We start from the raw sequence: 144,179 nt of genomic DNA, 5'->3' as shown, positions 1-144,179 counted from the left end.
GTCCCTCCGGTGCACGTTCTTCTTGAGCAGGACGTTCGAGGGCGCGTTCAGGCACTATAGTCCTATCTGTCATGTGTTCTTCTGCGGCAGGACGTCCTGCTGTACGGTCATACGATGGAGACCCGTCCTAGTGTCTCTCTGGGAACACCCTTGTAGGTCTGTCTCGATCCGGGTTCTGAAATCCTGATCTTCCTGTGGTGCCTTGAACATTCAATGTTTCACCCAAGTCTGCACCGTAACCACCTGATGTAATGGAACGGTGACTTGGCTCAGGTGTGTCAAAAGAGAACCCATCTTGGGGATCCGGCCCTCTTTGTGTTGTTCTTGGCGCCCCCGAATTGGGCGTTCTCGGGGAGTATTCTCCGTCAGCCATTCTGTTTTGATTATTATGATCATGGTCGGGGTCTTATCTTGTGTTCTTCTTACTTATATATTTGGTTGTCCCACAGACGGCGCCAATTTGTTTGATCGAATAATCGCACTATGGCTCAACCGGATGTGTGAGTTAGGTTGGGGGTGTTTATCGGCGATTCCCTTATGGTCAGAGGCTCCGGGAGACCGCTTTACGCCGGATGGTTTTGTTGCTAAACCGATTTGTTCGACTTTGGGTTTATTTAGGGTTTATTCGGAGGTTGAATAAATTACGAGTGAGGATTTTGTATGTTGTTCGTCTCATGAATGAGCATGCCGTGAGACTCCTCCTCTATTTATATAGAGGATAGATAACTTGGAGAGGAGGGTAAGAGAATTAGGGTAAATCTCTTCCTCCTTTGTGAATATCTTGTTTCCTTCTTGGGGAGATTTGTAGTAATCTTGTTACCTAATTATGTCCGAATATATCGGAGCTTCGATATATATTTTATAGGAAAGATATATATCCGATCTTTATTGTATATCTCTTCGGAACTCGGTATTTGTTACCTTTAGAACTTCGGGGTAATTATGTTGAGCGGAGGTCGAGCTCCGCTGTAGCTTTACCTGTACGAAGATGACTTCGTTCTCTGCTTCTGCTTCGGGTACGGAGCTAGAGCTCCGTATGGGTATATCATCACATACTAGCCAAGGCTAGTATGGGTTAAGGTTAACACTTTCGAAAATAATTATACTCGAGTATCATCATCAACAACAACAAGAACAACAAGAACAACAATAACAACAAGAATACAACTTTTAGGGCCCTTAATGTGCTCGTGACATGGCAATCCTACCAAGTCTAGTGTACTAGATGTACAAGCCAACATGCATCCAACTAAATATCAATCTCAATCATATCCAACATCTAAGCATGCATATCAAGTATAACAACAAATAAAAGATCATTAACAAGCATAAACAACACCCAAGTAACCTCCCGTGAGTTCTCATACCCAACATACGTACGAAAGGTCTTTAACAAACATTTATTATGAAAGCTAAGTTTTTGTTGTGTCCATCGTGTCAAAAGGTAGTTATCTTACTTCTCGTAGCTTCTTAAACAACAAACGATGTGTTACTGTCCTTGGTATGTGTCCCCGACAACCTATGATCAATATATATTAATAAATATTAAAACTCTTTGATTATACAATGGAAAAGATTTCCATGACACCCAAACACCATGGACTCACACAAACTACTCCACAACAAAGTCTAGACGAATTCGACATTACACATATGTCAAAAACCATGTTTTTCACAAACCATTACCCAACCTATTAACAAACTGTTGTAATACATTATTAATAACTCTTTTATCTAACCATAGCCTTTGGAATCACCTTAATACAATTTTCCATTAATTGTCTATGACTTTTTGAACATTGCATTGTTGAACTCGTCTAGAATCTGGCCACTTTTAGAAATCAGTGTTTTCGGAGAACTACGAAGCAAAGTCAGAGAAAAATTTCTTCTGGACTAACTTAGGAGATACATAGATCTTTTAAAAAATGTAAGGATCGACCTCTATAGACTTATAATGAATGATTTATGATTTTTGCAAAACAGATGAATTTTCAGACCTACGAACCTGTTGTTTTCAAAATCAATTCCACCCTCAAACGACCTTAGCAATACACCACGACCTACAGAACTCCTATACATATATTATATGACTCAATTGATGGTTTGAAACCATAAATTGTTTCCTGAATCAATTGCAAAACAAATGGGAATGTTTAAACACCCAAAAACATAATAAAACAACAACGATTCAGAACCAGATTAACCCTAACCCTAGATATCAGAATATAAACCCTAAGAATAGATCAAGATGACTAAAAACCAGTAGTAATTTCAATCCTTACCTTAAAGATGATTGGAGAATCGAAATGCAAGCGTTTAATCTCTCCGATTCACCCCGGAATCAATGAAAATATAGCTAGGGAGGTTATGGAGGCTCACACCATGAAACACACACACAATTATGGATATAATTAGGTATTAGGGCTGCTTAAACCCTACTAAAACCGTTCCCCCTTTAGCACAATTACCAAAGTGCCCTTAACTTATATTTAACGACCGTTAAGGCTCAAACTAATGATCCGGGGACTCAACCGACCAAATGAGCAAATTAATTACTAACCGACAACTATAATAACACTTTATGATCATTAATAGCTAATTCAAGCATTACATTTCTCTTGTAGACAACAATAGTTAATTACTTGGGCATTTAAACAATTAACGACATCAAAGTCAACTAACGGTCAGAGTCAACGATAGAAAAGTTTAGGATGTTACAACTCTCTCATCCTTAAAAAGATTATGTCCTCAGAATCTTCACACGGCCTACTGCCTATAACATCCGCCCCTCTCTTCATCACAGGCCTAAAGTTGAGTAATACCAAACATCTCGTTACTTAATTAGCAACAACATGATAAACATCAACAATATCCTAAACATAATGACAACATTCATAGGGTCGGCGTAATCCTATAGTAAACATGAAAACATCACACATCAATGATAACATGTATAAAAGCTCTATGACCTCGACTAAGTTCGTCCCAACTATAAACAAGATCACACGTTTAGTCAATTCCCTACATATTAGCGTCATTTCCATCCTACTTCAACTTTATAACATTGTACCCCGACTTAGGTTAACTTTACTTATTCATATTATTTCCCTACAGGGACTACATCTACATATAATATCCTTACTTAGACCACATTCACTTTTACATATAATGTCCCGCCTAAAACTGCCTCAACATATGCCAAGTGGTTAATTCTGCTCCCATACAATGTACCACCTTGAAGAACCTCGACTTAAGCATTAACCTCTATCAACCTCTAGCACTAATGATGTGGGTTACTATTAACTCATTTTCACATCAAAGTTACACTTGAGTCAATTCTACATATTTATGTGTTTTAGATGACTCCCTAGTTAACACTTTTAGCTCCTCTTTTTCACATTACAACATTTAAAGGTAACACATGTGATCAGGAAACTTCCTATCTTAACATATATAATCCATCTTTTCAACAGTAACCCATTTACACATTTGGAATCTTTACACACTTAAAGTCTAGCTTACCGAATGTAGCCAATCGACTATATATCACATCATTAACAATCATCATGAATTGGGATTACGATATTCAACCAATCATAGTTCATCTCAAGTCCAATCCCAAGATAAACCCAATGCCAAATACACATTCGAGTTCATATATAATCTACAAATTTGCTAATTTCAAAAGTAACAATTTCATCATAATTGAGAGATCAAAATGTATCACGTAAGGATGTATTACCATACAACATATCAATTATTCCATTGCATTCCACCTTGGTTAACACAGGCACAGTCACACAAGCACACTTGCGTCTTGACACATTTGCAATTACGTTCGCGACCGTAATTGTAAATGTGTCCTTTCACACGTGTACCAATAACCATATTTGTGTAACTTCGGGCTTTTTGCCACACAAAATATGAGCAAGTTTGGAACATTTAATCCTACTACTCACATACATACCACACAATTCTCAATACACAACATATATCAAATTTCACGCGAGTAGAATTAATACATTTTCTCATAAAACATTGTCTATCGATAAGCATTAAAATTTTGTGACATGTTCAACAAGTAATAAAGAAATTAAGGCAAATCAACATAATATATATAACTAGCAACAACTTACCTACAATGCCCTAACCCTACACTCTCGCTCGACCCAACCCGTCCTAAATGAATTTCATCTTTAGCATTAAGCATTACATTTATCTTGTAGACAACAATAGTTAATTACTTGGGCATTTAAGCAACTAACGACGTCAAAGTCAACTAACGGTCAAAGTCAACGATAGAAAAGTTTAGGATGTTACAGGACCCACAGATAAAGGTTGCAGGTTATTATTATAAAACTTGCCAAAAGCAAATGAAGAAACTATTCGATATTTATACTATTTTATAAAAATTGTTATACCCTTGATGAAAAGTTAGAAAAAAGGGAGATGCGAATTTACCAAAGTATATATCCTTAATGATAAGTTACATCATGCGTCTCTTATTTTTTTTAAATATCTCTATCAACCATTTACATTAATTCCTTTTACTTCAATTACTACCCGCTGTCATCACCACCAACAATCGTTATTGCTACCACCACCGGTCCCCGGCTGCCGTATTGCGCGGGTACCCCATGAGTATCTTGTGGTTAATGTGTGAGGATGGTGCTTCACAGTTTTATGTGGTGCCCGTTCTATGTAACAAGACGGTACATGGAATCACAAGGTTCTCGCCAACTTTAACTTATCCTTTTTTTAAAATTTACCATATTTTAGCATTTAAAGTACTGTAATGAATAGTTGAATCAGTTGCATTTTAAATTAGTGTTCATTGAATGATTATTCAGTTAGACTGTTATGCAAAAAGATTCACTATGCGAAATTCCTTTTGTTATGATATGACACAAAAACCAACCCAATAAACCGAAAAACCAAACTATTATAAACCAAATACAAATGGTTTGATATTTAAAAACCAATTTCGGCTAATTGGTTGAAAGTATACCAACTTTGACATTTTCGTTTTTGTGGAGCTCCAACAAAAAAAAAATTATTCAATGAAATCGGCTAAAATTACTTTAGTGGGACTCCGTACACTTTTCTGCCATTTAGGTAGAAAATGAAAGCAACATCTATTGTGAATAGTTAAAGTTAAAGTTGGCGAGATTGAAATAATTTCAATAGATAGCATTTGAAATTTCAATGGATAGCATTTACTTCTTATTTGAAAAGGACAATTGTGGAATGAGTCAAATCTAATATTACTCCGTGTCTCCGTATAAATGAAATCTTTTCTTAGAAACTTCTGGTATTGATAGCCTGTATATGTCCTTTCTCACAGTCCACATAATCTGATGTAATCTCAAATGGCTTCTACATCTTCTTTTGTGCCGAATATTATTCATTACAAGTATGGTGTGCTTCTGAGCTTCAGAGGTGAAGATACCCGTAATGCTTTTACTGATCATCTATATGATGCATTATTGCGAGCAGGACTTCGCACTTTGAGAGACAATGATGCAATAGACAAAGGTCAACAACTTAAGCCAGAAATCCGAAAAGCAATACTTGAATCTAGAGCTTCTATAATTGTGTTGTCAGAAAACTACGCGAATTCGAGATGGTGTCTTGACGAGCTTGTGTTGATCCTTGAGCAAAGAAGGAACTTCAATCTGCTGACCAATTTTACCAGTTTTTTATCTCTTAGAATATTAAGGAGATTTGGTCCTCAAAATAGAATATTTTTACCAGTTTTTCATCTATCGTGACCACTTAACAAGTGCCCGATGGTTCAACTTAATTCTTGAGATTTTGTTGCCTCCCAACCACCCCAAGATCCAGTCTGCTGACCATGGTCCGATTTTGCTTCGCCCCAACCACCGCCAGTTGCTGGTGTTGACTTGACAGCACCTCCCCAGCCACCGCGGGATGTCCCATCTTCTGGAGCTGGAGTCATTCCCTATGTTTCGGGTTCGTTAACCACCTGGGCCACCAGGCTTCATGATGTGTCGTTTGTGTATAATTATAAGCAGTCAAGTTTTAAATTTATAAAATCAAGGAAATACCAAACTAAACACACACTCACGGACAGAGGATCCGTTCGTTTGTAATATAGCTAATAGGTAAGACTAGGTTCGTTCGCAGGGACTATGTTTAAGAACTAAGCAAGACTAATTAATTCTAAGAGTTGTTGGGGGGTTTTGTGATCGAGTTGTCACGTTGCTTTTGAAATCAGTTAGTAAAAGTATCTAGTTAGTAATTCCAAAGAATTAATCTGAAAAAGTTTGTTGTAAACAATAATAACTAAAGGCATCATCTACTTCGAATCAGATCCATAATATGTTCAGGTTGCATAGATTAATACAACAGTAATTTTGTCTACTAGTTTACCAAACTATTAACACGTTAATTCCTATTAATATTATCTTATACTCTATCATACCATGAATCAAGCAATCGTTTACCAAACAATCAAGATCATATTATCATGCAAGTAATACCATTAAAAGCATAATCATACAATCAACAAGACAATAATAATTAATAAGAATTCAATACATTAAGATCACGACAAAACACTAGCTGCAGTCACAATAATAAACACAACCGTCACATAATCATGTCACTTCATCTAGTATATGATAAAATCTCTAGCTACTCATGGTGAAAGAACAATCACAATCAATAATATATGAAAACATAATGTACCGAAAGTGAAATAGAGATTAGATTGATGATGTTGCAGTACAGAATCGATGTCTGATCTCCGGTGTGATATGGAGGTGTTATGCAGGCTTAGATCTGGAGAAAATACCCTAGGGTGAGCCCTAAAGTCGTCTGGAATAATAGAGTGTCGAATTTTAGGGTTTAGGGTTGGTATTTATAGGTTTACGAAAAGTCTAAATCTGGCCGACCTACTTCCAGCGGTGCAACCAGCGGCGCTGGCTGCTTGTGAGCGGCGTTGGTCCTGGAGCTGAACACCAAAGCTGTAGATCTTTCTCTCCCGGTTCCGTGGATAGCTTATACGTCTAAAACAGAGTCCGTATGAAGAAGTAATGCCCAAAACACTAACACATGGTCATAGGCTTCAAGTTAACACAAGTTCCTTCATCTTAAGTCTTGAATCTCGACCCGAATCTTCATCAAACCATTATTTATCTTCCATTAAGTCCTTTATCACCATTTCTTGATGTTTTCCTTCATGCCATGAGCAATGAACCTGAAATCACATATACATGCCATTAAGTATCAAAAGTTCATTCAAATGACTATAAAATGGCCAAAACAAGTGCGGTAAAAGTCTATATAATTATCACTCATCACTTCGCAATTAAATTAGAGGTTTACTTTTTCTTATATTAAACGCTAAATGAGCCAGAAACCCTAGATTCATAACAACAACAACAACTGTACCCAATCCCTGAACGGGGTATGGGGGAGGTGAGCTGTAGACAATCTTACCTCTACCCAAAGGTAGATAGACTGCTTCCAGAAGGACCTCCGGCCAGGAAGATGTAAAAGCCGTAAAAGGGTAAAGTGTTTACACCTGTCTGTCGAGACCATGATAAGACGATATACCTGTCAGCTGGGTGCGCCGGGTATGACACCTTACGAGTAGGGAAGGGTGGCGAACGTACGACAACAAAACCTTAGCACAATACATAAACTCTAGCAACCATAGTACGCAAATAACAACATAAAATGTAGGAGCATAATAAACAAAGCCTTTCGCAAGGACAACCAAACCTATACATATGAATTGCCTAAAAACTAAGGGGATTAAACTATTTCTAAATAACCTACGGAACAAAGTACCTTAGCCCGCTAAGGTAAAGTAAATCTTAGTCTACTCACAAAACGGAAAAGGTAACCTACACACCTAGTCCTCTAGAACTGTCTAATGAGTACATCCGACAACAAAAGAATATGGAAAAGTAGTAACAAGCAACCTAGATAACTAAAAGCACTGATACCAATTGAAAGTCACTTTGCCACCGGATCAAATGAGATTAAGTATCTAATGTATAAGTGCGAAAAATCTTATACACTAGCAATCAACAACAAGAACACGAATGTGAATATAAACTTGAACCGTATATTACTTCGGTAATTGCAATTACAAGTAACACACCAGGTTCTGATTACGAAAATATGAAAAACAAAAATGACTGGAAGATTAACCTTAAACATAAGGTTTAATCTCTATTTATACTAAAACTTAATGGACTTGACGGACCTCGAATTTCATGGACCGAGCCCAACTTGAGCTTGACTAGGTCGAGCTCGACCAAGTCAACGTGTTGACCAATTCGAGCTTGACCAGGTCGAGCTCGACCAAGTCAACGTGTTGACCAATTCGAGGTTGACTTTATTATACGTAATAATTTAACATTTATTACAAGTACATATTCAATAGACTCAAGACAAACTTCTATAATGATGTTGTCACCTGAAAATGCACCAACACACAGGTTTAACAAAACACGTATAATAACAGCCAAATAGAACATAGACAAATTTAAAAGTGTTTCAGAATAAAGCCCAAACCTACCTACATATAAGGAATTAACTAAGAAATCCTAGTTCCCGATGGATCCAAGTAAAAATAACGGGTGGTGCGCAACCTATGAAACACACTAATTTAGCCGCCTAGCTAGATTAATCCTAGTCCTCTCCCAAGCTCCCAAAACCCCTACACTAGTCCTAGTCCTCTAATAAACACTCATCGGTCATGTCCTCCAACAGGCAGAGCATTTTGGAGCAGCCAAGAGTAACCTCCCCCCTCGATTTTGGCCTCCTTCTACTCAGGCCAAAACCACTACGGAGGTTACTGAGAACCAAAGTCTACGAAAAAAAAGTCTACAAAAACCTATTCCCATATGCCTTACACTCACTGACCACCTCCTCCATCAGGAAACTCCATCGTAACCTTTGGTATTCTGTCCGTCCACCTCCGTCGACCTACCTCTTCCTCCTGTCAGGTCAAAGCCTTATTTGGCATCGAGTCACCAATGTTGGGCCTACTTCACCCGGTCAAACCAACACAAACCACCTTAGGCAAGGCAATATGGGAAAAAGATGACGATCAAAGTCCCGCAAAAGTCAAACCCTACCCTAATCCTCTACTCTAATCCTAGTTCTCCAGGCCGTCCTATCCGACGTCATGTCCTCCGACAAACCAAGTTCTATTAGGTCCTTCGCTAATCGGTCCTCCCACCTCATCTTAGGCCTTCCCCTTCTTCGTGTGCCTTTGACGTAAATAAAATCCACTCTCCTTAGTGGTGTTGATCGATCCCTTCTCCTAACATGGCCAAACCATTTCAAGCGCCCTTCTCTTAACTTGTTAATGATGGTCCCTACTTCAAGTTCGGCTCTAAAAACTCCCGTGAGAATCCTGTCTGATAGGGTCTTCCCGCAAGACCACCTTAGCATCGTCATCTCTGCTACCTCTACTCGAGATGCTTGGACTTTGGTCATCGGCCAACATTCTGACCCGTATAACATAGTCGGTCTAATAGCGACTCTGTAGAACTTGCCTTTCAGTTGTAGCGGGATCCGCTTGTCGCACATGACTCCAGAAGCTGCTCTCCACCGCATCCATCCAGCTTGGATTCGATGTATCACATCTTCGTCTATCCCCTCCCCCCCGATTTGTGTATCACCGATCCCAGGTACCTAAAAGACGCCTTCGGACCCAATATCCACACCCCAATGCGAATAACCTCATCCTCATTTTGTCTTATCTCCTGTTTATCGAAGTCACATCGTAGGTATTCAGTCTTCTCTCGGCTCACACACAAACCATTGTCTTCAAGGGCTTCTCTCCATTTCTCTAACCTACGATTTAGCTCCTCTGTCGATCTCGCAATCAGTGCAATGTCATCGGCAAAAATCATGCACCACGGTAGTTCCTCCTGAAGGCCACTGGACAACTCATCTAAGATCAATGTAAAAAGGTTTGGGCTAAGCGTCGAACCCTGGTGTAGGCCCATTTCTACCGAGAAAAGCTCTATGCTTCCCACCGGTGTTCGAACACCGATCCTCGCCCTATCATACATGTCCCTGATAACACTAATGTATCTCCCAGTAACTCCTTTCGCTTGGAGCGTCCTCTAGATCAGCTCTCGTGGTACACTATCGTATGCCTTATCCAAATCTAGGAAGGCATAGTGTAGCGCTTTTTGTCTTTCCCTATACTTTTCCATAAGGCTTCTGGTGATGTGGATAGCCTCCATCGTCGACCTCCCTGGCATAAAACCAAATTGGTTCTCTGCCACCTTCGTAACTCTTCTAAGCCTCCTCTCAATCACTTTTTCCTAGAGCTTCATGGTATGACTTAGGAGTTTAATGCCCCTATAGTTGCTACAACTCTGCACGTCCCCCTTGTTCTTGTAGATAGGTATAACCTCACTAAATCTCCATTCTTCTGGCATTTTTGCACTCGTCCAAATCTTGTTGAAAAGGCTTGTCAACAAGCTTATCCCCACGTCCCCTAGGCATCTCCATGCCTCAACTAGAATTTGATCTGGACCTACTGCTTTGTTTCTCCCCATCTTCTTTAGGGCGATCCTTACTTCCTCTTGGCTGATCCTCATAGCATCGTCGTCGTCGTAGCGTGTGTTTGGGTGTGCGGTGCTGACCTCTCCTCCTTCAATTCTCCCCGACCTTCTCCCATTAAATAGGTTGGCGAAGTACTCTTCCCATCTTTTCCTAATATCCCCCTCCTTCACAATGCTCCGTCCACTTTCGTCTTTGATAAAAATGACATCTCCTAAATCCCTACGTCTTCTCTCCCTTGCTTTAGCAATTCTGAAGATTTCGTTTTCGCCTTCTTTGGAATCTAGTTTCTTGTACAGCTCTTCGTACGCTCTTTCTTTTGCTATAGCCACAGTCCTCTTTGCTTCTTTCTTGGCTTCGTAGTACCTCTGCCTAGCCAAAGACCAGTCTTCATTTGTCCCGTTCTGGCGGCTTTTGACAAGATCCTTAAAGCACCTAAGTTTTGTCGCGACCTTGGACTGGACCTCTTCGCTAATCCACCAAGATTCCCTACCCACTCTCCGTTGTCGTCCAATTCCTCTAGTTACCCCTAGTACCTCCTTTGCCGTCTCCCTCATACCATCTGCCACGAGTGTCCACAACTCGTCAGCTTCCATATGCGAACCTTCTCTTATCTCCTTTGTGAACCTTGAACTAGTCGTCGACCTAAACCTCTCTGCTGCTTCACCCATCAGGTTTTTCTAGAGGATTCTTGGCTTTACAGTCTTCTCTGTCTTGGTTGCTCTTCTACTCAGGAGCAAATCTATTACCAAAAGTCTATGTTGGGAGTAGCCTGCCTCTCTCGGGAGTACCTTGCAATCTTTGCAAGCCCTAAAGTCGCCTTTACGCACCAAGAAGTAGTCGATTTGAGTTTTATTTAGGCTACTCTGAAAGGTAATCAGCTGAGAATCCCTCTTTCGGAAAAAATAGTTTGCAATAACCATGGGGGTTTTGTGGAGCAGGGAAATACGAACTCAATAGTGTAAGATACTTACATGGTTAAGGGTCAGAGGGTGGTTAAAAGTGGTCTGCAAAAAACATATTTTATATGAATTCTAAATATTAAAAAAAACTAAATAGGTTTTTTTAAAAACATATAGGATGAACTAAAAATCCCGCTCAATCTTTGATATAACGTTTCCTCTTCTCTTTAAAACCAATTTCTTCTCCTCTTCTCTTCTCATCATCGTTTGCTTCATCGTCTTCCCATCGACGGAGATGGTGCTGTAGATGGCAGCCACGAACCACCGTCTCTTTCCTTTTTCTTTCATTCGTTTCGTATGAAGGTATGTTCTCTGGAATTTGTTCGTCTTTTGTTGCTATTGTTTGCTTACTAAACCCTAACCGCGACTCTGTTATTAGGTTCAGATGGCCGATTTAATGTTTTATCCTTATCACAATGTTTGTGCATGTTTTGAAAAGACACCAGAACACTCTTTGTTTCATCATATTATTGATTTTATGAAGCAATCCTCGTTATATGTGGCTTTTGGGGTTCCGCACGACTTGAAAATGATAGCATTCACGCTACCGTTGACAGTCAGTATATAACCATCACACAGGCGATGATTAGCAACACATTTGAATTCGATGACCTTGATGCTGTTGAGAGGTATTATGAGGAAAGAGTTCGAATTTGTATGGATCAAATGGGCTATAATGTAGAGCCTCATGAGAGGCAGTACCAAAAGAAGGTGTTTAACCCCTTGTGGAGATATATTGCACATGTAATCTTACGGTGCATGTCTTGTAGAAGAGACAACTTCGATGAATTAAACCAACGGTTGGCGTCAATGATGATAGCGTTTGCATACCATTTGGATAAATAAAAATAAATATTTATCAAACATTTTGCTTTTAAATGACTGATGTTGGACTAGATGACTCCCTAAGCTTTGCCGTATTGCATTAGAAAGTGGGTTATGTTTCAAAAGTAAATATTAAGTAAATATCTGGAATATCGAACTAGGAATTGAAAGATTGGCATGATACATCCTAAAAAGAGTCATGTAGCTGCAGATAATGAAAAAAAAAAAAAAAAAAAAAATGATTGTCATGATACAAACGATTGTCATGGTACAACACAAACAATCCATCACAGCTAAAACAAACAATACATCACCGCCTTACCTTGCACTTCCCTCCCTCTGCTTCCTTTTGATCTTCCTGTTGATCATCAAATACCTCTCCGAGATGTCCTGGTCATCACCTACATTGTCTCTTGTTCTTCATCCACTCAATCTCTACAGACCTCTCCCACCACGCCGCATACGATTCTTTAATCGCGTCACACCTCTTCTTCAGGTCATGTTCTTTCAAGAAAGTATTAACAGCTAACTTGAACGTGTAGAGATACTGTTCGGCCTCTTGAAGATCAACATAATTCAAAAAGTCCTTCTCTACCAACTCCTGCATTGCGACTTCAATAGCCCTAATCGACTCCTGATCAATAGAGGAGGTTGTTGAGGTTTTTTGCATACTCACAGAGACTCCGGCGGAGATTGTTCCCTTTTCTATCTGTCCTGGAGGAGTATCTGGTCCTTCTTCAAGCTCCCAAACTGCGAATGATTCTTGACGCCGTTTGAATAGTTTATCAAGTTTCGGCTTCAGCATGACATTCCTAGGATCAGTATCACCATTCTGCAAACCACAAAATTGTTAGAATTAGAAGTAGTAAATCAAACTTAGATACGTTTATTATTGTGTATTATGTATGTACTTAAAACATGTGACATTTATTAGACTAGGATGACATAGGAATGGTTCTTGTACAAAAATAATTCGATTTAAATACAGTTGATTGTTGTTTAGTCCCTGCCAGGGACCACAAGTTTCCCACCAAAATAACAGCAATTAACTGTCATTGAAACCGTTCTTAGCCATACCTATAAATACTTTAATTGCAAATCAGTTTTATCAATATCTTTACTTTTGATCATACTTTAATTGTGATCACACAAATCTGCATTTGTTTACTTTGTTATACTATTACCAAATCAGAACCATACTCTGATTTAACCAACAACTGGTATGAGAGCCAGTAAAATCACTCAAATTCACTCGAATTCAAACCCCTGCCCATCCAAAATCAAACGACTGCACTCATGAAAAATCCACATTACAAAGGAAAGGATGTTCGAACAACAAAGGTATGCTTTTACTGCAGAATGCAAGGGAACATTGAAAGGCACTGCCGAATCAGCAATGAAGCAATAGATGGTGGTGATAAAAAAATGTTCATGGAGAGAAGAACAGCAGTAAGGCAATTCTGCAGGGCACCGATGGAAGTTACTGGGATTTCATTTGGTTAGTATAGGTTCAGATTGGGGACAAAGATGGAATAATACCAGGGGTTATGTATTGCCTAAGATTTATTCGATTACCAAATCAAAACCATACTCTGATTTAACCAACACAAATGTATATAAAATTGGTCTAAAAACAAAAATGTTAATATCACCTCCATCTTTGTGTGCAACGCTTTGAGAGACTTGGCAACCGCTTCACATCTTTCGCTATTCAAGTTCTGGGTTTTAGGTACCTCGCTATTCCATATTGCAGCAAATTGTGGTCAGAAAAGATCCGATAGTACATCAAAGCAGCGTATTTTATCATCGTGATGACCGTTAAAAACTTCTTCTAAAAGTTCAACAAAACGGATGTAGTCCATCTACACATTACCAGAAAAATAGTTTACACAGACATACATATATATACACGGTCTATATATATATATATGTCTAGGTTTCTTCTTTGGGTTCGCTCAAAACCAAACCATAACCGACAATTTTAGGTGCCCTGCTATTCCAAAATAGTGTGAAAAAATAAATATACAATTTTAACAAATAAGGAAATAATTATACAAAATAATGTAAAAAAATTTAGCTAGTCTCAATTAATTATTAGTTAAAAAAAATTTATACCCACAATTTTAGGTGCAAAGTCATTTTGTGTGATATTTTTTAGCGAATCAAAAAGTTCAGACTAAATGAACACCCACACACATTACACACACGCATGGATATAGATCGAAATCAATGGACACAGATCAAATATATGAAAACTTACATCTCTTTTTTTTGGTCTTTTTGGCACAGGATTCTGTAAAAAAGGAAAATAAAATTGTTAGGGTATCGCCTGTTTTCTTAAACAACCAACCAATCAACAAACCCGCGACCCCATTCTTAAACACAGGTTAAAGCATGATAGAGAATTGAGCCGCCTTAATTGCAATCCTGAATCAGTAATTGCTGACCTTGACAAGAGAGTTTTAAAATAAAGAGGTTAAATCAGGGTAGAGAACTGTGCCGCCTTACCATGGTTCCTCTTTAGACAATTGGTTCCTCTTTAGAATTGCACCACCTTGCCATGGTTCCTCTTTAGACAAAAAGGAAGTGATTGTTTATTTGTTATTCGGCTTTAGACAATTGGTTTCATCGGTTTGTTTGTTATTTGGCTACAATTGGCACTAGACAAGTGGTTTGTAACAAATGGTTTAACTAGTTTTATGTTCCATGCAGCTCATTTTCAAACATGCTATTTCTTAGCAAATTGTGAAATGGAACTCATCAGGTTCTATAACCGCAAAAATTCCGCAACAACTCAGCGGGTCAAGTGGTTAGTTCCTTGTTTGTTAAAGTCCATGTCATGGATTCGAACCTTGGGTCATGCACTTTCTATTTTATTTTTATTTTTTTTATGCACCACACGACCTCCAAAATTTAAAGTTCAAACCTTGAAGGAGGGGGAAAAGTTTCCTAAAAATGGAATTGGTAGGGAAAAGTCACAACAACAGCCAATGTACTGCTCTGTAAAGCCAATACATATACTGACCAAATTGGGGGGAATATAGCTCCTTAATTCCACACCAATTCCTGGTCTTGATGTGCTTGATCCCATGTTATAAAGAGCGCGCAGTAACATTTTATAAGTTGGCAATGTGGGAAGTCTGTCAAGCTGATTGGTGTAATAAGCTACATGTCAAATATTTATATGTACTGAATTCCTATAGTTCAACAATCTAAAGAATATATGTAATCTTTCATTTCATATTGAGCGATTGAAATTGATAATCTAAACATGACGGCATGACCCATTCATATCAATTCGATTGAAATTGATAAGAGGGATTTGGTAGCTACAATTTTAGGGATTTTGTTGTGAACGGGAGTGGCATTGGCAAAGGGCAATATTAAAGAAAAATTAAAGTAGGTGTAAGGCCCGTGTAAAACACGTGTTATTAGCCAAAATCTTGTTTTTTCAAAATAGAGTTTTAATATTTAGACTAGTTAGAATTGATATTAGAATTGATATGATTGATTATTGTAAACACGTATTCAAGTAAAATAAATATGACACTCTTAGATCATGGTAAAATGATACACTCTTAGCTACTCACCCATTCAATTAGCAAAACAGATGAGGGCATATACTCGTGCTCAAACCTCGTTCATATTAGAGCATATGTTATTACATCGTAATTAATTAAAGTGGGTTGACTTTTTAGGTCTCCTATATCAAACACTCTACCTATCTAATAATATAAAGACCTTTCTCGAATACTATACCTAGCTTCTATAAGGGAGGCTAAACAATTTATATATAACAACCAATAAGTACATATGTAGATGGGACATTGATGAGATATTGTATATCTTAAACTCAGGCGAAACAAATCTTAGTATGACAAGCTAAAATGAATTCTACCTATAGTTTAACTGGAGAATGAACGATTTTGGATAGAAGACTGGCTTTTTCTTGAGCACTTTTGAACCAAAGCAAACTCAGCACTAAAAATCTGTTTTAGCAAGGGATAAGAGATACTTAGACCTCAAACAAGGACATAACAGATAATATAAAGTATGACCTTTGTTCATTTACATTCATAATTTTCCATGGATCTAAGGGGTTTAATCTCAGCCCTTGGATCATTTTCATCAATGGCTAGGATCAAAACTTATCTTCTAATTTAAAAAAAAAATACGGAAGGGTATAATAATAATTTTCACTAAAAAAAACTCTACCCTACTCCAGCCACTTTTCTTCTCCTTCCCCTGACCAAAACACACACACATACAAACATACACTCTGTCCCTCTCTCCTTCTTCTCCTCTCCTCTTCCTCCTCCTCCTCTATAAATGATGACGACGGCCACCACCACCACCATCTCCGACCATCACCAACACACACACACACACAATTGCTCTCTTTCTCTCTCGTACGTTCAGTGACTCATCTCTCTTTCTCCTCCTCCTCCGGCTACAACCACCACCACCATCTTCTGGATCTTCACCTCAAACCACTAGCAACAACAACAAATGGATGATTGTTTTAGATATTATTAGAGTGAGATTTTATGGAGTTAGTTTTTGTTTATATATAAAAGTTAGATAAGCAAAGCATTTTTACCCATGATTGTTAGTTTTTTTATATGATTTATATTTTTCATATGATAAGAAGTTGTATCATTGATTGTTGTTGTTTAAAGTTTCTTTGAAGAGTTTTGCTCACAAAGTGTTTGATGAAATGTCTAAACCAAAGTATATGTACTAAATCAAATTTGATTATATACGTATTTACAAATTATACAGCCAATCATACTTGATTGTACATGATGATGTTTTAGATATTATTAGAGTGATATTTTATGTAGTTTATGTTTTTAATATAAAAAATGGATAAACAAACCATATTTCACCATGATTTGTAGTTTTTTTCTTTTATTTTTGTTTTTTCATATGATAAGAAGTTGTATCTTTGGTTGTTGTTGTTTAAAACTTTTATAAAGAGTTTTTGCCCACAAAGTGTTTGATGAAATGTCTAAACCAAAGTGTATGTACTAAATCAAATATGATTATATACGTATTTACTGTGTACAGCCAATCATTTCCATCGGCGATTAGGTTTTTTTATCATGGCTTACAAGTCGAAATCATTGAATAGAAAACTGAAAAGTGTTGATGATGATTCTGGAAACTGTAATTTTGTTTCCAGCAACTGTAAAAATTTCATATATGATTTTACGTATAAAATTAAGACAGGGCAAATGAATTCTATACATATAAACCTATTTAAAATCAATTTTGATTTTACGCATACAGTGTGAAAAACTTATAGAAAATCATATATGATTTTACGCATACATTGTCTATAAAATGTACAAAATCATTTATGATTTTGTGTAGCACATTGAGTCAAACTAAATGGCTTCCATGTAAAGAAATTTATTCAAAATCATTTTTGATTTTACTCATAAAGTATGAAAACCTATTCAAAATTAACTATACAAAATCAAAAATGATTTTACGCATACATTGGGGAAAAGCTATACAAAATCATACATGAACTTTTATAGCACATTGAGACAAAACCAAATGAGTTCCATACAATGAAAACCATTTAAAATCAAAAATGATTTTACGAATATAGTGTGAAAAAGCTATACAAAATCATATATGATTTTATTTTTACATCTAGATAAAAAAAGTGAGTTCGGTATCATTAAGCCTATTCAAAATCATATATGATTTAATATCAAATCACATTTGATTGATTATTGCATAAGGTGTTTGATGAAATGTCTAAATCAATGTTTGATAATATGATTTAATCAACTTTATGATTCTGAATTAAATTTTTTGGTGTATAGGTTTGTGGATATAAACTCCATTTGTTTTGAGGAAATGTATGAGTAACATCAAATTCAATTTGTTATCTTCATCATCATATTTGATTATGTATAGAGATTATAGAGATTTCTGTTTTTGTAACTGTATGTGTAAAATCATATTGATTTTGTATTGAGGTTTTAGTTACTTGTGTTTTTATACCTAGAATCATATTTGATTTTACTCTTAAAGTGTAAAAATCCTATATATAATGAACTATTCAAAATCAAAAATGATTTTACGCATACATTGTGAAAAACCTATTCAAAATCAAAAATGATTTTATGCATACATTGAGGAAAACCTATACAAAATCATATATGATTTTTTTATAACACATTGAGACAAAACCAAATGAGTTCCATACAAAGAAAACCATTTAAAATCAAAAATGATTTTGCATAGATTTTTCCGGGTTTTTACATGGTAGCTTGGGGTTTAGGGTTTGAAGTTGTAGGGTTAGCCGTAACCCTACGACTTCAAACCATAAACCCTTAAGCGTACCGTATACATCCATTCCCCACTGTAGGCTTTTGCATTTTAGGGTTTAGATTTTATGGTTTAGATTTTCCCGGGTTTGTACATGGTAGCTTAGGGTTTAGGGTTTGAAGCTGTAGGCTAACCCTACGACTTCAAACCCTAAACCCTAAGCATACCGTATACATCTCCCTGTAGGCTTTAGCATTTTAGGTATAGCATTTAGGGTTTTAGAATGCAACTTTTCTAAAATGTATGCATAAAATCAAAAATGATTTTGCATAGATTTTCCCGGGTTTTTACATGGTAGCTTAGGGTTTAGGGTTTGAAGTCGTAGGGTTAGCCTTCAAACCTTAAACCCTTAAGCGTACTGTATACATCCATCCCCGCACTATAAGCTTTAGCATTTTAGGGTTTAGCATTTAGGGTTTTAGAATGCAACTTTTCTAAAATGTATGCATAAAATCAAAAATGATTTTGCATAGATTTTCCCGGGTTTTTACATGGTAGCTTAGGATTTAGGGTTTAAAGTTGTAGGGTTAGCCGGGCTAACCCTACAACTTCAAACCCTAAACCCTAAGCGTACCGTATATATCTGTCCCCCCACTGTAGGCTTTAGCATTTTAGGGTTTAGCATTTAGGGTTTTAGAATTCAACTTTTCTAAAATATATGCATAAAATCAAAAATGATTTTGCATAGATTTTTAACATTATCCATGTGAAATCAATTTTGATTTTACACAGATAGTCTTAAAAAGACACTTATACCTTAAAACGTACAAACCTGAAATCAATTTTGTATAGCTTTTTCACACTCTATTCTTAAAATCAATTTTGATTTTGAATGGTTTTCTTGTATGGAACTCATTTGGTTTTGTCTCAATGTGCTATACAAATTCATAGAAGTATAGGTTTTCCCCAATGTATGTGTAAAATCATTTTTGATTTTGAATAGTTGATTTTGTATATGATTACATAAAAAATAAGTTATACCAAACAACTATAGAATAAAATGTCATAAAATATAAATCTATAGAATCTATAGATTGTAGAAACAAAGTTATAAAATAACAAATAACAAAGTTATAAAAGTTATAAAATAACAAAGTTATAAAAGTTATAGAATCATTTTTGACCAACATTTTTGATTTGATTGTAGAAACAAAGTTATAAAACATAAATCTATAGAATCTATATATAAAATATGATTTTACACATAAAGTTACAAAAACAGAAATCAATAAAATGTCAATACACAATCAAATATGATTCTGAACATTAAGTAAACAATAACAAATAACTTACATAATCAAATTTGATTTTAATCGGAATTATAAAGGTGATTAAATCATATTATCAAACTTTGGTTTAGATATTTAATCAAACACCTTGTATGCAATACTCAATCAAATGTGATTTGATTTTAAATCATATATAAGAAACTTTGGTTTAGACATTTTATCATACACCTAGTAGGCAATATTATACCAAACAACAAAATTAATCAAAATAACTGATAAAATTTAACAAATTCAAGATGTTAGAATAGATCTAATCACATGTTATTTAATTACATTGGATTATCACATGACAAATTTCGAATTTACATAATAAAAAAGTCATCTATTTATATTCAATAGATCTTCCATTATTTATTAACATATTCAAGATCAATTGATGATGACTGATGGAGATGATGACGACGACAGAGACAACGATGGTTATGCCATTTTGATTGAACGCGTGGTGGTGGTAATGGTGTTGCTACTGATGAGTTTCCAAGAGGGGGGGAGAGAAAGATCTGTGTGTGTGTGTGTGTTTTGAGCTGAGAAGAGTAGAGAATGGAATAATATGCCAAATGATGAAACTACCCCTCCGTGTTGTTTTTTTAAGTTCTGAGCCGTGGATTGCTTTTGATCCAAGGGCTGAGATGCAGCCCTTGGGTTTCACCACTTTTTATGGTTTCTTTTAATCACAACTCTATAAAGTATATAAGTTTTTGAACATATATGACACTACATTCTTGGGGAAAAGGGCGTTTCAGGTCAAACCAATCCAATGTGACCCATACCAAATTGTCCATTTTGACACGATGAGTTGATGACCCACTTGACCCCTTCTTCTCACCTCTAGAAAAGAGTGTTAGCATCTTTTTCAAGATTTTAATGGCTGCCATTAGTCCCACTATTGACCTCCATAAGTTAAAACTCTCGAATGGGGCAGTAAAAGCTTTTCTCGTTGGTGTACACAATGAAAAACAACATCAAGACATGCCTTCATGAAGCCAATGGGTCCAGGGCGTCCAACTAATAGTACAAGTTGCTCTCAAAATCTATAACAACATCATCACATAAACTCCTAAAATGTGCAATCTAAAATACATAACATTCGACATTAAAAAATTGGAAAAATCCATAAAAAGGAAAAATATTTACACGAAATTTCTATTAATGGTAACCTATTTTGTTTTCGTCTATTTAAAGGATCCTATTTTCTAAAAATTCCTAATAAAGAGTATATCGTTAGTTTTTGACAGACGGGGCTCGTTAAGTGCCACGTCACCCTTCTTTTTGAACCCCATGAACTTCTTAACCCCTTCCTATTTCTTTTTGAACCCCCTGAAGGAGATCGACCTTATTTTTGGTCAGGTTTTGTTCGGAATTCATTTCTGAACATGTTGCAACCGATTTTAGGTCCTGATTCGTAAGAACGAGGGAGCAATCGGAGGTCAAAGTTTTTCTGGCGTCGTTGTTGCATTTTCCAGCAGCCGTTAACTTCAGGGGATTCAAAAAGAAGGGTGACGTGGCACTTAACGAGCTCCGTCTGTCAAAAACTAACGATATACCCCTTATTAGGAATTTTTAGAAAACTTGATACTTTAAATAGACGAAAACAAAATAGGTTACCTTTAATAGGAATTTCGTGTAAATAGGTTACCTTTTTATGGATTTTTCCCTAAAAAAAACTATAGTCATTGTTATTTTAGAAGACCCTAGTAAAAGAAGAAAAATACGAGCGATAAATTATATTTTTGATAACGGGGTACCTTTTCTAAGTTCACCAAGAATAAAGAAAAATATGAGCAATAAATTATATTCTGGATGTTGTCAACTAGACCTGCTCTCGATTCTTCAACAAATGTTTTCTAAGAAGTATTTGAATTGACAAATAATTATTTCTGTAAAAGATTTGGATGCAAATTGTTAGTACTAAAATTGATACACAAGCTGTCTTTTGGTTCTTATAAAGGAATTGTGTTGTGCTTTTACTCTTGCTTTTCAATATGGAATTTTTGCTGGTTGGTTTTAACTAATCTACATATTGAGAAATAAATGCACATTGTAAATATTTTTTTTAATCATATATAATTATATCATAAGGATTGAATTTTCATGAAAATCTTAGTATCTTTTCCCGACTCGTCCCGACTTGAATTCTCATAACCGTTCTTGGACTTGTACATCCATTGACATGTTCACAATTGATAGATCTAAATAGATGCATTGCCTTATAACTTGATCAAATCAGCAAGCTTTATGTCTGTAAAAAGTTCTTTAAATAAGTAGTCATTCAAACCTCTTCTTTTGGACCTGAAAAAACTGAGTATGCATCATTAACAAAAAGTATAACAAATAAATGAATGATGAAAACAAATTTGCCTATCATTTTTATGAACAAGAAAAGGAACGTTATGTGCTAAAGAAATGAGCTACTTTGAGCTATAAAATACATCATTCACAACATCTTGTTTTTTAAGGTTATCATGCTTCACATATGATACTTTAATATCGTTTTTTTCTAACCACAAAGAATAAAATTAAGGTTACAAGGTTCAAGTGTCAAATATCCTATTAAATTATGTTATAAAATAAATCTATAAGGAATAAGCATTAATTCTATAAATTTGATGTTAGATTACTTAAATATAAAGTGTCCTATTATAGTGTATTATAATAAAACATAACTAATAAGTGTCTTATAAAAGTTAAAGTTAATAAAACGTTTAATGAATAAGCGTCATATAAAACTGATGTTTTATGACTTAAAAAATCTAGTTCCCTATTATGGTATATTATAATAACGTCACACTGATTAAGCGTCTTATAATGGTTAAAGTTTTAAGATGCAAGTTTCAAGTTTCCTATTAAGTTATGGTGTGATAAATATCTAGCAAATAAATGTCCTATAAAACTGATGTTTTATGACTCAAATATCAAGTGTCCCATTACGGTGTATTATAATAATACCACAATGATTAAGCGTCTTATAGAGGTCAAAGTTTTAAGACACAATGTCACATGTCCTATTAAGTTATATTCTAATATGACTTCGACAAAAAAAAAGAGTCCTATAATATAGAGTTGTTATGACTTTAGTACCAAGGATTCTATTAAGTTATGTTATAATAGGACCCCAGTGTTCAAGTGTTCTATTACATTATCATATAAGAGGACACTACCAACTAAACGTCTTATAAAATAGTTTATTAGGATCCATTTTTCAAGTGTCCTATTAAGTTATATGATAATAGGACACCAAAACGTCATCCATCCTATTGAATAACTTCTTAGGACACCTTTTAAGTAGCATATGTTATATAAGGACTCTAAACGCTCCATCCTATTAAATAGTTTTTTAGGACACTATTTTCATAATGTCCCACACAAAGGGTCTTATAAAGCCCTTTTTGTTGTAGTGGGTCTATATATTTTTGAGTGGATTTTAATTGTATTTTCATTATTTTCGTTGAATTGTAACAAGCTTAATTTATATCATTTTTTATATAATATATGTATATATATATGGGAAGTGAATATAAGGTTGTCCGGCACCTAAGCTTAGGTGTGGAACCCCTCACATACTAATATTTTATTATTATTTTTTTTGAATAAATGCATGGGCCCCATGATTTTTATGGATTAAAAAAACAATATGTGATTGTTCCACACCTAAGCTTAGATACCCGACAGCCTTATATTCTCATCCCCCTATATAGGGTAACAATCAAATAATAACGGTCTTAAAATAAGAACGCGATGTGAACACTTAAAAACATCATTTTGATGCATTAAAAGTCCATAAAACTAACATGGTGCATAACTAATTATCATTATTTAAGTGTTTAAAAACACATTGATTCGTAAAAATCAAAAAAATCACGTTTTTTATTTTGTGCATCCATCTTGGATGCATATTAATCAAAGTGATGCATCCAACAAAAAAACATGATTTTTTCGATTTTGACGGATTAATGTGTTGTTAAACACTTAAATAATGATAATTAGTTATGCACTATGTCAGTTCTATGGACTTTTAATGCACCAAAATGTAGTTTTTAAGTGTTTTCATTTGTTCTCATTTTAATTTGGTTCTCATTTGATAGCCACCATATATATATATATATATAAATATATATATATAAGGAAAAGTGAATATAAGACTGTCCGACACCTAAGTTTAGGTGTGGAACCCTCACATGCTAATTTTTTAATATTTGTTGAATTTTAATTAAATCACATAGCCCCCTTGATTTTTATGGATTAAAAAAAATATGTGAATGTTCCACACCTAAGCTTAACTACCTAACAACTTTATATATATATATATTAAAAGAATCCTACCGGTAGAACCGATGGCGGGTACCGTTCTACTAAATTACCAGTTTTTAAAATAGTGATTTAAAGCTCTAAAAATGTCGACTATTATTAAAAATAGAGTAACGTTTTTTCCTACTCTATTTTTTGTCTACACGTTTTCATCTTCAATTATACTTTTAGTAATGTATTACTAATTTAGAGTCATTTTTAGTGTGTCACAAAAATCAATATACCCAACCACATTTTACTTATAGTGTGATTATGGGTCTCATGTAGTCATGTTTATATAGATGTTTATGTTTGACCTATTATAGTAGATGGTTTGAAATTCATCTACTAATTAAATTTTTTTTTTCCTTTCAAAATTTGACTAATTTAATAGAAGTTTGATTACTAGAAGTATACATTATTAACAATACGAAAATTAACAACTGTACTTATTACCTTCAAAAATGATTAGAATAGAAAATATGTCTCTCAAGATACATGTAAAGGGTATTTGCTACTTAGAATATCCCGAGTGAGATGTTACTTCACTAACTTTTCACCGAAATTGCTTTAAGATGTGCCAAAAACGCCCACTACATAACCACAAGGAGCGTTTTGTCACGAAAGTTAGTCTCCCCCGTCCTCAAAGGAACGCCATATTTTTACTTACAAAAATATTCTTTTGTTTGTTTTTATGCACGTTTTCCACTACAACTTTGTCATCCAACCTGTAACTTTTGTCTTTTTTCAACAAATTTATTAATGTTTTTAAAATATTAAAATTGTATTTAATTAAAAATATAAACTTCAACAATTGATGAGTTTTTTTAAAACAGGGTTTACACTCGAAGCCTTATTAAAAAAAACGGAAAGCTCCTTGATGACATTAATATATAGGGCTAATTGCTTGGAAAGTACGTCAACTTTGACACTTTTGTTTTTGTGGGGCTCCAACAAAAAAAAGTTCTATTTGAGGGCATGAAACCGGATAAAATTACTATAGTGGGGCTCCATACAAGTAGCCAGTTAAAAGCGTATTTGTAAATCATTTTTGTTTATTTTTAATCCTTATATTTCTTACATGGATTTTCTATGTCATTTATTTCAATAAATATATGATTTCTAATGCCACATAAGTTACCAACTAAAATACCATGTCATTATCTTCTTCCTCACATAGTTATCATATATTGAAAGCAACAAATCTTTCAAACACCATTTAAGCAATACGATTAGGAAAACAGATATAGATACAAACATATACATCTGAAAATGTGAAGTTGAAACACCATCACCAACCATCACAAAAACTAATTGCATATCTATTTGTGAGTCTCCAACAAATATAGATACGAACATACACTTACATATATGTTATAAGTATATACAAGATACAAAATACAATATATGCATAAGTATAGATATTTCTATAGATATGAACATATAGATCTGAAAATGGGAATCGGTTCAGCACCATTACCAACCATCACCGCCTCCAAATTCGGATTCAAGTCAACATCAAAGGCTCCGGTGTCACTCCTCCGCCATCACCACCTAGATCCGGCCACCTGACTACTGGTCAACCACAGTCCAAACGCCCTCAACATGTTGCTTTACATCCGTCGCGGCCTAATTCTAACCAATTCTGCCATCTCCGTAAGCCTGAAAGCCGCTACGTTGTCATTGTCGTTAAACCCACCATCGTTGTCACCGTAAAAATGAACAGGTTGTTCATTTTTGTGATTTCTTTATTAAAATAGGTTTTTCTTCTCCATTTAGATTTGTTTTCATTATAAAAATGGGCAATCTGTGTCTTTGATTTCTTCAAATACAAAAAGATGGTAATCTAAATTGAGACTTTATATGTGATGAAAGTGTATCCATACATGAATTTTGTATACCAGAGATGCCAATTGATGTTTATATATATTGGATTAAATTTACATATACTGATTAAGTTTTAGATTTATCTTTGTGATTGTGTATATATGTTGTGTATATATATTTATATATATGTTGATGTTATTGGTCGCTTTGTATCTATATATTATGGGAATTAATATTCATACCAAACATTTTGATAAATTTATTAAACTGTACAAACTTTATAACATACAATACAAGTAATTCATGCATAACTTTGATAGATTAATAAAAACAAATGGTACAAATGTCATCTCTCATATATTATAGTAGATGATTTGTAAAGAAAAACTGAAGAAAAATCTACAACCGGTAAAAAAAAAAAGTCCACATCACTATTAGCAGGTCATAATCCCATTATAGTAATTTTCTCTGGTATTATATCCTTAAATAGAACTTTTTTTTGTTTGAACCCTACAAAAACAATAGTGTCAAAATTGTAGTACTTTTTAAGGAATTAGCCCTAAAATTTAATAACAATTCATTTTTATCCATTTACACAAAATTATTCATCTCTACCAGCCAATGACATATATACTATTATTTAATTTGAAAATGAAAGGAAAAGTCATATTATTACTTATAAAAAGATTCTTTTTGTTTGTTTTAATGCAAGTTTCCCACTACAACTTTGTTAAACCCCATGTAGCTTTTGTCTTTTTTTTTAACAACTTTACTAATGCCATTAGAATATTAAAATTTTATTTAATTAAAACTACAAAATCAAATACACAATGAGTTTTATAGAAGCCTTAGGCTAACAAAGCTAACAAAAATAAGAGGAAAGCCCCCTAATGACATTATTATTAATATATAATAACTATTCATCTTTATCCGTTAACAAAAAACTATTCATCTTTACGTATTTGAAAATGAAAGAAACCATATAGTGGATTTTTTTAAGCTAAAGATCCTCTAAAGTTAAAATTTAAAATAACTTTATAAGTAAATTTGAAAAATCTTGACCTTATTTTCTAATTAAATGTTAAAATTCAAAGATAGTTTTTAAATTTTAACCTTTAATTTTAATTCAATCATTAAAATCTCACCACTTCACCTATCAAATTGTTTTATAACTTTAAAGGAATCTTTATCGTCTATTAAACCAATGTCAAATGGAAAACATTATATTTTTGTTCCGGAGGAATTAGAAAAAAAGATTTGCTAACTAGTTCCCCTAGTGCAGGGGTTAAGTAATATTTAATGAAGTCCAATCTTCTTAAAATATAAAAAATATATATTAATTATTCATTTAAAAATAGAAATTGTTAGGTTAAATTGATATACGTTAAATATATTTTTTTAAACAAATAACAAGTTCATTAAATGTTACTTAACTAGTGCCCCTAGTGCACTAGTTAGCAAATCCCTTATACATTTTGTAGTCATCTCCTAATTTAATTCTTTTTGACAAACTCTTTTGGCCGGTTAATCAACTATTAAGTAAAAGACAGACAAAGCATCTTCTGATGACTATATGTTCGACCTCATCCTTCTACTCCACAGTTCACATTAAGTGATGTAGTTTCAAATGGCTTGTACATCATCTTCTTCTTCTTCTGTTCTAAATATTATTCATCACAATTATGATGTGTTTCTGAGCTTCAGGGGTCAAGATACACGTAATGCTTTTACTGATCATCTATACGATGCATTGTTGCGAGCAGGATTTCGCACTTTTAGAGACAATGATGCAATAGAAAGAGGTCAGCAACTTAAGGAAAAAATCAAAAAAGCAATACTTGAATCTAGAGCTTCTATTATTGTGTTGTCAGAAAACTACGCGAAGTCGAGATGGTGTCTTGACGAGCTTGTGTTGATTCTTAAGCAAAGAAGGAACTCCAATCATTATGTTTTACCAGTGTTTTATCATGTGCATCCTTCAGATGTCAGGAACCAAAGACACAGTTTTGCCATAGATTCTGAGCACAGAGCTCATAAAAAATGGAGGTCGGCTCTAACAGAGGTTGCGGATCTGACTGGCATGGTTGTTTCAGGGTATGTTGTTATCTTTTTACTAGCCCACTTTTTTTTTTTTTTTTTTAAAGTCGTTAGTTTCGATTCTCTGGAGGTAATTTTAACCAGCGATTTGCTGGACCTCCAACCTCTTCTCATGAAAAATAACTTGAAATCTCCAACCTCTTCTCATGGAAAATAACTTGAAATCTCCAACCTCTTCTCATGGAAAATAACTTGAAATGAGAAACCCAAGACTTGAACCTAAAACCTAAGAAAAAAAACTCAATTCCATTATTCACTTATAGTAAATTTAGAAGATACTATTAGCCAACCCACTTAAATTGAGTTCGTAATTTACTAGTCCACTTAATTACCATTATTTATAGGTTGGGGTCGTGTAGGATATTCTGTATTACATTGTGGACGTTTAGGCCAAACACCTATTTTTCAATGTCAAATCAGTATTTCTTTCTCCTAAAAATATTTAAAAACACATATTCTTAAATCCTAATAGGATCTTTCCTTTAACTTTTTTTTTTCAATTCTATTTTATATTTATTTAAAAATAAATAAAACAATTATTTTTTAAACAAAAATATTATACAAACTTAAAACACTATATAAATTTAAACAAAAAAAATTATATATTTTAGGTTTAAAAATATCTAATTTAATCTATTATCCTTATTTTTGCAAACCACTAAAATTCGAGGGGCTAAAATAAATAAATAAATATATATATATAGTAGATATTTTACCCTGCGCGATGCGCGGTTAGTTAAAAAGGTTATTTTATACATTAATAATTAGCTATTCTATAGGCTTATTATGTTGAAATTGATTATGTTATAGTTAATGGTTAATTCTTGGATTACTCTGGTTATCTTTTGTCTTTCCTGGATTACACACCAATATTTAACCTAAGATATTTTGATATTATTAACAAATCAAACGTAAATCGATAATGTAGCATGATATCTATATATTCATCAAACGAAATAATATATACAAAGTAAAAAAACTAAACATGACAAAAATTTAGTCATATAAAATACACATAAATACAATACGAATAAGTAAAAATATAATAAGATAAATAAGAGAAAATCATTATAGTTTTTGCTTTCAGTTATGCTGAAAAGATGGAGAAAAAACCTTATGTAGTGACGGAAAAAAATAATCCTAAACACAATTAGAAAATAAAGTATTTTATCTCCAACAATCAAGAAATTCATTCGTAAAACTCAAAATAACTACTATTATCATTATAAAATAGACATTTTTTTGTGGCTAGAATAACCAATTTTGGTTAAGGTTTCGGCCAAGAGAACGAAGGAGAAACAACAAAATTGTTTGGTCGTGTATAACCTAATAATATTTTTAAATAAATTTTAAAACTTGATATAGTCTTCAAAGTTGTATATATTTTAATAAATAATATTATTTATGTCAAATATCATTGCCAAATTAATAGATGTATTGGATGTCTTCTTATATCTTAATATGGGTTTTGAGTTTTTTTTTTTTTTTAATTTTGTGTATATAGTTTTGATTTAATATTTTATGTTATATTTAATAAAAATAATTACATTGGTTTGAGAATAAATAGAGTTTATAAGATAAATATTGTAAAAAAGGTATGGAGATGCCACGTAGGATACAATCCTATGTGGCAATATTTAAAGCTAGCTTTAGGTTGAAAGAAGGGTTTAAAAGGCTAGTATTTTTACTGTTTTAAAATATATATTTATATATAGATTGGTATACGGCAGAAGAATAACTTTATAAATTAAAAACCAATTGAAAAATACTTCATGATTATGATAAATTAACAACGAAGAAAACTGTGAAACATAATATATGTATAGATAGATTATTAAGAATAACTTTATAAATTAAAAACCAATTGAAAAATACTTCATGATTATGATAAATTAACAACGAAGAAAACTGTGAAACATAATAAATGTATAGATAGATTATTATTAAGGGCTATGTAATTTGAGGTGTACGTATTGAACGTAATATATATAGTTTGATTATGAAGTGTATATAGTAAATAGAAAATGAAAAAGAAAAGAAAGAAAAGGTAATAAAATATCATGGATTATGAGTCATGAATTATGAAGTGTTTATAGTTAAAATAAAAAAGTTAAAAAATGTTATGCAATGTTAGTCGTGATTTTTTATATATGTTTGATTTATATAAATATAAATTATATATATATATATGCTTTTTCTATATGCCATATTTAAAATATATGTATAATTATATTATATTATTTAATGAAAATCTATTATTGTGAAAAAAATATGGAGGTGTCACGTAGGATAAATCATATGTGGCATATTTAGAGATAATTTTAATATGAGGTGGATGGCTTTAAAAAGTCAAGATAACTATTGTTTTATATTGTTTATATATATATATATATATATATAGGGAAGTGAGTATGGGGTTGTCCCCATCTAAACTTAGATGGGAAACCCCTCACATTTGTTTTTATAATCATAAAAATCATGGGGGGGGGCATATATTTATTTAAAATTCAAACAAATATTAAAATATTTGTATGTGAGGGGTTCCCCATCTAAGCTTAGATGGGGGATAACCCCATACTCACTTTTCCCTATATATATATATATATATATAACGTATTAATGTAAAACAAATAAAACAATAAGTTTCTCATCACTGAAAATCACGGTGCATCATGAAAATCATCGTGCATCAACTTAACCATGATCTATGGGTCAAGATCTTGTCCTATTTGTTTTACTTTAATATATGTTTTACAACACCCTACCCATATATATATATATAGGGGTGAGTTATTTATAGTACAAGTATTTAAAAAAGTACAAAAAAATACATGTATAAGTTAACTTACACGTGCTTGTTCCTTCCATCTCCGACCACCACCACCACCATCATCCTCTCCGACCACCACCATGATCCTCCGGCGACAGCAACCATCTCCGGCAAGACTTACACATGTGTAAGTACAACTTACACATGTGTATGTTAACTTTCCTGCGAGAATCAGGTTCGTTTTTGGGCGGATACGGTACGGGCCAGAGGCCCTCATCCATTCTAAGCTGACCGTCAAGGGACGCATATGGGAATCGTATGGATTTGATGGGCGGCGTTCCAAGAGATGGTGACGGTTTGCTACGGTATGGGCGAAGCCTTTGATGCCGGCGCCGGTGCCGTGGTTGGGGTGGTCGGAGATGATGGTGGCTGGTGGTGGTTGTCTCGCGAAAGAAAAAACCTAGAAATTTTAAACCCTAAAATGCTAAAAAAGTTGTACTTACACATGTGTAAGTTACTTATTTACGCATGGAAAAAAAATTCCAAATAGGTATAATGGGAAAACTTATTTACCAAATTGGTATGGTTTTAAAAATATTTACCATTTTAGTATAAAATCTAATTAAACATTATATCTCCTAATAACTATTAAACAACCACTTAAATTTATTTCTAAAAAGGTTACAACCTTTGGATGAAAAAGAAAAATAAATTGTGATCATTGGATCACTTTGCTGACCTATGTTTTCTTTCCAGATAACATTTACGTTCCTTTTATTCATTTAATATTTAAAACTTAACAAAATTCCTCATATTCCTCATATGATTTCAAGTACGGAGTATATTGAAACATCATCAGATCAAAGTACTAATATATCACAACATTGAATGAGGACTATCATTTTTAATAAAGTAAAAAGTATTTTTAAACTAACTTCCCTAAGTTGTCATAGTTCTGATTCTTGGTATGTATTGTTATTACAAATTAATTATTTTTCTCTATATATTTATATGGAATTTCTTTTTTCTTAATTTTCATCTTGAATCTGCTCAATATAAGCAAACAAACTTTAATTCTTTCTGCATGCTCAGATTTTTTCATCACTTTGTGGTACAAGTACTCTGCTTAGCAAGTACATTTACTATTTAAATTCATCCTTATATGGCATTGTATAAACGAAGACGAGTTAATATGCTTAAGTTGAAAATCCACAAAATTTGATTTGATTTTTCTGCTATATTTTAAGTTGAAACCCATCATTATATTCAACGTCTTATGTTAGATTTAGAGATCAACTCTATCATTATCATTGTCCGCTCAATACAGGAACATGATAATGGAAAAACAGATGATAACTGATCCTTTTTCTTGTTTTTATATATTATAAATATAATGTTTAATTAGGTTTTATACTAAAATGGTAAATATTTTTGAAACCATACCAATTTGGTAAATAAGTTTTCCTACTACACCAATTTGAAAAAAAAAACCCACTTCTCGTTATAACATTATTTTTATTTCAAGTCATTTACGATTAATTACTTAAAAAATTAGATACACTAACGCACGTGTTTCACCTAATATTCCAATTATATATGTACTAGAAACTATAGTTTCTAAAAGCTGGTTTCGGGAAAGAATGTTCCAACTTGATTTTTAAAAACTGGCTTTATTATCAAATCTTTTGCCAAACAAATTTTCAAATATATTCTGTAAATGCAATAACGATGTAATATCTTCAAAATGTAATTTCAAACACCTTCTAAGACCACTCCTTTTATTTTTTTTCGAACATTTAGTCGGTATGCGACATCAGAGAAACCTCACTGTATAATGGTGAAACCTTGCACGTATCCTAGACAACGAGATGTTGACCATGGGCCGTTGCAAGTATTCGGAGGAAAAAACCCAAAGACTTCCATCCCTAAGGATCGAACTTAAGTCCTTAGTAAAACCTGAGATGCTTTTGACCAGTTGGACTAGTTATCATTGACAAGACCGCTCTTTTTATTATTGCAAGTTTATTCGAGTTCGGCGTTTGACTTTTGAGCTCATTTATTCATCAAACTTAGTATAAAGTTCATATCTCTATTTATAACTATGAGAAGATAGTCAGTCCTTGAGCATTAGCTCAATGGTTGAAATACCAGCCCCTTATGCGTGAGGTCTTCAGTTCAAGCCTTGGGGAGGACATAAGGAAGTCCCTTTATGAGGGCTTGACTTTGGTATACTCATGTTAAAGTCTGAGGGGGCAAGGTTTACCCCTATTGATCGTCGTGCCTTCGGACGGATTAGTATGGAGTTCTTCCCCATCGGGTCTACTTCGAGGGAGCTCTCTAGCGCGGACCCGGTTATGACAACGTATGCTAGACCTTCCGCTGTCGAATCGCGATACGAAGTTTCCAGTGAAATTCACCTTTCAAAAAAATAAATAAAAGGATAGTCGAAATCTTATGTGGCTATCCTTTTAGTATGACAATTAAGCATTTTTCATACATGTCATTTTTTTTTATATATTTTCAATTGTTTTTCTCAATTTATATTCCAACTTATCTCCTAATCATCATTAATTAAATTTTTTTTTATCACCCATTAATTAATACCTTCTTCTAAAGTATATGTTAGTTACTTAAAAGATATAAGATATAGATACTTAAAAGTAAAGATTAGTCGTGATCATATAGAAATACTTAATTTAAATATGTTTTTAAAATTTAATATTAGTTAACTTTGGATATAGATTGCAAAAGGTTTAGTCATAATATTTTTTCTAGATATGTTACAAAATTAATTTAGTCGTAATCATAAAATATTGAATATCTTAATCTTAATTATGTTTCAAAATTAATATAGTTAAGTTTCTGATATAGATTGCATAAGGTTTAGTCATAATATTTTAAAATATTTAATATGCTATGTTTTAAACTAATATTAGTTAAGTTTCGAAAGTGTTAATATTGTTTTGATAATCTTAAATTAAATTTGTTAAAAGCATAAATTGCAATAAAATATTTTTTTGAATTACTGTTTTCATCATCTATTTTTTTTTTTTTTACTTTAGGTTGGTAACTTTTATCATAGTGATCCAATGGGCTAACCTACTAAAAAATTTTTTTTTTTTCTTTATGAATGAATATATTTTATTTTTTAAAATGAGTCTATCATCCCGTAAATTAGGGAAATTAAGCCTATATACCAGGCAAAGAGGATTATATATATATATATATATAGATATTATATTATATATATATGATTTTTATGATTTTGTGATTAAGGTAAGTATACTTTATTTATTGAAAATTCAAACAATTAAAGTTTCCCTAAAATGCAATAACACCACAATAACTTTCATGATATTAATTCACAAAATGAGTTTATAAAATATATCTTTACGAATCAATGAATACACATAGGTATATTATTTGATGGCATCACATCAAGCCCAAAAATAAACTTTCTGATCCAGACAGCTTCCATTGCTGCATCCGAAGCAGCTATATACTCAGACTCTGTAGCAGACATAGCAACAGTAGATTGCTTCTTACTCTTCCAATCTACTGCTCCTCTATTTAAAATGAAGACATACCCTGACTGAGACTTGGTATCATCCTTATCAGTCTGAAATCCAACATCACAGTATCCAGTGACTTTAAGCTCTTGATCCGGATTTCCTCCATACACCAAAAACATTTCTCTAGTAGCACGCATGTACTTAAGAATGTTTTTCACAGCAGTCCAACGATCCTCTCCGGGATTTTGCTAATATCGACTCACAATATTTTGCGCGAACGCAATGTCAGGTCTAGTGCATCTAACCGCATACATGATAGAACCCACCGCCGAAGCATAAGGGACTCTCTTCATACACTCCACCTCTTCAGGTGTAGAAGCACCATTCTTGTTGGATAAATTAAGTCCTTCTTGCATAGGCAAGTTCCCGCGCTTAGAATTTTCCATCTTGAATCTCTTCAAGATCTTATCTATATACGCACTTTGACTTAATCCGATCAACCGTTTACTTCTATCTCTATAGATTTTGATTCCAAGTATGAATGCTGCTTCACCCAAGTCTTTCATAGCAAAACACTTTCCAAGACAAGATTTAACGTCTTTCAACATTGGAATGTGATTTCCTATTATCAATATGTCATCGACATACAAGACAAGGAAAGTAACATTACTCCCACTAGCTCTGCGATATACACATGGCTCATCAGGATTCTGAACAAAATCAAACTTTTTGATCTCTTCATCAAACTTTTTATTCCAACTCCTTGACGCTTGCTTTAGTCCATAAATGGACCGTTGAAGCTTGCATACTTTGTTGGGATGTTTTGGATCGACAAAACCTTCAGGTTGGTCCATATAGACTTCCTCGTCTAGAAAACCATTCAAGAAAGCGGTTTTGACATCCATTTGCCATATCTCAAAGTCATAGTACGCTGTTATGGCTAAGATGATCCTAATAGCTCTAATGTCCGCAACCGGAGAAAAGGTTTCCTCATAATCAACTCCAAAGAGTTGAGTATAACCTTTCGCCACAAGACGAGCTTTATAGGTGTGTATATTTCCATCCATGTCGGTCTTCTTTTTGAAGATCCATTTACACCCAACGGTTCTACCATTTGGTGGTAGATCAACCAAGCTCCAGACTTGATTGTCTTTCATGGATTTCATTTCCATGTTCGCAGCTTCAAGCCATTTTTCAGATTCCGGATCTGATAATGCAACATTGAAATTAGGAGGTTTATTCAAATCTCCTACCACGTGTTGTTCATACTCAATCATAAGATTTAATCTATCACGAGCACGTACGGTCCTTGAGGACCTACGAAGTGGAATCGCTTCATCTTCAACTTGAAGTTCATCTTGAGATTCATCTCTTTGAACATTCCCCCCCCCCCCAAGTTGAAGATTGCCAGTATCTTTAGAAGTTGACACATCTTCTTGATGCTCATCAAGCTCAAACAATCCTCCCACTGTCTTTTTGAGATATGAGTTTCTTTTCAAAGAACTCAGCATATCGATGAACCTTGACAGTGTTTTCTGTAGGAAAGTAGAAGTAGTAACCCATCGTTTCCTTTGGGTATCCTACAAAGATGCACTTGACAGATCTAGGTGCAAGCTTGTCAGGCGTATCTCGTTTCACGAGCGCCTCACATCCCCAGACCTTTAAGTAAGACAATTGAGGAACACTTTCATGCCACAATTCATGCGGTGTCTTGTCAACTTTCTTAGTTGGAACCATATTGAGAATGCGAACAGCAGTCTCAAGGGCATAATCCCAAAACGAAAAAGGAAGAGTCGTATGAATCATCATCGATCGAACCATTTCCAACAAGGTTCGATTCCTCCTCTCCGAAACACCATTGTGTTGAGGAGTATATGGAGGAGTAAGCTGTTGAACTATTCCACAAGCTTTAAGATAATCCTTAAACTCTTGACTTAAGTATTCACCACCTCCATCCGAACGAAGGATCTTGATGGTTTTACCGAGTTGATTCTCCACTTCACTTTTAAATTCCTTGAATGTTTCAAAGACTTCATGTTTATGCTTAATCAAGTAAACAAAACCATAACGACTGAAATCATCCGTAAAAGTGATGAAATAGCTAGCACCTTTCCTTGACACATGTCTAAATGGGCCACATACATCCGAATGTATTAGTCCAAGTAGATCTTTAGCCCTTTCCGGTTTATTTTGAAAAGGTTTCCTTGTCATCTTGCCAGAAACACAAGATACGCATTTTTCAAATGATTCATCATTTGATTGCAAGACACCATCCCTTTGAAGTCTTTCAATGCGTTTCTTGCCAACATGAGCAAGTCGACAATGCCAAAGATAAGTTGAGTCCGAAGTGGACTTGACTCGTTTGCTAACATGATACATTGAATTATCCTTTGAATCACAACCACGCATATAAATTTCATAAATACCATCACAAGCAATAGCATAATAATAATGAACATTATTTCAAGAAACTGAAATTCCAATATCATTAAAGACATTAACGTAACCGTTGTTTTTCAACAAAGAAACTGAAATAACACCTCTAGTAATAGAAAGTGCATAATGACAATCGTTCAAAACAATTATTGAACCACTAGGTAAAACCAAATGATAATCGCCGATCTTTTCCACAGCTGCAGGTAGGTCATTTCCCACGAACAGTTGTAAAGATCCCGGCTTCAGTTTCTTTCCCCTTCTAAGCCCCTGTAAAGAATTACAGATATGAGTACCACACCCAGTGTCGTAAACTCATGAATTCCGCTTAGAAATGAATATAATTCAATGGTGAAGAATATACCTGAAGTCCCGGACGTACCGGGCTGCTTCTTCTTCAACTCAGCAAGATACTTGGGACAATTCCGCTTCCAATGACCCACTTCATTACAATGGTAACAAGGTAGGTTCTTAGCGGGATGTTCCTTCTTCGCCAGATGGGTCTTCTTAGGTTTAGGAGCAGCAGCAATTTGCTTTCCTTTACCGTCAGCCTTGCCCTTTCCCTTCGGTTGTTTGCCTTTTTGGACCTTACCCCCTTGATCATGAGAACGTTGGGAGTAGCAGTTTTCTTCGGCAACTTCTTTTCAAATTCAATAGCCATTGCAAGAAGTTCCGTAACGGTTTTATCCATGCTATGCATACTATAATTGCGTCCGAATTCTTCAAAATCCTTAGATAAGGACTTGAGAACCAGACCAATTTGTACTTGCTTTGCATAAGGATAATTCAACCTTTCCAACTGCTCAAAATATCCTTTCATCTTAAGGATATGAGCGCTCACCGGTGTTCCTTGTTCATGTCGCAAGTCATGAAGTACATCGATAAGATCGTATAACTCCACGCCAGCTTGCTTCTCGAACATAGACTTGAGTTCAGTAAGCATATCACACAGAAATGAATGCTCAAATTGCTTTTGTAGGTCAGCATTCATGCTTCCCAACATCAGACAAGCGACCTCATTATGTCTATCACATGCAGCCGCATATTCCGCTAATGCTTCATTAGAAGCATTGGCAGCAGGAGCAACGGGTCTTGGCTCTTCAATGACTTGGTATTTCCTCTCAGCTCTCAAAACAATCCGGAGCTGACGATACCAATCGTTGAAATTCGGTCTCGAAAGCTTTTTCCTTTCCAACATCAGCCTGAACGCCAATTGATGTATGTTTTGAGTGGTATTGTTTGTTGCCATCTACAAAACAGACAAAAGTTCAATTATCAGTATTTCGATAATTATCCTTAAGAAATGTAATTTTACCCTTGTTAAATTCATCTAACAAATTACTTTCACTAAGGCTAGGATGCAACTTGACATACAATCATTTCATCAGTTGATCTGCTAGAAATGACGGCATTCAAAAGGTAATCGAGAATCGATAATTGCATTCATGCAACTCCTAGGTTTATGAGACTTACAACAACACTGTAAAGGGGTATTAAGTGTTTTGTAAACATGTTTTGTCCCATCTTATGCCACGGTTAAGGTCTTACCTCTTAACTCGTTTTAAGTCGCCCAATTAAGAACATGTGGATAGTCCACCGCTGTCTCACAACGAGTGGTAATCCACCTTGAAGAGATACAATTCACCTACGTCTCACTTAGAGCAAAAAGCACTGGCAAGTGTTCTTAGCAAAGTGGGTGGCATTGACTTAACTTTAAATGGGTAATGCATTTGATGTGAATCAAAAGTTTATGTTTGAAGACTCATGCATAATCTTCGAAACATAATACTTTAATAAAATCATTTGTATAGTCTTACAACACTAGAGAGCTCGGTAGCTCCATTTGAACGCACAAAGAAGCGTAAGGGCAAAGGTATGCGATGAACGCGATTTAAAAACCCGCCCTTTTAGAAGGCTAGCGCACTCCGACTTATACCTCTCTTAGAGTTTGTTCAAATGGGTGAGCCGGTGTATCTCAAGGTTGCAAGACTCTAATTTTATTAATGAAATCTCTATTTCGATAGTTCTTAGTCAAGTTTATTTTCAAAACCAATTTTTGCATCACCTTTATACAACTTATAAACAAATACAAAAATTAATAAACTTACTAATTACCGAACTATTTAATCAAGTAACAAGTTAAGGTGGGCCACCTAAACATGGTCACTATGGTTCATGCAAATGTTCAATCCTGGCTCCCCCTTCCAAAGAAGAGGACCACATGCATCAAGTTACCTTGATTGCGTAAGCCTTTAAACAATTTAACTTAACAAGTTGCAAATAAACACATAAACATGCTGACTGGAAATTTCCAGTAGCTTGACGACCAGTTTAAGCCTGTTTCTGGTCCGATTCAGCTTTCGACCAAAACTGCAAAGTTGTAGCCCTATGTGTTGGGCTTCTACAGTCCAAAGCACGACTTCTAACTCATTACAGATTAATTTATATGATTTTTCTAGTAAACTGTCGCACATCAGAAAATTTACACGTAAAAATCACATTGTCACATAATTATCTAATAATTAACCCTAATTATTGGATCAACATGCTTTGCATAATATAACACTTTATATATCCAGTAAAATCACAATAAATTGTGCATGAATTTCTTGTGATTTTACTATTTATTTAACAACTTTAAATAAAATGATACACATAATCATGCAATTCATCACATAATTTATATCAATTAACAATTCAAAACTTGCTTGAGGGTTTCAATCTCCATTGAACAAGGTTAAAACTTTAATTAAACAAAAAACTAATTTTTATTTAATAATGATCCGATTTAATTAATTAAAAAAATAAGAAAAACAACCTTTTAATTATTTAACAATTAATTAAAATCAACCAACCCTTAAACCCCCCTTCAAGTTTTGATCTTTGTAATTAATAGATCACATATGTGGCTCGTGATACCACTGTTAGAATATGAACACATAGACGTACATAATCACGAGTAAGCGCAACGGAAGAAATCGAAACATATATGCAATCGAATTAATTAACAAAGAATAGAATCGAAACGTGTACCTTATATGCAAAGATCCAATAAGATAATAATAATAAGATTATTATTAATGCTTAGGGTTTAAGGAAAAACCCTTCCACGATCGCACACTAGACACCCCGAGTAATGTATGCTAGTACCCCGATCACGAACCTAAACAACCCTTTGTTTAAAACCCTTTTGAATGGGGGCTTCAGCCGAACTAAAGAAAAGAGGGAGGGAGGAGGAATTTTGCTTTGTGAATGAATGAATGAAAACCTAGAATTAACCTTTGTATTTATAAGGAAAAATTAGGTTAACATTAACTTGGAAAATAAGTCAAGTTAAGGCTTGAAAAGCCCTTAACCAAACCGTCCCCCATGATGGACTTTAGGTCCAAGTCCACTTTCCAATTTTCACATTTTAATCCTCCTTTTTAATCAATTAAATATAATTAACCCTTTAATTATGTTTAATTAATGATTTCGTGATCAAACTAATTAATATATTACTTCAATATATCAATTGTTATTATCGAGTTACCGTGTCATTTCGTGTGACTCCGTAGGCTTAAACTATTCCCGGACATGCGACTTATAATAATATGATCATATGCCAACAGTAAGAACTTTTAACAAAGGACAAATGGATTGCCCGGATAAAAGCATATAAAGGTAAACAAGTCAATTCCTCGTAATCAGTGTTCATATTTGTAAGGTCTAAAACACTGACAAAGACTCAAGTTAGGAGATCTGGTAAGACTATGAGTGGGCTCCGCCATTTGTCAGTTTTCTTTCTTCAGACTTCAGTCTTTGACTTCAATGAGAATGTCTTCAGTGGAATGATCTTGACTAGAGAGAAGTCCAGTGAACCAATCTGGTGGAATCCAGATTCCCGTACAAGTAAATAGTTTACTGGCCTTCCGTTATTTCTGAACAAATCTTCAGTAGAGCTCTAGTCTTCAAGTCTGGAGCGAGTCCAGTAAAACTGGACTTAACAAATTCCCCCTATTTGTTCAGAAATAATGCAAGGTTTTTCAAGCTTTTATCTATACAATTATATGCTTGAAAAACACTTGATTTTGACTAAGTCTAAATTATTTTTGTCACTGGAAAACACTTTATAGATCATCAGTGTTCCAGTTTTATCTTTTAATTCTAACTTAGACTTAATCTGATCACTTACTTGTGAATCAAAAATTGCAATTATATTTACACGACATCAACTGATAAAAAAGTTACAATTTTAATTGAACATAAATTACAAACAAGTAAATGAAAAAAAAAAAAAAAAAAAAGGTTAGGCCCTTCTCTTTGAAGCTTATCCTGGTACATTTTCAGTAGCCTTCCTCTTGGATGATGGTGAAGCAGTCTAGAAAGCGCATTCCTAAGGCTTGCTCCATTTCGGTAGACCACCATCTAAACCCTTAGCTAGAAAAACATGGGTTTAGTTTCGTTATGCTGCATATCGCGTATCTAGTTTGAAGAAGGGAATTACCACCGTTGTCATGTTTACCTTTTTTTCTTAGAGCATGATAAAAACGTTAACTTCAACATATTACATAACTATTAATCCAATAGAAACTGGATTCAGAAATTTTTTTCTTAAAAAGTTGAGGTTTCTCAACTATTGATCAAACAGACTTTTTTTTTTCTTTTTCTTTTTCAAACTAAGTGTTTCCTCAGCACCATTGAAAAAGACTTTATTTGCGGTAGGGGCCGTTTGATTAAGATGATGATGGTGATGATAAGTATAATGAGGTGAACTTTTAGGAAAAAAAATAACTTTTTTACTACTTCAGTCTTTAGTCACACACTTTTTATATATGTAACCTTTCAATTTTCTTACCACTTTAGTCATATCTTTCATCTTTTACTACTTTAATTAGTCAATCCACCATTTATTTTTGTGATAATGAGATGTAACATTTAGATAACTTGTTCATAGAAATTGATATTGGGACCTTCACAGCCTGCCCAATTCGGGCTCTGGGTTCACAGTATATATGCATATTTATGTTCACGTTGGTTCATCATATTTAGTGCTTCCATAATTCAATACTACGTTTCCTAAAGCATTTGCTTTAAATGTCGTATAACAGGAGTTGACCTCATTGTTCTTACATTGTTCCAGGTCGGAAAGAGAGTTTATTCAAAAAGTAATCAATACAGTTTACTCTAATCTAGATGTGAAAAATCTAAGCACACCAGCCTATTTAACTGGAATGGACACTCGAGCTGAAGGTATCAATCTCTGGTTGAGAACTAACCAATCTAGTGCTGAAGCTCTCGCAATTTGCGGCATGGGAGGCATCGGTAAGACAACACTGGCCCAAAGCATTTATAACTCAAACAAGCAAAACTTTGAAAGCAGCAGTTTCCTTATGGAAATTGGGGAGCACTACAAACTACCTAATCGTTTACTTGGGCTACAGAAACAACTTCTTGAAGATATTTCAGGGGTCAAGGATGAAACAAGTTTTAGTACTCCTCAGGTTACAAGTAAGATTGAGGCTGTCTTGCAGATGAAAAAAGTGCTTATTGTCCTTGATGACATTGACGACCAAGACCAAATAGGCGTTCTACTTGGAACAAAGAGTTTGCATAAAGAAATCAAGATCATAATAACTACAAGGGATCTAGATATACAAGCATGGTTTGGGTCGATATCCTGCAAATGCCAGGTGCACAAACTTGAGTTGCTTAATGATCATGAATCATTAGAGCTTTTTAGTTTCCATGCCTTAGGATCCAACGTTCCCAAGGAAAAATTCAAGGACTTAGCAGTGCAGTTAACACGATATTGTGAAGGAAACCCACTAGCTCTCAAAGTATTAGGTTCTTCTTTATGTGTTAGTGCTGAAGACCTGCAAGAAGATTCCATACAACATTGGATAAGTACAATAAATTTGCTATATTCATCTAGAGGAGATCAAGATAGCAAAATTCTAAGTATACTAAAGAGGAGCTATGACTCCTTACCACATTTCAGTCAGAGAGAACTGTTCCTGCATATTGCTTTTTTCTTTGTTGGCGAATATGAGGATGATGTGGTACAAATTCTAGAACATGGCTGGCATGCACAGGCTGGGATCAGAACCCTGATTAAGAGATGCCTTCTAACTATCTCACCAAGTAAGAAACTGATGATGCATCAATTGTTTCAAGAGATGGGGAGAACGATAGTTCGAGAAGAGTCGAAAGATCCAGCAAAACGTAGTAGAGTCTATCAAGATGAGTCTTATTTTGTGCTGGGAAAAGGAGAGGTAAGATGATTCTAAAGTGTATCCTTAAGCTTCCTTATATTTACATAACCTCTTATTTTTTAACCAGTTTCTGTCACCGTGATGTCACTCAATTAGGGTTCCCAAACGATTGAAGGTCTAGCACTTGACGGGCGAAAGATTTACCAAGGGATGGGATCAGAGGTAAGCCAAGGAAGTAAATCAATGCATTACTTATAACAAAAGCTATTAAGATTATCTTAGTAGATCTTGTAAATCTGATATCTCTTTCACCATTTCTCATTTCTTTCTTAAAATTATAAAATTTCGACTTCGTAATTTGAAGGTGGAAATCGTCTGAGACCTCTCTTTACTTAATTTTCCTTAAAAGAAAAAGTTCAACTCTCTTTATTTTTTGTGTTAAATTTGCATGTCTTACAATAGAATTGTTTCAATCATCTAGGAAGAAAATGATAATAAGTTTGCTGGTTGTTCGTTGGCATAGTTTATGGATTTCAAGGTCTTACCAGTCTAGTGGTTAAGGTGGGTAATAAAAGTCCAAATAGAGATGTCGATCTCCCAAGAACAAAGAAAGAAACAAAATACTTTTAGAACTTTTCTCTTCATATCATTAAATTGAAATAAAACTACATATAGGAAAACTCACAATGCATTATTTCTAGAATTTGGCTTCTATGTCAAATAATAATTGCATTACTACTCCACTGCTAATAACTAAGACTAATCGAGATAACAAATGATCAACCCTTAAAAAAAATGGCCAATGATGGCCGGTGAGAGACACTCCTGGTTTTACCCAAGGTCTTAAGTTCGATCCTCGGGGATGTCCAGCCTTTGTTTTTCCCTCTGAATACTTGTAACAACTCATGCTCAACATCTCGGTGTCTTTAGTGCACGACTTCACCATTATACAGTAAGGTTTCCTTGATGTCGTATCCCAACTAAATGTTGTAAAAAATGCCTAATTGCCTTTCCTTATTCTTTATTGTTCCTTAGTGACCAAGCTAGGGTTACTACTATATAACATAGCTAGGGTTTAAAGGGTTAGACTGAACGAAGTAGCCTGTTCTTTCTCGATTTTTTCATTCGGAACGCCCAACCTCAGCCCCGGGGGGTGTTCCGCCTCCTTAGTTTTCGTACCCCGTTGCATCCATAACGCGTCTTCAGTTTTGTTTGTTTGTTGAGACTGCCTCGAAAAACAAGAAAAGAGTTTTTTTTTCTTTAATTAATTCAACCTCATATTCATATATACATATTTATACATATACATATTATATCTTCTTCTTCTACATCTCTTTATCTTCTATATCTATCTTCTTCTATTTTTTTCATATTTTATACATATACATATTTTTCTATAGATTTTACCTTTGACTTTGACTTGTTCTTGAACTACCACTGAATCTTGAATCAAATCAGAACCCATCAATATATATATATATACACACACACATATATAGCGTAAAGTTATTTTGAGAACTCTTTTTATTGCTAGAACCTTTGAGAACTTTTCAAATCAAGCCCAACCGATGATTATTCTTTACATGAAAAAAAATTTTTGATTATTCTTTGAGAACATAAATAAATACTAAAACATAGATAAATTATTAAAACATAGATTAATTACTAAAACATCTTCGATAAAATTACATAATAATTTTTTAATTAAAAGACACACACTATGAAAAATATAGTATAATGATGGTTATATATATATAATGAAAAGTTATTTTGAGAACCCTTTCTTTGTGAGAACCTTTGAGAACTTTTCAAATCAAACCCAACCGATGATTATTCTTTACATGAAAATTGTTTTTTGAATAACTTATGTGTAATTTTGAAGTATATAATTGTGTGGAGCATGAATTATCATCCGTTATACAATTATGTGGAGATTTGAATTCTTGATCACATGTGCACGAATATTGCTATGATCACATGTATGCAAGTCGATCACATGTAAAAATAGCAATATTCGTGCACATGTGATCAAGAATCTAAATCTCCACATAATTGTATAACGGATGATAATCCATACCTCCACACAATTATAAACTTCAAAATCACACATAAGTTATTCAAAAAACAATTTTCATGTAAAGAATAATCATCGGTTGGGTTTGATTTGAAAAGTTCTCAAAGGTTCTCACAAAGAAAGGGTTCTCAAAATAACTTTTCATTATATATATATAACCATCATTATACTATATTTTTCATAGTGTGTGTCTTTTAATTAAAAAATTATTATGTAATTTTATCGAAGATGTTTTAGTAATTAATCTATGTTTTAATAATTTATCTATGTTTTAGTTATTTATTTATGTTTTAGTAATTTATTTAGATTATTTAAATATAATAATTTAAAAAAAAAAAAAGAATGCCCTTGGACTCTTGGAGGGAGTGCCCTACTCCAACGGAATTCCCCTTTATCATGGGAATGCCCCTGATGATTAGGAAGTGCCAAATGTCAGCAAATGAGTAGAGGAGGGGAATTTCCATAACCCTTTACTCCTCTTAGTCTTATGTATGACAGTTGTAATTTGTTTATTTAGTTATATTTTCCTTTTATAATAAAAGTAGATTCATACAATCGATCTTCTACTTGAATTGGTATCACTCAGTCTTTAAGAACAGCCGCCGAGAAGTAGCAGCCGCCTACTGAATTTCCACCACGAAGGGTTGTGGTGTAATTTCGGTCAGATCCAAAGGACTGGTCAAAGTCAAAAAATACCACTCACGTATTCCAGAAGATTCGACTCACGTTAAAACCAACAATTCTAGTTTGTTCCGGTGTCCGATGTTTTCCACCAATAACTATTTTGTTGGGCTATACACACGCAAGTTGTCTATAATGTTCACGAATTGACTGCAAGTGATATTCTCTTAAATGGAATAATATTCATTAACTACTAAACTTGCCTTTATATAGGCTACAAGACTCAACAAACCCATGATCACATGACAAAATAATAAATCCCTAAAATTCAGGTAACAACCCTGAAGACTTGCTCTACTAACTGACCCACTAATAGACTCAAATAACATGTGAAATAACTCAAATAACTGACAGCCAACATGGCCAACATGCTGACTCATACCTGCCGATTCAAACAACTAAATCAAATAACTGAAATAAGATCTAACATAACCTTCCCTTAAACTGAACTTGGATTCATACTTCAGTTTAACTCCACTATCTTCTGTACCCCCATAAGGCTTCTCATCTTCTCGAATGTTTCCAGCTTTAGTGGTTTAGTCATGATATCTGCAATTTGGTCACTTGTGTTGCAGAAAACCAAATTCACTTCCTTTCTATTAACTAGCTCCTTCAGATAATGATATCGTACATGAATGTGTTTTGTCTTTCTATGCATCACTGGATTCTTGGACAAGTTTATGGTTGAATTATTGTCACATTTGATCTCAGTTGTTCCAAGTGCTTTGCCAATCATTTCTCCCAGTATTCCTTTCAACCATAGTGCATAACATGCACAGTTCTTTGCTGCCACATATTCTGCTTCAGTTGAAGACAGAGTTACCACCTCTTGTTTTCTTGAACTCCAGTTTATTGCAGCATTGCTGAGTAGACACACATAACCAGAGGTGCACCTTCTGTCCTCCACATCTCTGGCATAGTCACTGTCAGTGTAGATGTCAAGCTTTCCTCCTGCCCCATACTCATACACCAGCCCATAGTCATAAGTTCCCTTAACATACCTGAGAATTCTTTTAGCAGCAGCCATATGTTCAGCCCTTGGCTTAGCCATAAACCTTGCAATCAACCCTACCAAGTATGCAATGTCAGGTCTTGTAACTGTAAGGTACATCAGACTGCCCACCAGACATTGGTACTCAGTAGCATTGACTTCTTGACCTTCTCCTTGTTTGAGCAACACTGTTCCTGGTACAATTGGATTCTTGACCTCATTGCCTTCCCAAAAACCAAACTTTTCTAGTACATCTTTAGCTTACTTTTCTTGACAAGCTCTTATACATATTCCTCTTTGCTGAACTTCGACTCCCAAGAAATACTTCATTTTGCCAAGATCAGTCATTGCAAATTCCTTCTTCACTGATTTACTGAACTCTTCACAGAGTTGTTTGTCATTGCCTGTGTAGATCAGATCATCCACATATAGAGTAACCATTAACACTTTATTCCATACCTTTTTGATGAAGAATATGTGATCATATTGGCTCTGTTGGAAGCCTTCCTTGATGAAGTACTTCTCTACTCTAGTGAACCAGGCTCTAGGGGCCTGTTTTAGCCCATACAAGGCCTTCTTGAGCTGGTACACTTTGTGTTCTTCTCCTTGTTTCACAAAGCCTTCAGGTTGTTCTACATAAATGCTCTCTTCCAACTCTCCATTTAGAAATGCGCTCTTAACATCTAGTTGCTGAATTTCCCACTTATTATATGTTGCAACAGCTAACAGAGTTCTGATTGTATCCCACCTTGCCACAGGCGCAAATACTTCCTCATAATCTATTCCCTTTTTCTGAGCATAGCCCTTAACAACGAGTCTGGCCTTAAACTTGTCAATTTCCCCTTTCTCATTGTATTTTGTCTTATACAACCACTTCACTCCAATAGGAATACTATCTTTAGGTGCTTCCACTAGTTTCCACTTATCATTGCTTTCAATGGCCTTAATCTCTGTCTCCATGGCTTGAATCCATTTGGGATTATTTGCTGCCTCTGCATAATTGATGGGATCTCCTGCAGAACTGAACAAGGCCAGATTGGCCTCTTCATCTAGATACTCATCCAAACACCCTTCCCCAGTCATGTAATTCTCAAACCAGCTAGGAGTCTTGGTCGCCCTGGATGATACTCTTCTTGCCCCAGTAGTTGAACTTTCAATTGTTGTTGGAGCTAGTTCCTGAGCTGCTTGTATGTTCTCAGTTGAGGCACTTCCCTGTTGTGGCTCAACTGGAGTGCTTGAGTTCATCATTGATTGTTTTATATGATCTGTTCTAGCTGCTGCTGCTTCTTCTACATGCACGTATTCATCCTCTTCTACATGCACGTATTCATCTGGTAGGATCAGATCTGAGCTGCCAAATTCTTCTTTGTTCCATTCCCACCTTCCATTATCATCAAAACTAACATGCTTGCTAAAACCTTCCATTATCATCAAAACTAACATGCTTGCTAAATATGATCTCGTTTTGAATTGGGTCATACAGCCTGTATGCTTTTGATCGAGTACTTATGCCCAAGAATATACACTTCACACTCTTATCGTCTAGTTTCTTCCTGAGTTGTGAAAGTATAGTGGCAAAGGCTATACTCCCAAACACCTTGAAATAATCAACGTTGAGTGTCGTTCCTGACCATGCCTCCTCAGGAACCTTATCCTCAAGTGCACTTGTGATGCATCTATTGAGGACATGAGTGGCCCATTTTGCTGCTTCGGACCACAACCACCCATTTTGCTGCTTCGGACCACAACCACTTTGGCAGAGCTTTTTCAATCAAAAAACACCTAACTGCATTCATAATGGTCTTGTTCCTACGTTCAGCTACACCATTCTAATGCGGTGTAAATGCAGTGGTCAACTGCCTTCTAATCCCGTGCTGTTCGCAAAATGAGTTAAATTCATTTGAAGTGAATTCACCACCCCTATCACTTCTTAACCCCTTTATAGTAAGACCTGTTTCATTTTCTACCATGGCCTTGAATTTCTTAAACATTCCAAAGCTTTCAGATTTATTGGCTAGAAAATATGCCCACCCTTTTCTAGTGTAATCATCTATAAAAGACAAAAGGTACCTTTTTCCACTGGGAGAAGCGGGAGAAATTGGACCACATAAGTCTGTATGTATCAGTTGCAATCTTTCATTTGCTCTCCATAGACTCTTCCTTGGTATTGGCTCTCTCTGCTGTTTGCCTAGCTTGCAGACTTCACACACATGAGTGTTTTCAGCCATCTTAGGCAACCCCTTGACTAGCTGCCGATATTGCATTGCTCGTACAGACTTGAAATTGCAGTGCCCCAGCCTCCTATGCCATACTTGTTTGTTTTCCACATCACTCACTTTGAGACATTGACTTGGTAGAGGCTTCATCACACCATGAATCAGAAACATGCGATTTCTGGTCATAGTTGAACTCACAATCACTCCTTTAATAGGGTGGTGTACTTTACATTTCCCTTGCTTGATGACTATGGTCAAATCCTTTTCTTGTAACTGACCCATACTTAGAAGGTTAGAAGTAAGTTCTGGTACATAGTAAACCCTGGTTATAACTTGAGTGATTCCTTCCACCTCAAGTCTAATATCGCCTATCCCCTTCACAGATAGCCTTATGTCATTCCCAAGTTTGACCGAATGAGTGTACCTTTCATCTAAGTTGATGAACGAGCCTTTTGTGCCCGTCATATGGTTTGAACAGGCAGAGTCTAAGAACCAAATTCCTTTAGTCTCTTCATCTTTCTTTTCTTCTGTCATGGCCATGAGTAGAAGGTCTTCTCCTTCATCAAATTCAGCATAATTCACTGGATTGTCATCCTTTTGACATTCATATGAGAAATGACCCATGCCATGACACCTATAGCACTCTATGTTTGATTTGTCAAAGTTTCCTCGGGCTCTGCCCCTACCTCTGCCTCTTCCTCTGCTAAATTGACTTCTGCCTTTGCCTCTTCCTCGACCATCATTTTCAACTTTCAACACTTGATCTTCAAAGGGCTGCTTCTTTTTGAACTTTTGCGCATGTACCAGGAGTGAACTTTGCAGTTCATCCACGGTCATGCTATCAATATCGTTTGATTCTTCAATTGAACACACTACATAGTTGTAGGTTTCAGTTAAAGATCTCAGGATTTTCTCCACAATCTTCACATCAGTCATCTTTTCTCCATAATTCTGCATGTCATTGGTCACAGTTATGACTCTATTGAAGTAGTCGGCTATACTTTCTCCTTCCTTCATCTCCCGGGTTTCAAACTCTTTCCTTAATCGTTGGAGTTGAGCTCTCTTCACACGTGCATTTCCTTGGTATTTGATCTTCATAGCATCCCAAATCTGCTTAGCACTATCTTTCTAAGGAATAGTTCGAAGAATCTGCTTGTCAATAGATTGAAACAAGTAGTTTCGAGCCTTCAGATCTTTCAACTTCAATGCATCATATTGGGCCTTCTGTGCCGCAGTCATAGTTTCTCCTGTTCTGGGTTCCTTGATCTCCTCCTCGATCACACACCAGAATTCCTTTGATCTGAGAAGTGTCTCCATAACCAACTTCCAGTGATCGTAGTCTCCATCAAACCGAGGCACACTCTGGTATGAGACTGAAAGAGCTTCCTCCGCCATTTGCTTGAATGCACTCACCTAAACTCACCAGGATTTCGCTCTGATACCACTTGACTGCAAGTGATATTCTCTTAAATGGAATAATATTCATTAACTACTAAACTTTCCTTTATATAGGCTACAAGACTCAATAAACCCATGATCACATGACAGAATAATAAATCCCTAAAATTCAGGTAACAACCCTGAAGACTTGCTATACTAACTGACCCACTAATAGACTCAAATAACATGTGAAATAACTCAAATAACTGACAGCCAACATGGCCAACACGCTGACTCATACCTGTTGAATCAAACAACTAAATCAAATAACTGAAATAAGATCTAACATGAATATGGGATGTTGTAAGGTTTTAATGAAATCCTGAAGATCAAATAATGCATATGAGATGCATTGAAAACACGTCACCATGGTGCCTATCCAATAACAAAAATGATTAGGAGACCTAAATATAAAACCTAAAATTTGACCTAACCACTAAATAAATGACATTTGTCAAGTCTATTAAATATTTTACGTTATCCCTATTATACCCTTGATTTATAGTTAAAGTAAATACGGAAATACGCAATAATGATTTCCGTCAAAAAAATTCTCTACCACTGTTTCGTTGATCATCATCTAAAATTTTGGTTAATTTTTGTCTCTTTTTTTACCATCATCTCTGCACTGTTTCTTTGATCCCCTCTCAAAGAAAAATCTTCTACTTTGATCAATTCCAACATTTCTTCTCAAAAGAAACAGTAAAGTTTGGCCACATATACGGAGGGTGTGTGATTAAACGAACGAAATTTGTGACGACATAACGAAATGTAAGGTAAACTTTTTTTTCTTCCCATTTCAACATTCATTGGTGGAAGATAGTCGGGACATGGAGGAGATGGATGGTTCATTGGTGTTATGGGGTTGAATGTGGCGGTGGGTAGCAGATCGGAGGAGATATAAAAGAGATCGATATGGCTCTCAAATAAGTATCACGTTTGTCATTTGTTGAAAAGATATAAAAGAGATATTGCCGTCAAAAAGAAGTCATAAGAGATTAAAAAAAAAGAATAGTATATTAGTGTGTATTTTATGGAGGGTTTTATTGAAAGAAAATTATATAAGATTGTATTTTTGGAATGAAAGCAAGATATGTTGGTTAGGTCTCTTAGTAGGCCTATTTAGTAGGTCTCTCTATCAACACTCATCCAATAATAGAGGCCACAAACCATTGGGTGTAAACTCATATCCCACATAATAATAATAATAATAATAATAATAATAATAATAATAATAATAATGATGATGATGATGATAATACTGTAATAATAATAATAATAATAATAATAATAATAATAATAATAATAATAATAATAATAATAATAATAATAATAATAATACTCAAAGCATGTATATAAGGTTGTGGGCTACTCCCTCTATCACCATATGGTTTTAGAGTGGAACCCCATTGACCTTATATCGGCTTAATGAGTTAGGAATATAATTCTTACAATTGGTATTAGAGTCAGGTTCTACTAAGTGTTGATGTGGATGGTTCTCCTGCTAGACCCTTGATTCAACGGTATTAGTAGATCATCGTATGCCTGTATTGAAAGGAAGCCGGTAAAAGGCAGTGTGTTTAGATAGTAAATGTCGACGGTATGAAAAAGGTGGAGCATAGGCTATAGTTGAAAAGGAGGCCCAATTACAGAATTTGGGTTTGAGGGGAGAATTGTTGGGTGTTAACCCATATCCCACATTAGAAGAAAAACAAACTCTAGCATGCATATAAGACTGTGGGCTAATCCCACTATCACCATATAGTTTTAGAATGGAAACCCTATTGAGCTTATCTTAGGATTAATGTGTTCTGAAAATAATTTCTACGCAAACACTAATAACCGAGTTCGCTAACATGAAGATGTAGGAGTAACTATTAGGTTTGAAGTCTTTAAGGGGCTTGTTGGTCTTTGGGCCCGTATTAATTAATTGTTTAGGATGCCCACTTGGTTTCCTTGGTCACCAAGGAATAAACTTTAGCTAGTCTCCTATACATTATTACTGAGCTTAACAAAAAAAAAAAAAAAAAACCCTAGTTGTAGCCATGGATTACCTCACACACATGGTATGAGATACCACGTAAAATCCTTGTGTTCTTTATTTTCTTGTTCATTAGATCCGTTTTGGAATTGTTCCTAACTTCTAACACAATCGACAAATATGCGGGGAACCCGTCTAGTATTGCCTCTAAAGCATAATCATTTGGAGAAAAAATCAATAAACCAAAGACGGTCAAAACGTTTCTAACAACACTTCCTCGAAAGTTATACAAAGAGTTGCTTCAATAGAGCAAGACATTGATCTAAAAACTCTTAAGTTTAAAGATAAATTTGCGGGAAAGTTATCTAGTTTGGCCTCTAAAGCATAATCGCTTGGAGACAAAATCGATAAAACAAAGATGGTCAAATAGTTTCTAACAACACTTCCTCGAACGTAATACAAATAGATATTTCAAAAGAGCAAGTAGACAAAGTACATTTGGTTTTACTATTCCTTGGTTACCTAGCTAAGGTTATCACATTATACATAGTTAGGGTTTACGGGTTATATATGAGAGCTATTGTAATTTGTATCTTGAGTTATATTTTCGTATCACAATAATAGTGAATTTATACAATTAATTGCGTGTTTATCCATTCTTGGGCTTTAAAACGAAGTCCATGGATGTGATCCGGTTGGATCGGATCTTGACGAGTGAATGGTGGCAACATCATGTGGCGTAGATGAAGGGATGGATAGGGGAATGAGGTAAATGATGACTATCTCATGTTGGATTTTTGACACTTTGTGAGTGAGATTGGTGAACGAACGGGGTTGGTTGGTGGTAATGTTTGTCTGTGTGGCAATATGTTTCAAGATAGGTGGTATGTGAAGAGAGGTGGTAAGCAACCTAACAAAGGTTTCGGTTAAGACGTCATGGATTTTCAAGCGTTGGTGACTGACATTTTGGAGGCATGATTTGAGTCGATGAAAGCACCATTGATAAAAGTCCAATTCAAGATGGACAATCTTCAAAGGACAAAGATAGGAATAATGAGACACTTTTAGAACAACTTTTCTCTTCATATCATTAAATTGAAATACAACGATTACATTCAGAAAAAATCACAACTCACTATTGCTAGAATTAAGCCACTATATAATAAGAACATTTCAAACCCCACTCCTTAGTTAAACTAGGACACTACCTACGGGATGCGGCGGTGGTGACGGTGATGGGTGGTGGTGGTCGTGATGGTGGCGGGTGGTGATGGCGCGGACAGCAGTGGTGGCGGATATTAGTGACGGCGGCGGCAACAATTGGTGGTGATGGCGGCGGCGGCGGCGAGTGGTGTAGGTTATTGATGTAATGTGGCTTTGATGAAATGTTGAAACTTAAAATTATAAATAAAAAGGTTATTTGCTTTATAATATTGTATCAATGATGATAGAGTTCCTGGTGGTCATTGGTTATGGGCCTACAATGGTGGTAATTTTCTTGCAAACATGAGGAATTAAATTAATACAATTTGCTTATAGATATGTATATATATTCATATAAAGCTATACTTGTAGCGACGGGCCCTTCAAGCAGATTCGTTAGCAAAGATGGAGAAGCTAAAGTTGCTCCAACTCAAACATGTGGAACTCACAGGATCCTACAAAAATTTTCCAGAACTGACTTGGTTGTGCTGGCGTGAATGTCATTTGAAAGTGATACCTTCTGACTTATCGATGAGCAGCTTGGTGGTCATAGATATGAGATACGGAAAGTTAGAAGAGTTTGAAGTGCCAACAGTAGGAATTAAACTCTCTGCTGTTACTTGATCTTCTAAAATTTCAATATTAGAAGAGTCTTCATTTGAATATAGAATGTTTAATTAAGTTTTTTATTCTTGGAATAGGTTCTTAATTCGCTCAAGACTCTCAATTTTAAAGGCTGTTGGTATCTTATCAATATACACAATCTTAATCGAACGCCAAAACTCGAGACTTTGATCCTATGGGATTGTATCAGTCTGACTCATGTATGTGAAACCATTTCAGGCCTTGAGCGTCTTGCTTTATTGGACTTGACAGGGTGTAAGAATCTGTTGAAGGTTTCTTCTACCTTACCGCACTCTTTGCAGTTTTTGTTTCTCAATAACTTTGACCTAAAGAAACTTGATGATTTTCGAGCGGTTTTTAGTGGCCATCCTTTCTTTTACCTAAATTTGGGCAAAAATCTATTCAAGATCCTCCCCAGTAACATTGATCTTAAGATGCTCCGGGTACTCGACCTGACGTCTTGTCACCGCCTCAAGTCTCTTCTATATCTTCCAAATACTCTAGAAGAGTTGTATACATATTCATGTGAATCACTTGAAAAAATAACTTTCCAATCAGCTCGATTCAGACTGCGGGAATTTGGATATAGTAGTTGTTTCAAGCTTTGTGAAATTCAAGGACTATTCAAATTGGTTTTTATAAAAGATATTGATGAAGCAGAGCTTGGACATATAAATTGGATCAAAGCTTTTCAAGATCATACAGTAGAGCTAGTGGGTGATGAGATTACCAAAGGCCGACCACATTATATCCAGGTTCTCTCTCTTTTCTAAAATGCATCTACATACATCCCTTGAACTGAGTAACATATGAAGAATAACTAACTTTCATCCACAATTTTGTGGCATAGATGTTGTACGAATATGGTATAAAGAGCACATATCTATGGCAAGAAGAAGATGAAATCCTGATGTCCGAGTATATATCAAAATCCAATTTCTTATCCTTCCAAGTGCCTTTTTGTCCTGACGAACTCAAGATCCAAGGATTAGATGTGAATTCGGCATACTATGTACTAGAGGATAAAGATCAAGATGAGTGTGTTTTATTTGCGAAAGTTAGCAACAAAACTACGGGTCTTACTTGGATATACAACCCTGTTGTCTTTTGCAAACCCAGAACTGATAGAGATGCTCTATGGTTAAGCTATTGGCCAATTGGAAACATGTTAGAGCCTGGTGATGAAGTAGAAGTGTCTATCATTGTGGGGAATGGTTTGATTGTAAGTAGGTGTGGGGCCAGCCTTGTGTATAAGGATTGTGAATTCACAGAAGAGAACGAGTCGGAAAACAATGCAAAAGAGGAAGAAGTGATTGGAGGAGATCTATCAGAATTTGAGCTGACCGAAGGGGTATACTACCTTTGCCGCCATGATCTCAAATCAAAGATCCCTGATTATTTAGAAATGTTAGTTGGTGGTACCAATCGTTATAAGCGTAAGTTTCTCTTTGACCTATTTCTGAATGCTTTTAGTTGAGATTTAGCCAAATAGTGATAGGTCCTGATATCATACATTGTCAGAATTGCAAAGATGGAGAAAGTGTCGCCATTCACAGCACTTGGATGCATCAGTTCAACTGAAAACATTTAGAGGCACCCTCAACAAAGTATGTATACACTCAATATGTTTCTAATGAGTCACCCTCATGACAATCTATTTCATCAAATTACCATTCATTATTATTTTAGTTTATAGCTGTAGAGGAAATCATTATTGTAATGGGTTTTGGGATTTCTCTTTTACTTTGTTCTTGTTTTCATTGTTATAAAAATATGGAAATGATACGGGGTAAATTTATTTCTCAGAGTTATTGGTTCTATTGTGTGTACCTTTATGAAAACAGTTTTTGTCTGTATTTCAGAAAATTGTGCTAAGGGTAATCTTCCAGAGTGAAAGTCGAAAAGGGAAGCTGTTGAGGGCAATATCTACTATTTCAGGCGTTGAATCGATAGACTATGATGTGCAAAAGTGGATACTGACTATCATCGGACAAATGGATCCTGTAGCAGTGATGGTCCAAGTCAAGAAATCTAAGAGTTATACAGAGTTACTAGCTGTTCAACCCTGCTAACAGCATCCAGAGCGCAATCACTCCACGCTCAATGATCTGCGCAAAAGAACTATTGTTTGTTTGTGTTTTACCTTTTAAAAATTCCTTCCCGTACTTGATTTACAGTTTTACACTGTAATAAAAATGTTGAATTGTGCTGATATTGTTGAATAGCTTACACTACGTGGGAGGAAGACAATGTCCCCATAAAATTGTTGCTTTATGATAGGGAAGATAAAAATTTCTTATGGACAATAAACATGTTGCCTACTACATTGTTGCTATTTGATAGGGTGATAGGGGAGAAAAAAAATTGCATAACCCATAACCAGAAACACTGCCATTGCTCCATTCAACATCACATCAGATCATGATATCAATTATCCTCTAGAACTCACAATTCCACTTAAGAACCCACCAGCAAGTTGATTCTGACGGAGATTTTAAATACGAGTCAAGGTCAAAGATGAAGTGAAGAGAAGGATCTTTGGAGGATGAATTGAAGCTATGACCCACAAGCAAACATGATACCTTGCCATAGAGTGAGATGTAAGATTTTCTTGACATTTTTAAAGTCACTAAAAGTTACATAAGTATCATTTAAATTCATAAAAATATCTAGTAAATACTCAAAGCATGTTGGTTACGCAATAAAGGTGTTGGTTATATGGTTTCTCCCTTATGGGGTTCAAACCCCGTGGTCTACATTATGGTGAATTGCTAACTTATTAACTAACAACTAACATTTTTGGTTCAAAATAAATATAGCGTGAGTAATGTTGATATCTAACCTATTTTTGCCTATACTACTGCATCTATAAGTTAATGACTAGCATTATACCCACACGTTGCAACAGCGATAATTTACAACACGCGAGATAATGTGAGGGAGATAATTTCTATTGGTAAGTGGCGGTTTTGGTGAGTGGTGGTGGTGGCAGCGGCGGAGCCATGTATGGGCGTATATGTGGAAGGAGATTTGGGTTTCTCATAATAGGGTTATGAATATAATTTGAAAGACATGTTTTGCTTCATTTCAAGTTACCCACTCTAGTAAAACATTGGTGGATCTATTGATTTTAAGAGTGCATATTAGTAAAACATTGGTGGATCTATTGATTTTAAGAGTGCATATTAATGTGCTGACACATGTAAGTTTTAGATTGGTCAGCCATGATTATTTACATGATTTGAACATTTTACAAAGTTTGTGCACACAATAAAAGTTTTAGTACTTCATGTATACTATAACTTTTCTTGCTTGGTTACCTACATTTTGGTGCACTTAACCAATTTTTCAATTAACCTATGACATAAAAACATCCTTACGCGAAGTACGGGATTAACTTTCTGGATCTCGAGATTTGGTTAGATTTGACATAAGCAAATACTATAAACTTGACAAGTTCCACTTACAAATTAATAAATACGACGTAATAAGATGAGTAAGAGAATAACAAAAATGCAATGTCTAGTCGTTTCAATGTTCATGTTATGGTTCGGCCCATGAAGATAAATGATTGAGTCAAGACAAACTTTATTCAATGCGTGACAAGTCACAAATTTAAAAGAAATTATGAAGAGACACTAATTCATTTGGCAAACTGAAAAATGTATGTCAAACTTGAAGGCCTTGCAGAAAACTTCGGCCTGCCATTCAAGCAAAAAATATCTCGGTTAAGAGAGTAATCTCAAAACACATGGAAAAGAAGTACAAGTCCAACTCAACGCACAAATCAAACTTAAAACCATAGCACACTTAGTTGCAACAAACCGCCACTCATTAAACAGAGGGAATATGGCTCCAACACGGTCTTAAGAGACTTCAGCTTCACATCGGACTCCCACAAAGAAGATTTGGGACTTCTCAAAGGAACACTATCCATTAACAGTAACTTCACAGGATAGATTTCATTCGGGGTCTAGTCTTTCGAACCCAACGTAGATTTTTAGACTGTGTCGAGCTACTCCCAATGTCATGAAACTCCCATACACGTTCCGACTTCCGAATACGCTCAAACCGATTACCTAATGTCCCGGAATTCTTTGTTGTCAGCCCAACTTGTTTAACTACCTAATGGGCGAGCCCAACTTTGGTGTTTATCTTAATAGGGGTGGTCACTTCCCAGATGGAACACGTACAAGATACAAGGATCTTCTTTAGAAATCCTAACGATAACTCGATGTTTCCTAAACACCATCCACTTTCCTCCGCCAAACTTTACATTAAAACCTTGATTATCCAACTGCCAAACAAAGATTAAACTTGTTTCAAGCTCTGGAACAATCCTCAAGCTAAGCAAAGTCCACATAGTAAAGAGAGAAGTATCCAAGTGAACATTACCCACGCCAATCACATCAAGAACGTTACGGTTTCCAAGCCTAACCTTGCCACGTTTCTTGTCGAACTCAATGTGACAATCCCTCTTGTTTTCTTATCCTTCGTATCCCGGGGAGCATCTTGTTCTTCATCCATCTACTCTTGTTTTTTCCCTGAGTACCATATCCAAATCCTTTTGACTAAGTAATGCTTCAATCTGCATCTTCCACCAACGATAAACTGAATTGTCAAACTTTTCAATCACAAATTTCTCATCTTTAGCCATAATGACAAACGAAAAATAAACCAAAGTTACCCGGCTTCAACTTAGTTGATTAACACCCGTCAACAAGAATCAAACAAGAAAAAAAAACCATTATCAGCAACCAAACAATCTTGCAAACAATCAATCATACCAAAACCCCAAAACAGGAACCCTAAAAGAGAAAACCACTCGACGGCGGTTGACAGCAGCAGTTACAGGTGCAACAACGCGGCGTCAGGCGGCTGTTTGGTGATGAAACAGCTGTGGAACAGCAGAAACAGCTGCATACCAGACCCAGATCGAACAGAAAGAATAAAACAACAGCAAAAGTAGTGAAATGGCAATGAAACAGAGCTGAAAACCCCAATCCCAGGCAGCTAGTGGCTGGTCTCAATCGGCTGTGATAAACCAGCGAACACGGAAGTAAAACCGAGCTTCCCAAACGCAATCGGAGCAGTGATAACATAACATATCCGGTCAGTAATCAATTGAAACGGTAGCAACAGTAGTTGAATTCAGAGAAAAACTGATCTTAGGAACCAACCGTGGGCTCTAATACCACTTGTTACGAACATGTTGCACAGTGGAAGCAATAATAGAAAAATAAAGAACACGCAGATTTAACGAGGTATCTGACACAATGTGTGTGAACTAATCCACGACTGCAACTAGGGATCTACTAACTCTATTTACTCTAAACTTACAATTAGAATGAGAGGAATATAAATACGTAAACAACTAAGGTTAACAACTTGATCCCCAACAAACCTAAAAGATCCGGTTTCCTAAATAAGATATGGCCTTAATTGAATTTGGTTCCTCACGCCCAACACTTGTCACCCGTTTGCATTCTGAAGGCGAAAAAGTTAAAACAAGAAAGTGGGGCCCGATCATAGTTGTCAAAAGCGAGCGCCTAGGCGCAGGCGGACCTCCGGCGCCTGAAAATTTAGAAACAGTCGTTCATGAAAGAAAGCGGTCAACGACAAACACAAAAGGCCTAATCGGTCAAGATTTAGCCAGATCCATCAAGATCCGGACAAACCATAGCGGAATCTGATTTTCCCGGTCACTAATTTCAGAAAGCAAATCTGAAAAAAAATGTTGAAGAAGATAAAGAGAAGAGAAAGAGAATATAGGAGAGGGAGAAACATACATAAACTGAAAAGCACATAGTATTGCATTATAGCTAAAGTACAAAAGGCATTTGTCTTCTTTTTTTTTTCCCCTTTATTCCCATTTTTATTTCAAAGTTTATATTAACTTTATCTTTATTTACAAATAAGACAAAAATAAGTATTACTCATATTAGTTATTATTATTAGTATTGCTTTATAAAATTATAGTATTAGTATTAAATATTAATTAATTGAAAATGTTTGTATTGTTATTTCTTTTATTTATAGTCTATTTTTAATCATATAATAATTTCAAAAATGTTAATATTACATATATAAAAGTAAAAACTTACATCGGGGTTGAAATGGTTTGGTTATGAACAACTTGGTATAAAGTTTTTGGTTGAACAATTTATGGTTTTTTGAATGATATTTGGTTTTATAAATGATATTTGATTTCTTTTACTATTATTTTTCACTACATATAAATATTTTATATTTATTTGCTTGAGTGAGCTTTTTCTTTCTTCCAGGCGAGCGCTTTTTTTGCTCCTCTCGCCTTCACCCTATCAGGGGCCTTTGCGCTTTGAGTTCGGCTTCGCTTTTGACAACTATGGGCCCGAAGTGTGCATATTTGGGTAGATATATGTGTGGGTATATATTCGTGATGAAAGAAGGATCATGGTATTAATGTGACGTTAATATGGCGACGGGGAATAAGTAAAGAATATGAAACCTAGTGTTGTTAAAGGCGTGCGCTAGGCGCAATGCTATGGCGAGGCAATCCTTTGGCGCCTGAAAACCTAGGCCCAGGCCCACCAACAATTTAGGCGGCTACTCACCGATTTTCTTGCATGACGTCTATATATTTGATCAATTATCAATATCAATCAAGATATATCATCATTATTATCAAAACATCCTTTATCAATAAATTCTACCTTCCACTTCAGGCAAGTTATCTTCTTTTTAGCTTAAAATCAATTTTTTTTATCATCTTTATTATCGGATCATCAGCATTATTTCACTATAAACAGGTTTTTATTATTATTTATATATATTTAAATTAAAATAGGTTATATAAAATTATAAAATTTATTATATATATAATAAATTTGTTATAGCTTATAAAATTTATTATTTAATTTTATGGGGTTGTATTCATATGAATCCATTAAAAATGATGGAAACCAAGGGACTAATCTCAGCCCTTGGATCAACCATCATCAAAATCTCATCAAACATGATTGGTTACTCCAGTGAATTACTCCGGCGACTGTGCAATCATATTTGATTGGTCTAGCCAATCAAGCTTGATTGGTTACTCCGGCGACATTGTCCAATCATATTTGATTGGTCAAGCCAATCAAGCTTGATTGGTTACTCCGATGAATTACTCCGGCGACATTGTCAAATCATATTTGATTGGTCAAACCAATCAAACTTGATTGGTTACTCCGGCGAATTACTCCGGTGAATTACTCCGGCGACATTGTCCAATCATATTTGATTGGTCAAGCCAAATCAAGCTTGATTGGTAATCACTAAGACAATAACGCCGTCGAATCTTCTCCGGCGACACTGTGATTTTTCCGGCGAGCTCGAAAACAGTGTTTATTGGCTAGGGTTTGTGCGGAATGTGTTTCTGAGTGAGTTGGTACAAGTTTCATGCGTTAATTCGAAGAAACAACAAAGCTATAGCGTTTTTAAGTTTTCCGGTGAGTTTTTCAAGTTTTCCAGCGAGTGTAGATCGGATTAATTTCTGGTCAGGGTTTGTTCACGATGTGATTGTGAGTGTTTTCGTGTAAGTGTGATGTTCTAATTCGAAGGAACGAAGGTTTTATCGGCGTTTGAAGTTTTCCGACGAAGTTGTTGCATTTTCCGGCGGTTGTATCGCCTGAGAAGAAGGAGAAGGAGTTGGTATATGTATGTGTTTGTGTTTGTGTGTGTGTGTGTGTGGTGGGAGGAAGGAGACGACGGGAAGGGGAGATATCAAGGGTTGGGATTTATTTTTTAGGAGATAATCCAATGGTCAAGATTTGTCCCCTAGTTTCCAAATAAAATTTAGGCCTCAAATGAACAAAACACTATATTCAAATTATAATAGGTTATAATTTGGTCATGACCAACTTAGGTTTGTCTGCTATTAACAAAAACAAAAACAAAAAACAACCTACGACATAAATTTCGGTGTTTCGGTAAATGACCGGTAAGCCAATAATTTAGTATATAGAAGTTTCCGGCTAATAAAAAATAAATATTAATATTTCGGTATTTCGGTGATATTTCAGTGGTATTTCGGTGGTATTTCGGTGATATTTCGGTAATTTTAAATATTAATATTTTATGTATTGTATATATAAATTATTATATTTTATATAATATATCTATAATTTTAGTATATAGAAGTTTCCAGCTAATAAAAAATAAACTTTTGTTCTTATAATGCATTTTAGAAATTAAAAAAATAAGATAAGATGTTCCCAACACATGACAAGAACCTGACATACTTTTAAAATTTTGACTTTTTCAACACTCAATAACTAGTTACTCCGTATTATATAATTCTTTACTTTTGCTTTTTGCTTTATCACTTCTGTTTCCCATGTAAGATTTTACTCTCATCTCTCTCTTATCTTTTAACTCCTCTAACAAAACAAGACCACCTTCTGACCGGAGTTTATTGTCTTCACCAGAGTTTTACAACCTTGCTCCTACCAGGTCTGCAACCTCACCCTCTCCCCTCCCTTCCCTCTATATATTTTCTCACTCTTTATCCACCACCATCTCCACCGACCTGACCAATTTTCAGCCTTTGACCACCATTGACCGCTGTTGACCATCGTCAACAGAATCATCTCCTCCACCCACCATTTATACAACCTTGCTTCCACCTTATTTTCTCCCTTGTTTAATTATCTTTTGCCCAAAAAAGGAAAAAAAAAAGTTCCACCGGTAAAACCACTAACTCCACCGAAATTTGGAAGACTAAATTTCGGTCAAAACCACCGAAAATCTCGGAAACGAAATCAAAACCGAAATTCTAAACCGAATTTAGGCCCAACCACCGAAAGCCGGTATACCACTAGTATACCACCGAAATTGATAACATAGAAAACAACATAATTTGAAGTTTTTGGCCAAAAGATTTATGGTTTTCTCAATGACATTTGGTTTTATTAATGATATTTGATTTCTTTTACTATTAAATTTCATTATATATAAAAAATTTTATATTTTTTTACTTAGTGCGTCTTTTTTTCTTCGGACTCTCTGCTTTTTTTGCGCCTCTCGTCTTCGCCTCATTTGGGGCCTTTGCGCTTTGAGATCGCCTTCGCTTTTGACAACTATAAACCTATATAACTAAAGGAATCCCTACTCTATCAAGTCAAATTACTAAAATTACATTAGATTATTAAGTAGTACACATATATCAACAATATGAAGCTAGATAAACAACCAGTTGGCCTCTATAACGGTTTATACTACACAAAATTACGTTTGCAGTGTCTTATGAAAGTAAAAAAACCATGGTTTGTGCAATTTGAATAGAAACAGTCCTCGTACGCAAGATTTCATGTTAGGTTTCAATTCATAAATGGCACTCTTATCTATATAGCGTATCTGAAACCTATACAAAAGTTTAGCTGATGCATAATAGAGATTCATATGTTCAATACGTATATATGAATAAAATTAGGATTCTTAGAATCTCTCATATATGTTAGTGAATCCTTTATTTATATCTTTTAAATATAGCTTACAAGAAAACATACCCAAATTTGTTGTGCTTCACTATTAACAAAAGTGCCGTCCTTTTGGGTTTCAACAAAAAGGTTAACAACAGCCTCTCGTCCTAGTTCTCCTATCTGCATAAATTAAAAGAAATCAACTATCATGGTAAACAGCGTATATTATAAAATTAATAATATAGACTTATAAGTAAACAAATAACACCGTGTCAAAGCCATCAATATTATCGTTCTAATTAGGCCAGAGTAATAGTGGCTCAATGCTCGTTGACGTAGTAAAAATTAACAAGTTTCGTGAATAATTCCCAACAACAGAGACGCATATAGCAACACAGAGATGAAATTCACGAAGGTAAAGACAAATGTGAGTATGTGACGACATTTGCCTAGACATTGCAAAGTTTGCAACACAACAAGTGACTCATCATGTAAAGGCGCGAAACTAAAGATGCATACAAAGACTTGTTGTTGCATAATGCAAGTTTTGCATCTAACTTAGTGACATGACCGCACGTCACACTTGACTGAAGAAACTGCGTCTCAGAACTAGCAACATGCATTAAGACGGGTTTTTGAGCCATAGTCTTCTAAAAACATAACCTATCTTAATGCAAGAAAGATGCAGTCTATGTGGCTGATGCCAACAGATACTGACAAATATTGTTGTCTACTTACGTCTGCCCTCAACCATAGGGCAAACTACAGCAAAAAAAGATCACAACAAATCACACAACTTCGCATAATACAAACCAACATAGATCCAATGCAAAACAAAACCATTCAACCATATATATATATATGTGTGTGTGTGTGTGTGTGTGTGTGTGATAAGAAAGCGCCTCGTAACGGTTACCATTACGATCCGGATTGACACAAAGGATCGCATAGACAGCGTAGATTATCCCAGGAAGATAACCCAGAATTGTCAACACCAAGCATACAAAAAACTCAGCCTGGACAAATAAATAAAAATGTCAGCCAGACATTTAAGCAAACAGTTGGTGTGCATATAATGAAAAACAATACTTACAGTGCAACAACCATAACGGAGACAAACACCGAGTGGAGGTAAGATTACGGAGAGTATGATCTCGCAAAAAACAACACATCCTGATGTCATTTATTATTATTTTTGGTTCAGAAAAGAAACATTTTTTTTTTTTTTTTGAAATATGCATGATAGATTTTTGGATTGGGAGAAAAGAAATGTGAAATTATTGGATCACCGCTCATGTACACTAAAACAATTAAATTAGGAATAGCGTTTGAAAATTTGGTAAAGGGTAAACAAAGGAGTTTTTTTGGGAGTGATTTGAACTACGATGTGCACGGGTCCAGAACCGGCCCGGCCCGGCCCGAATCGGCTTGACCCGGGAACCGAAAGTGCAAGAAAAATGGAACCGAGACCCGGCCCGTTGACCCCCCAGGCGGTTCGGTTTGGGTACGGGTTTTACCGGGTCGGGTTCGGGTTTTTGCTGTTGACCCGGAAATACATAAACCAGCTGGGCTTTTATGCATCCGAAAATGAGTTCTTCATTGCTAATGAAAATCATAGAGAGGTGTGAAAACTGGAAAAGGTTCTTTCATGACAACTTATAAGATAAAAAAGTCTTGCTTTATTATTATTATTATTAAGAGAAGCTGTAACATGAGAAGTGTGATTGTGTGAATGTAAGTTTAGAAAGAGAAGAGAGTGTGGATGTGAGACCATAAAATTCAATCCGTCTGTTACTATGTACATCATATATGTAATGTATATATATTTAATTAATATAATATTAATAAAATATGAAAACTCATGATAGGAACAAAGGATTGGAGGCCAGCTGTATGACACCATGACTAAATATATCTTAAAATATTATTATATTATTTTTTTCCATCAAAACCACTTTCAAAAAACAACGTGCTATTGTGTTGGAGTATGGAGTACAAATATTTCATGTATCTCTTCTCTGCTTCTTATCTCGTTCTATCCCCAAAAAACAATATTCTTATTTCTCTACTACATCATGCATTCACGCTATTGTCATAACTCATAATCATAACAATTGTGATGCATCCCAACATTTCAACCCATCTTCCATATAAATAGCCTATACATATACATGACTATATTCACCATCTATATTAGATTCGGTCATCTCATTCTCAAATACATCATAAAAATAGGTACAGAGTATTACACTAAGTTCAGTATATTATGTTTTTTTATTTCATGGGTTATCTTCTTCATCTTCAAGCATTCACAATATATATAGATAACTACATAAATGTTCAGTTACACGGGTTTACCGGGTCAACCGTGAAATCACGGGTTTTGGCCCGGCCCGAATGGAACCCGGTAAACCACTGAAAGCACGAACCGAGAACCGGCCCGTCTGGTGTCCGGGCGGGTCGGGCTGGGTCGGTTACGGGCGGGTTACGGGTCGGGCTCGGGTTTGCGGGTCTCTTGCTCATCCCTAATTTGAACCATCGAGGATGGTGAATTATTTTTTACTCGAATATAGCGGTTTTAATGTATTTTTATGTGCCTATGGTTTTGAATCATTTTTCTAACATCTTTCTTAACCATTCACTTTTTCACCTACATTTTTTTTTACCACATCAATATCACCTTCTCACCACCTTCTATTTTTTTTCTCTTTAACCATTCACCTATAAAATTAATACTTCACTATACCCACAATAACATACAAAACATCCAATCAAAATAAAATATCTAATATACAAACAAAAGAAATAGACAAGCACTCTCCTTTTCACCCTAAGTGAACAGTTTATCCTACCTCCTTTCACCTACCCTCCAAAACCATTCACCTTCTTGCTTAGTCATTTCACCTAAGTGTTTCACCTAGGCCTTACGAAGTGTCACAAATGGTCTTTGTGGTTGTCGGTATCCGCATATTGCCTCGTGTGCTTTCTTTTTGTTGAAAACGGTCCCTTGGTTTTCTATACCCGTTGTCAACAGTCCCTTATGTAATCATAGGGACTGTTTGTGATAAATACCTAACATTTTTCTTCTACCTATTTATTATTGTTTTTCACTCCTACCCATCTTCTTCTTCCTACTTTCCCTCTTCTCTGTTCAATCATTAACTATAACAAATACAATAACATGAAAAATTAAAAATTGTCTAAAAAATTCATTACAACCATAATTTCTTTTAATCCAACAAAACTATAACATCAATAAGTAATTAAAATCTCATTACATATCACAAATAAATATATATTGTTAAATATAAAAAAAATTGTATATAATGCTACTAAAAGAAAAAAAATCAGTGATGTAAAAAATATATATACATATATATCTTTAAACAAAAATGTTAGGTACTTATTACAAACAGTTTTTGTGATTACGAAATGGTCTAAAATACCGTGGTATGCAAGTGAGGGGTTTAATGACTATAATTAATAGAAGTTAGTGTAAGGGACTGTTAACAACGAGAATTGAAAACCAATGGACCGATTGCAACAAAAAGAAAAAGCACAGGGACAAAATGCAAATACCAACAACCATTGGGACCATTTGTGACAATTTCTTTATATTATAACTAATGCTTAATTCGTTATATGAACCTTCAACTAATAATAATTTTAGGCAACAGAATATGGACAGACCTACTTGTAATTCAAGATCAGTAACCCCATCTATATCTCTTCTCTACTACTTTAGTACTTTATAATAGGGATGAGAAAAAGACCGAAAAATCTAAAAATCAAAATTGAGCTAGCACCGGTACCAAAAATCGATACTAATAGGGATTCGGTATGGGTTCATTTCTTAATTTGGGACGAGTTTAGTTTCGGTATTATTTGGTTCGGTACTTATTCGGTACGGCACAACCGATCACGAATACCAAGTTTTTTAAACCATATAGTACCAGTAGACATACGTAGCAAAACTTTAGACATTGTTGACCAAATACATTGTATACTTTTTCTTTTTTTCATGGATTTAAATTGGAAACATAAGGTAATTATTTTTAGGGTTTAGTGCGACAAAATGTAACTAACTATGCCCAAAAAGTTATAGTGTACACGAACTAACGTTTTTGTTTATTGTATGCATAAACTTAGTAAAAATGTTTATATCATGTAACTTTTTGTGACCGACCAATCAAAACCTTACACTTGGCCTGTTGAAAAAAAAAAATTTGCACGTGGCAACTCATATGGGCTGCCACGTATACACATTGCATGATTTGAACTTTTTCATTAAGTTTATGCATACAATAAACAAAAATGTTAGTTAGTGCACACTATAACTTTTTGGGCATAGTTTGTTTCATTCCGACACACTAAACCCTTATTTTTTCCACAAATGTTATAATCGAGGATACACCCCCTGACCCTTATGTCATATTTATGCATATCCACACTAGCTTTTTGTTTGGCTGCTAATTAGTTTGTTAATTGATATAACCAGTGTAAGTTTTTAGAATAAAATATGTAAAGGAAAAATACAAAAAGGAAAAACGTATATATAGATACCGAAGTTTTCTTCCAACCGGCAGGGGTGAATCGAGCTAGTAGGGGGACTAGGGTGCTGAGCCCCCGTCAACCATTCATGTTTTCTATTGCAAAGTAAGCTGATAGTCAATTAATACAAAGGGGTTTTTCAAACAAGTCACCCCCAATCTATAAATATTTGATTTCTAGCCATTACAATTCAAGTAAAACCTTTATATTTGATCCATAAAAGTAAACCATCGTAATAAAATTCTATTTTACTAAAGTTTTATTAAATGGTTATGTCTTCATTATACTGCATACAACAATGGGAAAAGAAATACGGTTGAGTCCTCCTCAAACGTGAAATCCTGGCTTCGCCTCTACTTCCAATACCATTTTTTCCAAAGTTTCTCTTTAATTTCGGTACTATTCCTTTTGATACCGAAAACCCAGCACTAGTACCGTCACAGTATCATACTCATATAATCGGTATGACATTCAGTTCTCAATTTGGGTTGTTTTCGGTTTCAGTATTAGTCAGGTTCGTACGGTTACATACCGAAAACCATCCCTAATTTATAAAGATTATGCTTTTCAAAAGTTATACAATGTCTCAATGTGAACATACCAAAATGCCCTTCCTTTTACGGTACATTTAATCTACTTCTGTTTTTAATCTTTATCCTGCCCATTTGTGTTTTTCCTTTCTCTTGATCAAATATAACATATTATTATCAATCATATTCCAGTATGCTAATAATTGTACGAGCATGGCATTCGTGCAATGCGGCAGCGGTTTAGTGGTGTCGGTGACGGGTGATGATGACATCGACAATCGGTGTCGAGTGATCTAAGTTGATGTAAAAATAATAGTACTAGAAATATTTTATAAGATAAGGACTTAGAATGTAAATTAACAAAATAAGGGTTTAAAGTATAAATTATTTCATTAAAGAAAAATTTGGTAATTTTTAATAACCCTTTCCATATGGGTGTTTATTAATGAAAATTTCGTACTTTTATATATAACTTGTGTGTAACAATTTCTCTTTTTGTTGGGGTGGATAATCTTGAAGTATAATTAGCATGTCCTAATACTAATAAATTCACCCATATCTTCTTTTTTTTTTTTTTGAAGGCACGTCTATATCCTCTGCAATATATTCCCGCGCGACCTAATATACAACAATATGGACTCTTAAGCTTCTCTTTTTTGATTATAAAATGGACCGTACCTCCCTCACATACCACAACCACGTCCTCATTCTCATCTCTTCTCTCTGGTGCCGCCCCCTCTCAATGCCACTACTGGTGTTGCTGCTTGCTTAGTTGCCATCGCTCCAACTAGTAGTGCCCCTTCCAATGCATCTGCCGTAACAGAGGTAAACTATCTGTTGGTTGTTTCACAATCTCAATTTATTTCAAAAACTTAACGAGAAAATGTACCAACAAATATGTGTATTATAGCCTTATAGGCGAATGCTACTTCTTCCATGGCTGCCTCCTAGAGTGATGATGAAAATAATGATTTAGGTTTCTGACTTTTTGGTTTTTGAATTGTTGTTCTGTTTCATATGAATCGACATATACAAACATATATAGCTGAAGTTTCTTGAAGCCAAAGCTACAAAAGAGATAAACTAGGACATAATATAGGAAGTAAACTAGGAAACACAATAATTCCTTTACTCCCCCCCCCCCCCCAAGATTCTTAACACCCAGCTTGTTAAGCAAATCACATAAACTTGTGCTCCCAAGGGCTTAGTAATGCAACTTGTTGATTGCTGGAGACATGTATTGGCAAGACCTCTTGAGAGTCAACCCTTTCTCGGACAAAATAACAATCCATTTGAAAGTGTTTGGTTCGCTCGTGAAAAACTAGGTTGTTGGCAATGTGTCGGGCAGCTTCATTGTCACAATAAAGAGGAGTAGCTTTATCTAAGTTGACTGCGAAATCTTTGGGCAGCCACCGCACCCAAAGAATCTCACTAACTGACATGAAAATCTTTGAGGGCCCCATGTGGGGGTTATACGCTGGGAACGCAAATCTCACCAAAACAAATTGGGGGCCACATTTGATCCATTTGACCAATTTGATTTCAATATCCTTATTGGCTAGTTTAGATATATAAACCCACTGAGTCGATGACCCATTTAGTTACTCAGATCAGGGGAAAAGAGGGGCATAAACCAAAAAAACATGCCTAGGTTTCTATATATTCATCATACTTGTGATAGTTTTGAGCATTGTAGATGCCTGTTTTGGAAAGTCTGGTGCACTAAAACACATTTTGAACCTATCTTTTATGAAGCAAACAATCACACTGAAAATAAAGTTTGCGACTGCCCAAACAACACCTAAGTCACTTACTCGTTTTATTGTTGTCGCCATTATCAGCCACCGCCACACCACCGCTACCACCATCACCATTACCATCCTCTCCGGTGCGTTGAACGCGCATCCATCTAGTGTTTTATATTAAAACCCCAGAAAGCTATTTTGGACATGTGTAATATTTTTAAATATAATTTGCCCAATTAACATTTTTGTCCCTATTTTCAGCATTTACTTCTTTTTTGAAATTCAATTCAATACCGAGTGAGTAGATAGATAGCATTTATCTCCATTATGAATTTTCAATTCAATACAGAGTGGATGGATAGATAGCAATTAATTCTTATCTGATTGAAATTTCAATTCAATACCGCATGAGGGACACTGGTGAGCTGATATTTGTTTATAAAGAAATTATTAATTTTCTCGATCAGAAACTTCCTAGTATTGAGCTAAAAATGATCATAAGTAAAAGACATAACATACATTACTCTAGTCCATAGTCAGCATAACGTGCTGTAGTTTCAAATGGCGTGTACATCTTCTTCATCTTCTGTGCTGAATATTACTCATCACAAGTATGATGTGTTTCTGAGCTTCAGAGGAGAAGATACTCGTCATGCTTTTACTGATCATCTATACGATGCATTTTTGCGAGCAGGACTTCGCACTTTCAGAGACAATGATGCAATAGACAGAGGTCAACCACTTGAGCCAGAAATCAAGAAAGCAATACTCGAATCTAGATCTTCTATCATTGTGCTGTCGGAAAACTATGCGAATTCGAGATGGTGTCTTGAGGAGCTTGTGTTGATCCTTGAGCAAAGAAGGAACTCCAATCATTTCGTTTTGCCAGTGTTTTATCATGTGATTCCTTCACATGTCAGGAAACAAAGTCACAGTTTTGCCATAGAATATGAGCACAGAGATATGAATGATGTGAACTGCTGGAAGTCGGCTCTAAGAGAAGTTGCGAATCTGACTGGCATGACTGTTTCGGGGTATGTTTTTATCTCGTCAATTCCTTTATCATTAATTACAGGCTGGGGTCGAATCACCGTCTTTGGAACCAAAGTCATACTATATTGACTTCACTAAAGTCCTGGTTTGACCTGTAAACCACTTCTAAAAATTCGGATACGGATCACGTACAAGATGGTTCAAAATATATTTATATTAAAAAGTTTCAATGATACAATCCAGTATTTTTAAAGTTTTGGAAAGCTATGTCATGATTTATCATCATGTCGATTTTACTAACAATTAGTTATATGCCCATGCAATACGGCGATGATGGAGGTAGCGGCGCGGCAGTGGCGGCGGCGGTGGTGTTGGCAACGTGTCATAAACTAATACATGAAAATCATCCTAATATATCAACAAAAGCTTAAAAATATCATCAACCAAATATGCAAGTTATAACAAGTAGTTCTAATTAAGAAGTTAAACGTTTCATAATCTAATACCATCACTAAAAATCATCCTCATCCTCTCAGTGGTTGTCGCCCTCTCCCTCGTCCATGTCCTCACCCTACTCCTCCTCCTCCTCATTCTCAACCCGGTCTAACTCCTCGTCCACACGAGGAGGAATCTGGATACCTACATTACTTGGAGCTTTATATACTGGTCCAATTTCAGAACTCACTTCGGCACTCACCTTTGCCAACATCTCGTCAACTTGTGCTTGCGTGTATGTCTTCTTAGTGGTCGGGGAGCTTGATGACCGACGTCGAAGTACCTATCAAAAATAAACCTAAACACCTTATACTAGATAGGGTAAGTGGATATCGTTCCCACGAGGAGCGTCTGTGGTTATAGTCAGGTTGTACAGTCACGATTGATTTTAAAGATGATATTAAAACTAAATTTGATTAAAGAAAATGACAATGGAAATTAGTTCACTAGACTTATAATATTCGAGCATAGCAATAATAAAAATAAAATATCTAGACAATTATAAAAAGGTGCATCCCTCCCGGCTCCTAGATCCTTGAAATAACTAGTTCAACAAACCCTATGAATTATTTGTTCCAAATCAGATAGACATAATTTGTTAAGTTGAAATGAACTATTTTGGGCACAACCTATGTTTACCACACAACTTGTCTTAATCTCTAATCTAGTTGGACTCGGCACAAATTGTTGACTCGCAATAGACTGTCTTAAGATAAGCCAATAACAACTTAAATGAACAAATATTCAGTACTTGCATAAATCACCAACAAAGAATCAATGTTCATACAAATAAATAAAGAGTTTGTTAAACATAGTTAAACAAGAATCATTCACCGGGAGAGATAACGAGAGGTTTAGCCGGACATCTCCATCTTCAAATCTTCAATGGTTGATTGAGAAAATCATTGATGCATGAGTGGAATGATGGTTGGAATGATTATGAATGATTATGGATGATGTGGGTGTTATGGGGGTGTTGCAATGGTTTTGATCTGATGAAAATACCTTAAAAGCAGCTCCAAAGTCGACTGGAATGTGTGTGTTACGGCCCTAGGGTATTAGAGGGGTATTTATAGGTTTTCGGATAAACCCTAGCTGAACTAACCTTGGGAGCGGCGCAGGCAGAAGTCCCAGCGGCGCTGGTGGAGTGGGAGCGGCGCTCATGAGGTTCCAGCGGCGCTGGTATGCTTCAGGATCACTCCAGCGGCGCTGGTGATGTACCCAGCGGCGCTGGTGAGCTTCATGATGACTTCCAGCGGCGCTAGAGAAAAATGAGCGGCGCTGGAGGCTTCAGGTTCAACACGAAAGTTGTAGATCTTTCTCTTGCCTTTCCGTAGATAGCTTACTCGTCCGAACGGAGTCCGTATGAAGAAGTTATGCCCAAAATACTAACACGTGGTCATAGGCTTCATGTTAACACAAGTTCCTTCATCTTAAGTCTTGAATCTCGACCCGAATCTTCATCGAACCATCATTTATCTTCCTTTTAGTCCTTTATCACCATTTCTTGACGTTTTCCTTCATGCCACGAGCAATGAACCTGGAATCACATATATGTGCCATTAAGTATCATAAGTTCACTCAAAAGACTATAAAATGGCCAAAGCTAGTGCGGTAAAAGTCTATATAATTATTGCTCATCACTTAACGAAGATATATATCCAGATTTGGGCAACTTTTGGCCTATTCTAAGACACCAACCACAACGGTCTCCAAGAACTTCCGTCACACTGTCAAAATCAATCAAGCTGACATGCTTCTTTGTTCTGCATAGTTACAACACAATAGTAATTAGGGGAGTGTGGGGAATGTTATATGTTCTATGGGAATGTATATGTTTGTTGATACATTATGCATAACTAATTACTTGGCAATTGGTGATGCCCACTATAAACACATGAAATTAATATAAAGTTAATATAGTTAGTTTTTCATACGGGTCTATGTTACAACCATACTTCAAAGATAAAATTTACATTCTTGAATCTTATATGAGCCATGTTATTTCGACCATGGCGTACAATGATTTTTTGCTTAACACGACAATCTTTGTTGGCACGCGAGCGTGACTAAAATGCATCTGATGCATGTCCTAAACTTTATGAACCCGTGCCATCTAGATAGGTTAACCATAAAAAGTAAAATTGTATAAGTATAAAAGTATGTATATAAATATAGAATAATTTGTCATACCGCTCGCCTGGCATGCAACTGGTAGTTGTGAAACCACCACCATTCGGAGGATTGCTGCCGCAATCTCCTCCCTGTGACATATGTGCCAATCCTGCCATCTGTAGAAAAAATACACGTTTATGGACATACACCCAAAACAAGCATCAATGTTTGAAAGAATCATCACACGGTTAAAACAAGCATGAATGTTTCCATTTAATACATCATTGAAAGAAAAATACAAGCATTAACATCAATATGATTCATCACAAATATTGGCGACAATGTCATTTCCAAAAGTTTGGAGGGAATCGTTTTTAATATGGAGGGAAAGGAAAAATGAAAAAATTTTCGGGAAATATTTTTAGAGACGACAATGTCGTCTCCAAATGTTTGGCGGAAAATTTATTCCATTTGGTGGGAAGCAAAAAAAAATATTTTGGGGATTGTCGTCTCCAAAGGTTTGGAGGGAAAATTTTTTCACTTAGGCAACAAAAAAAAAGTCAAATAATTTCTGAAAAACATTTGGAGACGGCAATGTAGTCTCCGAAAGTTTAACTTTTTTTGTGTTAAAAATAAATGAAAATGAAATTATATATTCTCTTGTAGTGTAATGTACTATAACATAAGTAGTTGATCTCATATGAAGTTTACATTTATTGCTCTTATAGTGCTCATTGTACTTTGTTCTAGGTCCGAAACAAAGCTTATCCAAGATATTATCCGTACAGTTCACGATAAGCTAGATTTGAAACAACTAAGTACCCCAGCCCATTTAACTGGAATGGAAACTCGAGCTAAACATATCAATTTCTGGTTGAGAACTGACCGACCTAGTGCTGAAGCTCTAGCGATTTGTGGCATGGGAGGCATCGGTAAAACAACGCTGGCCCAATACATTTATAACTCTAACAAGCTGAACTTTGAAAGCAGCAGTTTCCTTATGGAAATCGGGAAGCACAACAAACAACCTAATGGTTTACTTGGGCTACAGAAACAACTGCTTGCAGACATTTCAGGGCTCAAAAATGATACAAGTTTTAGTCGTCCTGAGCTCACAAGAAAGATTGAGGATGCCATGCAAGTGAAGAAGGTACTTATTGTTCTTGATGACATTGATGACAAAGACCAAATAGGGGCTCTAGTTGGAACAAAGACTTTGCATACAAAAATCAAGATCATAATAACTACTAGAAGTCTCGATATACGAACATGGTTTGGATCCATATCCTGCAAGTGCAAGGTGTACAAACTTAAGTTGCTAAATGATCATGAATCATTAGAGCTTTTAAGTTTTCATGCCTTTGGATCCACAGTTCCTTTGGAAGAATTCAAGGATCTTGCAGTGCAGTTAGCACAGTATTGTGCAGGAAACCCACTAGCTCTCAAAGTACTCGGTTCTTCTTTGACTGTTAGTGCTGGAGATGTGGAAAGATCAAGAAACCACTGGATAAGTAGAATAAGGTTTATAAAATCATCTAAGGGAGATCTTCATAACAACATTTTAGGTATACTAAAAACGAGCTATGACTCCTTGCCACATTTCAGAGACAGGGAACTGTTCCTGCATATTGCTTTTTTCTTTGTTGGCGAATATGAGGATGATGTGGTACAAATTCTGGAACATGACTGGCATGCACGGGCTGGGATCAATGTACTCAATGACAGATGCCTTCTAACCATCTCACCTAGTAAGAAACTGATGATGCATCAACTGCTTCAAGAGATGGGCAGAACGATCGTAAAAGAAGAGTCAAAAGATCCAGCAAAACGTAGTAGAGTCTGTCAAGACGATTCTTATCACGTGTTGGTTAAAGGAGAGGTAAGGTGCTTCTTATGTGCATCCTTAAGCGTGCTTTTATTTTGATAACCTCTAATTTCTACAAGTTTCTGTCACTGTGCTGTCTCTCAATCAGGGTTCCCAAACAATTGAAGGTCTAGCACTTGACATGCGAAACATTGATCAAGGGATGGCATCAGAGGTAAGCCCAAGGAAGTAAATCATTGTGTATTATTTATAACAATAGTTATTAAGATTATCTTAGTAGATCTTGTAAATCTTTTCACAAAATGCACATAAAATTGTAACGACAGGCCCTTCAAACAGATTCGTTTGCAAACATGGACAAGCTAAAGTTCCTCCAACTCAAATATGTGGAACTCACCGGATCCTACAAGAGTTTTCCAGAATTGACTTGGTTGTGCTGGCACGCATGTCATTTGAAAACGATACCTTCTGACTTATTGATGGGTAGCTTGGTGGCCATCGATTTGAGTTATGGAAAGTTAGAAGAGTTTGAAATACCAGAGGTAGGAAATCAATTGTCTGCTTTTACTTGATCTTTTAATTTTCAATATTAAAAATGTCTTCGCTTAAATAAATATAAAATGTTTAATTAAGTTTTTTATTCTTGGAATAGGTTCTTAATTCGCTCAAGACTCTTAATTTTAGAAACTGTTTGTATCTTGCCAGTATCCGCAATCTCAATCGTGTGCCAAATCTGGAGACTTTGATCCTCTGGGATTGTACCAGTCTAACTCATATTAGTAAAACCATTGCAGGCCTTGAGCGTCTTGCTTTATTGGACTTGACAGGGTGTAAGAATCTGTTGAAGGTTACAGAGCAACAGTCGTTTATCTTACCACACTCTTTACAGTTTTTGTTTCTCAATAACGTTGACCTAGAGAAACTTAATAATTTTCATGTGGTTTTTAGTGGCCAACCATTCTTCTACATAAATTTAGGCAATAATCTATTTAACTTCCTGCCCAACAACATTGATCTTAAGATGCTCCGGGTACTCAACTTGACGTCTTGTCGCTGTCTCAAGTCCCTTTTATATCTTCCAAGAACTCTAGAAGAGTTGTATACACATTCTTGTGAATCACTTAAAAAAATAACATTCCAATCAGCACATTTCAAACTGCGGGAATTTGGATATAGTCGCTGTATTGAGCTTTGTGAAATTCAAGGACTGTTCAAATTAGTTTTTATAAAAAATATTGGTGAAGCAGAGCTCGGACATATGAATTGGATCAGGGCCTTTCAAGATCATACGGTAGAGCTGGTCGGTGATGAGATTATCAAAGGTCGACAGGAACATATTCAGGTTCTCTCTCTCTTTCTCTAAAATGCATTACCTCCCTTGATCCAAGTAATTAAGAATAACATATGCACAACTTTTGTGGCGTAGATGTTGTACGAATATGGTATAATGAGCACATATCTATGGCAAGAAGAAGATGAAATCAATCAAATCATAATGCCAGAGTATACGTCAGCATCCCCCTTCTTATCCTTCCAAGTGCCTTTCTGTCCTAAGATCCAAGGATTAAATGTGTATTGTGGATACTATTCACTACTTGAGAATGAAGATCAAGATGAGTGTGTTTTGTTTGCCAAAGTTAGCAACATAAATAAGGGTCTTACTTGGATATACAACCCTGTTGTCTTTTGCAAAGCCAGAACTGATAGAGATGCATTGTGGTTGAGCTATTGGCCAATTGGAAACTTATTAGAGCCTGGTGATGAAGTACAAGTGTCTATCGTTGTGGGGAATAATTTGATCGTAAGCAGGTGCAGTGCCGGCCTTGTGTATGTGGATTGTGAATTCACGGGAGAAAAAGATTCAGAAAAAATTGCAAAAGGAGAAGAAGTGATTGGAGGAGATCTATCCCAATTTGAGCTGACCAAAGGGGTGTACTATCTTTGCCGGCGTGATCTTCTCAAGTCAATGAGCCCTGATTGGTTAACATTTTTAGTTGGTGGTACTGTTAATTTTAAAAGTAAGCTTCTCTTTGAGCTGTTTCTAGTTAAGCCTACAAGTAGTGATAGTTTCTAATTATTGCTAATATCATACAGAATTGCAAGGATGGAAAAAATGTCGCCAGTCACATGACTTGGCTGTATCATTCACGGAGCTGAGTACATTTAGAGGCAGAGGCACCCTCAACAAAGTGGTATGTAACATTGTAAATACTCTACGTTTTTGCATCAGTTAGCCTCATGCCAATCAATTTCATCAAATTAGTAAATTACCATTCATTATAATTTTAAGTTTATAGTTGTCAGATGGAATCATCACCTTGTTCTTTTGTGGATGTGTGTATACCTATGCAAACAGTTTTTTGTCTGTATTTCAGAAAATTGTGCTGAGGGTGATCTTCGGTACTGACAGTCAAAAAAAGAAGGTGTTGAGGGCAATATCTACTATTTCAGGCGTTGAATCGATAGACTATGATGTGCAAATTTGGATACTGACTATCATCGGACAAATGGATCCTATAGCAGTGGTTCTCCAAGTCAGGGAATTAGGGAATTTCGCAGAGTTACTAGTTGTTGAACCCTGCTAACAGCATCCGGAGTGCAATTACTCTACCCGCCATGATATGCGCCAAAGAACTGTTGTTTTATCGTGTATTTCTTTTTTAGAATTCGGGGTACTAGATTTAAAGTTTAAACTGAAATAATTATGTGGATGATGTTGAATAGTTTACACCATTATTTATTTATTTATTTTTAACAGCAAATTATTACACCAAAAATACTCCTATATCAAGGTTTGAACCTTGGTCTTCTCCCCAAGAAGCATAAACCTCTACTAAGTGGGCTAGTCCCACATTGTTTACACCATTATGTGGGAGTAAGACAAGGCCCCCAAAAATTATTACTTTTTGACATTTTTATCTAACAATCGTCAAGTTGCCTAGTAGATTGTTGCTTTATAATAGGGGAGAAAAAAAGGTGCACAACCCGTATTCTGCATCCACAACTTACAGTCTTACATATGATGGCTACTGTTTACCAACTGTAATTTATAAAGAGTTCATCTAGGTCAGGGAATGCGAGGGGGTAAATCTAAAAGTTATATGTCATATTTATCAATCAGAGTAGTTGTATCCTGAAATGTAAATAAAATATCGGGCCATAACTGGAGAATATAAAATGGGTTACGTCAGGTTTAGTCAAATTATTAAAAATCAGTGCCAACAAAGTCGAGTTTAGCTTATTTGAATGCCGATTATAAAAATGTCTGTCCTTAACACATACGTCGGTCTTTTCAATTTTGAAACATGTGGTCGCTAATAAGTTGCGTATATTAAACAACATAATACAAGTTCATCGAAATCAATAATATACTATATTTTATAAAATAGTTAGTCTGTAAATATCTTTCTTACCTAACTTTCGTGATATAATTATTAATTATTTATAATAAATATATATATTATACTCCGTAATAATTTAAAAGGATAATAACTTTACACTATATTATTTTGTATTACATGTTTACCGAAACAAAAAGAAAACAATTTCTTTAATTTTTTTTATTAAAAATTAAAAAAACTCAAACTAATGTTTATAAGATTAATGACTTTCAATAAAAACTTATGACAACAAATATGATATTTGTATGTATTTTTTCTTTTTAAAAATCCCTCAAGGATAAAACTATAAATATACGCTTAAATAAAAATTGGATAATGATTAATAGAAATAATCGATATGCCTAAAGATATGCCTAATAATAAGATGATGGCACCTTACATGATAAGTGGTAAAGATTAAAAGAGAGAAAATTCATGTGACATATGTCAAACATCTAAAGCATTAGACATATATTTAGGTTCATGTTTTAGATTTATCAATCATTTTCAACTCCAATGTGTCTTTGTCCATGTCTAGGATCCTAATTATAAAGCTTTTGACCCCGTTATCACATTAATTTGATTGCAATAAGCGAAATTCATCAACATTTGATTTTTCATTTAATCTTACGACATCGAAAACATCTTCAGGTGAAGTCTAGGATCAACTTTCTAAATCTAAAGATTTGTTAATAAAATAAGTCACATGAACATCTATAAATATCCGTTATCTTGACAAGTGGCGGAACCTGCCAAATTCCACATACAAAATAAATCAATTAAATAAGGGATAAATACCTAGAAATGTAATGAACTCTACAGAAATGTTTCTTTTGTGTAATGAACTACTTGAATGTTTATTGTATACAATGAACTTTCAAATCTTGGTTATTGGTATATCTAGATATATGTGGCAACCACATAAGCTACCACTTGTAAGTTTTTGGGATTAATACATTGGAATGTAAGCAACTTTATATGAATTGTCATAATATGTATCGAACTTCAATCATGTACATTGTATGTAATGGACTTTTAAATCTTGTGCATTGTATGTAGTCGTGTATACATGCAACCATATAGGTTGTCACTTGTAAGGTTTTTTATTGGTCGAATACATATAATGCACAAGATTTGAAAGTTCATTACATACAATGCACATGATTAAAGTTTAATATACACTATGACAATTCGTGTAAAGTTGACTGCATTCTGAAATACTAATCCCTAAGTTTTTTATTAGTTAGATACATCCCATAACCTGGATTTGAAAATTCATTACATACAATAAACATCCAAGTAGTTCATTACACAACATAAACATTCGTGTATAGTTTATTCATTACCAGATACTTATCTTTTTTTTAATTCAGATGAATTTGACTAGCAACAACATACTATGAAGCTAGTAGATTCATAGCTAGTTTTTTGTATAAAGAAGTACTGTAAATGCAACTGATACACCAAGCATTCTACAGAATCAATATTCGTAGATACAAGAAAAACTATACACAAAAAACTAGCTTGCTATTGATGTGTCCAGAACCAATAACCGCTATAGATGAGGACATGTGAAAAAATTAGGGAGTGAGATTAGGAAAGAGAATTAGTGGTATCCACATGTCACTATCTAAAGGTATTAGGAGGATTTTTAGGCTAGTTTTTTAAGAGGATAAATCATTTTCATTGCTATATTACCCACCAGATTTCTAAAAAAAAACAAAACTGATCCACATGATATATATTAAAAAAAAAAAAAAAAAAACATATAGGATAACCAAGCTAAACTATCGAAACTCTCAGATTCACAATCTGATATTACATTTCACAATGAAAACCAGCAATTTCATGTACCTATCTTGAAGTTTAAAGAACAAACCCCGATTCAAAACTAAACAAGATTGGTCACATACTTGCACATTGCAATTTGATAGATCAATGTATACCTCCATTGCTTTTTGCTACTGCATATATACTTATCTTTCTGCATATATAAATGGCCTTGGTTGTCTGATTCACACCAAAGCTTTCATACCCTTCAATGACCATATTCATAAACCATAAAGAGATGTTTCTCCAATCACCAGAAAGACGTAAAAAAGCTGACCTTCAAATTCATACACTAAAGATCATCTAAATTATATCAAGAGCAGATACAGAGCTGAAAGCTATCAATCAACATGAAATCTGTTGCAGAAATTGTCACAGCTGATAACTTTCACATAATTTCAATTTTCAAGTATACTTCTTACACTGTAATTGGACATCAAAGACATCTTTCAATCATTAAAGAATACACGGGAGACTTGAATTTGCTTGATAACCGAAAGAAGTGGTCCAAGCAGAGAAATGGACAGCAGAGTAACCTTTCGCACAATCTTTATAGGAACACGATATGCTAACAACTCTATCTAGTCATACAACAAATGCAAAAGCATACCAAACAATGTGGAACTGCGTAAAACATATAATTAGTCACGACATCTTATAGGATGAGAGGGCGTCCAAGGATCTGTTTATGAACTTAATTAAATTAAAAGTTATTCGTAATGACAACATATTGTTTCATGTGCATTCCCAATCTTGAATCACCATAACAAGATATAATTTTCATAATAGATAATCAAGTTCAAAACTTTTTCACAAAAACTAATAGATCATGTCACAATAGCAAGCAACTACTACTTCAATGATCAAACTACAATACATTCATAAATAAACACATAACATCATTAAACATAGGAATGAGACATATGTAGATTATAAATCTTAACCATTAACAACAAATACGAATAATACACCAGACAATGTACAACTGTATAAACCATAAACGTGTTTTGCGCGGCATCGCCTCCCTCCAACATAGGGAAACTAAACCAAACATGATCACAAACAGATCACACAACTTCACATAAAAAAAAAACAAAGACCATTAAACCATATGTTAAGCAAGCCTGACATATCGGTCACCATAATACTGATCTGGGTTGACACAAAGGATAGCATAGAGAGCGTAAATTATTCCAGGAAGATAACCCAGAATAGTCAACACCAAACATATAAAGAATTCAACCTGGAACAAACAAAAAATGTCAGTCAGACATTTAAACAAACAGTTGGTGTGCATATAATGAAAACAATACTTACAGTGCAACAACCGTAACGCAGACAAACACCCAGTGGAGGTAATAATATGGAAAGTAGGATCTCGCAAAGAAGAACACAGCATGATGTCATTTTTTTTTTGTTCAGAAATTTATTTTATTTTAGTTTTTTGTTTATCAGAAATGGATCAATGATAGATTGAAAAATGTGAAGATCACCACTCATGTAGCAATAAAAATATTGAAGTTGTAGAAAAGGGCCATCTTTTAAATCTGTGTTTCCAAATTTAGTCCTTACACAACATGAATGTTTCAAAACAACCACTCATTGTCAAGCTTTTGAAAAAAAAAAAAAAAAAAAACTTTTGTACCGCGTCAAACTTAAAAAAAAAAACAAATTTCTTCAAAATTTATTTTTTTCTCTAAGATTTCACTTTGGTATTAAAACATTTTATACCAACATAACAACCATAGTTGTCAAAAGCGACAGAGAACTCAAAGCACAAAGACCCTAAATGAGGCAAAGGCGAGAGGCGCAAAAAAAGCGCACGCCCGAAAAAAAAAAAGAAAAAAAGGCACACTAAAGTAAAAAACGAACCAAATGTCTTTCAAATTACTAAATACCATCTAAATAACCTATAATGCATTCAACCAAAAAGTTTTACACAAATTGTTTAAACCTATGTTACCAATGACCGAAATTTCAGTGGGATTTTGGTATAATAATTTATTAAAATAATAATAATAATAATAATAATAATAATGTGAAAGGTCAAAGAGTGGTTGTAAAGTGTAGAAGAGGGTAATAAATAGCAATATCTAGTTGTTTATGTACTCTGTTAAAATAATAATAATAATAATAATAATAATAATAATAATAATAAAGAAAACAAGTTGCCCGATACACGTCCAAAGAAAAAAAAATAACAGTACTGCTATTTCCAAGAAAAAAAACAGTTGTTTGTCACTCTCTCTCTCTCTCACTCTCTTTATTCTAGTATCCCTCTTCCTTGTTCCATCTCTCACATTCAAACCCTAACAACCACATTATCCACAACAGTCACCATCATCGATGACCGGCGACCATCCACCACCACCACCACCCTCTCTGGCCACAAGATCCGATTTCCAGACCTGTTGTGAGGCAGATCCGGTCAACTTTGACCGTTGACCGTTGTTTGACCGGATAAGATTAGGTTTTTGAACGCCTGATTTGCATGTACGCCCGTGCCTAGGTTTTCAAGCGGCCTAGGTGTGCCTCGCCGTCGCACTGTGCCTAGGCGGACCAGGCGAGCGCCTTTGACAACACTGATAACAACCCTTGTAGAGTTATTTATATTATTTTACAATTTCTAAACAACACATCTTTTCCATACACCGTCTTTTGATACATTCGTATTTTTTTTCCGAAGCAGTTTCTCTTTCATTGACATTATCCACCTTACGCACACCCAATGAACTCAAGCTATTTACGCACACCCAATGAACTCAAGCTATTGAGCAAAAGATTTTTTCAAATCGAGGCCTATTTAATCAAAAGATGTTTTTGAAAAAGCTACAATTGGAATAGGTGACTTTTTATAAAGGTTGAAGTTAATGGATTTATGAGATGACCGAAACAAAAAAAAAAGTCTTCAGAAACTTTTTATCTTTGGAGATACTCTTAGTTCAACTAGTAATCCATTCAAGTTTGTTTTTTTGCATAGCCAAGGATGAGAGTCAACTAAACAGTTTGCAATTGATCGGGTTGAACAAGGATGACATTAGATCAATGATTCCAATCCATACGATCCATCCGGCTATCAAAAGTTTTGCATCTTACAAAGTGAGAGAGACATCAAGTACATAAATGTAAGAAACTAGGAAAGCTCCCAAACAGGATATATAGCCACGTAATCAATCATGAAACTGAATTTTTCGAACAGACTAAATTTTAATGTTAGTTTGAAATTTAAAAGTTGTATTATCATCATTAGATTGTAAGTGTTGTGTATTGTTTTCTAGTCATAATAGCAATTTCCAGTTTTGGCTCATTTTACAGTACGGTCCAAAACCAGCCTAACCAGGAACCAGTACTCAACGCCCAATTCGGTATAATTCAAAAACCTGTTTTTAAAATTTTGCTAGTACGTCATCAATATTTACTAGTCGAAGTTATATGATCCAGGACAACAAAATTTATCACTAGAGTTTCAATTAACAATAGCATATAAACCTGCAGCAAATATTTTGAACTACCAAAATAATGAACTACAACGTATAGAAATCAACCAAAAAAAAAAAAAAATCATTTGTCTCTCCATTTTAATAGCTCACAAATCATAAAAACTATATTTACAAAAACATTCTGTATTTAACCACAACCACTATCAAAGTCCTTTCTATCTGGTAGACAGCAAGCCCTCTATATCAACTTCCTACAATTACAGCCACAGGATCTTGCCAAGAGATCTTCCTTTTCTTAGATCCACCACTCGGACCAGACCTTAAGACAGAACCACCCCCAAGATTCCTACCAACTGAAAACTGCACATCTGTGTGGTGCTCACGGAACCCATTTCTGATCAAACCCTTTGTCAAAGAATCAAAAGGCTGGCATCGAGATTGTGATTTTACATCTTCTCTCTGTAGCCAAAACGCAAAGGATTAAAGCCAAGGAAAAAAAAAAGGACAATTTCAATGCATTTGCTGCAAAATGAGTTAACTTGGTTTGAATTTTTAACTCCAAAGAGCCACAATTAAAACTTAATTAAAGACTAAATGGGTTGAGCACTATAATGTTTTTAACCTCCTACGTCAATATAAAAAAAGTGCAGATTTTATGCTAATAGTATTAACTGAGATACTTTACAATGGGTATATCTATATATATATATATATATATATATATAAAGTAATTGGATGGGAACCCCCTGATCCCATATACCATTTGGTACCCACTAATCCCCCAGCCAGGCTAGTGTCCAGGTGAATCTCAACCACTTAATAACAAGTTTTGATTGCTCATTGTGCTCAACCCAACCTAGCCCGTGTTGACCCGTACTAATAGAAAATGTCTCGTTGAACCATTACACAACATGCCCAGCCCGCCTATTATGCCATCTCCAGAATAGAACAGCTAATGACCTATACATAAGCAAAACAAATTCTTAAACTCTTGACAACTTACATATATCTGGTTCAAGTCAATTACAGGCTTTTGGTTTTGACCCATTAGTTCTTGGCTTCCAGAAATGTCATCTATCTGATTCAAATCATGACACGAGGATGCCTTTGGTCCAATGACCCTGACCCTTTGGTTTGCAACAACTCTTTGAACAGGCTGCTGTTTTTTCAGAATCGAGTCAAAGTCGGCTGAAAGCATGCTTCTAGGAGCTTTTTTCTTCTCTGCATAGGATTGTGAAGTTGACTGCTTTTTTAAATGAAGTTTCTTTTTTGTACTTATTCTTGATTGGGTCAGTTGTGGTTTTATAAAAAATTGTTCTTGTGAGGTTGATGACTTGTTCTTCAATAGTAATTTGTGTCTTTGCCTCAAGAACCTGCAAATGTGGACAAAAAGAAATTTCAAAAAATATACTTACAAATGGCAATTCAGTTCATGAGCATGAACAACTGAGATTAGGATTTGGATATATATCTGCCAGATCAAGCAAGTAGAAGTTTAGAACCTTGGTGAAAAAGAAACAAGTTGAATGGTCAAATGGTTGAAAGTCGCCTGAAGTCTACTCAAATTCATACAACCTACTTCATCTAAATAGTGTTTTTTAGTAGTTCTTCTTTAATAGTATAGTTATTGCAACCATATTTAACACATTAATCGTTTTATAAAAATTAATAAAGGGACCGAAAAGTAGCAGATTTGATACCCAGCCCCTTTAACTCATAAATTAAGTACACGTCTTGACACATTACACAACCACAACCCAAACCAATGGGGAGGAGAATAAATTAATTAGCAACGGAACACAATCAAGTAGTTGCACACATCCAAACTTTATTTTCATATACTAGGCAATTAACAACAAGAAAGCTCGATTGGAACATGCAAGAAAAAGAACCAGTCGAGTATATCATACCTAACTTCAGCTTCTAAAATCAATTGCTTTTTCTTCAAGGCGGTCAAATTATTTCTCGCAGCCTCTGTTTCCTGTTAAATGGCATAGACACAATTTAGATTAGTTATTTGTATATGATATATCAACGATAAAAGACCCAAATTTCCTTGAAACTGTTCAAAAGATTACTCCTTTCAAAAAAAATTCAATGTTTATAATCAACTTTGGCATTACCTTTTATTTCGTTTGTTTCTAATTTTCACATCAAAACTATTTCAACTCTAATGCTACACATAGATCACAGGAAATTTCAAGAGTTACTGCAAATTAACATAGGCATTGATAATTGATATAATTTTCTAAAAGATAGAAAAGGGTGATAATGAATATTGAGAACCCCGTAAAAGATACGAAATCATACAGTCGACTAGTCGAGTTAACAATAATCCTAAACGAGAAATCGTTGGATATTAACCCTAATACATATCATATCATAAGATCTTACATAAACATAATTAAACATCAAAAACAAAAAAACAAACACATACAGATGAAAATCACAAAAGCCCTAAAAAACAGCAAACAGTTAAACCCTACACATAAAGATTAACAACTCTAATATCCATCAAACACATAAGATCAAGAATCCTATACATATATATATACATACATATATCAGATTATAGATATAGTAAAATAATAATATTAACCTGATGCAAATCCATATAATCTTGTAAAAGTATCTGATGCTTATAACTTCTAGCCATGTGATGATCTTCGTATGAAGATGGATCAAAAGCAACCATCTTTTTACGACTACTCATTATTAGATCTCAATTTTCTCAATAAATCCCAATTGGGGTTTGATATATATATATATATATATATATAAGAAAAAAAAAAGGATAATAAGAGAGAAGAAGGTAGAGTATATATAAAGAAAGAAAGAAAGAAGGATAGGTGTGGTGGGGGTAATGAATGAATGAATGAATATGATGACAAGTTTCTTGCTGTTTTTCTGTGTGTGTGAAAATATTAAAATTAAAAGACCAAAAAATATATGTAATTTTGGGAATTTGCAGAAAAGGGTATTTGTGAGAATATAAATTGAAGTTGAATGGGAGGTGGGTTTGGTTGAAAATTGAAAACCATCTCATCTTTGTTTCCTTCTTTTTTTCTCTGTTTCTTCTTCTTGTTTTTCTTTTTGGTAATTTATGTTTCCGTGATAATTGGGTTTGTGGGTGCTGACAGATTTTTATTTATTTTAGGTTTTTTTTTTTTTATTGTGTTTGGGTAATATTTGGGAAAAGAGAAAGAGGTTGCAGTTGGGTTCATAGAAAGAGGTTTGGCTGACTGGTTTTTTTTACTACGTATGTTTTTGCCCTCCCTGTTCAACTGTTCTTCACTTCCTTTTGTTTTTCTCCGGTATTTTTGTCACTTTTGGGCCCTGTAGTTGCTTGTAATCATGATGCTACCCTTAGTTTTTTAATTTTACTATTTTAACCCCAAATGTTATTAGTGTTTTCTAATAATTAAAGATCAAATTAGCAAATGATTTACTAAGTTAAAGATTGAATTGAATAATAATAAGTAGTAAATATATGTAATTTTGTACTAAACATAAACTTCTTTAAGAAAATATGTTACGTGACAACTTTTTTTTTTTATTTCAAGAAAAACATAAACATCATTTACTCCGAAAAGAAAATTTAAATTCATTTTTCCAACCGCCAAATGAAATTAGATTCATGTTCATCCATTATATATTTCTTTTTAGAAAATTTATTTAGAAGATACTAGATAATCATAATGATAGTATTACATTGCATCAACCTTCACATTAGATTGCACACACTTGAAATATATATGCGGGGATGGTTATATAAGGTTGTGTGACACCCGTCACCAAGGCCGATAGTTTATAATAGTCTCTAACTTGAATTCCTAATTTCCTGACTAGTCAATGTACCTACTTAGTATAACAAGCGTAGAGATGTTGTGATCATTTCAATATGTGACTTATTCACTATTAGTTGGTAATTTAAAGTGTATAAGTAAACAAGTTTAATTGTAATATTTATAAGTAATAATAATAATAATTTATAGTATTAAATTAAGATTAACAATAGCCTATAGCTAGTGTATAGCATGACACATTCAAAATAAGAAGATATTACGTGGTCATACATATATTTAATTTAATAATTTTAATTTAGTTTTGTAATCTTAAAGAGTTCTAGTTCAACACCAACCCATTTTTCCAATCCCTCACTTTGGATTTTCGGTCAAATGGGGATCTCTAATCCCGTTAGAATTTTGGCTGATATTTAATCATAAGCTATCCTAAATACATATTAACTCAAACACTTAACTTTTTAGGAAATAAGATATATATACCTTATAAATTAACTATCAAAATAAAAAATTTTAAAGCAAAACCCTCTTTTGGATTTGCTCCTGCCGTCGGCCCAAAGTCCCAAACCACACCACCACAAAACCAAATTATTATAATCCATATTATGAAAAGCTTAATCCTAAAGATCTCTTGGAATTTTGGTAAGCTTATATAATTTATACTATGCTTTAAAAATATTTTCATCATATAAATTATATGGTAAAATTCTCATTAATTATATTTAATTTGTAAAGGTACTTTAAGGAGTGATGATCAACCTTGGTGGTAAATTCTTATTCCTTCTCTTTATATATAAGTATTAAAAGTTCATATGTAATCTATTTGAAGAGTACATGCATATGGCCAAGTTTCAGAAAATAAAATATGGTTTTTTATAAATTACAAGTATAGTCAATAACATTATAAATTCTAGTACAATTGGAGCACAAATATAAATCGTGAGATTATACATATAAATAGTAGGTTATATATATAATCATAAAAAAAAATAATTTGGAAGATTCATGTATATATAAATATAAGTATATAACTAATTTATATAAGTTTTATTAAAGCGTGAAAGTCTATATAATTATTTGTGTCATGGAAGCCTTCAAAAGTGTGTTTGGAATTATTTCAGATCTGGACAAATTCGGTTTGTTAACTTTGAAAGGTCGTATCTTGGTCATGGAAGATGGTTAAGTCACGTTTTTGGTGTCTAAAATTAAATTCAGGAAGTCTACTTTCTGGTGGAATTGGTTTCATGTAAAAATATGAAGTTTAAGGTTATCAAACGAATTTTATAATAAAACTGCGCAAAGCTGAGTTTTCCGAACAGATTTAGGTCGACTTCAAATAGTCATATCTTGGTCGATTTTAAGAACTGGAAGATTATTTTTTTTCCAGAAACATATTTAAGATGTTAAGAGTGTACAGTAAAAATTTGGATTTTTTGAAGCTTCGAAGGCCCTTAACTTTTATAAAACTTTTCTGCGCGCAAACAGTGAATTTTCTGACTAGTCTGTGATTATGGAATTTATAGTTAACGTGCGAAATAAATTAAGTAAAAATTCATGTAAGTGTATAACACTCTAAGGTTACAGTGGTTAAGATTTGAAAGCTTGAATTGTTCGTTTCGTCCTAATAAAAAATAGATAAAGTTATCAAAAATTTCAGTGAATATGAACTTGTAGAAACCAATGGTATATCATTAAAACAAATACACTATATTAAGTTATGTGACTTGTAACTTAATAATACATGACAAATCAGTTGTGAATAGTTTGAAAGTAGCCATATATGTATATCATCAAATGCGGGTTACAATGGACGGTTATTGACCATGTCCATAATTGTAACTTGTACATGTATATGTTGTATAGATTCTAGTGATCTTTTGGACTTTGCACAACTGCTTGCTGATTGAGGTGAGTTTCGTGGCCCCTTTTTATTTTATTTGTTTGGGGGAAAATAATGCTCAAAACACTTTTCATTTCTTTACTAGTTGTGCCAAAACTTGTTTGTTTTCTTGGACAAATACGTGTAATTATGAAATGTGTATGCTAGCTTGTTTGTGTTGATTCTATGATGCAATAGATGTCTGTTGATATCTATTGAAGACTATTTAAAATCTATAGACCAACTATATACTCCAGCTGGTAGTTGTTGGTATTACAGTGTGTGATTGAGATGTTGGCAAGTAGTAATGTGATTGTGTTGTTGGCAAGCAGTGATGAGTTTGTGTTGTTGGAAAACTATGATGGCATTGATCGGTATTTGGTATGCATACATGCTACTACATGTTTATATTTACACTATTGTCCAAACCTCATTTATCATGCACATCAAATTCATTTGTATTCCTATAAACCTACGAACTCACCAACAATATGTTGACATTTTCGAGCATTCATTTTCAGGTAATAACAATGCTTAAGGAGATTGAGCATAAGGACTTTAGGAAGACTAATAGAGAGATCCTTCATGGACTCTTAGTTGCATTTAATCATTGAACCCTACTTGCTATTTGTTACATCTTTTGCTATTTGAGGCGTGTTGCCTAGACTTATCCCGCTTATGGGAATTACATTTATTTGGATTTCATTTAGTAACTCTATTACAAATTCCATGTGCTATGCTATGTCATTTTGTCATATCCTACGATTCCGCCTAAGGTGGGGTGTGACAGGTTGTCAGATAGTTAGACTTACGTGTGAAACACTGTCATACTAATTTTTTACCAATAAAATTCATGGTGCTTCAAACATTTATTTATTAAACAAAAAATAATCAAAGATTAATATGTGAGGTGTTCCACACCTAAGTCGAACAGTCTTATATTCACTTTTTCCCATATATATTTACCTTTTTTTACAACATTTTTTCACATCATATTGTTTATTGCCTAAAACAATCCAATGATAGGATGTTTAATCAAACACGAAGTCTGTCATAATTTTGGAAAAGGTTCGAGAATATTTTTCATGCAACCACCGAGGGTTGTAGACAAAAGCTTTTAACGTGCATCATGAACGTAAAACAAAGTTGTTTCTCTTTTAATTTATAGTAATTAAACTTACATATAATTGAATTCAATCAAATAAAATAAAATATATAATCTTGTAATGTAAAATCTGTAAAAAGAGTAATGTTATTATTAGATATGTTTAAATGTGAAATATTTTTAATATAAATAAATATTTTACATTTTTTTAATTAATTTTGGTTGAGCTATCATGTCACTCTTATTGTCAAGCTCCCGTCGTAGATCTCCTCCTTGTCGACATTATTGCTACACCCTCGTCAAAGGGCTCTTCGTCGGTGCTCTTCCTATTTTTTAAGACGATTGACAAGAGAGGGAGGGGAGAGAGAGGGAGTGCGAGAAGAAATGGGGTCAAGGTGGAGTTAGGAAGATGTGATGAAGAAGTGAGGAAGAGACCTTATTGTGAGTCGGTAGTTCTTGGGAGTGTCTAGGAAAGAAAAAAACTAATTTTGAAGTAAGAAAGAGGTGAGATTGTGGTTGTTGATAAAAGAGAGGCCTTAATAAAAATGTGAAAATTAGTTTCAGTTAGGATGTATAGATATAAGAAAAAGAAATCAATTCTTTTACTTAGTTGGGTCTTAAATCAAGTGATTACCTGGGTCTCTTTGGGGGTTTTGAGGAGGTGATGTTTGCTTGTATCCATGGATCAAATCTCAATTTATATGGTTTTGGACATTTACATCTTCAAATATGTGTGTGTCAATGTTATCACACTCTTGGTTTTCAGTGGTGCCTTCTAGTTTCAATCTCTAACATACTGTCCGTTTGGATGCCACTGCTAAAATTCAAACCACTAGCCAACTAACACAATGTAAAAAGAAAATATATATATATATATTGATAGGTTTGAAGATAGTCTTAAAACCATATGTTCATCCAATCATCCCTAGTTACAAATAGGGGTGTAAACAAGCCGACACAGTGTCAAGCTCGAGCTCAACTTGATTGTAAAACTTGAAACTTGACTCGAGCTCGACCGAGCCTTTATTGTCAAGTTTGACTTATGAATGGACACTTTCAAGCTCGATTCGTTAAAAAATTAAACTAAGTTTTGAATCAAATTATTCCTATAAGCTCGACAATTTCAAGCTCGGCTCGATTAAGCCCGACTCGGTAGATAGCAATTATGTAAAAGTATATGATATTTAAGGGTAAAATTGTAAATAAGCAAAAACTTGATTAAACTCGTGAGCTTTTCGAGTATGCTATATTTAAGCTTGAGCTCGACTCAAAAGTCTATTCGAGTAGCTCGAGTTTGGCGCGACTGTCGATTTCAAATAATTCACGAGTCGATTTCGGATAGCTCGTGAAGTGTCTCGTGTCATTTACACCCACAAACCAACCTAATAAAATACTACCTACTTGTGTGTTAATTATATTTTCTTTTCAAACCCCAAAATAAAATAATAAAAATCTTTTTGCTGGGATTATTATCAAAGAAAAGAAAAGATCTGTCTATCCTTTCCACTGCTTCATTTTGTCTTCCTAAACAAACCCACAAACACACACATACACAATTACACAAACTGAAAATGGCGTCTGCAACTAGTTTCAGTGCTCAGATTTCAAACTTCAATAGCAGACCAAATTCTTCATCTTTCCGTAAGCTCTCTTTCTTTCTCTTTAATTAACTGTTTTATCAAGATTTATCAGCCATTAAAGTTTGCTGCTTGGTGTTAAATTATAAAAATTGCCAAACTTCTTGAATTATTAGGCTAAAGTTTTAACCTTTATACAATTCTTTTCACTTTTTTCAATTGGGGTTTATGTTGTTGTTGATATATGGTAATAATATATGTAATTTTATAGAAGTTATAAAAGAAAGGATATATTTGACAAGTAGAAAAAGGGTGAGTGTTTATGATGACTTAAGTTATGCATTAGAGAAAGCCTATGAATAACCAAACTTATAACTATGATGCTTAGTTAAGAATTTGATCAGCAAATGTTGATGAACTTTTTTCGATCAAGTTTGTTGTGTGATACGAATGGCAGATTGGCATCTTGTTCCGAATCCAGTAGTTAGGTTTGCATTGTTAGACATTACACGTGTGAACAGGAGTGTGATTTGTAATTTTGTATGGTGCGTGATACGTAGGGTGTTTGGATTTGTGAATGGTAAGTGACTATCTAATTATTGATACCTCATGTCATACTATCCAGCTTTTAGTATATAGAAAAGGCGTTTCTTTTAGACCCTAGCATAAACGATTTTTGTACTATTAAGTTTAGTTACTTAAACAATCATATAACAATGTTGTTTTTGGTCGGTGTATATATTTTTTTTTTTTGTAGTTTATTAACTAGTCATATTTTCTGATTATCTGATTATTCAAACTTTAAGGAACACTAACACAATTAAAAACTGCTCTTGTGGTCACATTTCACATGACACTAATGTGCCTTTATTGTGTTATGTGTTTGATGAATTATATTGAAACAAGGGAGGACAAAACCGTGAGAAGATAACTTTCCTTTGAGCATCTTTTTTATGTCCTGACTGGTAAAAATAATCTGGATTTGATTTTTCTTGCGAAATTTTCAGAAAAACCAGTTCTAAAGCCAAGTTCAGTTGGTATGAAATCCTTATCCCAGTCTGGTCACTGGAAGCCTTTTGATAACCATCGATCTCTTCGTGTATTTGCTCTATTCGGAGGAGGAAAGAAGGATGGTGACAAAGATGACGGAAAGGTGAAATTCTCCTTCATGGTCTTTGAATTTATTTTTCCAGATCGAGATTATATGAAGTGCTGATAGCTATTATTGTGATTGTTATGCTTACTCTTAATTCCCCCCATCTTACCTTTGAGCTGACTGTTGTCAAGTTCAATGTTTGATTTTATTGATTTGATGGAAACTTGTTAGGAAATGAAAGAATAAAAATAACCCCTTTGATCTAAAATTAAAGGAACATTTTCAGTATCTTCCAAAATAAATGTAAGATTTTTTTGTTAGCAAAGTTGAAATGCAAGAATGTCTCTGTCAAAAAGTGAAAATACAGATATGTTTTTTGATATACAAACACTTCATAAAGACATAAACTATATGTCTAACCTAAAGTTGCGTTTTTGCTTCTTTTTTTTTTTGTTGGGATGGAAGGAGTCTATTACCTTTTTGCCCAGGTACAGCAAGTATAATCTGTGTCGGTGGTTTTTATGCATAATATGGATCAGGTAAACTGATATAATTCATGTTCATATCGATGTTAGGCAGGGGTTTTTGGAAACATGCAAAATCTATATGAGACAGTAAAAAAGGCGCAAATGGTTGTCCAGGTTGAGGCAGTGCGCGTGCAAAAAGAACTTGCTGTGTATGTATACCTCTTATTATGTAATTAATTGCAAAGCTGTGTCTTTCTTCTTGTGAACGCATAAATGCATAATATGTATTTTTAATCTATATTTATTTGTATATGCTTATCCTTCGGTTTGTATATAGACCAATGGGTATTAATCATGTTTGTGAGTTACATAAGCTATTTTGCTTTGCAGAGCCGAGTTTGATGGGTATTGTGAAGGTGAGCTAGTAAAGGTACGTATAATATCTGCTAACATTATTTTCATATAATATGAGACTCGCTATGACGCCAAATAGATATCAGAGTGTATGGTATAGTGTTGTGTATCAGATAGACAAACAGCGAACACACGACAAATACGAGCAATAAACACGAATACAGCCAACAGAAGATGACTGTGACAGTTGATAGATAGTTTGGATAGGCTCCAGTAGCCCGATTCTGGATTAATGCCCCAAAGGCCCTAGTTCCTAAGAACAATGATAATATAATTCTCCACCCCTAAAACCGTGGCCTAATGGCCTTATTTAACCAAGTTGTCTAACCCTAAACTTGGTGAACAAGAAATTACTATAATTAATAATTAACTATTAAATAATGACACTTCACACCCTCTACTTTCTAAGCTGATTCATATCATATAGATGCCTCTCAGGTGCTAGTTAACTATCCATATTATCGAACTCTAATTAGCTGAATAAATCAATTTGCTCATAGTGTTGCCTACTTGTTTGAAGTTTGACCCCACAACTTTATGCCTTAAAATAGACTGAAAGTTGCCCTTTTTGTTTATGAGCATTTCCAATTTGAAACCACCGAAACTATTTGATGAGCGATGATATGAAAACCAGATATCCCGTTGCTTTGGGTCATGTGGCACGGCTTATAAGAGGTTTTCAGAGTGTAGATTGCAGCAAGTATAATTATGGCCATTCTAAGACAGGTCACTGTATAGGGTATTTTTTTGGTCTTCCAAATGTCAAGTTCGAATCCCGCTCTAGGTAAAATATCTTGGGGGTGGCCATGGAAATTCTTGGAACCATCCCCGGGCCAAAGAGAAAAACCTGGTTAGGTCGCTACATCTGCGTTAAAAATGTCTCACCTTCCCCGGGTAACCCGAAGTCCCGAACAGGAAAAACCTCCTCCATTTACCCATTTTGACTACTGGCATATGGTTTTTGTAAACTACTGTGGTCATATCTTTTTTTGAATTGCCAAGGATCTTATTTAAACCAGGCCAAAAGAGGCGTTAGGCAAAAGAAAGTATGTGATGCAAAGTACATGCCAAAATCTTTGGTTTCAGAGTAGAATTTGACTTTTCCAATCTCTATCTATGGCAACTTGTTACTGATGGACTTTGTAGTCAAAAATTGTGACTTGCCTACTGCTACATGCTTTTTGCAGACTAGTGTGGTTATATATACTTCTTTTCAATTTGCTAAGGATATTATTAAAACCAGGCCCGAGAGACATGGGCCTAAAAAAACCCATAATAAACTCACGTTGGCACTAACTGTATTCATATCTTAAATGCGTAGGTCACACTCTCTGGGAATCAGCAACCGGTACGTACAGAAATTACTGAGGCTGCAATGGAATTGGGGTCAGAAGTAAGTACTTATCTTTGGGTCTGTCACCTTTGTCAAATATGTTGGTGAAATCTAAATGTCTGTCGATTACTAGAAGTAGTAGTTCAACTCATACTTATAAATAGATTGATTCAGGTTATTTATCATTTCTAAAAGGTCAAACCAGGTATATTAAAAAAAAATAGCTAAGAGCCTAAGAATGGAACTTGTCAAATGGATAAATGGCCAAATGGGTTACAAGTCTCTTAAGTGTTATTTAGATGCGTAGAACCTTCTATTTTATTTTATTTTAGACCAAGTAACATTGTTTTAGTAATCATTGACGCACTAGTTGTCAGGAAATGGTAAAGAAAAATTTAATATTTGGACAAAAAGTGTTTTAGATCAAGATAACTCTGGTCCATACCAAAGAGTACCTGCTTTGACCCTTTACTCAACCTTCCTGTTCTGCCAACTCTATTTATTACCTCTGCCGACTCTATTTATTACCACAAGTAGATTTTTTTTAATCATAGAACTTGTAAATGTTACCATAGGTATAGTCTTTATGATTTTTTAATTGGCAAATATACATTTTTAACGTTACATTTTTAAATGTTAACCAACTACATTATTAACCAGGTCGGATTATCTTTTCATGTTTTGCAGAAACTTTCACTTCTGATTACTGAAGCATACAAGGATGCCCATCAAAAAAGTGTCCAGGTTCTTGCAAATATAACATTAATATGTCGCCCCTTAAAAGTTAATGCTTAATATCTCTACCCCCTTTCATCATTTTTAGGCGATGAAAGCACGCATGGGCGATCTTGCACAGAGCTTAGGGATGCCACCCGGCTTGGGTGACCAATTCAAGCAATAATCTATTCCTCTTCCCCACCATCTTCCAAGAAGCTGCAGTTTTGTAGACTAACTGTGCGAAAAAGGTTCTCATTGTGCTCAATATTAAAGTGAAATATTCAATCATTACAATGATAGGTGATTCAAAGTTGCTTAAAGTAGTTTAGCAAGTAATGATTCAAAGATTCAGACTAGGATTGCAAGATCAATGGGTTGGATTAGTCGGGTAATGGGTCTAAATGGAAATCGAATACTGTGGATTATTCGAAGTTATTACATTATTGAAATAAATTCCTTTTTAATAATATAGTAGATTGTATGCATTTGAATAGACTTTTAGTAAATTCTGACCCACTTGTCCCTAAGATAACATATAACTCAAATCAACCTGTTTTGGGGTATATAGGTCAAATTTTCTGCCTTTATTAACACTCATTGTACCCCAAGGCAACTTTGAAGTAGATTTCGTACAGAATAGCTGTAGTATTGATTTACTGTCGTAGTAGGAGATATTGCACCCTGGTTCTTTTTCGTGTGTCAATTCTTCAATTTAAGAGTAATTTGAAAATCTGTTTATTTTCCTTCTTTCTGTAGGTTTCAAATCAGGTTTTTATGATAAAAGCAGTTTGTCAATTTAAGAAAAAGAAAATATCGGGACCAACCAAGAAAGTTAGATATGAAAGAGTTGTAAAGGAACATAAAACATCTCTCTTTCTGTGCTATGTATTTTTTTAACTGTTGTTCGTTGTTAAATTATGTTGGACAAAATGATTCTTCCGGGGAATATAGTGTAACGTGGCTTCATTCTAAAGATTTTATTGTGTGTTATCCATCCGTTTATATTGTCATTCTTTCGATTCTCTGAACTTTTCTGCAGAAATAATTTGTCAACTCATTTTTATAAAATTATTCAAGATATTTCGTACTTCATAATCTGGGTAGCTTGTTGACAGTGACATCGTTTGTAAAACATAGAAAAGCTCATTAAGGTTGTAATCTGAGACTTGATCTTCTCTTGTGGCGTTGCAAGCTACGATGGTTTGGTACATTTTACCATTCTGTTCTATTTAAAGTAACAAAATGGAATGAAGCCGGGGTTGAACCTTGGAATAACAAGATTTTTTTTCAATATATGGAGCTCTTACAATCAAAGGTTTTAAGTCAGTACAAATAGGGGGGAGAACTCTGCATAAAGGATGCCTGTTCTTATCTATTGCATAGTCATGTATTATTAAATGGGTCTGATTTCATGTTGTGGCAATCTGTTGACCGTGGAAGGCTTGTGCCACCCACTGCACATTGAACCCTTCATAATAACAAGATATTATGGGTGGGTACTGGATCGTGACTACCTTTCGCCTCCATGTGTCTTGGCCAACATGTATATGTACCATATATGTTATTGGGAATATCTTAAATTAGAGAAGAGAGTTATTGAATTCGAAGTGTTATAAATATAAATGAGTTTGTGTAGCAACAAGTAGTATAATCAAAGTAACATAAGGTTGAATGAATAAAGAATATATATATTTATATAATAAAAGGTAATTAATTGCTTAATTAGTTTTGCTTCATTCCTTGGTGTCTTCTTGGCAACATGCTGGTTGACGTGCTGCACAAGCAACAACTTGTGCCCATTGCTTCAATCTTCTTTTCACCATCTTTGGATTCTCCCCTACAATTAATTTCCATAAAATATATCAACCACATTTGTTTATACAAAAGTTTTAATCAAATAACTCACCTGAACTGAATAAGGTGGCTGCCGTGGAGGCAATGTGGGGGCTACAAGGTTCTGGCGGTGAGTCGCCACAATTAGATGTAGTAGTCGATGAGTTTGAACTTGATGGTGGCAATGATGATGTAGCGTAATAAAGATCAAGTGCCGGAAAAGTCTTGGAGAGCTTGTTTGGTTCAGAGGTGAAATGGAATCCGAGATCAACGCACCCTTTGAGCTCGTCGATGTCTTCACTTGTTATTAGGCTCTTGCTTCGTCTATGGAGCTGATGTCGGCTCTGGTGCTGGTGGTTGTGTTTTCGTCTAAGCCATGTCTCTTCACGATAAAAGTCCGTGGACAAAGACTTGTGTTTATGAAGTGTGGGCGGCTTTGACAACTTTGGTGGTGGGGAAGTCGAGTCTGGATGTGACATAATGTAACTTATCACGACTGTGGTATTTGTTGATAACTATGTCGTCAATAAATTTCTGGATTCGTCACTGATACCTGACACGCAGGGTCCGAAGACCACTTGCGGTTGGTTTTGTTATTTAGAATTTGGTGTTATGCTTCACCAAAATGAAGGTCAAGAGAAAATAGTTTGCGGGTATTTATACCATTGAAAATGGGAGTGGCCCGTACGGCAAAGATTGGTTGGTTTTTAAGAAAGTGACCTGTTTGTTTAATACTTTAATTAGTGGAGGTATTTTTAAATGAAAGTTGTAAATTTAATAATAATATTTTTGTACGACGGGAGAAAAAAGGGTTGCTTAGGTTGGTCGAATTTAGAAAGCATAAAGTTAAAACAGGTCAAGATTACAAAGCATAAAAGACTTTTGCGAGAAAAGAAGATAAGAAATGCACGTTAGCTCTTTTATGAAAGCTAAGACAACACAATGAATATTCTATTTTATGCTATTTTTATGGTAACTAGTATATAAAATTTTTATATCCATCGGTTTTTACTTTTAAAAAGTAACAGAGCATAGCTAATAGTCTAATAGACTAGTACAATACATACTCTGTCATGTCTTGTACATGGTTATGGAAAATTCTACCCGGTTCATAAATTATTTCGATTGGGTGTATTTTTCTCTTGTATTTAATGCATTTTAAATAATCAATTTTTTTTTCCACAAAATATACACCGTGAGAAAAAAAAATCATGTGATTTATGGGCACCCATTGAATCCACCCCTGTTTGAGTATGATCACAAAATAAGTTTGTATATATTAGTCGTGCATTATGATAGACATGTATAAAAATAATAACGACCCAACTCCGGTAATGTAAAAATATCATAAATTTGCTATAGAATGCTTTATGAATAATATGTCAAACGTTCAATTTAAAGATTTTTTAGCAAGTGCCAATCAATAAGCATTAAACAAATCAAAACTTTTCATTTTTAGCATGATTTTTAGGTTTATATGAAAATATATGACTTCATTATACATTTTTAACAAGGAACTAGTTAGAAAAATTCTTCATGGGTAAGTCAAAAGCATCATTGGTTATATGTTGTATTGTTGATCTTTTATGTACATTGGTTTCGATTGCTATTTTTGATTTTAACAAAGTATACATTCGGACAAGAACCCCTAAATTTAATGGCAATCACCTAAAATGTCAATCATTCACAAAGCTCTTGTTTCCATATAATTCTCTACCCCTCACATCTTCCCATTTTCTCTATTCTTTTCATCCTTCAATTAAACTTCATAATCACCTTAATCCCACCTAAAGAAGCCTTAAAGATTTTCACAGAATTGTAAACCACATTTTTAAGTAAAAAAAAAAACAAAAGAGGAAAACCATAAAAATAAAGATGGTAAGATTTGGACATCTAAAGGCACAAGTCGATAAACAACAACCAAGGGCCGCAAATGCAATGGCTAAAGACCAAGTTCTCCATCAAACTTCAAAAGGTGCACCAAAGTCGCCCCTTACAATGATGGTAGGCGGAATCGTGGTTATTGGAGCCCTTGCGTATTTCACGTTGTACTCTCATAAGAAGCCCGAGGCCTCGGCCATGGATGTGGCCAAAGTTGCTACAGGTACGGCAAGCACAGGGAATACTCGTCCTCAAAAGTGACCATTGCTAGTACATTTGTGTCATAATGCACCAATTCATTCGTGGAAACATATCATTAATCCATGGATTAATTAGTAGTTTGTTGCTTAATACCGATTTGTTTATTATTCTTGTAACACATTCTAATCTATTAAATGAAATAAAGTTTTTACCATTATAGGGGGGAAAAAAACACAAAGTTGTTTAATTCATATTTTTCACAAAATTTAAATGTCGATAATTTATATAAGCAAACAAAGTTGAAAGATAGAGAGATGAGTTCTTTAGATTCTTTGAATTCTTTATACAGACAACGTTTAATGTTGAATGTCGATATTTTTCACAAACGCTTAACTGATAATACACGAACCCATTGAAACGACAAATTGTATATGATACTTTTTATTATTATTAATTATTGTTGATTTATATATCATGAATCGATCCCATCATGCGACATTTCTTCTTATCTTTTTTTTTTTAATTGGCAGTAATTAAATTTGGATTGATTTTAAATCTAATATCTAAACAGAAATTACACTTGTTGGAGGTAATTTAAGAAGCCTTGAAACTGGAATTATAAACATTAATTGACTTTAAAACCATGAACATTAACAATTATCAATACTATATTATAAAAAGAATAAACCCCATGTTGAAAGTTACATTGGGGAAAATATCTTAAATACCCTTAATGATATATCACACTATTTGTCCTTAATCTTTTAAAATATCTCAATTAACTTTTTACATTAATTAATTTTACTTCAATTATATATATCACTCGACGTCGCCTCTACCATCAATAGTCGTCCCCCACCAACACCGTCGCCGCCACGAACACCGCCGCATAGCGCGGGTACCGTGCTAGTAAATGTAATTTCAATTGATAGAAAACCTATGTTTTGCATTTTGAACATGTTTCCAAAAGAATCTCTGTTTAAAATGTGAGAGTGTAAGATGGACGTATGTTGACATGATATAATTATTATTTGGGAAAATGATTTATGATGTTAACATCATCTTTGTTGGATGCTGTTGCTCTCACAAATTCATTTAAATCAATTTTTACACATGTCAAAAAGCCCCCATGATTTTTAACATCATCTAAGTTATCCCCTTATTATTTATATAATTATACTATTTTGCATTTTGCGCAAATAAAAAAATATACATTCAAAAAACAAACAACTAAAAATATGTTTGAAATTTTGAATAGGTAACCTTTTACAGTATTAGATGAGTAACAAAGTCAATCAATATGACATAAACAAGCTATTTACACAATGGGCTTACATGCATTATTATTCCAATCGATTCCACAACCTTTAACAACATCACGGAAAGTAATAAAATTTCGGTCGTAAAAACAAAAACAACTCGTAAATCCGAGTACCTCATCATCACAAACACATTCTATATGTTGTTTTAACGCATTGCAACATTTCCAGAATATTGGTCCTACGGGATTTACCAAGGCAGGACCACAAGTAGTTTTAACATCATCAAAAAAGGTGCACTTTTGAGAATATGCTATATCTATTAGCATTGTTACCATGACGGCCATCACGAAAAAACCACCAAAAAACTTCATTTTTAAATCAAAAAATACACAGATAAGTATATTAATGTAGGTGTCTATATAGAAATGAATTAAGATAAGTGAAAGCGTACCTTGTACCTATATATATAGATACATAAATTCTGCAAAAGTCTATAAATTAATAGTCTTCACGGTCCTTAGGATTTAGCCAACTGGACATTTAATGCCCCTTATGTCTTTCAGCCAATTGTGAGTTACGGGTTCAAAACCTTTTAAAGGCATATTGGGAAGTCTTTGCCAATGAGGTGGAGCATGGGGGTTTTCTCTAGCATTAGCTAGTTTCCTCCAGAACGGTAGTGGGACTTCCACCGCCTGTCATGCCCTCTGATTGACTGTGCTGGTGACGTGGTCGATCTCTACCGGACGATAAAGAGGCATGTCGCTGAGTCCAATCAACATTGCTATTTAAAAAAATATATAGTTCTTCACGTAATATGTTATACAGCAGAATTTTTAGGAATTTGCTATATATTACTATTATAGATTAGTATATTATGCAATTTTATTTCATTCTTCTCATAATATATTATACAATATTAGAAATTAAATGCATTACCCTAAATTAATATATTCTGTAGTAGTAAATATAGTTAGTTATTCTCATATACTTTAATATATATATATATATATAACATGGTACCCACGTTATATGGCAACGGTGGCAGCGACGACGGTCTGGTAATCAGTGATTGGTGGTGACGTTAGCGACTATTGGTGTGGTGGCGGTGTCGACTATGAGTGGTGTAAGTTGATGTAAAAGTTAAAAAAATAAATATATTAGAGGATAATGATTTAGGGTGTAAATTAGTTCATATTACCCAATTTCTAATAACCATTTTCAAAAGAGATGTTTATTAAGGGCAATTCATACTTTCGCAACTAACTATTGTGTTATAGGAGGTGCAATAAATTTTATAATGGAGTAGAGAGTACCATAAATTAGTATATTTTGTAATAAATATAGTTATTCACATAGTTTATTATGAGAAAAATGAATATTATATATATATATAGATATAGATATAAAAGTTGTTAGATCATTAAGTTTAGATATAGAATCACTCACATACAAAGTTTTTAATATTTGTTGTAGGATTGTGAACCTCTTACATACTAATTTGTGGTAGTGGGATAGTGAATGTTAATTAATAAATCTTTAAAATGAAACTTTTAGAACCGACCAAAATTGCTTCAAACGAATAAGTAAACAATCTAATCATAATGTAGATGGACCTTTCATGTATTTTATGTTTAAAAAACCTAATATGACTATTCTACACTCCATCTTAGTTCTATACACTGTGACTAAAATAACTTTACAAAAGTTTCATACTTTATTAAAATCATCTTTGTTCGTCAAATACTTTTTTTATTTGTTATTGTCAAAAACTATCATACAAATAAAAGTTCCGATTAAGTATTTGATTTGAAATTAACACTGTCACAACACCTCAAACGTTGTCTATTTTTTTCATTGCAACGCACGGACACCCGTCTAATTAGATTGGATTGGTAATCATGTAAAATAATGATTTAAAAGTAAGACAACTTCTAATATTTATGCAATACAGGCATACAAGATATAAGAAATTAACATAATAAATATAATTTTTTTAGAATGACATAATTTTTAATAAGATAAGTAGGTTTTAGGTAAAATAAAACAAGTATTAAAGTAAAACAAATAAAACAATATGTTTTTCTTTCCTGAAAACCATCGTGCATCTTAAAAATCACCGTGCATCAATTGTTTAATGAATGTTCGTGCATCAATTTAACTATGATCTAAGGGTCAAGATTTTGTCTTATTTATTTTACTTTAATACTTGTTTTACAAAACCCAACCCTAAGATAAGTAACTAGCAAGACGATAGTTACTACAATGCACAATTACAAATACAAAATAAAAATTTAGATATAACCTAAACAACTAATTTAGATCGGTCATTCTTGATACATTAAATGCGAAGATTACAAAAGTGATGAAAAGAGCTCGTGTTAATTACAATGACCTAAGACACAAAAAAAAAACTGTCAACCAGTAAATATAATAAATCTAATAATAATCTATGAATAATATATATAACCAATAAAATGTAAAACTCCCATGTCTAATAAAATTAGTTTGAGCATTATAGCAAGTGTCTTGTATGCAAACAATTTTTTTTTCAAAAATGATACAGACACCTAATAAATAAGCCTAAAAAGAAACTTAACAATTATGTGATGACATCTGTCCCAACTTTTGAAAACTCATTAGGCATTAATTTTAATTCCCAATATACCCTCTTTTATAAAATTAAATATTTATATTTAGGGGGAAGGGAATATGAGGCTGTTAGGCATCCAAGTTGGGTGAAAAGCCCCTCACATACCTTTTTTTAAAAGGTAAAAATCATGGGGGGCCATGTATTTATTTAAAATATTAAAATATTAGTATGTGAGGAGTTTTTCACCCAAGTTGGGTGCATAACAGCCTCATACTCACTATCCCTTATATTTATTACCTATTTCCAATGAATCTCACATTCTAACGCCGCTTTCGTCTTCCTCTCGCCAACAAGAAGCCAAGAACACCTTTTTTTTTTCTCTTTTTGATATTGCTCATATTAAATAACTTTTTCCGTCTTATTTTTTAAATCGTTTGCTAAACTTTTGTAACATGAAACATTATATAGATATATGTGTATAGATTATATGCGTATAGATTCTTTTGTAACCAATGAGCCACTGTATCACACTCTTTGAAAATTATTAGATGGTTGCAATGTCAATTGTCAATCTCTATGATTAAAAAAGCAACAGATTAACTCAAAATATATAAGTCTCCAACCCAGAATAAGCCAATTCAAAAAAACGATAAGTAAACGGTTGAAGGGAAACATAATTACATAAACAATAAAAGTGGATCTATATTCCATGTGACCTAAAATGTGAAAGTTTTACAAGAGAAAAATATATATCTAATAATAATTTAATTCATTTATGAAGGGTATATAATAAAAAGAGCTGGGGATTAAATTTTTTTTTGACAGATGTCAATTATTTGCAGTTAGGTCAATCTTTAGGCCTTTATAGTTAGCCTCCCTATCATTTTTTTTGGGTAAATTACAAAAATCATACCTGAGGTTTGTTCAAAACTACATTGGTCATACCTACAATTTAAAAATTACGCGAGCCATATTCATCGTTGTCAAAAACTTACATTGACCATATCTATCACTGACGGCCGTCAATTTGGCTGTTAAGTCAAGTCACGTGTTGTGCATTTGAGGTATCAAAACCGTAATTCTGTGTATACTTTAGATATCATTTGTATAATTCACCCTAATAAAAATTATTAAGATATTTATATTTATATTTCATTTATGAAAGTGGGTAGAGATTCTATATTAAAATTCACACACACACACACACACATATATATATATTTTTAAAAAAACCTATTCAGAATAAAATTTTAAAAAATTATAAAAGGATATCATCATACGATACAAGTTTAGGCTTAGAAATTCTAAGATTAGACTAACGATTAACCCTGGAACTTTAGACACAAAATACTACAAATTGCTGAATTTGAGATATATTCTAAAACCGTAACGAATATTCGATATTGCTTTACCCCATCTGAGGGGGATGTCAACAAACCATACGAAAAAATTATATTGCTTTTTAAAATTATATTTTTTTAAATAGGTTTTTATTAAAAAGAATAAATCATAAATTAATAATAATATAATAATATTATATATATATAAGTGAAAATTTTAGTGGTTTTAATGGTTCTCATTCTTGTTATATTTACTATACACATATAACAAAATAATAATGACATGTTTAATAATAAATGCATTCTTGTATCAACTATTTTTCTCGATATACTTTTCATTATAAAAAGTATTATTTCATAATAAATGTCATATCTACCCAACTTAATAAATGAAGTATAAATAAAACTCTAAAATTCTTGATGTTTATTTTTATGGTGAATTACAAAGATAATACCTAAAGTATCCACGAAATTACAGTTTTGATACCTCACATGCATGACACGTGACTTGACTTAATGGTCAAATAGACGACCGTCAGCGATAGGTATGGTTAGTGTAAGTTTTTGACAATAGTGGGTATGACTCGCGTAAATTTTAAATTGTAGGTATGACCAGTGTAGTTTCGAACAAACCTCAGGTATGATTTTTGTAATTTACCCTTTTTTTTTTTAAGATTACAAATTAGTTATTCAAATTGATTATTTATATAATAAATTTAATATTTTGCTGCTCAAATCTATAAAATAAAATAAAACCAAACACAAGAAGATGCATATAGCCAGATGATATTATTTAAATGGATAATTAACCTCCAATACGTAACAAAGTCAATATATGTGTCTTACATACTAAACGAGCAATTTAGACAATTAGCTACATGTTTCCGTCCAAACAATTCCACAATTCCGAACAACGTCTTGAAAAGTACCAAAGTTGAACTGGTAAAAACAGAAATAACTTTTACGTTGGTTATAATCAATACAAAAACGATCTTTTTGTTTCTTTAAAACATCACAACATTTTGGGTCTATTGGTTTTTCAGGATGAATCAAGGCAGGACCACAAGGTATAAGATCAGTGGTGGTGCAGTTGGTAATTGGTTGAGAATATGCTATACCTATTAGCATCAATGTTATTATGACCATCACAACATAAACACCAAAACCCTTCATTTTTAAATCTATCAAGGAGAAAGAGATGAATATTAGTATTATTATTATAGGTCTTGATATATATATAGATAGAGGATAGTGAAAGCTTAGATATATTTATATACGCATGATGAATATTAAATGAGATACTAAATCCGCAAAATATGTAAATTAATATAATTTTTTACATAATTTGTTATAGAATATATTGGAAATTTAATGTATATTTTATGTAATTAATACTAGTATTAATAGGCGTTCGATGTACGATTTGATCATTATGTATATTTTTTTTCTTTCCGTTCATGATTTTTTTATAATTTTGAACTTTTTTTTTTTTTCTTATTTTTCATATTTATAGATATAACTTAGGGAATAAATTAACACATAGTTATTAGGTTGTGGTTAAATTAAAATTTTAAAATTAGATGTCTATATATGTAATTTGAAATTATTGATTTAAAATATGATAACTTAATTATAGATATATTTTAAGTTTATATAAAAAATAATACGATTACTATTAAATAATATTATTTTGATATGTAAATTAGAAATTTTAACTTCAAAGAATAATAGATCAGTATAATAATATATTAATAAGAATAAATTGACCAATATAATAATATATTAATGAGGGTTTAATTATAATTAGATGATCCTCATGTCAAATGTAATTTATAAACTACTTCCAAATGTAAGTTAACAAATATTGTTTTAATGTTTTATGAAAGAAAAAAAAGAGTTATTATTAATATGTTGAACAAACTTTAGTTAATTAAATTGTGAAAAATTTTAAAAAGTAATTGCTCAATTTGAAAGCTACAAAATATATTAATTATGTTTAAATTAAGTATCTAAAGATTTTTTTGTTTTGTGAAAGACTAAAACAAAAATTGAAAATTAATGATGAAAAACAAAAATTATAAATTAATAAAAAAATTCTATAATTATTAATTATATTATTAACGGAGAGAAAATAAATATACGTTAAATTTATATTAAAAGTAACAAGTTAAAAATAATAATTATTAATTATATACACATTATTAATTATATTAATAACGAAGAAAAAAACAAATATACGTTAAATTTAAATTAAAAAATATGGGTTAAAAAAACTAATCTTTTATTATACTAAAACACAGTTGCTCTAATAACTTATCGACCAATCATATCTCTCAATTTCTTAATGTTGACTTTTGATTTCAATTTTGACTTTAATTTACACTTTTTTGTTTTCCATCACAAATTTACACTTTTTACCCAATAATTTCGATATAATAAATAAATAATAATATCTAATTTATATCCGATAGAATAATAGCTAATATTTATCCAATAAAATAATAACTAATATATATCCAATAATATGTTCTATCACATATATATATATATATATATATATATATAAATTAAATTTAATGTAAATATATCAAGATCTTAATAGTAATTGACTAATGGTAATATTTTAATATTAATAGAGATAGTTGAACTTATGACTTATTAACCAATTATATCGCTCAGTTTCATCAATTTGACTATCGATGATGTCACCATTTAGTTTTTTACATAATTTATTTAATTAACAAAAAAATAAATAACTAAAATAATTATTTTATAATGTTATTAAAATTTGTTAGTATCTACAAAGTCCAGCTTTCACAAAAGAATAATTGTACATTGCAGTATCTCGAGTTAAGTCGAGAAGAGGCTTTAAGGTGTTAATATGTAACAAAGATGAGAAGAGAAAAGACATTACAATAAACTGCCAAATGAGGGTATATGCTTCCAATATTATTTTTTTAACATTAGTTTTCTTTCTATTAGCTTAACATTCTTGACATTTGAATTAAACACATAATATCTACATATATCTTCAACTTTGAACTTATAAGTTTTTATAATTTACATGTATTAATATCTAATTTTAATAATGTCGTAAGTCTCGTGTCCAATGTTGGACACAGGTCTAAAATCTAGTTATTAATTATATACACACGATCAAACACAAAATTTTATCATATGGATTATATAGTTTTATTACAGGTTATATAACTACACGTTAAGTTATTATATATTTAAAATATTCCAAACATGTATATTATTATTTATTTAACTTTATGATTAGACTTATTAGATTTTAATCTCGCATATACATACGATAGGTCAAAATGTTTATATTAAATGTTTTGAAATAATTTCATACACAATAATGATTCCGATTTATACATTCATTGAAAATGTATGTTAACATATTGTAAGTCCGAAATGGTATGGATGCACAAAGACACCTCTATCTTAATAATAGTGATTGGTAGGCTACACTCTGATGACTGGCCCAATCCAGTGAGATGATACAGTTAACAAATAAAACAAGTAAATTAGGTAAACGCAAAAACAATAAGACTAAAACTATATAATACAATATATAATTATAAAGTAAATGATATAAGCTTCCTTTTGAATCATTCCATAAATGGGCTGAATTTTTGTTTAGACAAAATCAACTAGAAAATCATTTCATTTCACTTCACATCATTTCATTTCTTTTCCATAACTAAATTAGACGGAAGAACACAACTTATTTTATAATCATTTGATTTCTTTTCTTTTCATTCCTTGAAAAAGCTCAACAACATAGCGTTACATAAATATCCAAGTGTAATATCTTAACAACCTTGAAATAGAAGTGATCTAAATACTTAAGTTGGGCAAAAGATCCCTTCACATCTTAACATTTTAATATATATTTTACCCTTAAAACAAAACATGTTAATTTTGAAAAAATATTATAAAAAGTAGGGTTATTTACTGAAATGGTACCTGGACTATCCACTATATTACTGATTTCATACATATAACTTTAAAATTACTCTCATCATACCCCAACTTATCAATTCTCCACACGGACGACACCTGACCTGACGGGCGTCAGTTTGACCGTTAAGTTGGGGTATGACTACGGTAAATTTTAAAGTTTTAGGTATGAAACCAGTAATATAGTGGATAGTCCAAGTGTCATTTATGTAATTAACTATTATTATTATTATTATTATTATTTATATTACTATATTATTATTACTATAATTTCTTGTAAATCCTATTAATTTCTAATGGAAGTGATGTTTTTATTATTATTATTATTATGGTGGTTGTTGTTGTTTTAGTTACACAAAGTATTATTTAGGAATAAATAATTTTAAAAAGTACATTGATATTTTTTGTAAACATTTACTTTTATTTTATAAAAGAATATTTTATTTTTATAAAAAATATTGTAAATATTTATTTTTTTATTAAAAACTATTAATCAATCAAATTATAGATCCATGATGATTTTATTTATTTCATATTTATTTATTTAAAAAAAAAAATAAGTAAATCGGAAACAGTACATTAATTTCATGTAAAACATTGATAAATGAACGTGAAGTCTTGAATGGATACCACCACATGGAGTTGATTAAATCTGTTTTGAGCTGATTCAAACCTTACATAGTAGTTGTACAGGTACTAATGCAATACAAGAAATTATGATATTCTTTCCGATTCACCCCTTTAAAAAAGAAGATTGAAAAATATTTTTTATAAAAATAAAAACTTTGTACTAAAAATGATCTTTTATAAAAGAAAATATTTTTTTATTAAAAAATAAATTTTATAAATAATAGTTTTTGAAATATTAATAGTTTTTAATAAAAAGTTAAATCTTTACAATAATTTTTTTATAAAAATAAATATTCTTTTATAAAATAAATATAAATATTTACAAAAAAAAATATCAATATACTTTGTGTAATTAAAACAACAACAACAACAACCATAATAATAATAATAATAATAATAATAATAATAATAATAATAATAATAATAATAATAATAATAATTACATAAATGATATCTGGACTATCTACCATATTACTGGTTTCATACCTAAAACTTTAAAATTTACGGTAGTCATACCCCAACTTAACGACCAAACTGACGCTCGTCAAGTCAGGTATCGTCCGAGTGAAAAATTGATAAATTGGGGTATGATGAGAGTAATTTTAAAGTTATAGGTATGAAACCAGTAATATGATGGATAATCCAGATACCATTTCAGTAAATAACCCTAAAAAGTATGATGTGAAAAGAAGTTTATCCAACTTGGTGTATACATAACAAGACTTCCGTCACTTCCCCTTATAGTATACAGAGTTTTGATCTAGAATCATGGAGTCATGATTGACAAGAATTAAACGTGAGTTTGAGCTTTAATAATAGATTAAAAGGATCCATTATAACCATAATAGATCTTGCTTAAAATGACGAATTCTATCAAAAATAGTAAAAACTAACTAATTTGAGTTGTTTATATATTTGATGACAGATGAAGAATCTAATACTTTTTAAGTTTTTATCATAGTAAGCAAAATAATAATGTCTTTTTATGTACTCTTTGGTTTATAAACTTAGAAAAACCGTATCATACATTCATACTACATGTGATATTAGGTACGGTATTCTTAGTACTTTTAACTGTTTGATACCGAAACTAGTTACCATTGAAAGTGGAAATTGAACACAAAAGTACTCGTATATGTATTCGGTGCCGGTACTTTTTGGATTTATCGCTATAAAACACTTTCTTTAATGTAGTATTTCACAAAGATATGAGATTTTTATAATTTTACTATTAGATTTAATTATGCTAGTTTTCATACGTTTTGTATGCTTGTATTACGTACATATTGATATCATATAATGATTATTTGAGTATTTATAAAATAAAATATAAAACAAACACAACAACAAGATAAATTCAAAACATACAACTTGATAATAATATTATATATATATATATATATATATTAAAACATGTAACCTTTGTTATGTAACAAAGTCAATGTATATGACTTACATAATCAAACAAGCTACTTAGACAGCGGGCTAACAATTATGATTCCAATTGATTCTGCAATTTGTAACAACATCACCAAAGTTAACATTGTTTCGGTCGTAAAAACAAAAACAACTCGTATGTCCGATTACCGGGTCATCACAAGAACAATTAATATGTTGTTTTAACGCATCACAACATTGTGGACTTGGGTTCTCAGGATGTATCAATGCAGGACCACAAGGTATAATATCACCAAGGTTGCACTTTTGAGAATATGCTATATCTATTAGCATTGTTACCATAATCATCATAACAAAAGCATCAAAAAGCTTCATTTTTAAATCTAAAAAAAATAAAAAGAAGGAGATGAGTAGTATTGTGTTATAGATCTTGATATAGAGATTGAAGGTAATTAGTGAAAGCTAAATACCTATATTTATAAATGCATTAACATTAAATGGGATATTAAATTCTACAATATATGTAATTAATATAGTACTTTTACATAATTTATTATACAATATTTAAGAATTTATAATCTTACTATAAATTAGTTTATATGATATAATTAATATACTTATCATATAACTTATTACATAGTCATTTTGTTTATTATCCAATATTAAGACTCCAATTAGGCACAGATCAACCGGTAATTGTCAAGAGTTTAAAATTTAGTTTATATGATGTAATTAATATACTTATCATATAACTTATTACATATTCATTTTGTTTATTATCCAATATTAAGACTCCAATTATGCACAGATCAACCGGTAATTGTCAAGAGTTTATGCAGAAACATCCTCAGGTTTACCTATATATCTTGGGTTCGATTTTTCGTAATGATAAGTCTGTTGTTTTTTTCAATGTGAGTTCGTAAAGATTTTCCTATATAAATATATATAAAAATAAAGAAATGCTAAAAATATAAACAAATTATGAACAAATATATACATACTGATTTGTCAAGTGATATAAACCAATTAAAATAGACCTTTTTTTTTTTATGCTAGCTTCTCCTTACATATTCTCTTTGTAACACATGAGTTTGCAATTTTTTGTTTGTAACTCTAGCATATCGCAATTCATTTTATGAACATATGTATAAGTCTATATTCTTCTTCGTTTGTGATTAATTGAGTTACTAATACTGTTTACAAATTTAGAAAACTTGATGTATATGTAGTTCTGATTATCACATAACAACTAACGTCATGTACATTGAATAAATTAAGTTTCACCTTTTACATCTCATTTTGGTTCATTAAATCACCGTTGATTTTAGTTTATTAAATTTACTATTTACGGTTTAACAAGAATTGGTAAATTTGAGATACTAGAAAACTCAAATATTTGGTTGAAATAGTTATGGTTTTGGGTAATGGCAAAGGAGTAATTTATTCAATTTGAGTTTTATCTTAGACATATTCGGTTTTAATATAGATATTTAATTTATATTTATGTTGGACCTGATTAAGTTTTTTCTTTCAAATCTTTACATGATAAGGGTTTTCATGGAGTAGTTTAAATTGAGGATTTATTCGGCGAGAGCCTCTCTAATGCGGGGCTAATTAAGACTATGTATACAGGACCTCTTGATATTCAATGTATGCTCTCAAATGTTGGGTTAAAAAAAGAGAGTAGTTTTTGATACAAGTAATTAGGGTTCAACTCTTGTCATCAACATCATTTGTTCTTTGACATAATGCTTAATAAAAAAAGACCGACGAGGCTTCAGTCACCGATTTTATCCCAAGAGTGACCGGGTCATCTAGATTTAGCCAATATATACATACCTTTAACTATTGAGACGCCGCATATGAATTACCTGACATTATATTAACCATATTTTAAAAAACAAAAAAACTCAAATGTTTGAATACAAAATAGAAAGTAGAAACACAATCAATACCCACCCTCGGTCACCACGGCCCTTCACTTCCACCACTCACTACTTTTTACTATATTTACACCCCCACCATTTTCACTTTCTACTTTATTATTATTATTTTTTCTATTTACGGATTATTTACTCATTTAATTTAATTAAAAAAGAGCATGGTACCCACGCAATGTGGCAACGATAACAGTGACAGTGATGTGGTGGCATCTACGAATGGTGACGGCGGCGACAACCGTTGGCGGCGGCAGATGCGTCAAGTGGTGTAGTTGTTTGATATAAAGATACTTGATTTGAAAGAGTATTAGATATATCTTTTAGAAGTTTATGAAATGATTGTGTAAGTTAATTAGTTAAAGGTAAAATGGTAATTTCACATGTCCCAAAATTGTAAACTTTTCGATTTATGAAGTATAATTTTTATATAATATTATAGATATTCCTTTCCCCTTTTATACAGATATATATATACATACAATTTTCTTCTTCTATATCTATATATCTATATATATATCTTTCACCGGCGCAGGAACAATTTTCAGTTCTCAAATGACTGCGGCTATTTAATCCGGCGAAATAGCTTTCACTATCAGTCTAGTAAGTATTTTATCCACGGATCTTTTTATTTTTTATTTTTATTTGTTTTACATAAATAAATGTTTTCATTTAATGAAAACTGACTTTTAATACTAGTTAATACTTCAGTTAATGTAGCTTAGTTAATTTTTATATTTTTCTTTAAATTTGATTTAATTATAATGAGTTACAAGTGTGTAGCTGAAATATTAGGTTTTTTTTTTCTTTAAATAGTTCTATTAGCAATTTTTTTTATTTTTTATTTTATGTGTGTGTGTTAAGCCTATGGATTAATATAAGTTGTAATTAAAGTTTAGTTATTTTTTATATACTTTTATTAGGAAACATATTGTTTTTTTATTATTAATTTTTGTGTGTGTTAAGCCTATAAATTAATACAGGTTGTGTAATTAAAATATTGTTTTTTTTAAAAAAATATTTTTTAATAATTGTTTTGGTAGCTGTTATTGATTTTTTTCTTTCTAAAAGTGGAATTTATTTATAGGATGTATTGGTAATGAAGCTTATCAGCTATGGTTAGGATATATTAGTAACGACTCGGTTTGGTAATATATGTGAACGTTCGAAATAAAACGACAAAAGAGTAATGAAGCTACGGAAACGATAAAGAAGAGGATGATAAATAGTGATATGATGATGATTTGTAGTGAATGAGAATTGCTTCAAGTGAAAAATGTTCTTTAGTAGTTGATGGGTGACATTATCAATATCTTAGATGCCCAACTTGTGTTCTATATATATTATCATTCTTCGAATGTTTTTCAAGTTAATTTTTTTTCAATGAAACGGTCTAATTTACTTGACAGCAAATGTGTAGATAATTGCGTGGTGTGTTGATATTTGCCTTTCAGAGAAAACAAAAAATAAAATGAATCAAGTGAAATTGTAAAATTAGATTGTCCTGTTGTGTTTTTAGGTGTGTATAGTTTGTAGGATGTTAAATATGTTGTGTATTTGTGCTAAACCTCAAACTAGTTTTGACGTTTAACATTAAAGATGTGGTTCTTGATGTGAGTAACAAAATGAATCAAAAGTGTTAATAGTGATGAACACAATGGATCATGTTTTGCAGTTGTAACTTAAGATTGTGTTCTTAATGATGTGGTTAGACAACATTCTAAACTTCAATTAAGGTTTCAAGGCACTGACGGCAGTAAAGACTAAAGACGATGCTATACTAGTAATAAGAATTTATTTCAATATTCAAGAAGTGTACTGATGAAGAGAATGTTCAAAGTTAAGATTTTTTTAGTTTAGATGGCTGCCATTAAAATCTTTAAAACCTTTTTCTTTTTAAAGCACATATAATGTTCAAAAACAACATTACCCAATCCCTCTATAAGTGGGATATGGGGTAAGAGCATATGTGTAAGATGATAATCAATGAAAGAGGAGAGATGAAAGCATACTAGTTCTTTTTATTATTATTTTGTGACTTTACAAATTTTCCTTAATTAGCATCAAGACCACTGACGTAAAATGCTATGAAGTATTTTGTAAATATATCTTAGTATGCAACGTTTTTTTCAGTATTCAGCTGTGTAGATTTTAGATCTAAAACATTAAATAGTTTATCTCTTTCATTGGCATGCAGTTTGGAATTATGTTATAATATTTGGCAAAATGTTCGATTATGTATCAAAGTCCCAATATGTTGGTGGCCACAGGGAGAAGTTTGCAAGGTAATTTTTTCCCCCATAAAATTGAACATGTGAACTTGTGGTGTCAAAATTGGTGGGTTGGGTAACAAGTCAAAGCAGGTAAATTTTCTGCTTTGGCTGAAATAGGATGGGCTGCAGAACAATTTTACTGAAACTCTATATAAATTTTGTAATAATGTGTTTACTTAGTATGATTACAAAAAATGTGTTGTTACATTTATAATCTAAGTTTTTTGAATAATTAGTAAAGCAGTCTAATATGTTGTATGCATCTGGGCCTTATTAGCTAGTTATTTTTTTCTCATTTGACCCAATTACTCAATTAGAAATAGTATGAAAGCTACATCAACCCGTTTAATATAAATGGAGGGAGTTACCACCTTTAGTTTGATCCGTCTTAGTTTTTCCATATCATGGCGCGTAGAGATCTATGTTGTGCATTAAATTCTCGTTTTTTGTGGCTGCTAATTTTTTTAATCTAATGATATAATTGCTTGCTCTAGTCCCTTGCTATTTCAGCAAGTATCTATTGCATTAACACTCTAGCTGGAAGTCTTTATTTTATAAACTAGCATGACATTACTAACTCCCTTTTTATTTCTCACTTTATAATGCAATTGATCCCTTACCTATACTTTGCATATGTAGGTTGGACGATTTGGATTCTAGATTATCGTCACCAGCTTCTGGAGTTGCAATGAACAAATGTGGATTCGAGGGAATAGGTCATCAAACCCGTGCACCCGGTACTCCTTCCAAATCATTCAAAAATGGAATTAGAAAAGGTTCAGAAGGACTTAAATCCATTGGCAGATCACTTGGGTTTGGGGTTTCTCGGGCTGTATTTCCAGAAGACTTAAAAGTGTCAGAGAACAAGATCTTAGACCCACAAGACAAATTTTTGCTCAAATGGAATAACTACTTTGTTATATCTTGTATACTGGCTGTATCTATAGATCCACTTTTCTTCTATCTTCCTGTTTTTGATCAATCGAAAACATGCCTTGGTATAGACCGAAAGTTAGCCATCATAGCCACGACCCTACGAACTCTTGTTGATGTCTTTTATCTTCTTCACATGGCTTTACAATTCCGAACTGCCTATATCGCCCCATCATCTCGCGTTTTTGGAAGGGGTGAACTTGTGATAGATCCCGCACAGATTGCTAAGAGATATCTTCGATGGTATTTTATCATTGATTTCCTTTCTGTGGTGCCCCTCCCCCAGGTTAGATAGCTTATCGAGATTTCGAAACTAAGAAGAGTCATAATTTGTTAGTTAACTCCATTTGCACTGCTAAGTTGTTGAGACTATTTACTCCTTATATTGGTCTATTGCTGATGACTAAATAGAGGTGGAATTTTCGACCCTTTATTTATAACTTGGCCTGCTCAGGTTATGTTTAATTTTTGACGGGTCAGATTGTCAAAGCTGGAGGTGGCTATATCGACATTTGCTTATGAGGATTTGTATATATATATATATATATATATATATCTTATCTCAAACGGATAAGGTTCATGTGAGAACCAATTAAATTGGAAGAACAGAACCTTTAAGTTATAACTTGATGTTCATATGTGAATTATATATGTGAACGAATTCATTCATATATGAACAGATAAAGTTGTACTCAATATACCTATGTTCATATGTGAATGGTTCTCACATGAACCTTACCCTATCTCAAACTGGTCAAATGAAACCGTTAAGCTAGAAGGGTAAAGGGTCAAATGGCTTGGACAGGTCAAATGAGTTGGAAGTCCCAAACTCTTTTTCTAATGTGTACAACCTCCTAAATCACTTTATACAAAGTTTTTGTTATTATTGTATTACTATCGAATTTTTTACTATAACTGAATCATTATAATTTATACAAAAAATTGGGAAATGTACAATAAAGTGTTTGTTCTTCAACCCAACTCGGTACTATATATACAACATGTTACGACGACCAATCCCGCTTTGAGTTGTCATCCAACCCTCCCTACTGTCTATGTTGTCATATCCGAGGATTAAAAATAAATGAAAATTAGGTAAAAGGAAATGTGTCAAATAGGTTGAACAGGTGAAACGCTTTCAATAAGTTTTTGGACAATAGTGATTCATGTTGACCCAAGTCTATATGAGCTATATCCAAAAATTTCGAATTCTTAATTGTATAAGAAGTTTGCAAGTCTAACGTTAGTTTTTATAACTTTGCAGATTGTTGTTTGGAGATTCCTGCAGAGGTCTAGAGGTTCAGATGTATTGGCTACAAAACGAGCCATACTAATTATTGTGTTACTTCAGTATGTTCCCAGATTTGCTCGAATTGTGCCTTTGACATCAGAACTTAAGAGGACTGCTGGTGTAATTGCTGAAACTGCTTGGGCTGGTGCTGTTTACTATCTGTTGCTCTACATGCTCTGCAGTCATGTAAGCTGCTGATATAGCTGTTGCAAGGTGATGAAGGGGTGGGTTGGTTACACATTAGCATGGGTTATTTTTTGGTCAATGTCCAGTTGGATCAAATTATTTTATTTTATTTTATTGCAAAAGTTGCACATGTTCTATTAATAGATAATTAATTGTTTTGTTAAATATGACAAACGCATTTAACTATTGTAATCTAAAATTCTGAAAATTCTCTATACAGAGGACCTGTTTGAGAGTGTTTTTGGTCTTTTATCTCTATATATAGAGATAGAGGACCCTTTTAGAGGATCCATTGGAGATGGCCTTGGGATCTGTTTCCTTTACCACTAATTTTTTTTTACCCATTTGACTTATATAAATAAACTATAACCTGAAGCAACCCATTTATAATTAGTTGAAATTGCCACCTCTAGTTATTGACTAGTTTTTTTTTTTTTTTTCAGATGGTTGGGGCCTTCTGGTATTTATTGTCTGTAGAACGTAATGATACATGCTGGCAGAGAGCTTGTAAGAAAAACAACTATAACACAAATTTCTTGTACTGTGGAAATGACCACATGTCTGGCTATGATAGCTGGAGAAATGTCAGTAGCTCAGTTTTAACTGCAGCTTGCTCCCCTGATGGTGATAAGCCACCATTTGATTTTGGGATTTTCAAGCAGGCTCTTTCCTCGGGCATTGTTTCGTCTACCAAGTTTGTTTCCAAATACTGCTACTGCCTGTGGTGGGGGCTACAGAATTTGAGGTGAAGTTTTGTTTTTGTATTTAACTTTTTTTGATGATTCCTTATGTTTTCTGGATTTCCTTCACTTGTTTCTAGTGATGGCAAGATGGGTTGGCTGGCTTGCTGTTCAATGTAAGTTCAGGTCAACAGGAATCACTTTTTACCACGGCCTGAAATGGGTTGTGTTGGGTACCTACAACATTTTATTGTCAAACTTTATTCCTTTTTTTTTTGTGTGTAGTTTATATGGGATTTATAATTGTTATAGCTTACCACTTGTTGGAATTTCAGACCTCCCAACAAAACCATAGTTTAACCGTCGACTCTTGTTAAGCTTAATACCTGAAACAAAGTCGAACACACTAAGTATAACCAAAACACCAAGCTAATAATTTGAGCTGCTTCTAAATTAATCCTAGCTAATTAATGTGATCATACCACGTATACTTTGACTTGACTTTAATGACCACACATATACAATATTACAAGCAAGCCCACCATACCCGATTGAACACGTAATCTTGCTTCTGTATTTAATTCGACCCAACCCCAAAGAATAACCCTTTGTTTATTGGTTGCTTTTGTCGACCATAACACAGAATATATAAAACGATATTAGAGAGAAAACGAGACCCGAATAAACCCTTGTATATTAACCAAGATATTCGGTATTTGATGGTACAATCTGATCGACTCCCCCTCCTCTATTTATATAGAGGAGGGGATATCCTAGGAGGTATCCTAGTCTAATACAAATTCGACTTATTACCTAAACTAGACATTCCATATTAGTCGGTTACTTGACTTGGACTCCAAGTAAAACCCGACTTTACATATTTAATCTAGTCTAACTCGAATTAACATTTAGCCTACATGATTAAATTAACTAATATATTTTACAATCTCCACCTTATTAGCTAATTTCCATGTAGCTTCAGCCGACTCCAATCCCTCAAATCTTCGACCAACGCGAGCCCTTGGACCCTGGAAAAAACCTTCCAGTCACAACCACCTCGTCTATACGTCCAGCTTCCCATAGATGTCTTATTCAAGTCTTGTCCCTTGTCTTTCCATCCACTTCCAATCAAGCCCCATGTAGTCTTTGTATCTCCGTGTTTATTACCAGAAGTATTTTCCTTGAGCTCACCTTTTGCTTTCCCCACGTTACAAGCCGCTACAACAATACTTGTTTTCCTCGACCGTGTAAACATCACCACTTGCTTTCCTTGTTTATTCAAAGCAAGTTGATCTCGACGACCTTGAGATGCTTTTTGCTCGATCCTACCACCTTGATCATTCTTCAACTCATGACCAACCTTAGGTAGCTCCACCTCAAGCTGAACACGTTTGTTTCTGCGTACACCCTGAACTCTTGTATCATTAACCTGTACACCAAACGCTAGTGCCATCTCATCCGATGTATAATTGTAGTTTTCCTCCAGAGTTCTTGTTAGCACCACCAAGAAAACTCTTGATCACCTATAACATGTCGTTTAACATCCTTATAGTGTCCTTGTAAATCGTATCCTTGTAAACCGTATACCTTTAGAAAATTCTAAAAACGATTATACAATCACCCCAATCACCTTCTTGTGTACCGTGCGGATCAAGGTTAACAACTCCCCACAAACACCTTCAAGATACCAAGAACTCGACAATCGATTAAAAAACCTTGAATAAACCTTCAAGATCGATTATATACCGAATTCTCAAACCCGTATTCTTGAAGCTTGAATTTCACCTATCAAATCCGTTTGAAGCTTGAACCTTGTCGTACTAAACCTTTGCAGTACCAACCTTGATAAACCCAAGAATCTTGCAAAAAACCCCGACAAACATAAGCCTTCAAACCCTTGACAAAAATCTGCTTCAAACCGAAATTCACATATTCTGGACAGAAACTTCGACTGATCGTATCTCTCTCTTGGAACCTCCGATCGAAAATCCCTCCGGTCAGAATCTAGATCTACGTGTCTTCAACCTCCAGTTAAAAAATCACAGCGATCCAACGGTTAACGAACCCGCAACAGCGTTTTTCCCGCAGCTGCGCAGAAACCGACGAACCAAAATGAGAGAATACAAATTGTAGGGATTGTCTACCTTTGAGTCGATCTAGCTTCAAGACGCCAACGTAACCTGCTTTAATACCAATTGTTGGAATAAAATCAACAAACCTTAAAGCTAATCGAGCTACAAAGAAAACCAAGAAGAACAAGATTCCCGAAAACTAGCCTTGTTTATTAACCAAGTGATTTTCGGTTTACATTGGAATGATTGGGGTGTCTCAAATCAGCCTCCACCCTAGAACTAATCATAGTCTAATTACAATATATGGAAACTTTCCTAGACTTTCTATAAACTGCTTTTCCTTGCCTTGCACTCCAAGCCAAATGGTTTCCTAATTCTAGTCTTATAACATTACCATATATTAATCCTAGTCCTACATGAATAATACATTTACTAATATTATTTTACATTTACAATTATAGTGCAAGTCTTTGAATAAAATTCCTCAGGATGTAATATTCTTTTATAACCATTTCCATTTGAGCTAATTAGCTTTGTCCTTTTTGAATAAAATGCCACCCAAGTCGGTTTAATCATTAGTGAATGGGCTGAAGTGGCCACCTTACTGGCTCCCTGATTGGTGACCTTTCGTTTTGTATTGCAGCACCCTCGGGCAAGGGCTTCAGACCAGTACTTATCCTGGAGAGTCTATATTTTCCATTGCTCTAGCCATATTTGGGCTCATTCTCTTTGCTCTTTTAATTGGCAATATGCAGGTGATGTCACTAATACTTTTCATCACTCCTGAACATAAATTAGCCAATAAAAATGGAGGTTGTTTATGGGCTCATGATGGGTTCGGGTCAAATTGGGCAAAGGGTACTGAAATAGGATGGGTGAGGTCAACTTGACGCCAAAAACTTCTTGTGAAAATTACAATTTTATTTAAAAAATAGCTATCATGTAAAAGATGATTTACACTCATTAACCAATACACTTTGGGCAACTCTTGATCCCACTGAGGCTTTTGAGGATTCATTTTTAACCCCTCTTCTTTGTAGCTAGTTCTTTGGCCATTGGAAATAAATACATAACCTAAATCAATCCTTTCAAAAGCGAATTGGTCTAAATTGCTAGCTGTAGTCTTGGCCAACATGAAAGATCATCCAAAACTTCTTTTTGCGTTCATAAGCATGGCCTTGTTGTTACTATTCCTTTAATATATACATAAATGTTTAGCAGAAAGTTCGAGGAACTAGCTTTAGTTTTAGCAAAATAGTAATATTTGATCACGTTATTGAGATCCTATGATAGTGATAAATTAGAAGGCCTTGGTAGTAAAGCTTGAAGTTTGTCTTTTTTGAATAAACTGTGACAGGTTAAATGTGTAATGTGTTCCTTCTCTTCTCTCTCTCTCTTCTTTCTTTTTTTTTTTTTTCCCGTTTCCCCTTCTCAACCAGCATTTGTTATTACTGTTCTGTTTCTGAACAAGACTGTTGTTTTTCGATTTTTTAACAGACTTATCTTCAATCTCTTACAATCCGACTTGAAGAAATGAGAATTAAGAGACGTGATACAGAGCAGTGGATGCATCACCGGTTACTTCCTCAAGATCTACGGGAGCGTGTGAGGCGCTATGATCAGTATAAGTGGTTGGAAACTCGTGGTGTGGATGAGGAAAATTTGGTTCAGAATTTACCCAAGGATCTCAGAAGGGACATAAAACGTCATCTTTGTCTTGGTTTGGTCAAGAGGGTAATTCACTATTCTCTGTCCTAGCTAGAATTCTAGATGTAGAGGTGGTGACTTCATTCCATTAAATGGTAAGGTTGATTTATATTGAAGGAAATGGGTCAAAATTTGTAGAACGTGCATCTGTAATGCAGAAAACCTACCAAGTCTCTGTTTTACAAGAACTGGATTGCTACTCAGTTACAGTTTAAAAACTTATTTGCCATATAAATTCTATATATATATATATATATGAGAAAATACAGTTTCTGGAAAAAAGTGTTTTGTGTCAACTCAAGCCAACTTTTTTCTAACGGTGTAATATTACACGCTTTTGATCAGCTGGCAAAACCGTGTACTCTCCCTCCTATAGTAATGTGTTAAAAACTTAAAACAGACACTTGCTACTTGTTGACATGTGCTGGGTTCACCTGTAATTTGTCCATCTCATTCTGAAGTAATTATAAGATTGATTATTGGTGTGTAAAGTTTGATTGAAATTCTTGTTTAAATGATTATTAATTTAGACTATGTAAATATAGTAGTTCAGGAGTTGTATCATGTATGCATGAAAAATACTGGTGGGTAATTTATGACCCATTTGACATGTCAGTGATCAAATTTATCCCAAATGTAGTTATTTGTAAGCAAAAATGATATCATACGAACTTTGTAGAGTTTCTGATTTCCCATTATCATCACTGCAAATGGATCAATAGTATTGAATTCGACCACTAGGTGTCTAAATTTATATCAAATGATATTTATGTTCGTTGTTTCAATCTCCTTGCAGGTTCCTTTGTTTGAGAACATGGATGAGAGGTTGCTTGACGCAATTTGTGAACGATTGAAGCCGTGTTTATACACCAATAATTCCTACATTGTTCGAGAAGGAGATCCGGTCGATGAAATGCTCTTCATCATACGTGGTCGTCTCGAGAGTGCAACCACCGACGGTGGAAGAAGTGGCTTTTTCAACAGCGGTTATCTTAAAGAAGGTGACTTCTGCGGAGAGGAGCTTCTAACTTGGGCCCTTGACCCTAAATCTGGTGCTAATCTCCCATCTTCCACTAGAACTGTCAAGGCATTAAGAGAAGTAGAGGCATTCGCCTTACCAGCTGACGAATTAAAATTTGTTGCCGGTCAGTTCAGACGGCTTCATAGTAGACAGGTACAACACACTTTCCGATTTTACTCACAGCAGTGGCGGACATGGGCAGCTTGTTTCATTCAGGCTGCTTGGCGGAGGTATTCCAAGAGGAAGATTTTGGAGCAGCGGAGAAAAGAGGAAGAAGAAGCCGAATTAGCCGCACGCAAGAATGGTGGCAGTGGAACTTCCTATAGCCTCGGGGCTACCTTTTTAGCTTCCAGATTTGCCGCAAATGCTCTTCGTGGAGTTCACCGAAATCGGGAATTGAAGAGTGCCAGGGAATTGATGAAATTACAGAAGCCACCAGAACCAGATTTTACTGCGGATGCTGATTAGTGACCTAATACAGAGTACATCATAGTTGATATGTATGGCTAGCTAATTTCTTGCGACTTGTGCTTGTACATTAACAGAATTATATGTATACCTGGTATGTTTCTATAATTTTGTAAGATACAACTAATCAATGCATCTAGGTTGTTATTCCAGTTTTAAATTTCACTTTTCGCTTTTAACAACAATTTTTTTGTCAACTTAATGTTACAAAACCTGACCTTACATATGGACGGCTTCATTTTGGAGATCTTTGTAATGTGATAATTTTATTCTTACTTCAGAGACGAAAAAGTAGATTAAGAGGGAACAAAAAGGTTTGGTTTATTCTTATTTTATGTTAAACAAAGCTTGTAAAAAGTTAGTTTAGGACTAAAAAAGCAAGAATTTTTAGGAACCATTTTGACATACCTTTGAAATTTTTAATCAATGACTACAATTATTCATGGCATTATCTATACTCTATATTAAAGAAAATACCCCCATGTTGAAAGTTACATGGGGGGAAATGTCTAAAATGTCTTCCTAAGTTCCTATGTAATATTTTCACTTACAAGACTACAACCCTTTAAAATATTTTCACATACACTATTCTCTTAACATTAATAATTAAATTACAATATCAATCCTTTATTTTTCTAAAATATCTCCATTAACCTTTTAAATCAATTACTTTTATATGAATTATCTACGACACTCGACGTCGAATCCACCACCAACACTCGCCTCCACCACCACACCGTCGTCGTCACGACCGCCGCATCGCATGGGTACAATGCTATATTATAAAAGAAAAAGCTCCTTTTATTTATGGAAGTGTTGAAAATATGTAATATTTTCGCTTAGCACCCTTTAAAATATTTCAACGTACACTACCCCATAACATTAATAATTAATTTACACTACCAATCCTTTATTCTTTAATATATTTTCGTTATCTATACTATATTATAAAGGAAATAGCCCATTTTATTTATGGAAGCACCCCTTAAAATATTTCAACGTACACTACCCCATAACATTAATGATTAAATTACACTACCAATCCTTTATTCTTTAATATATTTTCGTTAATCATTTACATCAATTATCTACACCACTCGACGCCGTCTCCACCACCAACACTCGGCCCCCCACTACAACGGCATTGTCACGGCCACCGCCGCAACATTATGTGGCATGTTTATATTTTTTTCCAAAAAATTTTATTTTATTTATGATGTCATATTTAATATTGAATATTTTTAAAGATAAATTGTTCATTAAATACTTATTTTAAATTTCTATTTTTATTTAAAAATATTTTTATGTTTTGTTAATGCAATAGGTACCCATATATCTATAATCTCTTATAAAATATATTGGACTCTCTATTTTAGAAATTCAACAATTTATTCAATATCCTCATATTGTCCCTAATTCACACGTTACCTCTAATTATATATCTCTAAACACAATCAGACAAATACCTTACCAAGATCTAACACACAGTCACTTCTTTCTCTTATTCCTATTTACACACACATATCGATTTCCCCACTGTTTTGTATTATTATCACCGTTTAACCGTCGTAACGCGCGAACACCAACCCTCGTATATATAAATTATGTTAGTCAATTTAATATCTTCAAACCAAGTTATAATATGTTAATAACAAAAAATTACATATATTTTTTTTTATAACTTTTTTGCTTTTAAAAGTTTTAGTTAAAATACCCGGGTTAAACCCGGGTTTATTAGTTAGTCCTAAATAAATAAAACATTATTAATGTAAAGTAATGACAAAAAGGCAGTACAGGAATTCTATAAAAAAAACCGTTTTCCTATTAAACTGTTATTTTGGATCAAATCAGATATTTCTAGATCAAATCACATATTTCTCTCAAGTTTTCGATTGGTGACTATGGGCGATATCACAAAATTGAAACATTCAATTTTACTCCTTCGTTTTAGTTCTTCCAATCATGTTTGAGATATTGTTGTTTTAATCAAAGTTGGCTCTTTTGATATGTATAGTTGACGTCGGGACGGTAATAGTTTATTTAATCATAGTACATGTTGATCTACAAATCTACAATTGATTGTGGGTTGTTTATTAAATCTTTCATTCTTGTGGCTTATGTTATTTCATCCGATTCCGATTTCTTTACAATGTAAACTATATGATTTCATCCAAGTTGGGATGAAATTAGATGTGCATGAAAAAGTTACAGAACACCACCGAGAACAAGATCACATTATTTTGTGTTTGTTTTATGCAACGGGTAAATATGTATGGAAGTACCGAAGTATTATATGAATGACCATATGTGCACATGGATGTAGTTGGTGATCATGTGTACAAATAGTTATATGATCATATGTATACAAGTATACACAAGTATTTTACAAATGAATATTATATGAGATTAGTTGGTGAGAATGTGTGCATGAATGGTGTTATGATTACATGTATACTAGTATTTTGTAATCAATTTTTTTCCATAAAATTAGTTGGTGATCTCATGTGAATGAACAACCATATTAGTGATCACATGTGCGTAAATTATAAAAGTACAATATCACCCTTGTAAATAGTGATGGAAAAAGGTTTCTAAAGGTTCCTGCTTTTTTAAGAGTTCATTGAATAACCTTTCCCTATATATATATAGGGTAGCTTTCCGGTGAGAATATGTTGAAAATGAGAACAGTGAGAATAGTTTCTGGTCATTGGATGAAAAAAATTAAAGGCTAAGATGATTGAGGGTATTTTTGAAATATTTAATGGAATTAATGGTAAATATGTCTTTTTATTTATATTTTAAAGGACATTAAAGTAATTGAAAATGAAAAAGAAAAAAAAAACGAAAATATGCATACAAAATAACACTACGTTCACATGGCAGTTTTCCAATTGAAAGTTACATCACCTATATAGTTTGTAAACTCTAAATGTAGATTGTCGATTGGACCGTGTATATGCTGATCATACAATGTGCATTGTACATTAGAATTGCACTCATTTAAATGATGGTTAATTACGCTACAATGTCAAAAATGCTATTATGCTCGGTGTTGGATATGAAGCCTAATTCGAGCGACTGAGGCATAACTTCTATAGAATATTACTTAATACTAGTAATATGATATGATATTATTTTTATTGGGCGAAGGGAACACCATATATTTAAGGGATGTGATATTTGTATCAATTCTTTTAATATTCTTACAACACTGTATAAATGTCATTACGGACTGTACAAATATCAATTGCACAAATGTGATAAAATAATTAAAATATGTAGTACTAATATCAATTCCTTTTATTTAATCTCTCATCTTTCCTTTTCTCTCTTCCATGTCATCAATCTCTCTCCCATCTCATTTTACAAAGAATGATCATCTATTCTTATCTTTCATCTCTTTATTTTATTTTATTTTTTAATTTAAAAAAAGCATAAATTAACTAAATTAGAGAGTGAAAGCAAGTAGAATTTCATGAGCCCATGTCATTTTTCATCTCACATTTGTCATTTTTCTCCATCCCATTTGGGAGGAAATGGTGCTGCAAATGGTACCATGTGGTATCAAGCCAACATGGTTAGAAATGGATGTGATTTTTCTAATAATCAAATTCATACAAATTAAAAAATTTAAAGACATAATATATACAAAATGTGAATAAGTTTTAAAAAAATATATATATGGAAGAAACTATATAAAAATCTGAAATCTTTAAAAATTGAGATTTTTTAAAATTCAATCAACCTTTACAAATAAAAATAAGATAATTTATAATTATTAGATTAAAATTAAATTAAATTAAATATTTAAATTTATTTTAAAAGGTTCACTATAGTTGATTTTTTAAAAATAAATTTAATTATGATGCACGTAAAATACAACGAATGTATTGCACGTAAGGTGTTTTTGTTTTCATCTATAGCGAATGTATAAATTTTTCAGAATACGATAAAGAAAATGTATCGTATGATTGTTTAAACCAAACCCCGTAAGTCAATCTCTCCTCTTTTCTCAGACAGTCATTCCTTGACTCATCCTCTTCTTCCCTAACTTGCTTACCATATTTTTTTTAAAAATTATTTTTATAAAAAAATGGCAGCACACATTAGACTAGCAGCAGCTTCATCATCATCTTCATCTATCACACTTCTTTCTTCATCATCATCTTCCACCATTTTCACCAAAATTAAATCAATACCCCATTTGGGTTTTTCATTTTCAGTCACTAATTCTACATTTTTCCACCCTTTTTCAGTCACTAATTCTACAAAAACATGGAAACGTATGAATCATACACTCATTGCTAAAGCTTCTCTGGGTCTCACTTATCCTGCAGTAATCGAACCCCACAAGGTCTTTTTCTTTAAAGTCATGTTATTTTTTTGATTTTTGTTTGATGCACGTAAGGTGTTTGATGAAATGCTTATTGTTTTGATTGGTGTTTTTTGTGTGTAATAATACAAGCATTGCATATATAGACTGTACTAGTTTGATAAACTTGGTTGGTTTTAGTTTGCGTAAAATAGTAATGTAGTTACATGTTATAAGCCGGAGGTGTTTTGGAAGCCGGCGTCCTAGTCAAACTAGCATTGGGTAGGGGTACGCGTCTCTACATCAGCCCTGCACACCGATGGGATTGGGTATTGTTGTTTTTATTGTTGTAGTTACACAAACGGTCTATCTGGGTTGTCGTGTTTGCTTTTTTTTTCGGTCGTTTTTGAAAAAAAGATATGTTTTATGTCCCATTCTAGTCATTAAAAGTGTGTTTTAGTGGGTTATTTTTGTCCGAATGAGAAGTGTTTTGGTCTTTGTTGTTTACATAATTGACTAAATAATAAGACATTTGCTTTTTGTGACCAAAGCAGAACAAATTTAACTATAGAGACATAATCTTTTCTTTTTATTTTCGTTGTTGTTGTCAATCAGGAAATTCAAATGTTTAGTCTCTGGTTATGTAGAAGTGACAGGGTTGGTAACATCAATGGCTGATTTGAATAAGTTAGTTGGAATGAGTAGTGTTCTTTGTATATGGTTGCAGGTTGCCTGAAAAACAATTTTGTGTGTATTGGTGTTTTCTATTGAAAGGCCTTCTGATTTTGGCGAAGCTCGTAATTGCATGTGAATTTTGTGGTGTTACTATTATGTTTTCTTGGTGTAAGTAGCTGTACTTGCATATGGTTTGTAGCCGTTTGGTTCATTTTAATAGATGAGTTTTTTTGTTTGTTGAGAATTTAGCTGGGACTTCTTGAACTTTGTTAGTGTTTAATCAAAATGAGGCAACAACATATGGATCCATATTAATGCGTACCTTGCATATAATATGGAAAGAGATTAGCCAGAAACTGATTATTAACCAAGTGTGATATAATTTCCACTAGATTATGATAAAGATGGTTAAATGAATAGTGAAATACTCAATAGGGAGCAATTATAGCTTACGAATTAGGTAACCCTAAGGGCTTTAGGTCACTTATGAGCATATCATATGACAGACCCATAAATGGTAAAAATAAACCTATTTCATAGAACATTTCTCTTCCATGCTAGTCTGACATTCCTTTATTAATTTGATATGCTGCATCTGAAGTTCTAAACCTTACTGAGATTATATATGTTTTGTGGTATTGTCAGTTAATCGGAGAAAAATCTTTCATCACCTAGGGTACACAATCAAATCGTTGTAGAATTACCTGATATTTAATCGTTTATTGACGTATTATAGTGACCAAAATACTGAATAGTTGTCTCTGTTTTGTAATATGAAAGTTCTCTTTTGCCGCAAAAGATATAGATCTGGCTGAATGGAAAGGAGATATACTAGCAGTTGGTGTCACAGAGAAAGACATGATAAAAGATGAAAACTTAAAATTTCAAAACTCTGTCCTGAAGAAACTAGATTTACATTTGAACGGGTTGTTATCTGAAGTATCTGCCGAGGAAGACTTCACTGGAAAGGCTGGACAGTCAACTATACTTAGGCTTTCTGGTCTTGGTACGAAGCGAGTCAGTTTGGTCGGGCTCGGAAAAGGACTCACTGGTTCGTCTACTTCTGCTTATCGGAGTCTTGGTGAATCCGTGGCATCGGCCGCTAAGGCTTCTCAGGCTAACAATGTTGCTGTTACACTTGCTTCTACACAGGAACTAACTCCTGAACTCAAGCTGGCCACAGCTTCATCGATAGCAACCGGTACGTTTCGTGGTTTCATTTTATAATTGAACAATATTGTGTGTCTATTAAAGGTAGACATCGCCCATGCACTTAAAAATGGGTCAATTCAGGTTATATTTGATATATAACCAGCCGGTAGATAAATTTTTAAGAAGTGACAGAATAGGAAATGGGTCAAATAGGTTGAATGGTCAAACGGGTGAAAGGTCGCCAAAACTGAAATTTCAATGCATAAACTTTACTATTAACTATATCATATTATTCTAAAAGTTAGGTTGATTAAAGTAACATTACAGTTTTCTAATCATTTTTGGCTTACTGGAAGTTTAGACGCAAACAAATGTTTTTGGCACTATTGTTTCGTGTCAATCCGCCTGACCAAGACTATTTTGACTTGCTTAACGGTCTACCCAATTTTCTGAATCTTTTGTATATCATGATTCTTGATTTGTTAGCATGTGCCTTATTGCAAGGCTGGGAAACCACCTATTCCTGAAAAGTTTGAATCTTATGTTTTGTATTGTCATAGGTGCATTGCTGGGAACTTATGAAGATAACAGATTTAAGTCAGAGTCTAAGAAGCTGGCTCTTAAGTCCATTGACTTTCTTGGTCTTGGGACTGGACCTGAGCTAGAAAAGAAACTTAAATACACAGAAGATGTTTGTGCAGGGGTTATACTGGGGAAAGAGCTTGTAAATGCACCTCCAAATGTACTTACTCCTGGTTAGTTATCCTTTTCATCTTACTATCTGTCAGTGCTCAAAGTAGGGGGTGTTTGGACGTGCATTTTGAAAGGGTTTTATTTGATTTAAAATTACCAGAACAATATAATGAGCTGTAATAAAACAAACTGTATAAGATTCTGTTTCGATGTGCTTTTGTAGTTGTGATGATCAGACAATCAGTGTTAGACAAATGTGATTTATTTAGAGAACTGACGCATAATTTTATCTTGGGAAATGATAGTGGAAGTCTCGAGTTAGGTTACACCGTTAGAAGAGGGGATATACTAACAATTCGTTCAACCCTTCGATAATCAACTTTTTTTGCAGCGGGTATGAAATGGTGATGGATCATCCAAAATTGATTATATAACCTCTAAATGATCAGAATCAGAATCTATTCAAATTGCAAGAAACGAGATAATGATTTAAAAATGTAATCCAAAAGCCACCATAATAATAGTCCATCTGCTAAAGTTTGTTAAAAAGTTGATCTCCACCAAGAAAAAAGAAAAATAAAACGTGCAGTTTCAAACAGTGTTACAGCTTACTCTTAAATAATATTATTTATCCATTTTTAGTGGTGGACAATATATTGGAACAAATTAGAAGAATAAGACGGATTGTAATTTTGTGACGTGAGAGATTAAGACAATGAAATGTGTGAAAACTCCATAACAATCGCATTTAGAATGCTCATATAATCCACTATATAGTATTTTGTTTTGATAGTTCATTTTTAGCACTCTGTTCCAATAATTACCGATTTAATTGTGTGTGTGTGGTTATGCTGCAGAGGTACTTGCGGAAGAGGCTGAGAAGATTGCTTCGACACATAGTGATGTTTTCACAACAACAATTCTGGATACAGAGCAATGCAAAGAACTGAAAATGGGTTCTTATCTTGGTGTTGCTGCTGCTTCTACAAATCCCCCTAAATTTATTCATTTATGTTACAAACCGCCAACTGGAGCAGTCAAAACCAAGCTTGCATTAGTGGGCAAGGGATTGACTTTTGACAGGTAATTTTTACTTGTAAATCCATGGGTATAATTTCGCTAGGGCTAATTAGATTTGAAGGTAAGTGATCAAATTTTTAGGAACCAACTTTTCTTAGGCTGGTAAAAATCATCATAATTATAAATTGATTTGATCGAGGGCAACTGACCTCCGGAAATTTTGATGCAAGTTAATTTGTCCTGGTTCAGTACTTCAGTCAGTCAAGAGTAGAGACATGGCTGCTTATGTGTTTGTAACATTGTCCATGTTGACTATTTTCTGTCGTGGTTCTTGGCACCTGAAAACATGTTATTTTAGGTATTTTTTTATATCAGAAAATTTGAAGCTTTAATAGTTATGTAAAGGAGAAATTTGGCCAAAGGTTGTTATGCTTTTATGCAATTCACATGTTGGTAATAATGCTTGTTATTGTCTCTTTACAGTGTCATGTTTATGATGCTTCCCTTATTTGCTAATATTCTCTTTATATTGGTAATTGCAATAATGGTATTTTATTTTTGCAGTGGTGGTTACAACATTAAGACAGGACCTGGTTGTTTAATAGAGCTCATGAAGTTTGATATGGGAGGTTCGGCAGCGGTTTTAGGTGCTGCAAAAGCTCTTGGTCAAATTAAACCGGCTGGAGTAGAGGTGAGGCTTTGGTAGAGGTGAACAAAGAAATCTGATAACTTTCAAACCAAATTTTAGGTTTTAAAAGTTGCAGTGGTTAAATTTCGCAGCTCAGATTCTGGTTACCTGTTTAACAAAATAAACCAATGCAAATCATTTATTTACTAGAATTAGTGTGTACATACATATATATGTATACAAATTTACATGCATATATACATACACTCAAGCTCTTGGCTTAAGATTAATTCAGTATGTGAACTTAAAGTTCTTAGAGAAGAGATGTTTTTTGAACCCTGTGATATGTGGTTGACTTATGGTATTGGCATTGCAGGTACATTTTATTGTAGCAGCTTGTGAAAACATGATAAGTGGAACAGCAATGAGACCTGGAGACATATTAACAGCCTCAAATGGGAAGACAATCGAGGTACCTTGTCCTGTCTACTTTGGTATATTATTTCATTGGCTCCTATGAGTTCAGTAATGTACATTTTTGTCTCATGTAAAAGCTTGAACTTAGGCATACTATTGAAATATTATTTATATCTCTGTAAGAGAAGAAATAACTAATGTTTTCACTGTCCTAATTAATTTAAATCCTTCGTCTTTTGGATATTCTATAAGAACTGTATAAACAAGAATAAGAATAATAAAATAATGGTAATTGGAAGGAAACCCCCTGATTCCATTCTAGGAAATACCTAATTAGTATATAACAATTATGATAGTGAAATAGTGAATCCTAATTCACTTTTGAACAGTGTATCAGGGAGCCTGGCAGGCTACTGGGTAATGATAATACTTCTAAATATAGTGTCTACGTTTTCATTTGATTTTTGCTTTATACAATTAATTGTGTAAAGTTACTATATTTTCATTATTTTCCCGTACAATTAATTATTCAAATGATTGTTATATTCTGTGATGGTATACGACAATATGTATGGAATGCAAATTACTGTTATATGCCTATATGTTAATTGGTATATGATTTTTGGTAGCTACCAACTTCGATTTTTTTTGTTTGTTTAGTTTTTCCTTTTCGGTTTTGTTGTTATCCTTTGCTTTTAGGTTATGTTTTTAAACAAAGTACTATGTTTTCATTTGTTTTTTGCTCCATCCTTGGAAAGATCTCCCCCCAAGCTTTTTTGTTTTTTTGCTTTCAAATGATTGTTATATCTTATATTGTAATGTTATTTGACAATATCTATGAAAGTTTACATACAGGTTATGCAAATAATTGTTATGTTATGTTGGTATATAACTATATAATGGTAGGGATATGTATGTACATATTTAAATGTATAGATATCCTTAAACAAGATACGAAGTCAAAGATTTGGTTGTAACATCAAAACAGTGAACTACCTATTGTCATGTCCATATTATTTCTCTTATTTTTAAATATAGTCTTGGAAAACCCGTAGCAATGTGCGGGGCTTTCCTACTCATTATTGAGATTATTATTCAACTTCATAAATTGGCTGGTTATTGTGTTCTTGATCCATATGTCGTTCCAGGTTAACAACACTGATGCAGAAGGTAGACTTACACTTGCTGATGCTTTAGTGTATGCTTGTAACCAAGGTGTAGACAAGGTATTTCTTCTGTGGCATCTAATGGCAGCATTGTTTTATGATCTGTCTTAAGATGAAACCGTCACTTAGCTTGTCCTCTAAGGTTGCTTCTCGTGTTGATCTTGTGCCAATACCCGCATCTCACATCATATTAAAATATTTCCGCAGATAGTTGATTTGGCCACATTGACTGGGGCCTGTATTGTTGCTCTTGGGCCTTCAATTGCAGGTAACATGATTTAAACATTTAGATTTGGTAATTTGAGTCGGTTTTATCAATTGAAAAATAGCAGCCTACGTACATATTTGTCCCAAAGTAGACAATGTACTTTGTAAGACATCAATATGTTTAACGCATTTGATGGTTACGTCATATGTTTTCATATAAACGTACTTTACAAATTTTACTGGGTAAAATTTTACTTCAGTTATGTGCCTACACGGCTACAAGTGGTATTTTGTAAAACATCAATTTGGATATTACAGGCATCTTCACACCCAGCGATAGCCTAGCAAAAGAGGTGGTTGCAGCCTCAGAAGTTGCTGGAGAAAAACTTTGGAGGCTGCCAATGGAGGAGAGTTACTGGGAATCAATGAAATCAGGGGTTGCCGATATGGTCAATACTGGAGGCCGCCAGGGTGGTTCTATAACTGCAGCCCTTTTCTTGAAGCAGGTATCCCATTCGACCCCTTTTTCTTCCAATGTAATATTTTTACATGAAAAGTTGTTCAATAACTCTTTTGCTTTTAAATTGTTAATCAGGGATAGTAAAACGGGTATGGGATGGGATGGGTAACAAGCGGAAGGACTGTTGCAGAATGAAACAGGCGGGGTTCTTGGCCTGTTTTTGGCCATTTTTTTGTGGTTAGGCTCTTAAATATATTAGTCAGACAGTCTTGTGTTATGACAAATAATAATCTACTTGCTGAAATGAAATAACTGAACGGGCGTTAAGTCAAAACATTATACTTTGAGAAACTTTCATTTAGTATTTTCGTTTCACCCTAACTACTCAATCAACCTGTTTCCCTTCTAGCTCATCTTTATCTTATCTTGACCCATTAGGGATAAATCATAACCACTTTTACCAAATCATAAATAATTATTTTGCCACTACTATTGTCAATATGTCCTCACCTTCATGGCAGTTTGTTGATGAAAAAGTCGAATGGTTACATATTGACATGGCGGGTCCTGTTTGGAATGACAAGAAGAAAGCAGCAACAGGGTTTGCTGTTCCTACTTTGGTCGAATGGGTTGTGGCCAACTCGTCCTCTTGAGCCTTGGGTATATTCCTATATTACACTACCACAAAAGGAAAGTTTGTCATCGTTTCCATAAAGAGTCAAAATGTGGGAATACATGTAATTAATTTGTTATATGATAAACATATGTTTAGGGAAATAATCTGTAACTATTGTTCAAAATTTTGCGCATGACTGGATTGGGTACCGTTGGTATTTACAATGCCTATAGTTCACAATTTTGAAATTGGAGTGTTCGATCTAAATCTTGGGTGACAAATTCTCTACTTTGCCCATCTTCAATTTTTCAGTATTGTGCGTATGTAAAGGTTTACCAAGCCTCAGATGTTGATGTTGCCTTGTTGCTGTTGTGCAAACTGGGACCTTAGCAGTACAATTTACTAGGGGCAAAAAGGTAAAGTGGTTCAACTAGCAACCAATACCATGCTTAGTTATTCCAAGTGTCTTTATTGCAACCACTGGAGTTGGAGTTGGAGTTGCAGTTGGAGTTGGAGTTGATGGAGAAGAATTTATAATCTAATCAAGATATTATTTTTGATTTTAGTCAAATGAGTACTTTATTATTTTACACAAACTCATAAATCTTTTTATACACAAACTCATCAGTATTAACTTCATCCCCTTTCTAAAATAATAGTCTATCTTTGTGATGGAATTATAGACAAACCTTTAATTTTAAGCAAATGTTAAATAATTTTTAATATTATGGTGGAATATGATGAATTTTAGAAGATTAATAGTATGCGCCGAGGTCTATCATCAAAATAAAAAACTTGGAAATGTTTAGGTTAAATTAAATAAGAGTTTTAGGTATTTAACCTTTGAAAAAGTTCGGACAAATTACAAAAAAATTTTAAGAAATTATTGTATAACAACAAGAATACAAAACAAAGAGCCAATGAGGTTGGTGTCTTTATTAGTAAGGTCTTTGACGTAAGTATTTCACCCTGGTTTGAGTTACACTTTCTACATCTATGAGGCGGATAACATAGAAATAGGGGATGTTCTAGCATCTTTACATTTATTTATTTTTTTGGTCGGACAAATTTTTATTTTTTCATCTGATTCTGAGATTATTACGAAGATGTTTCGGAAGTCCTGGGATACCCAAACATATTCTTTCGAAGGTCTTTTTGGGAGCACCTATATCCCACCTTTGACAGGATTTTGTATCATTGCCATCCTACAGAAAAGCTCTAGGCGAGTGATTCCGTTACTATATTTTACGGCTTGTTATGATTTCAAGGATTTATGGTGGTTTTGGTGGCTTTACATGATGCCTACTAATGACAGATAGCTCCCCTATAGCTCTTCCACTGACCGGGCTCCCTATGCTTCCAGCATAGGCCGTTAGCCAACAACTTAAATAGATACAAAGTTAGTGTAACATAAACCAAATATGATGTGACATAATGAATGAGACAACGTTTTGTTCTAAAATGATCTATGATTGCGGGAACTACAATTGTACTCTATGAAATTCTGGACTATAATGCAAATCATAATGCATAATTGCATATTACACTTTAGGAATGAAAATAATGAACTATTATATCAAATCGTTTGTTAAGTGATTCATGTACTAGCTACAATAGTAAATGCCTAATGTAGGAAAGTGATGCCTAATTGACAATAGGGAGGAATGAAGCATGCATTCATTTGGATTAGTACCTCCAATTATAATTGTACCACATGAAACTATGACAAGCAACACTCATATTCATAAGAGGTATAAAAGTTGTATGACTTAGAACTAGCTAGCACATGGAATTTCATTACATATATTTACTGTGGTAAAAATATACTTGTACTTTAAAAAACTTAACAAGCTTAAAGGTACATTTGCATTATCTTATTTTTTGAACAACAGTACATCTGAATTATTAGAAGTTACAATACACATGAAGCATCTTGAAGACTTGAACTATTAAGTTATGCAGTTTAGAACAAGCTAGCTAACTATTTGATACACATAAAAATGTTTGTTTGACTAGTTAAGGTCGTGGTTTGGCAAATTGGGGTGTCGAATGCTACTGTTTGTAGAGTCGGATTAATTAAGTTATATCAATGAGTAAGAAAACGCTACTATGTAAACGTCTTGCAAGGTGATCGATATCAATAAGTCGATCCATATATATGCTCACTTTCTCAAGTCTTTCTTTGTCCCTTTAGATTTGCAGTTATTGGTTTGCAATTACTATATACATTTTAAATTTAGGGTTTAATATCCTGGAGTGTAAATAACTTTGTAACTTTTTCTATTGTGTATATGCATAAAAAATTTTGAACATTTTATGTAAGTATCTCGCTAAATTGAACGCATAATGTAAAAATGTATATGTGACAACTATATGAGCTGGCCACGTAAAAGTTTTTGATTGTTAAACGTAAAAATTTTACATTAAGTGTTGAATTTAGCGAGATACTTACATAAAATGTTTAAAATTTTTGATGCATACACAATAAAAAAAGTTGCAAAGTTAGTTACATTCCGATATACTTAACCATTAAATTTATGATCATACCAATCACATTAAAAAAAAACACACGAATAATATATTCTCTTAATTTATGTCTTCTGATATTAGATAAATTAACGATCATTTGTTAGTTAATATTATTTACTTGTTCGCATTTTGAGCCAATTTCATATGATTTTACTTATTTATTAGTTGCACAAGTATTTTTGTTGGTTCATTGGATAATTTGGATGTTTACGTACTTGTTTAGGAGCTAAATCGAATAAAAGACGATTCAAAATGATTATCATGTAAAGCGGCGATGTTAAAATTTGGTGAAGAATATTTGGTGACATTTAATCGATTTTTTGACCGAGCATACATCACAAAACACACGCCCCGCACAAGTGCACAACATTTTATTGGATACATTGTTTACAGATAGTTTGTTGTTGACTGACCAATAACACCCAGCCACATCGCCACATGCACCAACCTTTCATTCATCTATTGATTCTTGCGGCTAGAAAGAAGCACACAATTTTTGTTGGGTTCTTCCTTTCTTTGACTGACCAATCGGCGTAGACAACAACATTCACATTATTTGTGTGGCTCATATTTTCGGACAAGAAGAAAGAAAAAACGAAGATATATATAGAGAGGCAAAAACATTTTGAAGGGGAGAACAAGCGCAACAGTAGGAGAGATAACTTTATATTTTCCGAGGTTTTTTTTTTTAAATAACTTTCAAAATAAGATGACATAAAACTCATGATCGATTATTTTTTTGTGTGTAAAAACAACTTTAGGGTTTGTAAAGATTGCAAGGTCTTCCTTAGAAAGGATTGCTACTTCTCATATAAATTGTTGGTCATAGATTTGCTCTTGAGTAGACAAGCAAGCATAATAGAAAAGGTTGTAAAGCAACAGAGACGTTTAGGTCGTCGGCTAGTACGAGGTTTACAAGGGAGATTCAAGAGGTTGAAGATTAAAGGGCATCCACCATCATCTATCCATTGTTTGGTTGTAATCTCTACTCTTTCTTTTCATTAACATGACTTGCATATGTCTATGAGTGTACTTATTTGTTTATGTTATTGATATGGAGTAGTGATTCTTATATGTGTTTAGAAGATTTAATGTTTTCCCTTGATCGATTGTGGTTGATTATTGGTTGATAAATGATAATTTGTGGATATTGACTTTTAGAGTCAAACTTTGACTAGTTATTGGTTATGATTAGCATTGTGGGTGAATATCCTTTGCAATTGACCAATTGGTTTGAACCCGATAAATAATTGTTTTGGCTATTGTTCCTTATGGGAATATTGAACGTGAAGCTGAATGCCAAGTTTGACTATAATTTGTCAAAGTTGTCTTTTTCACTTAATAGGATGTGATACTAATGGAAATGTAATCATACGTGTGTACATGTACTATTGGGATTGACTTGACCATGAAAAGAGGACACTCATCTTGTGATAGAGTCAACCAAACATGAGTCGTTTTTAAAGATGATTTAGTAAAGTCGGTGAATACTTGTGACCGCAATATTTAATTTTGTTAATACTAGTACGTGGAACTTGACTTCTCACGAGCGCGGCGTAAGCCAAAATATTCATTTCTTATGAGGTTCCTTTTTTAATAATAAACTTCAAATTTAGACTTACTAATATTAACAAAACCAAGTATTGCAGTCACAAGTATTCCCTGACTTTGTTAATAAATCATTAAAAACAACTATGTTTGGTTGACTATATCACGAGATGAGTGTCATTATTTCATGGACAAGTCAACCTCAATAGTATGTGTATACACTTAATGGTTGCATTTCTAATAACGTCACATCTTGTTGAAAAAGACAACTTTGACAAATGATAGTCAAAATAGCATTAGGTTTCGCGTTAACTATCCCCGTAATGAACAGTTGCCAAAATAATCATTCATGAATAAGTGAGGTTCAAACCAATTGGTCAACTTACACTTTTACGGGGAATTCAAAACCATGAACACATTGTTAATTTGAACATGTAATCTCATGGATTGTAAACCTCTATCACTAATTAGTTTTTGAACAGACCTATGATAAACAATGTAATTAGTGGTATCAAAGTTAGGGTTGTAGCCTGAAATTGGATGACATAATATGACAACCCAATGGTGCAAGCTTCTGATTTGACCTCAACTAATCAGGTAGAGTATCAAGTTTACAACAATATTGCAATATTGAATAAGTTGGACCAAATAAATTACCATTGGAGGTTAGTTTAGGGTGTAGAGAGAAAGTGCGAGGGTGGGGGATGGTTAAGGGGGGGGGGGGTTTCGAGTGCAAGCATATGTATTACATTAGGGGTGTTTGATACGAGATAATCATAACGAATGGAAATACAATAGGGAATAAATGATATGATACTTTTTTTTTTCAATAATGCAATTAACACACACAAGTAACTACAAATTTGAATCAATAAGGATCATAATAAAAAATAAAATTAAGAAGAAACTTACAAACTAGATAACAGGATTAATGAAGTTGACATATGAGACCAAAAGTAGAAATGACTATAATGTAATCTTTATTAAAAAAAAAAGGATATTTTCCAAAACCAAAAAGGGTTAGAATTGTTCTTTTTGGGAGTGTCTTCAAAATTATTTGATGATGTCGGACCTATGAATATTTGAACTAGCAATGCTAGTACGAGAATGAACTATCTTCTTTTCAAGCGAAGTTTCAACCAAAAACGTGAAGGTTTGAGTTTGACAATAAAAGTATAAGGACCTACATTATTTTCTATTCAAAATAAAGGGACTCAAATTGCTTAAAAAATTAGAATAAAAAGAAAGCAAAACTAGTGGCAAAAAGGTGTAATATTTCTCTCTCTCATAATTTGTTGCTCACTCCTTCTCTCACTCTCAAAACACACACTTCTATAACACACACATACACACAGTGACTGAGACAAGAATCACACACATTCCTCTTCTCAGAAGCAACACATCTTTCATTCACATTTACATTTACATACAAAATCAGGTACATTTAATATTGGATCCAAAGCCCTCATTTCTTTATGTATATATATCTTCATTTTCAAGAAAATAAAAAAAAAAGTCCAAATAAATTAATGTCAGTTTTTGTTTACCTAAAAAAATGTTAATATTTATAAGCAAAAAAGACAGGTCACTTCACATTTCACTCTCATTCAAAGTGTGTGTGTGTTTTTGTGAGTCATAGAAATTTATATTTTTTAAATGCTAATTATTTAAATAATTCCATATATAAGCATCCTATCAGAGCTGTATGTATTTACATAAATTCAACTTACCTCATTTGGGTTTTTAATTTTATTTATTTTTGGGGGTTTTCCTAATATGCCCATGTTGTTTGAATTGTAAAATTATGATGATCTCTGTAAAAAGTCATGAACTTTATTGATTTTTGGTCAAAATCTTGAGTATCTTTTTATGTTTGACCAGGCTGTTATATGAAGTTTTTTGTTGAGAAGATGAGAAATTTTTAAGGCCCACAAAAAAAAGTTTCAAACTTGGTTTAGTTTGATAATTTTAGAAGTGGGATTAGATAACTGCATTCGGGTGGTTTCGAATTTGGTTAGTTGTTAGAAGGTTAAATAAGATTAGTTTTACTTTTGATGTCTGGAGCTCCAGGGGTTAAGTCTATGAATGTGACAGAATCAGAAGCAAGATCGATTCTTGGGCTTACGGGAAATAAGTCTCTTAGTCCAGTAAGTAGAAGAAAACCTGTGTCAAAAGCGTCGAAAAAGATTGAGATGTCACCAGAAGAGGGGATGATAGGGGGGAAAGATAGAGGGGTTGCAGTATCATCGCCTCCTTTTAGTTCTAGGGGCGTTCCTTCGATATTGCGTAGACAGGTTTCACTTAATGCGTCATGTTCTTCGGATGCATCTACTGATTCATTTCAAAGTCGGGCGTCTACTGGTAGGATTTATAGAACAGGTAGTTATACTAGAGGTAGGAGGCAGTTGGCTTCAAAACCAAAACCGGTCGTTATTGATAGTGCTTCGGAAGCTTCACCTGATGATTTACATTCCAAGAAAAGGTGTTCTTGGGTAACATCAAGTTCAGGTATAATATTGCAATTAATCTCATCTTTCACATTAATCAAATTCAACCCGATCGTTACTCTGCTGCTACTATTTTGATTTTTCCTTAGAAACCTCTTCTTGATCAAATTACATCGATCTTAACGTTTTTACAAAGTGAATAGACTAGGTTATATACTTGCATGACATACTACATTGTCTAATAGGGTGTTTAGTTGGTATATTTTTCACTGCATTTTTCGTCATTATGACAGAAATACAATAAAAGTCTAAAATCCCTGAACATGATTTGTGTTGTGATCCTTTCCATTGGTCCAATGATTTAGGCTTTACTAGTCCAATAAATCTTACCCTTGTGCTTTTGTAATAAGAAATGTTATTCTAATCTTTTATGCTGTTTGATTTGCATCTCTGGAATAGATCAATCCTATGCCATTTTCCATGATGAAGAATGGGGGGTTCCTGTACATGATGACAAGTATGTATACACAGTTATCTTGAGTATTTATATGCTACTTAAAAAGGGCACTATATGATTGTTGTTGTTGTTTCCATCAAATTGTTGAATATGTAGAAAATTATTTGAGCTTCTTGTGCTTTCGGGGGCGTTATCGGAACTTACATGGCCTGCTATCCTCAACAAACGACATCTTTTTAGGTAACTGCATTATTGTCCTGTAATCCCTTTGACATTTTCTGTAATGTGGTTGATCTCATGAAGAAGTTATTAATGCAGGGAAGTTTTTGCTGATTTTGATCCTATAGTTGTCGGGAAATTCAATGAGAAGAAACTAGTAGGTCCCGGGAATGCTGCAAGCTCTTTGCTTTCAGAGCTTAAACTGCGGGCCATAGTCGAAAATGCTCGCCAAATATCTAAGGTAGATCCTCTAAAACTCAACTACACTCTTACTGGTTGGCAAACTCGGCGAGTTGGGTAATGGGTAACTTTTAAGTAAGGGCCTGACTCGTGAATACTTCTTTGTCTTTCTTTCTATAGAATTTAATATGTTTATATCATTCCGAACACAATATTATTACTACAGCCGTACTATGTTTCAACCAAAAAGGAAATTAAAATTTGTTCATCTTGTGCCTAACTCATCTCCAGTATTAAGTTCCAACTTCAGATCTAGGAATTTTAGCTTAGTTGGGTTTAAGAGTACCCACATGGGATTACCTTCAGCCCTTTAGTTAGGCCAAATCCTTTTTCTAAAGCTGAAATTACCAAACAAGGGATGGTTTCCGTTTTAACTAGTTATACATTGTGCATCACAAAATGTATGCCGCTTTGGATTCAGGACATCTAGCCTGGAAAGGGGGTTGGCCCTTACTTATTCCCATCACTAATATTATTTATGACATGACATATATGAATGAAATGATTAAGTTCCGGTAGAGTAGGTGCAAATGTAAATTAATAGTGGTCCTGAGATTTGTTCAACTTGTATGATTTTATATGTATTTTCTGTATAAAGTTGACCTACATTTCCCATTTTTTATATTTCTTGAAGTGTCACCCTCATTCATGCAAGCTTATCTTCAATAATAT

The 144,179-nt window shown here is 33.8% G+C and overlaps 12 protein-coding genes across 14 annotated transcripts in view; 7 read left to right on the top strand and 5 right to left on the bottom strand.

The window, feature by feature from the left end:
- Nucleotides 1-7,202: 7,202 nt before the first annotated feature.
- Nucleotides 7,203-10,061, bottom strand: LOC122601044. The gene is made up of 3 exons (XM_043773821.1): nt 9,726-10,061; nt 9,183-9,678; nt 7,203-7,222 (listed from the first exon to the last, which is right to left on the bottom strand). The coding sequence occupies exons 1-3, from the start codon at nt 10,059-10,061 to the stop codon at nt 7,203-7,205; spliced, it is 852 nt and encodes a 283-aa protein (XP_043629756.1).
- A 54-nt stretch (nt 10,062-10,115) lies between these two features.
- Nucleotides 10,116-11,231, bottom strand: LOC122601043. The gene is made up of 2 exons (XM_043773820.1): nt 10,410-11,231; nt 10,116-10,319 (listed from the first exon to the last, which is right to left on the bottom strand). Exons 1-2 carry the CDS (start codon nt 11,229-11,231, stop codon nt 10,116-10,118), a joined length of 1,026 nt encoding a protein of 341 aa, XP_043629755.1.
- A 30,981-nt stretch (nt 11,232-42,212) lies between these two features.
- LOC122598906 (disease resistance protein RUN1-like) lies at nt 42,213-43,530 on the top strand. Of its 2 annotated transcripts, none has more exons than XM_043771388.1 (2): nt 42,213-43,161; nt 43,258-43,530. In XM_043771388.1, exons 1-2 carry the CDS (start codon nt 42,280-42,282, stop codon nt 43,357-43,359), a joined length of 984 nt encoding a protein of 327 aa, XP_043627323.1. In that variant the 5' UTR covers nt 42,213-42,279; the 3' UTR covers nt 43,360-43,530. The 2 variants fall into 2 exon arrangements, with proteins under 2 accessions (XP_043627323.1, XP_043627324.1); XM_043771389.1 differs by having other exon boundaries at nt 43,229-43,530.
- A 10,562-nt stretch (nt 43,531-54,092) lies between these two features.
- LOC122601041 lies at nt 54,093-56,383 on the top strand. The gene is made up of 5 exons (XM_043773819.1): nt 54,093-54,281; nt 54,389-55,066; nt 55,162-55,747; nt 55,833-55,918; nt 56,174-56,383. Exons 1-5 carry the CDS (start codon nt 54,093-54,095, stop codon nt 56,381-56,383), a joined length of 1,749 nt encoding a protein of 582 aa, XP_043629754.1.
- Nucleotides 56,384-70,987: 14,604 nt separating this feature from the next.
- LOC122598874 (disease resistance protein RPV1-like) lies at nt 70,988-78,767 on the top strand. The gene is made up of 8 exons (XM_043771355.1): nt 70,988-71,611; nt 74,931-76,059; nt 76,154-76,219; nt 76,332-76,547; nt 76,658-77,347; nt 77,432-78,023; nt 78,100-78,197; nt 78,381-78,767. Exons 1-8 carry the CDS (start codon nt 71,139-71,141, stop codon nt 78,588-78,590), a joined length of 3,474 nt encoding a protein of 1,157 aa, XP_043627290.1. The 5' UTR covers nt 70,988-71,138; the 3' UTR covers nt 78,591-78,767.
- Nucleotides 78,768-82,117: 3,350 nt separating this feature from the next.
- On the bottom strand, nt 82,118-82,720 carry LOC122600470 (UPF0057 membrane protein At2g24040-like). Its single transcript, XM_043773186.1, has 2 exons — nt 82,533-82,720; nt 82,118-82,458 (listed from the first exon to the last, which is right to left on the bottom strand). Exons 1-2 carry the CDS (start codon nt 82,620-82,622, stop codon nt 82,330-82,332), a joined length of 219 nt encoding a protein of 72 aa, XP_043629121.1. The 5' UTR covers nt 82,623-82,720; the 3' UTR covers nt 82,118-82,329.
- A 1,928-nt stretch (nt 82,721-84,648) lies between these two features.
- On the bottom strand, nt 84,649-87,419 carry LOC122600413. The gene is made up of 4 exons (XM_043773125.1): nt 87,255-87,419; nt 86,566-86,636; nt 85,659-86,028; nt 84,649-85,114 (listed from the first exon to the last, which is right to left on the bottom strand). The coding sequence occupies exons 1-4, from the start codon at nt 87,366-87,368 to the stop codon at nt 84,899-84,901; spliced, it is 771 nt and encodes a 256-aa protein (XP_043629060.1). The 5' UTR covers nt 87,369-87,419; the 3' UTR covers nt 84,649-84,898.
- A 5,474-nt stretch (nt 87,420-92,893) lies between these two features.
- On the top strand, nt 92,894-98,019 carry LOC122599563 (nucleoid-associated protein At4g30620, chloroplastic-like). The gene is made up of 8 exons (XM_043772086.1): nt 92,894-93,083; nt 94,027-94,172; nt 94,691-94,791; nt 94,973-95,012; nt 96,318-96,389; nt 97,017-97,073; nt 97,153-97,294; nt 97,803-98,019. The coding sequence occupies exons 1-7, from the start codon at nt 93,014-93,016 to the stop codon at nt 97,228-97,230; spliced, it is 564 nt and encodes a 187-aa protein (XP_043628021.1). The 5' UTR covers nt 92,894-93,013; the 3' UTR covers nt 97,231-97,294; nt 97,803-98,019.
- Nucleotides 98,020-98,642: 623 nt separating this feature from the next.
- On the bottom strand, nt 98,643-99,492 carry LOC122602026. Its single transcript, XM_043774758.1, has 2 exons — nt 98,953-99,492; nt 98,643-98,883 (listed from the first exon to the last, which is right to left on the bottom strand). Exons 1-2 carry the CDS (start codon nt 99,356-99,358, stop codon nt 98,780-98,782), a joined length of 510 nt encoding a protein of 169 aa, XP_043630693.1. The 5' UTR covers nt 99,359-99,492; the 3' UTR covers nt 98,643-98,779.
- A 15,104-nt stretch (nt 99,493-114,596) lies between these two features.
- LOC122599140 (probable cyclic nucleotide-gated ion channel 5) lies at nt 114,597-124,881 on the top strand. Of its 2 annotated transcripts, XM_043771596.1 has the most exons (8): nt 114,597-114,693; nt 116,288-116,375; nt 117,003-117,582; nt 118,561-118,773; nt 119,217-119,518; nt 122,169-122,280; nt 123,023-123,259; nt 124,029-124,881. In XM_043771596.1, the coding sequence occupies exons 2-8, from the start codon at nt 116,317-116,319 to the stop codon at nt 124,719-124,721; spliced, it is 2,196 nt and encodes a 731-aa protein (XP_043627531.1). In that variant the 5' UTR covers nt 114,597-114,693; nt 116,288-116,316; the 3' UTR covers nt 124,722-124,881. The 2 variants fall into 2 exon arrangements, with proteins under 2 accessions (XP_043627531.1, XP_043627532.1); XM_043771597.1 differs by lacking the exon at nt 116,288-116,375.
- Nucleotides 124,882-128,757: 3,876 nt separating this feature from the next.
- Nucleotides 128,758-136,348, top strand: LOC122600136 (leucine aminopeptidase 1-like). Its single transcript, XM_043772801.1, has 10 exons — nt 128,758-129,075; nt 130,489-130,909; nt 131,421-131,615; nt 132,411-132,636; nt 133,138-133,264; nt 133,578-133,673; nt 134,767-134,844; nt 134,992-135,052; nt 135,310-135,497; nt 135,973-136,348. The coding sequence occupies exons 1-10, from the start codon at nt 128,815-128,817 to the stop codon at nt 136,102-136,104; spliced, it is 1,785 nt and encodes a 594-aa protein (XP_043628736.1). The 5' UTR covers nt 128,758-128,814; the 3' UTR covers nt 136,105-136,348.
- Nucleotides 136,349-141,419: 5,071 nt separating this feature from the next.
- The window catches only part of LOC122600372 (probable GMP synthase [glutamine-hydrolyzing]), a 4,318-nt gene continuing 1,558 nt past the window's right edge, over nt 141,420-144,179 (top strand). The window contains exons 1-5 of the mRNA XM_043773078.1: nt 141,420-141,582; nt 142,026-142,652; nt 143,051-143,108; nt 143,205-143,288; nt 143,367-143,508. Of these exons, the coding sequence (XP_043629013.1) occupies nt 142,199-142,652; nt 143,051-143,108; nt 143,205-143,288; nt 143,367-143,508 (738 nt within the window). The 5' untranslated portion in view covers nt 141,420-141,582; nt 142,026-142,198. The remainder of the gene's footprint in view (nt 141,583-142,025; nt 142,653-143,050; nt 143,109-143,204; nt 143,289-143,366; nt 143,509-144,179) is intronic.

This window comes from Erigeron canadensis, chromosome 5, assembly GCF_010389155.1.
Source record: "Erigeron canadensis isolate Cc75 chromosome 5, C_canadensis_v1, whole genome shotgun sequence".
In the NCBI taxonomy this organism is placed as follows: domain Eukaryota; kingdom Viridiplantae; phylum Streptophyta; class Magnoliopsida; order Asterales; family Asteraceae; genus Erigeron; species Erigeron canadensis.
Note: the sequence above shows the minus strand (reverse complement) of the source record. Positions and strands in the feature narration are given on the sequence as shown.

What these genes read in the sequence shown, in the direction of transcription:
- LOC122600470 (XM_043773186.1), bottom strand. Translation starts at nt 82,622, where the DNA reads ATGACATCATGCTGTGTTCTTCTTTGCGAGATCCTACTTTCCATATTA. An exon ending in TGCGTTACGGTTGTTGCACT is followed by an intron (nt 82,459 to 82,532) that starts GTAAGTATTGTT and finishes TGTTTGTTCCAG; the next exon opens with GTTGAATTCTTTATATGTTT.
- LOC122601043 (XM_043773820.1), bottom strand. Translation starts at nt 11,231, where the DNA reads ATGGGTGAAGCAGCAGAGAGGTTTAGGTCGACGACTAGTTCAAGGTTC. An exon ending in AAGAATGGAGATTTAGTGAG is followed by an intron (nt 10,320 to 10,409) that starts GTTATACCTATC and finishes ATGAAGCTCTAG; the next exon opens with GAAAAAGTGATTGAGAGGAG.
- LOC122600136 (XM_043772801.1), top strand. Translation starts at nt 128,815, where the DNA reads ATGGCAGCACACATTAGACTAGCAGCAGCTTCATCATCATCTTCATCT. An exon ending in TTAAACCGGCTGGAGTAGAG is followed by an intron (nt 133,265 to 133,577) that starts GTGAGGCTTTGG and finishes TTGGCATTGCAG; the next exon opens with GTACATTTTATTGTAGCAGC. An exon ending in CAGCCCTTTTCTTGAAGCAG is followed by an intron (nt 135,498 to 135,972) that starts GTATCCCATTCG and finishes CCTTCATGGCAG; the next exon opens with TTTGTTGATGAAAAAGTCGA.
- LOC122602026 (XM_043774758.1), bottom strand. Translation starts at nt 99,358, where the DNA reads ATGTCACATCCAGACTCGACTTCCCCACCACCAAAGTTGTCAAAGCCG. An exon ending in AGCCACCTTATTCAGTTCAG is followed by an intron (nt 98,884 to 98,952) that starts GTGAGTTATTTG and finishes AATTAATTGTAG; the next exon opens with GGGAGAATCCAAAGATGGTG.
- LOC122600413 (XM_043773125.1), bottom strand. Translation starts at nt 87,368, where the DNA reads ATGAGTAGTCGTAAAAAGATGGTTGCTTTTGATCCATCTTCATACGAA. An exon ending in ATTATATGGATTTGCATCAG is followed by an intron (nt 86,637 to 87,254) that starts GTTAATATTATT and finishes GCCATTTAACAG; the next exon opens with GAAACAGAGGCTGCGAGAAA. An exon ending in ATTTTAGAAGCTGAAGTTAG is followed by an intron (nt 86,029 to 86,565) that starts GTATGATATACT and finishes CCACATTTGCAG; the next exon opens with GTTCTTGAGGCAAAGACACA.
- LOC122601041 (XM_043773819.1), top strand. Translation starts at nt 54,093, where the DNA reads ATGGAGAAGCTAAAGTTGCTCCAACTCAAACATGTGGAACTCACAGGA. An exon ending in AAGAGTTTGAAGTGCCAACA is followed by an intron (nt 54,282 to 54,388) that starts GTAGGAATTAAA and finishes TTCTTGGAATAG; the next exon opens with GTTCTTAATTCGCTCAAGAC. An exon ending in TTAGAGGCACCCTCAACAAA is followed by an intron (nt 55,919 to 56,173) that starts GTATGTATACAC and finishes TCTGTATTTCAG; the next exon opens with AAAATTGTGCTAAGGGTAAT.
- LOC122599140 (XM_043771596.1), top strand. Translation starts at nt 116,317, where the DNA reads ATGTTCGATTATGTATCAAAGTCCCAATATGTTGGTGGCCACAGGGAG. An exon ending in TGGGGGCTACAGAATTTGAG is followed by an intron (nt 119,519 to 122,168) that starts GTGAAGTTTTGT and finishes TTTGTATTGCAG; the next exon opens with CACCCTCGGGCAAGGGCTTC. An exon ending in GTCTTGGTTTGGTCAAGAGG is followed by an intron (nt 123,260 to 124,028) that starts GTAATTCACTAT and finishes ATCTCCTTGCAG; the next exon opens with GTTCCTTTGTTTGAGAACAT.
- LOC122598874 (XM_043771355.1), top strand. Translation starts at nt 71,139, where the DNA reads ATGGCGTGTACATCTTCTTCATCTTCTGTGCTGAATATTACTCATCAC. An exon ending in ATCAAGGGATGGCATCAGAG is followed by an intron (nt 76,220 to 76,331) that starts GTAAGCCCAAGG and finishes TTGTAACGACAG; the next exon opens with GCCCTTCAAACAGATTCGTT. An exon ending in TGGTACTGTTAATTTTAAAA is followed by an intron (nt 78,024 to 78,099) that starts GTAAGCTTCTCT and finishes AATATCATACAG; the next exon opens with AATTGCAAGGATGGAAAAAA.
- LOC122601044 (XM_043773821.1), bottom strand. Translation starts at nt 10,061, where the DNA reads ATGTATGATAGGGCGAGGATCGGTGTTCGAACACCGGTGGGAAGCATA. An exon ending in TAAGACAAAATGAGGATGAG is followed by an intron (nt 9,679 to 9,725) that starts GTTATTCGCATT and finishes GGCGTCTTTTAG; the next exon opens with GTACCTGGGATCGGTGATAC. An exon ending in GAAGGACCTAATAGAACTTG is followed by an intron (nt 7,223 to 9,182) that starts GTTTGTCGGAGG and finishes ATGTGATTTCAG; the next exon opens with GTTCATTGCTCATGGCATGA.
- LOC122599563 (XM_043772086.1), top strand. Translation starts at nt 93,014, where the DNA reads ATGGCGTCTGCAACTAGTTTCAGTGCTCAGATTTCAAACTTCAATAGC. An exon ending in GTGACAAAGATGACGGAAAG is followed by an intron (nt 94,173 to 94,690) that starts GTGAAATTCTCC and finishes TATCGATGTTAG; the next exon opens with GCAGGGGTTTTTGGAAACAT. An exon ending in CCCATCAAAAAAGTGTCCAG is followed by an intron (nt 97,074 to 97,152) that starts GTTCTTGCAAAT and finishes CATCATTTTTAG; the next exon opens with GCGATGAAAGCACGCATGGG.
- LOC122598906 (XM_043771388.1), top strand. Translation starts at nt 42,280, where the DNA reads ATGGAAATTGGGGAGCACTACAAACTACCTAATCGTTTACTTGGGCTA. An exon ending in TTGTGCTGGGAAAAGGAGAG is followed by an intron (nt 43,162 to 43,257) that starts GTAAGATGATTC and finishes TCACTCAATTAG; the next exon opens with GGTTCCCAAACGATTGAAGG.